General features: G+C 53.8%; 2 protein-coding genes across 20 annotated transcripts; both read right to left on the bottom strand.

Moving 5' to 3' along the window:
- Window positions 1–42,535: 42,535 nt before the first annotated feature.
- AHDC1 (AT-hook DNA binding motif containing 1) lies at window positions 42,536–106,382 on the bottom strand. 9 transcript variants are annotated; one of them, XM_036025582.1, is made up of 9 exons: window positions 105,922–106,285; window positions 105,590–105,687; window positions 93,951–94,037; window positions 92,864–92,978; window positions 64,351–64,533; window positions 58,909–59,021; window positions 58,725–58,762; window positions 53,416–58,335; window positions 42,536–43,182 (listed from the first exon to the last, which is right to left on the bottom strand). In XM_036025582.1, the coding sequence occupies exon 8, from the start codon at window positions 58,259–58,261 to the stop codon at window positions 53,459–53,461; it is 4,803 nt and encodes a 1,600-aa protein (XP_035881475.1). In that variant the 5' UTR covers window positions 58,262–58,335; window positions 58,725–58,762; window positions 58,909–59,021; window positions 64,351–64,533; window positions 92,864–92,978; window positions 93,951–94,037; window positions 105,590–105,687; window positions 105,922–106,285; the 3' UTR covers window positions 42,536–43,182; window positions 53,416–53,458. The 9 variants fall into 9 exon arrangements, with proteins under 9 accessions (XP_035881475.1, XP_035881477.1, XP_035881478.1 ...); XM_036025584.1 differs by lacking the exons at window positions 93,951–94,037; window positions 105,922–106,285 and adding an exon at window positions 106,359–106,382; XM_036025585.1 differs by lacking the exons at window positions 93,951–94,037; window positions 105,922–106,285 and adding an exon at window positions 106,359–106,377 and having other exon boundaries at window positions 105,590–105,684.
- Window positions 106,383–114,011: 7,629 nt separating this feature from the next.
- FGR (FGR proto-oncogene, Src family tyrosine kinase) lies at window positions 114,012–133,205 on the bottom strand. 11 transcript variants are annotated; one of them, XM_036025593.1, is made up of 13 exons: window positions 133,008–133,205; window positions 125,455–125,508; window positions 124,196–124,425; window positions 123,606–123,708; window positions 122,709–122,807; window positions 119,329–119,432; window positions 118,894–119,043; window positions 118,155–118,310; window positions 117,892–118,071; window positions 117,283–117,359; window positions 116,883–117,036; window positions 114,937–115,068; window positions 114,012–114,826 (listed from the first exon to the last, which is right to left on the bottom strand). In XM_036025593.1, exons 3-13 carry the CDS (start codon window positions 124,413–124,415, stop codon window positions 114,618–114,620), a joined length of 1,584 nt encoding a protein of 527 aa, XP_035881486.1. In that variant the 5' UTR covers window positions 124,416–124,425; window positions 125,455–125,508; window positions 133,008–133,205; the 3' UTR covers window positions 114,012–114,617. The 11 variants fall into 11 exon arrangements, with proteins under 11 accessions (XP_035881486.1, XP_035881487.1, XP_035881485.1 ...); XM_036025594.1 differs by having other exon boundaries at window positions 124,196–124,428; XM_036025592.1 differs by having other exon boundaries at window positions 125,446–125,508.
- Between the last annotated feature and the right edge of the window lie 7,650 nt (window positions 133,206–140,855).

The following is a 140,855-nucleotide window of genomic DNA, read 5'->3' on the forward strand; positions in this document are numbered from 1 at the left end:
GGGAGGAAGAAAGGGAGAGAATCATCAACGTGCAAAAGATATATCAATTGGTTGCCCCTCACTCGGCCCCAACTGGGGACCCAGGCATGTGCCCTGACTGGGAATTGAACCATCGACCTTTCAGTTTGTAGGCCGAGCTCAATCCACTGAGCCACACCAGCCAGGGTGACAGACCAAAATTTTATGGGACCAACTATGCCATTTCTTAATTCAAAACAACAACTGTTAAGTTTTATTGAGCACTGGACTAAGAATGCTGCCATTTAACCCTTCCAATACCCTTTGAGATATGCTCTATGTTTTACAGTAAAATTAGCTAGGTCCCCATTTTATAGATGAGAAAGCAAAGGTTAAGAGTTATTGCCCAAGGGTATATACTGAGCTGGTAAGGAGGGAAGCCAACAATTAAACCCAGATGGACAGACTCCAGAATCTACACTCATAACCCCGGAATTATACTGCCTCTTACTCTGCAAGAAATGTTGGGTGTTAATATACAAGAATGAGGTTAGTGATAAAGAACTGTACAGTTGAGTATTCAAAAATGTTGTCTGACAATGCTAACCCAGTCAAGGTCACTGACAGCTACTCAGACTTAGGGTGGCCACAAGCATGAACATTGAAATAAGAACTGATTAATGAGGATGTGACAAATCTAATATAAGAAAGGAAGACTAAAAATTCCTAAACTATGGTCTTAGCTATGGTAAACAAAGTGCAAAGAAAGAAAATATATCAAAATGCTAACTGGTGGGATTACAGGTAAGTCTCATTCTCTGCTTCATATTTTTTAATATGACTTTTTTCTTTCTTACAAAGAGTACTCATTTTCATAATTGGAAAAAGGCAGAAATAAAAATAAATCTAAGGAAACTTTCATTCTTTATTCACTTTTGATTGTGTAATTTGTTGCAATGAGCATGTATTACTCTTGCAATTTCAAAGAGATTTTTAAAACAAATAAATCTAGGATACTAGAAAAGAGAAGTAAATTACATGCAGATACCAAAGCAGGAAAAAAAAAAGATACGATGTAAAAATAAGCAAATTAGAAGCTACCGTTCACTGGAAAAAACTCTAGACATGTATCAAAACACTTGGGTTTATACTGATATATACATCAGTGTGGATTAATCTCAAAAACTTCATGTTGAACAGAAGAACTCAGACATAAAAGAGTGCATACTGTATGAGTCAACAGCAGGTAGAATTAATATGTAAAGATAGAAATGAGAACACTGGTTGCCTATAAGACAGTGGGGATTGACTAGAAGGGAGTGTGATGAAACTTTGAAGGGTTATAGAAATGTTCTATCTCTTGATTGGGGTGTGGGCTACACATGTATTTACATTTGTCAAAACTGTCCTAATTATATACTTGCATTTCTATGGATTTCACCATATGTAAATTTTACCTTTAAAAATTTTCATTAATGCCTTGGCTGGTGTGGCTCAGTGGACTGAGTGCTGGCCTGCAAACCAAATGGTCACTGGTTTGATTCCCAGTCAGGGCACGTGCCTGGGTTGCAGGCCAGATCCCCCGGTGGTGGGCACATGGGAGGCAGCCACACATAGATGCTACTCTCCCTCTCTTTTTCCCTCCCTTCCCCTCTCTCCAAAAATAAATAAATAAAATCTTTTTAAAAATAAAAAAATCTCATTAAAAAAGACAGTATTCAATATTAAATCCATTATTAGCTGAGTGACTAGGGAATTTACTTGGCCCCTCTGAGCCTGGGGTCACTAACATAATTTATCTCAAATGCTAATACCAAACACTATGGGAACACTATGCTTTGCAAATTATCACCCAATGAATACTGAAAGAGCTTTATTTTTTATTTTTTAAAGATTATTTATTTATTTTTAGAGAGAGGGGAAGGGAGGGAGAAAGAGAGGGAGAGAAACGTCAATGTGTGGTTGCTTCTTGTGCCCCCTACTGGGGCCCTGCCCGCAACCCAAGAATATGCCATGACTAGGAATTGAACTGGTGACCCTTTGATTCGCAGGCAGGCACTCAATCCACCAAGCCACACCAGCCAGGTCTGAAGGAGCTTTAAAAATAAAGAAGGGGAGAAGTTGGTCTAATACTTCTCATAATTCTACAGGTGCCTTTGGCATCAGAACTACTATTCCTTAAAGACTATGAGTATTCTTACAAAGGGAAATTTACTTACAGTTCTCAATTATAGACAGGAACACCCATGAGCATGACATAGGACCCTCTTTTACACAGTTAAACAATTTTTCAAGATATGATCTGAGAGAAAGTTTTTAAACTGAGTACTTGCTAGAACAATGGCATTATCAGGGGAGAAAAAGGTCTCAATTCTAAATGTTTGAGAGTAAGAGAACTGCTCGTTACTTTACTATGTCAATTACAAAATTTAAATGTCACTATCATTTATATGTGTATGTATATGTGCATAAACATACATGTATACACTCAAATTTGAACTAAATTTAACCACTGCTTCTTCCCAGGATATAGAATATCTTCTATATTCTAAAACTAAAAAACTTACTTCTGTTCAACTGGAATTAATCTTACAACTAAGAGAATATCTCAGGCTTTTCAATATTTTACCAAAAAAGAAAAAAAATAGCTTGAAAAATAATATCAGAGGCAAAGTTTAATAGCCATTCCCATCAATCTCAAACTTTCTTTATTAGTGTGTGGAAATCATGATGAAAAACAAATTTTTCTAAGATACTTCTATATTTGAACATTATTTTGCCTTCAAGCATTCAACAATTCTTGTTTCTATTCAATTCTTCCTTTCTAATTCAATTCTGTTTGGTTTCTAAGTTAAGAAGAGTGATGCATTTGCATAAATGGTAACTATTCTGAGATACCATTCATAACTATACATTTGAATTTTCTAGAGTACCATTCATAACTCCTAAGGGAACAAGAAAAAGAAACATTTATTCAACTTCATTGTAATGATTACTAAGACATGAATGGTTATAATGTTATTTGTGGAGGGTTGGCTAAAGGAGAGTGAAGTCCCCAAATGTTAGTGCTAACTTATCATCACTTTATGAATGCCCAAAGGGACCAAGGACCCTGCCTTGAACAACCTACCTATCACAAAAAATACTGGGCTTAGAAAAACATGCCCATTGGCTAAATGTGTTTGTTAGTTATAAAGTATGCAGGGACACCAAAAAGTATGTTTTAGGCATGAAGTTCAAACATCAGCGAAGAATACTGACAACTACTGGCAAGTTCTCTATAAAACCAATGCTGGTTATTCTTCAGGTATTAAACTTTTCAGCTATAAGCTTTTCTGAAGAAGTCTTTTATGCAAGGGAGTAATATTCTAGTAGTTCTTTACTCCATCTAATCAGTAGTAGAAACTGATTTTACAAAGACCTGTCTGCATAAATAATTCAACTATCTATACTGCTCTAATATATTTAAACCAAATTTAAAAATTTGCACAGAATAAAATAGGGCTACTGTAAGGTTGTCACCTCCTGATTTCTCTCATTTTTCTTTCTTATCCAAAGGTCAGAGACAAGAGACTGTATAAACAGAAAGAAGGAATATAAGGAGTATGCACCTGAGGACTTTATACTCACTTCCCTTTATGACTATACATTTGCTTTAGTAATTCTAAAGAGGGCGCAATTTTGCCCTCCAGGGGACATTTGACAATATCTAGAGACATTTTTGCTGTCACAAGTAGTGGGTAGTGGAGACCAGGAATGCTGCTAAACATGCTACAATGCACAGGAAAGCCCTCCACAGTTACAGAATTATCTGGCCCAAAATGACAATAATGCCAAGGTTGAAAAACTCTATCTCAAGGTCTAAGAAAGACTCACCTCTCAGAATAATAAATGTTCACTGATTTGATATGAAAAGACCAGGAATTGGAAGAAAGAGAAGACTACAAGAATGAATAAGACAGGCCAAATTTAGCACCTGTTACATCTTTTATTGCATGTTGAACACCAATCATACAAAAATAAACCAATACTGCCTGGCCCTTAAGGAGCTCACAGGCAGGCAGGGGAAAGAGTTTTGTAATTTATCTGATATCAAATTTGATAATCTGATAAATGATTTACGGAAGGAGAAAATATACTAGGGACTCACTCAACTTTTCCTGGGAATGCTTCATGGGATAGATGACATCTTAGCTCAGTTCTGAAGGATGAGTAGGAAGCATCTTATTTCATAGCTTATATGCCTCTTTCCAAACAAACAGCCATTCATTTCTTCAGTCAACAAAAAGCTATGGAACACCAATTATGTTCCATGCACTTTGTTGTGTGTGTGGGGACCCAGTCAAATTACAACTTTCTGTATTTCTTCCCTTGGCATCACTGGTGTCCAGCAGTCCACTTCCCTCACCCAAATCCCCAACAATTCTTGCATTTCTACCTATTCTTAGTTTTGCAATTGTCACCCTAATAGATCTTAGTCAGTAAGGCCACCACCCAAGAAGTAAACAAAACTTTGAGCTGCCTGTTGACACAGACTAATCCTGCCTAGGTCACAAAATCACGGTGGTAATGCTGGCAGAGTAGCTAGCAATGCACTGACTACAGTCCAGATCTGCCAACTGTCAGATTTGTGCTGGTATCTTGGAAAGCTACTTTACTTTATCAAAAAACGTGGGGCTTTCTTCCACCCTACCCAATTCATGCCAGGACCAATAGTAAATTAATCAATACGTATTTGTTGAGCACTTACAATGTGCTTATGTCAGTGGTTCTCAACCCTGGTTGTGCACTAACATCAAAGCTCCCAGGCCAGATACAAAATTTTTTAAGCCACTTTCTTTTTTTTTTAAAGATTTTATTTATTTATTTTTAGAGAGGGGAAGGGAGGGAGAAAGAAAGGGAGAGAAACATCAATGCCTGGCTGCCTCTCGTGCACCCCCACTGGGGATCTGGCCCACAACCCAGGCATGTGCCCTAGACTGGGAACCGAACCTCGGAACCCTTTGCTTCACAGGCTGGCACTCATCCAGAGCTACATCAGCCAGGGCCAGATATGAATATTTTTAAATGGTAAATTCTGATGCAAGACAAGTTTGGTGCCCTGACTTTTAGGCATTACAGAATAAAAAAAAAGTATAAGACACAGTTTCAGTCTTGAAGAACTTATCCACAATCACAACAGACTTGGAATAGAATGTTAGTCCCCTAATTTGTAATCATTTTACAATATTATCTGTGCTTATGAAATAGAAGAGAGAGTAATCTGGATAAGAATTGCTCCTATTCCCTAGTCCAATCATATACGGATTCTACCTGCAACTCCTGATACACCTGTCTACACCCCTTCTATCCTCCAGACAGTGACACTACTATTCTCAGAATTGTGGAGACACCCAAGTAGGAGGATAAATGGAGACTCTCAATCAGGTGGCCATGCAGTATCTTAAAGTCTAGAATCTCTCAAATTCATGCTGTCACGGAGCTTCTCTTAGAAAGAATTCTTTAGCCCTGGCCCGGGAGCGTACCCAGTTATAGCACTGTCCCAATACACCAGGGTCTGGGGTTCAATCTCCAATCATGGGACATACCAAAAAAAAAAAAAAAAGCAACCAATGAATACATAAATAATTAATGGAACAGCAAATCAATGTCTCTCTTTCACTCTCCCTTACTCTCTAAAATCAATAGATAAATTTAAATAATAAGAATTCTTTAATTTCCAACAATACCAGTCACCTCAGTCTATACTTAGAGTGCCTAAGAAAAGTAAAGAGTACACTGAGTCTTTGTAAATTTAAGAGGTCCTTCACCCTGGCTAGTGCAGCTCAGTGGATTGAGTCCTGGACTGAGAACCAATAGGTTGCCGGTACAATTCCCAGTCAGGGCACATGTGTGGGTTGTAGGCCAGGTCCTCAAAAGGGGGCACATGAGAGGCAACCACACATTGATGTTTCTCTCCCTCTCCTTCTCCCTCCCTTCCCCTCTCTAAAAGTAAATAAATAAAATCTTTAAAAAAATCACCCAAATTCATAAGGCTAGTAAACTCAAGTTTCTCATATAGCATATGCTTAAAATAAAAATACTCTAAAAATATTAAACATATTTTAGTAAACTCCTTTTCAAGATGTGCAGATTGTGGAGGCTTCATAAATTAAAAACAAAACTTTTTGACATAAATCCCATCCAGCTGTGATGTTTTACTAAACACCACCTTGAAGGAAGGAACACCAGCTTTAAATTCTGCAAACATGAAATCTCCAGATCCTCACCTGATGAGTCTTTCTCTGAACTATATAGAAAAAGGTATAATTCTGTTAATTGTTACATAAAGAGGGGCACAGACACTATAAATTACTCTTTAAAAAAGAGGGGTATAGCCCTAGCTGCTATGGCTCAGTGGATTGAGCCCCGGCCTGAGAACCAAGGGGTTGCCAGTTTGATTCCCAGTCAGGGCACATGCCTCAGTTGCGGGCCAGGTTCCCAGTTGGGGGCATGTGAGAGGCAACCACACACTGATGTTTCTCTCCCTCTTTTTCTCACTCTCTTCCCCTCTGTCTAAAAATAAATAAATAAAATCTTTTTTAAAAAAAAAGAGGGGTATAGAGTATCAGTCAAACATCTAAAACAGGAACCAACAAGGGTATTAAAAGGAAAATTTTGGTACTGAAGAAAAATGCAAATTGGTACATATTAATTAGAATAAGATTGAAAGAAACAAAAAATACATATATCTTCCATGTAATACTGTTTTTAGGACCCATCACTCTGAAATTAGCTTGGTTTACAATTCCTTGCAATTGTTCTTGTCATCATATAAATTTTATCCATAGACGTCCACAATCCTTTCACTTCCACTCCAAAATCCAAAAGGCTGCAAAAAATAAGTTTTTCACTACTCACTTAGCAACAAAAACTGATGTGAAATGACATGAGGCTACTTAATAGTTTTTATTTATCCCTGTTGATATGAAAATGCTGACATTTTACTACAGAAGAGTTTGATTACAAAGTGCTGCCCCTGCCCTCTCTGGGATGTTACATAACCACAGTACATGCACCATATTTCATTTCTAAAATCCAAAAAGTTCTAAATTCAAAAACATTTGCGGCTCCAAGAACTTTTTTTTGGGGGGGGGGGTCACAAGGTACTGCAAACTGGTGTACTAATTAAAACTAAATCTTATACAGAAATATAACCAATATTGAAAATAAAGGTAGATCTTCACATGCAATAAATTCAATGTCTTAACAACTATTCACAATACACAATCCTGTAAAATAAAGTATTAAAAAGACTTTTAACAAATGTCAATAACCTAACACACCATTATGTGTTTTTTCAAGTGATGGTGACATCTGCATCACCCAATTCCTCTTAGGTTAAAATGCACTAATTTAAATCACAGTTAAAACAGACCCAAAGACTGCAACTGGTTAATTATGTCGAGAAAAAGAATCATCCACTGATAAGTAATATATCCAGTAAAATGTTCTCATTTTTTAAAAAGTTTATCTCAGAGGGTTTAAGATATAAAATTATTTTATTCCAGACTATAATTTCCAAACAGTGAACAAATTACAATTGACTACTTCTGTAAAAGCAGAGCCTGGACAGAGGCAGCAACAGGGACAGCTCTTAAATATATCTGAACAGGAAGACGAGTTTCCTTCCTTCCTCCTTCAGTTGCTGCTTTCTGGTTTTAGAATTTCAAACAAAGAAATACATATTGGCTCCACTGCTAAGAAACGCCCTCTTTCTTAGCAACTTCCTCTTCCAATTTTCTTCCCTTCCATTGACATATCAGAACAATACACAATGACGGTCCTACCATTTTAATTAACCAAAAGCTCCAAGGTTTGGCAAAATTTGGGGCTGTAATTTATAGTACACAACTACTCACAATGCAGGTCCACAATCTTCACTAAGTTAGAGGTAGAAACAGAGAGCACAAAGAAACATGCTTAGTCAGATGCGGGCTGTTGAAACTTTACTCTAGGAATCCAAAGAAATTTGAACTAACAAATGGGACACTTCTCCCATCCCCCCAAAAACTTGGCCTATCATAGGAAGGAGAAAAAGTTACTGGGCTGGCACAACTCTGAACCAAGCGTCAAGTCTACACACCAATGACAGTTGGTGAACTTTCTTCCCTAGGCCACCCAGCCAGAATTCAAACTGAATTCTCTGAAGTTCTAGCACACTTCAAAGTGACTTCTACAAGTTAGAAATTATCCTTTCCAACTCACAGACTGAACAAAGGGGAAATCAAGACCCAGCCTGTCTTCCAGAAGTGTCTAAGGACCAGATCCCTCCCCGAATTTGTGACAAAGCAAACTTCTCACAAGTGGGCTGAGAATTCCCCCTTGCCCAGTGAGTCTCAAAGGAAACACCTTATCCTTGGTAAGTTCTGCACCTTACAGGCTGACCTTGAGCAAGTTACCTAACTCCCTTAGTTTTCTTATGTGTAAATTCTCAAGGGTAGCTGTAAAAAATAAGAATATATGCCTCAACAAGGTCTGGCACACAGTAGGAGCTCCATAAGTGTTCTGCCTCCTCCTCCTTACCCTCCTGCATTCTTTTGGGCCTAAATTTCAAGCACAGCCCCAAGAGGCTCCAAGGATTCCTTCCTCTTCTGCTTTTATGGAGAACTACATAAAACTTCCCCATCTCAGAGGCTCTAGGATCCTGCAGCACCGAGACATCACTCCATCATAGTCTAGGGCCCATCCAAAGCCTTCGTCAAAAAGACCCTTTAGCCAACTCTCCTTATTCTGCAGTACCATCCTGAACACATAGGCACCTCCAAATTACCCTGCAGTACCATCCTGTAGCACGTAGGTAACACACAGTCCCAATCACCACTTGGCAAACTTAGGCCAGCAGTCTCACAACAGCACCCTCCATTCCCTCATGGCCTGTAGATGGAAACTGAGGCTCCGCCTGGGGAAGAACTTGCCCAAGATCTCATACAACATCTGGGATCCAACCCATGTACTTCTGCCTGCAAAGCCTCCTCTTTGCAAAAGGGGAAACTGAAGTCCAGAGAGGGAAGTGACTTGCCCAAGGTCACACAGCGAGCGGTGGCAGAACTAGGTCAAGTTAGGGCACTTTCGAATCATGACGGGCTCGTGGGCCCCTCCAGTCCCCGAAGGGATCTCCTGCACACCTCCTTCTAGGGGAGAGGGGTGGAGAGTAAGACGCCACACCGCGCACACCGCTCACCCAGCCTCTACCAGTCGGTGGCAGGAGGCGAGGTGCCCACACCCGCAAGACCTGAGCGACTCGGGAGGGGCGGGCCCCCGCCAGGGCCCAGTGCCTCACAGAGGGGCCCCGCCAGGGAGACTTGTTGCTCACCTGGTCTCGCGCAGTCGCCCTCAGGGACAAAAGGGCCCGCTACGCCGCCCTTCTTTGCCCGGGTTTGTTCCCGCCGGCCGCCGCGCCCGGCTGCCACACTGCTCGACCCCCCTTAGATGCGCTACGCCCCCAGCCGTGGTCAGCCGGCTCGCGTCGCCATTTACGGGATTCCCCGCCCCAGGACGCAGCCACACCCCGCCATAAGGCCCCCTGAATTGGCCCTCAGCCCCACCCGCCTTGGGCTTCCGGGCATTTCATTGGCCTGAATGGAATGCCAGTTAAATAGCTACGCAAAAGACGTACTCAAGGGTACTGTCCCGGGAACTCCACCCGAGCTACTTCCGCAATCGGAGTAAACAGCCGGGGTGTGGAGAGTGGCAACCAAGTGAAGTGGGGGAGGAGATTAAACTAAACCAACTCCTAAATAGAAAGTAGGAACATTCCACCTAAGAAAGTGTAAAAACTCATACAAAGTCTATTGAAAGGAGAATTCTTGTTCTTAGACTTGAAAGAACCAGTATTTTTGGTGGAGGGGAGAGGCCAAGTACATGAACTTGCTATGGACACCCCTCAAATTGCGAATAAATTCGTCCCTTCCCTCCCGATCTCTGGCCCGGCGGAAAGTAGGGTGGAGAGAGTGAGTCACCCTCTAGAACCCGAACTCGCCGCTGAAGGGTCCAATCTGCAGCGAGGCCGAGGGTTCTGGGACTGGGAGGTGGTTTTGAAACACCATGGTCAGGTGAGCTGGACCTCGGTTCAGCCCCCTACCTCACTCCGCAATTTCAGACTACTCTCTGAATTTACTGGGTCTCAGTTTGTCTTGCAAAATAGGAGTCTGTCTGCTTCATGCCCTGGAGTGTTTGATGAAGATTCATGCATGAGTGGGTGTATGTGTATCGTGACTATAAGAGGCCCAGTGACTCTCAAAGGAAACACCTTTGCGCTGGATATCAATGTGGCATTCACAAGTTAGCAAAGACACCTCACTTAGCTCTCTAGAGAAACTTCGTAAGGCAGATAGTGTTCTTGTTTTGCAGAAGAGAAAACTGACTTACCCCGGTCCCCCAGGGAATTTGAACAACCCTGAGACTCAAACCTGTATCTTTTGGCTTCCATTCTTGTATGCCTCCCTCCCAGGCCTGGTGTGCCCTGGGGAACACTTCCCTCCCCCGACCCCTTAGCATTCCAGGGAGGGTCTTGAGGGTACCAGGCCAGTTTCCCATCTCTCAGGTCACCATAGACAGGCACAGGCCACCGGCCAGCTATTGTTAATCACTAAGGTTTCAGGAGAAAAGTGACTCTCGGGGTGCGCCTGAGCTGTTTCTGGTATCCTAGGAATCAGGAAGTGAGTAAGGGTTGACAGGTGGGTCAGTAACCAGACAGAATCCCAAAGGAGGATACAGAAGCTCCAAGAGGGGCAGTGACGCCATTGTGGGCCCTTAATAGGGCAGCCTTCGTGCCAAGGACTTAAATCCAGGTCTGTCTGAGCTCAGAACAGAGCTCTTCACTTTACGCTTGTTATTCCCAGAAGGCCTGCCTTGGTTGTAATTTCTAGTTGTTTTTCTGCTCTGGCAAAAAAAAAAGGAAGTCAAGAAGGGAGTGGGAGAGGAAGCAGCGTAAGGCTTTAAAGGGGCAGAGACCACCAAACAGGTGATGTCCATGGCCCCAGTGCTGGCTGAGTCACAGGACATGTCATCTGACAACCAATTACTGTTTAAATCTTGTCTGTAGCCAGTGGGTGCTGGGAAATGGCAGGTGCTGTGCAGAGGCTTTGGGGGTCAGACTGACCTGAGAATGAATCCAAGCTCCACCACTTTCTAACTCTCTTAACCTTACCTACATCTTTTTTTTCTTTAAAATTTTATTTATTTATTTTTGAGAGAGGAGGGAGGGAGAAAGAGAGAGAGAGAGAGAGAAACATCAATGTGCAGTTGCTGGGGGCCGTGGCCTGCAACCCAGGAATGTGCCCTGACTGGGAATCCAACCTGTGATGCTTTGGTTCGCAGCCCGAGCTCAATCCACTGAGCTATGCCAGCCAGGGCTTTTTTTTTTTTTTTTTTGAGAGAGAGAGAGAGGGGAAGGGAGTGAGAAAGAGAGACAAACATCAATGTGTGGGTGCCTCTTGCACACCCCCTACTAGGGACCTGGCCAGCATACCAGGCATGTGCCCTGACTGGGAATCGAACTGGCAACCTTTGTCTCACAGTCTGGCCCAGTCACTGAGGCACACCAGCCAGGACTTTACATCTTCTCTAAAATGGGGAACAGGGTAGTTGTGAAAATTCAATGATTAAATTGTGGAATTAATGAGGCATGTGTGTAAAGTGCCTAGTAGCTATTTATTCATTCATGAATTCTTCTATTCAATAAAATATTATTAAGCATCGATCATGTGCAGGGCCACCTGCCAGTGGTATAGCTACAATGCTGAGTGAAACATACTCAGACCCTCATGGAGCTTAGAGTTTGATAAGGAAGTAACTTGTTAAACAAGTGATCAGATGAGTCAAAATACAGTTAGAAACTGTGATAAGGAACAGAAGGAAAAGTACAATGTGTTTGTGAGAGTGAATGTCAGGGGATGGGGTGGGGTCAGAGGAAGCTTCCTGAAGAAGTGATGTGGTAGGTGAGTGGGTGAGTGGGGGTTAACTAGGCAGCAGGTAGTCAAGAGAAATGTTGCAGGCCAAGGGAGAAGGTGTGGAAGACCTCCAGGCCAACAGAGGCAGTAGCAAGGGGGAGGGAAGGCAAAGTCACTGGATTCTAAACCAATGAGGAGTTACAGGGGAGGGAACCTGGCTTGGAAAGTGGGGCTATTCTCCAAGGGTCTCTGTACTTTTCTGATAGTGCCTGAAAGAATGCAAGCTCTGAGGCCAGCCCATCTGGATTTGAATCTTGGCCCTGCCACCTTATCTTGGACTGTGTGACCTTGAGAAGCTACCACACCTCTGTGCCTCAGCTACTCTTCCAAAAAATGGGCATAATGATAGGGGGTCAATAAGCCAGGGGTGAGTATTCAACGTGGAAATATATAATGGCACAGAGAGGGTGCTCCATAAAAAGGTGCTTGGTCTTTCCAGCATGAAGGGAGGTGAACCTGAGGCAACAGATCCAGCAGATAGATGCATTTTGGGGGGGGAGCTGATGCAAGAATCTATACATTAGGCAAGTGGTCAGTTAACCTTAATTGCCATAGGAGACTTTGGAGCCAGGCAAGATGGATTCAAATCCCAGTTATACCACTTCCTAGCAGTGTGACCCCGGGGCAAGTGACTTCGCCTGTCTGAGACTCCGTTTCCTTATCCATAAAATGGAGCTCGTAATTGTCTCTATTTGCCAGAGCTGCCAAGATTAAATGAGATAATAAATGTGAAGCACTTAGCATAGTGATTGCCACATAGTACACAGTTGTTGAATGTTGTTTTTTTTTATTTTAATGGTAATTATTGTTATTGGTATCAGTAGTTACTACCTGTACTAGACAGGACTCTGGGGTTTTGCTTGTAGGTTGTCTGGCAATAGGAGACTTAGTTTCTCCTTTTAGATAACAGAGGTAGACAAATCGCCTTCAGAGGGGTGGTACTGTGCATTTAATCGTAGTATTAATAAGCACTAACATTAAACATTTACTATTGTATATGCCAACCATGTGCTACGTGCTGTATATTTATTAACTTATAAATCTGCACAGCTAGACCTATGAGTTAGACTGTGTTATTATCACCATTTTACAAGTGAGATAAAGGAAACACAGAGAGGTTAAGTGACTTGTCCAAAGCTACCCAGCCAGGAAGCAGCACAGCTGGAATTTAAACCAAACCTTGAACCTGAGGGGTCTGCTGTTCTTGAGGGCAAGCTCTCCCTCTTCTGTTGAAGAAGTTAGAGTTATCACCTGGAGGGATGAAATTACTCACTGCCGGTGGTAGCAAGTCACCAGGTTCTGAAAGTCAAGCCCTATTCCTTTCCCACCAATTCTAAAAAGTAACCTTTGTCTATTCCCTGTCCCCGGAGGCTGATAAGAGCAGGAAACGAACCCTCTTCCCCCCGCCCCAGGGGTATAAAAAATATTTGGAGTTTCCACAACTGGGTCTGAGTCCCAACTATACCGTTTAATGACTCCGTAATCTTGACCCAGTCATACCCCCTCTTGCAGCCTCAGTTTCCTCATCTATGAAATAGAGATGATGATAATAGCCCTGTCTATGGGGCTGTGGTGAGGAGCAGAAAATGTAAGGCCTGCATAAACTACAAAGTGCTGCCAGCACAAGAGTTCCTCTTCTTGTTGCTATGGGAATGGCAAGCACTCTGGGAAAGCAGCCCAAACCAGTATAACAGGCAAAATGGCCTTCTCTGAAAAAGAGTCCTGAGTTCGAGTCCAAGATCTTCCTTTTACACTGTGTGTGACCTTGAGTACGTTATTTAACCTGGCTGAGGCTCAGTTTCCTCATCTACAAAATGGAATGGATAATACTGATCTTCTAGAGCTAGAAAGAAAAGATGAGAATGCATAAAAAGCCATGAGCCAATGGCTGGTACAGAGCCGGCACAGTGAAACCCGCTAAGGGATTCTAGGGGGAGAGACCAACAAGAATTACCCTGACCCTCCATGCCACCACTCTCTGAGACGAGAGTACAAAGGTCTGTGCTCAAAAGTCTAGGTACACAATGGTCTCCAGCCACTATCCGACATACGCTACAGAATTAAAGGCTTGCTGGGATCCCAACTTCGCCCCAACCCCCAAAACACAAGAGCCACGCCACCAAACAAGTTCTCCACTGAGCAATCCCAGGGGGCCCCCCCAACCTCAGTTCCAGCCAAACTCGAAGGCTTTCCCCGCCTCCACATCCTTAATCCACAGCCTTTGCATTTGCCATTCCTTCCACCTGGAATGCTCTCTCCTCCCAGAGAGCCTTTGATGGGGACGAGGCGGGTGCTGGAGGGAAAGGATCTGGAATGATTCTCCCCCACCTCCTCGCTCCCCTCCCTTGCATTCCCCACGCTGCATGCCTGACCTTCCCCCTCCCAGCCTGGGGACGAGGCAGCACTGGGAGGGGGAGGAATAGGGGGAGGATTCAGTGAAGGGCCCTCTGTGGGGTTTTTCACCTGCTCAGAAGAGGCAGACGGAAATGAAAGCTCTAGAAAAATGCCTGCTGCTCTGCTCCTGAGGCCCCAGCTTGGTGAAGCCTCCCTGCCTTCCCGCTGTGCCATCTTCTCTTCCACCCCCTCCTCCTGCAGGCAGGTGCCATAGTCAAGGAACATGGGTGGGCGGCAGGCCAGAGAGACCAGGGTTCAAATCCTGTTCTTGCCACTTACCCAGTGAGTGGCCTGCTTATGCCACATTTCTTTGTGAAAGGACACAGCAATCACTGCCTTCCAGGCTGCTGTGAGGACTAAGTAAGATGTCAGATGAAAGTCCCCGACACAACCAAAGTGCTCAGCAATGGAGATAATAACAGCGACAGCAAAGACACACCGTGCCCAGATATGCCTGGCACAGCTCTCAGCACCTTGATGTATTAGCCTATTTAGTTCCTCATAAGGTAGATACCATTGCTGTCCTCATTTTACAAGTGAGGAAACTGAGGCACAGAGGTCCTGTAACTTGCCCAAGGTCACACAGCCAGTAAGAGGCAAAGCATCATCTCTGTTCTCACCCACCACACTACAGTTGGTGTGCTCAGTGTTAATTGGTCATGATTATTGTTAATATTGTTTGCTTTTATCTACACGAACTCCACGCCTTCAGTAAGTACACATTATCCTCTGTCATCCCACCTTCAGAACTCTGCCTGAATTTCCCCTTCTTTATGACACGTTTTAGTCTATTAATTTAATGAGGATATATGGCTCTCTGCTCTGGTCAGGTCTGTGCAGGGCACTGGGGAACCAGGTACCAATCCACCCAGTCTTGGCCTCCAGTGTCTCTCAATCTGGTGAGAGAGAACACACATACATACAAATTACACACACACACACACACACACACAAAGGAAGGAAACGCCAATTGCAGCAGGAGCTGTGAGCTCACAGAAACATAGAACTTACCTGGGGGACTGGGGCAGGTTTACGGAGAGGGGTCATTTGTGTGGGGTCTTGACGAATGAGTAGGAGTTCCTCAGACAGAGGTATGATGCGGGCAATATAGAATATGATATGTAGCCCTGGCTGGCGTAGCTCAGTGGATTGAGCGCGGGCTGGGAATCAAAGTGTCCCAGGTTCGATTCCCAGCCAGGGTACATTCCTGGGTTGCAGGCCATAACCCCCAACAACCGCACATTGGTGTTTTTCTCTCTCTCTATCTCCCTCCCTTCCCTCCCTAAAAATAAATAAATAAAATCTTTAAAAAAAAAAGAATATGATATGTAGTGCAGATCCTGCTAGAGGGACTGAATTAAGTAAGACCAGAGAGTAACATGTCTGGGGGTAGTTCTACGCCAGACCCTGGGCCCTCAGAGAACCTGCAGATTTGGTATGGAGGCATGGGGGGGGGAGGAAGCAACACGTAAAGTAAAAATATTGATATTAAAGAAAAATTCAGAGGAGCTTTGAAACTACCAAAAAGATACCTAGACCTCTTCAGGGTTCAGTGAAGCCTTCCTGGAGGAGTATTTGATGTCTAGGCTGAGACTTAAAGATCAGAGCTGGATTATGTCAGCCCAGCCCATATATAATTCAAATAAAAACAATACTAACTATAAAATAAGAATAGGAAACTCCAATAAAGTTCTGATTTTTCCACGCGCACTATTTCAATGTGTCTTTTGTTTAATGATCAAATATCAAATTTTTTTTTAATGTTTGTAGTGCCCCTGCTTGGCTGCTTGCTCTGCTCATTGGGTAATCTAACAACAGGGTGGCAGGCCGGAGGGAGTCAGCCAGGTGAAAGATGGAGGAGGGTGTGGCAGGCACAAGGAATTCCACCTGCAAAGGCCCAGGGGCAAGAGAAAACCTGGTGAGGAGCGGAGGAAATGCTTTGATGAGAGCTGGCGAGTGGAAAGTAGGGGGGATAGAGAACCACGCTAGGTTACCAGATTCTCAGGGTGCTGGGAAGGCACAAAAGGGCTTTAACCAGGATTCACCACAATCAAATGACCCTTTTGTGATATCACTCTGAATACACTATTTACAGGGACTTATATATGGTTTGAATTCATTCATTCAAGAGACACCGGGTACCCACTGTGTTTCAAGAACTGACCCAGGCACTGGGCCTGCAACAGATAATTAAGAGTTCTTCAGACAGAGCAAGACGTGACAGGGACATTGAGTGCCACCCCTACAGAGGTGTCTGAATGGATAAAGGTTTGGAGTGTGGAAGTGTATGACTTTCATAAAAAGAAGCTAAGCCTCGTGCTGGACAAGGAAGCAGCAAAATGGAAGATGGCGCTCAGGAAACTTGCAGCGGAGAGACCAATGATTCACAAGACAAGGAGAATAAAGGAATAAAGCAGGAGTAGAGGCAATGGGTTAGGGGTGAAAAATCCTGATCTTGTAACCTCCTTAGAAGGTGGCCAAGTGGGCAGAGGGACGGAGGCCCCAGCCAACCCCTTCAGCACCCCCATGCTTTCTCAGCCCCGCTGAGCCCTGCAGTTTGTCTTCTGGCTCCCGAGGTCAGACCAAACCCTGGAGGAGAACAGAGGCGGGAGAAGGGGGGCGGCCGGGAGACAAGCCCAGACCTCTCGCCCCAGCAGGGCCTTCCTTCCAGCGGCTGGAGCCTACCCAGCTGAGGAACCAGAGGTTGCAGGGAAGGATTAAGGAACTGGTTGCTTTTTTACCCAAACTACGGCTGCATATTTCTTTCTTTTCCTTTCTCTCTCTCTCTTTTTTTTTTTTTAAAGAAAAATGTTCCTGTACACGCACCCGGAGGCTTTTGCAGGCGGCTGTTGGAGAACCTGGAAAACAAGCCAAGAAACAAGAGAGAGGAAAAAGACCACGCCTCGCCTGGCAGATTCCTAATGGCCCAGGAGACCTGAGGCTTTACAGTGGGAGTCCGGTGGGGGCTGCCTTGGGTGGGAGGGAAGGGCAGGCCGAAGGACAGCCACTTGCTGGCCGGTGACCTTGGGCGGGATGCTGCCTGCTTCCCTCTGGTGAGAATGGGGAGGAGGGGGGCAGGGGCAGGGCTGGCTGGCTGAGGTCACAGGAAGGCCCCTTCAACCTGAAACGCGATCTCGGGATGTGGGGCCTGCCAACCTGCAGCGACCCTGGGCCAGCAGAGATGAAAGACTGCCTGTCCCCAGCTTCCGGACCCCTGAGGCCCCAATGCCTCAAACTTGAAGGGCAGTAAAGCTGCTGCAGCTGGCTAGAGCCGGTTGCTGGGCTCCCCACCCCACCTGATGTCATCCAACCCTCCCTTCCCTGTTTTTCAGAGGACGCTCAGGCCAGAGAGGGCTGGTGACCTGCCTGAGGTCACACAGCAAACTGGAAGCGAGCCAGGACTACATCACAAAGTCTTTGGACTGCAAGTCCAAGCCTCATTCCCTTTCCCAGAAACTTGCTGCCTGGGGGCTTACCTGGGAGGTTGGAGAGACCCAGACTTAGGGAAGACAGTTGGGAGTTATGTCTGTTTAAAAACTTAATGTTGACTGAAGTGCCTTTTTTTTTTTTTAACAGAAAGAACCCTTCCCAGCCCCCTGCCATGAGCCTGGACTTGCTCCGTGGCAGTGGAAGGAATGTGGCTCTGGCCGCCACAGCTGCTGGTGGCCAGCTGCGGCTTCAGCTCCTGCTGCTCCCATCCCAGTAGGCAAAGGGACAAAGGCCTCTTTTTAGGCTTGTCCCTTTGGATCAGTGGGGGCAGAGAATCCACAGAGAATCCACCAGGAGGCTTGGTCACTGACCAGCTAATAACTTAGCTGTTCCCCTCTGGACTTCATTGCCCTTTCTGGAAAATGGGGACAGAGTATTTGCCTGACTTATTTCTTGGCATTGTCTTCCAAAGGGGGGAAGTTACAGAAGTGCACGCCTCCCTGCACCTCCTTCTGCTTGAGGGTAGAGGGTCTGCCTACTTAGAGACCCCTCTGCCTCCAATCCCCCTCCCTACCTCGTGCTATACCTAGCCAACCCCTACTCACTCAGCTCAGCTCAGCTCAGCAGGAGCGTCCCCTACTCTGGGGAGCCTGCCCTCACCTCAAGACTGTGCTGCTCCTGCAGGGTATTTATCACTATTGTGATTAAATAATTAGCTGTACCATCGGCTCTGTCTCATCACTAAAATGTCAACCCTATAATAATAACAATAGTTGACACTGACCGAATGTTTCTCCAGTGCCGGAGACTTTGCGTGTATCAACTAACTTGCCTAATCCTTTTGGCAGGTCCTGTTAGATCGAGCATCCTACAGATGAGGAAACTGAGACAACGAGAGGTTCAATAACTCACCTGAGGTCAGAGCAAGTTGGAGGCTGAGTCAGGACTTAGTACAAAGAAGTTGCAGAAGCAGGATTCAGATCCAGACCCCAAGCTGTAATCGTTACCCCACTAATAAGTCAGGTCAGCTTGTTCCCTGCCTCTTCCCAGTTCCCAGAACACCTGGTGTACAGTAGGTGTTCCGTTTATACTGGGTGAATGAATGCACGGACAGGTGATGGATACACATGAGTATCTGGAGAAGAATAAAGCACCTTCCAGGAGTGAGTTTTGCAGGAGTACCATACAGGGAGCGGAGCCGTGGGGAGGGCAGGGGACGCCCGATATGCAGTAGTTCTCCCTTATCTGCCTTTTCACTTTCTGCAGTTTCAGTTACTGGTGGTCAACCCTGAGGTCTTAAAATATTAAATAGAAATTTCCAGAAATAAACTCAAGTTTTCAATCATGCCCCACTCTGAGTAGTGTGATGACATCTCACTGTCCTGCTCTCTCCTGTCCAGTACAGGTATCCTCATGGTGTACGCTCCCTGCTACCTCCTCGGCCACTTAGTAGCCACTTCCGTTATCAGTTAGATCAACTGTCAGGATAGCACAGCACTTGTGTTCAGGAAACCCTTATTTCACTCACTAATTGCCCCGAAGCAGAACAATGATGCTGGCAATTCAGGCATGCCAAACAGAAGAGATAATGTGTTTCCTTTAAGTGAAAAGGTGAGTAAACAGTACAGTAAGATGTTTTGAGAGGGAAAGAGGCCACATTCACATAACTTTCATTACAGCACATTATTATGATTGTTCTATTTTATTATTGTTGTTCATATCTTACTATGCCTAATTTATAAGTTAAACTTTACTATAGGAATGTATGCATAGGAAGAAACATAGCATATATAGGTTTCAGTACTAATCTGAGGTTTCAGGCATCCACCCGGGGTCCTGGACCACATTTCCCCGCAGATAAGGAGGGACTACTCTATTGTTTTTGTTTTTGTTTTAATATTTTATATATTTATTTTTAGAGAGAGGGGGAGAAACATCCACATGTGCTTGCCTCTTCCGCCCCCCCCCCCCCCCCACTGGTAACCCGGCCTGCAACCCAGGCATGTGCCCTGACCGGGAATTGAATCGGCGACCTTTTGGTTTGCAGCTGGGCACTCGATCCACCACCCCAGGGCAGGACTACTCTATTGTTAAAGACCAAATTACTGGGCTTCCTTCTGCAGCATGTGGGCCAGAATTCTGGGATATAATCTTTGACTCCTCCTACTTCATCTGTTAGAGCCAATTCCTGCCCAGGTTCTTCTTGGTTTCTCCCCAACGCACCCCTGCTAATCCATCTCTCTTTTGCTTGGATTTTTGCAGCAACTCCTACATAGGCTTCTCGGTCTCTCATGTCTTCTCCTTCAAAATGGGCCTCTAATAACAGAAAGCTAATTGTGGGTGTCATCCTTCTTTACCCCTTCACTCACTAATGGACCTTCCATGGCTCCCCATTGCTCTCTGGATAAAGCCCACACCAAGCCCATCAAGACTTTCACCACCCAACCACTACTTCCACCCTTCCAGCCTCAACTCCTGCCCCTCTCCTCCACATGTCCTTTGCCTAAGCCACTGTATGTAGTAGAAGTTAAGAGCATAGAAGCACACAGACCTCGGTTCAAGTCTCGGTTTCACCACTTACAAATTAATTCCTTTCTCTAAGCCTCAGTTACTGCATCTGGAAAATGGGCATAATTGTAATGCCTAGAGTCACTGGAGGGATAAAAATGAATACATAAGGTGCTGAGCACAGTAGCTGAGACTCTCAAGAGTAACTATAATTCTTATACTTTCCTTTGCCATAAAGAGCACTTCTTACTATCAGTCTTACTTATTCTTTATGGCCCAGTTCAATTGTCACTTCTTGGAAGAAATTTTCCTTGATATTACACTCTGTTCCCCAAGCGAAATCAGCCTCACTTTCTATACTCACTTGCACTTTGCACCTTTATAAAGCACTTGCAATGTTGGTGCACTTTCTTTCCCCTGCTCCCCCAAGAGTTAGTTTCCCAAGAGCAGGAACACAAATGTCCTTCTGAACTCTAACCAGAGCCTGGCATGCAGCAGGCACTCAATAAGTGAAATGAATTGAGTTACCACTTTCAGCGCCTTTCTTGAGTACCTTGCAGGGAGGAGACCTGAGTGATGAGACAGCTGGGACTCTGCTGGGACCTGGTTGCCTGAGCCCCACTCCAGCGCTGGTGTGGGGTTTGTTGGTAGTGTGGGAGTGGGAAACTCCTCACCTCTGGGCTCTTTTTCCTGGCAGGGACTCTTCCGTTCTCCAAAGGAGAGAGAGAAAGGGGAGAGGAGGTCCAGGAGCTGAGCAGAGGTGAAGGTGGGCTGTAGCAGGAGCTGGGGTGTGGATGGGAGCTGGCAGACTCCACCTCCTCTAAGCCCAGGGCTGGGCCTGGCAGAACAGGGCCTCACAGCCCCAGTCCCCACCTGCAATGCGCCACCTCATCCGAGCACCTGGGCTAAGTGACTTTTCAAGTCGTAAAACTACATCTTGATTTGCAAGGAAGCAGAATCCAAGCCTGGCCTTGTCCTGTTGCTGAGCAAGGAGAAATAAAAGGAGTGTTTCCTTTTATTCTTTCTGTCTAGGCAACACCTTGCAATCCTGAAGTATTATCGAAAAAAGTAATACTCTAATAAGTTATCATGTATTTCACATTGCTCTCAAGTAATTGTGACTTTGACATGCTAAACTAAGTCTTCACTATTGCTTTTCTTTTTTAAAAATTATTTATTATTTTAGAGAGAGGGAAGGCAGGGAAAAAGAGAAAGAGAGAAACATCGGTGTATGGTTGCCTCTCACATGACCCCTACTGGGGACCAGGCCGACAACTCAGGCATGTGCTGTGACTGGGAATCAAACCGGTGACCCTTTGGTTTGCAGGCCGGCACTCAGTCCGCTGAGCTACACCAGCCAGGGCACTATTACTTTTCTGATGAATGTAATAAATGTGCTTTATAGAGTATTTGGAACATCTAAGAAGGTATAAAGAAATAGAGACCAAAAATCAAATAAACGGAAATAAAATCCAAACTCCTAAATAAAATCATTGTTAAAATTTGGCATCTTTTTCCAAATATTTTTTCTTTGCATTCAGAAATGTAACTAATATATTAAAGATATTTAGTGTCCCGGAAAAAAAAATAAAAGAATGTAATACTCCATTTTGCAAACCTCAATTTAGGTTGCATTATCCTCAACTGTTGAAGTTGCTTCATGTGCTGCTCCTGCCACTCCCTCCACTTTAAAACCCTTCTCTGACCACCTCGCACCATCAGGATAAAGCCCTAACTTCTAATCCAAGCCATGAAGCCTTGTGTGATCTGGCCCCTCAGGCCCCGTGCCTCGCGGACTTTCTCTGGCTTTGCTCTCCCCCGCCTTCCCTTCATTTGTGGATTTCTCAGTTCTTCCAACACACCTTGTCCCTTCTTTCCTCTGGGCCTTCACACATACTACTTTCTCTGGCTTGAATGCTTTTCACCATCCCCTGATGCTTTAGTTTTATGTTTAGTGCTATTTTTTTTAATTTAAATTTATTTTTAGAGAGGGGGTAGACAGGGAGAAAGAGAGGGAGAGAAATATGGATGCAAGAGACAGACATTGGCCAGTTGCCTCTCACATGCACCCTGACAGGGAATTGAACCAGCAACCTTTCACCCTGTTGATGATGCTCAAACCAACTGAGCCACCACAAGCCATGGCAGTTTGGTGGGGGTTTTTTTCTTTATTTTTAAATTTTTAACTCTTTTTTTAAGATTTTATTTATTCATTTTTAGAGAGAGGGGAAGAGAGGGAGAGAGAGAAACATCAATGTGTGAGAGATACAGCAATCAGTTGCCTCTTGCACACCCCGCAACTGGGGACCTGGCCCACAATCCGGGCATATGCCCTGACTGGGAATTGAACCAGTGACCTTTTGGCCCACAGACCAGCACTCAATCCATTGAACCACACCAGCCAGGGCTGTTTAAAACTTTAAAAAATATATATATATTTATTTGAGAGAGAGAGAGAGGGGAATGGAGAGAGAAAATTGAGTTGTTGCCCACTTATTATATGTATTCTTTGGTTGATTCTTGTATGTGCCCCTCACCAGGAATTGACCCAACACTCTTGGTGTATCAGGAGAATGTTCCAACCAACTGTACTACCCAGCCAGGGCAGTTTAGTGCTTTTGATGCCTAAGAAGTCTTTGCCTATCCCAATGTCATGGAACTATTTCTGTATATTTTGTTCTAGAGGCTTTATAATGTCAGTTTTCATATTTAGGTCCATGATTCATATTAAATTAATTTTTGTGTGGTGTGAGGTAGGGATTGAGAATTATTCCCATTCTGTGAATTCCTACTCATTCTTTACCGTTTATACCTCACCTCATCTGAGAAGCCTTCCTCTGCTACTCATGCACTAGATCAGACCCTCCCATTCCACACCCATAGTGCCCTTTGCTTTGTAGCATTTGCCACATTTGTAATTAAATAATTATTTGTGTAATTAGTTGTTTAACATCTTATCTCCTCAAGTATACTGTAACTCTGTGAGCTCAGTGCTTGTGACTGCCTTTTTTTTTTAAAGATTTTATTTATTTATTTATTTTTAGAGAGGGAAGGGAGGGAGAAAGACAAAGAAAGAGAAACATCAATGTGTGGTTGCTGGGGGCCATGGCCTGCAACCCAGGCATGTGCCCTGATTGGGAATCAAACCTGCGACACTTGGTTCATAGCCCGCGCTCAATCCACTGAGCTTCGCCAGCCAGGGTGACTGCATTTTAAAGAAACTTTTTACTGAAATATACATTCAGGAAAGTATACACATCAAAATATCGGGTTGGCCAAAAAGTTTGTTTGTTTTTTTCCTTAAGATGGCTCCAGTAGCACTTAGTTGTCTTTAACTTCATTTGAAACAATTTTGTTAGAGTGTGCTGTGACAGCTCTCATATCAGCATGCATTTAAAAAAAACTTATCAAAATTGGTGAATTTTTGTGCAGCCATTTTCATAGAAGAATATATGCAACATTTTCGGCATATTATGCTTTATTATTTCAAGAAAGGTAAAAACGCGCAACTAAAACACAAAGGTCTGTTCAGTGTATGGAGAAAGTGCTGTGACTGATCAAACATGTCAAAAGTGGTTCGTGAAGTTTCGTGCTGGAGATTTCTCACTGGATGATGCTCCATGGCTGGGTAGACCAGTTGAAGTTGATAGTGATCAAATCCAGACATTAATTGAAAACAATCAACATTCTACCACAAGGGACATACTCAAAATATCCAAATCAATAAAGTTATTGTGAAAATGAAAAATGTGTCTTTTATTTTGTGGAAATAACTAAATGGACTTTTTGGCCAACCCAATATATAGCTTGGTGAATTTTCACAAACTGCACACACTCTGTAATGGTATCCAGATTAAGACATAGAACATTCTGACACTGAAAATTTCTTATACCCAGAAGCCCCCTTATGTCCCTTCCAGCTAGAACTGTTCTTTTTTTTTAACCCTTATATTTTCAGCACCCAGCACAGACATTATTAGGCTTTCCAAAAAGAAATCTTTGTTGAATGAATGAATTAGTTGGTGATGCTTAATTCTTCTTCAAAGAATGCGACGTGGAATCCAGTATCTCTAGCTCCAGTTCCATGTGATCTTCAAGAGATTCCTCCTGCTTTTTGGGTCTCAGTTTGCTTATTTATGAAATGGGGATGGACAGAGGCAGGTTGGACTAATAATCCCCTTGCAGTTTTGCCATTTGGGGCAGCATTAACCCCCGAGTTCTGACAGTACATTGTCAGGAACTCTTTTGGTCTCCTGCCTGATAAAGAGGACCTGGGAGGACTAGAAACTGATCCATGTAGAGCATCAGAAGCCGGGGCCTGAGATTCAGGAAACCTAGGTTTGAGCCTTGGCCTGACCTCTGGGTGACCTTGAACAAATTGCTTCCCTTCCCTGGGCTCCCTGGGTCTCTTCACTTAAAAAGAGGCATGGGTTCACCTCAAGCATTTGAAGAACAGGGATGCCGGCTCCAGGCCTCTGGGCACCAAGGTTCACAGGCAACCCTGGCTCTGGGCTCCTCCCTGCCAGGCACTGTGAGGGGAGAGGGAAGCACACTATGTGATAACCGCCCTTGGGAGGGGAATTCACAGTCTGGCCAGGGGGACCCAATGTTCAGCCAGGAACCAAATGGAAAATGGGCTGATGGTCCAAATGATTCTCTGTGTGTGGGGCTGAAGGGAGAGGAGCCGGAGTGTTCCAAGTAGGGGTAGGAGACCTGGGGTGGGGGTAGGGGGGAGACAGAAATGGCTTCCTGGGGGAGAAGTCTTTGAAAATTGGCAGGGCAGCCTAGGGGCGCTTCCCAGAGATGGGAGGAGGCAGGAAGGAGGAAATTGGGTCCAGGTGACCACAGAGCAGCAACTTGGCCAGGGAGTAGGAGAGGCGGGGCTGGTGGGAGCTTGGTCAGCAGCCCCACAGCTGGGCCTTCAGGGAGAGGGGGGCTGCTGTCTCTGCTTTGGCCTGGGAAAGCGCCGTCTTCTCAGGCCACAGGCTGGGAAGGAGGGCATAGTTGCGAGCTCAGGCCGAGAGGCCTCTCTCTGAGCAGCCCCAGGGCCCTGGCTGGCTATCCTGGGGCTGCAAAGGGTGGGGAGCAGAGTCGAACTCCAGTGCCCCAGCTCCCTCCTACGTGGTCTTTCCTCAACTTAAATCGCATTTCTGCCTCTTCCTGGCTTTACAACCAGGGGGCACTCAGAGCCCCCTTACTGATTCCCGTTCCTTAGACAGACTGAGGCGGAGCGATTACTAGCCAAATTAAGGAACTGGGTTATAACTATGATAATGGTGACACACAGCAAACACTCTAGTTAAAAGCCTGACTGCCGAGGTTCAACTCTCAGATATGACACTTACCAGCCGTATGAGTTTAAGCAAGTCCCTTAACCCTCTGTGCCCCAGTTTCCTCATCTGAAAAGTGGGGTGATAACATTGCTTGCGTCATGGGGTCGTGAGAGTGAAATAATGGATATAAGGCACATGGATACGAAGCACTGTCACTTCAGAGGCCAGAAAAGGAACGAGTCTGGAGTCACTCCTCTAGTCTAGGCCTCAGTTTCTTCGTCTCTAAAACACTGCTCATAGTTCCTGCCTTCTGGGGCATTTGTGAAGATTAGTAAGGGCAAGGCGGTCCTGAATAAGTACATCCGAGGCCCCTCTCCTCTCCTCTCCTTTCCTCTCCTCTCCTCTCCTCTCCTCTCCTCTCCTCTCCTCTCCCTGCTGCCCCACCATCCTCATGTTCAAGCTCTATTCACCCATCAACAGAACAGAGCTGCCCCTTGGCCAGCTCTCAGGCCTAGGAATCCACCCTGATAGTTGGGTCTGGACTAGGCAACGGCTCATGCAGGCCCTGGAAGCTGGTCCCTTGAAAGGGACTCTAGGACCTGAGTACCCAGACGTAGTCTAGAAGGGAGAGGAGGTGGGCGTTAGGTCGGCACGACCTCCTGGCTTCTCTGGTTCCTCACTTCACAGACAAGGGCCCAACGGAGCTGGGCTAGAGTGGGCCCTCTGCAATGCAGGGGCTCCTGCCCCCCGGGTTGCCTGGGCCTCGGGGCCAAACTAAGAATGAATGACAAAGCCTGGCACAGCACGCAGCAGACACTTGGGAGGGAGTAAGAGTGGCTGCCATCCATTTTGTCTTCACCACAACTCTGGAAAGCACATACTATTGAGCCAATTCAAAAGAAACTGAGACTCAGAGAGGTAAAGTCGCTTGGGGTCACACAGCTATATCTAAGGGCACAGCTGAGACTCGAAGCTGGATCTGATTCTGACGGGGCTGCTAGCCAAGGGATGGGAATCTCAAGGTCGCCAGCAGGCCCTTGCTGGGGCCCGGCCGGGAGCCAGGTGCTGGACTGGGCTGCTGTCTATCCCAGCAGCATGATGGGCCAGGGCCACGCAAGGCAGAGGGGTTTAATTTACTATCAGAGACCTGCCTGTGAGCCCACCCATCTCACCACCCTCTAGCTGAAGTCGTTTATTTGTCCCGCACACATTTGCACACCCCTCCAGTGTGTGGAGCTGTCTGCCGGGCCTTGGGGACCCTGGATGAGTCAGACTTACTACCTTTGGAAATGGCCAGTCACAACTTCACCTTTCTGAGCCTCAGTTTCACATGGGTAAAATGGGGATGACGATACTTTCTTACAAGGTAACCACGAGGATTAAACAGCACAAGCATAAAATTCTTCTATGAAGTCTAGCACATAGGAAGGAAGAAGCATCCCGTGAATATTAGCTATCTGTAGTTAAGTGTAATGGGTGCACAGAGGAAAAACCGATTCTTCTTAGGGAGCCGGCGTCAGGTCCTTCTTAGAGAAGGGGGCGTCTGTGTGGGGCCCTGGGGAGTGAAGAATTCACCTGGAGAAGTGCGGGAAGGCCTTCCAGGAGGAATGTGGGAGGATATGACCTGTCTGGGTGTGGCTGAGCAGAGTCTGCTGGGAGGAGCGATAGGAAATGAGGCTGGAAAGGAGGCAGTTTCAAGGACCTCAAGTGGCCGGCTGCCGAGTTTAGACTTTAAAGGACTGGGGACAGAGCAGGACTTTAAGAGCTGGGCAGGGACAGGACTGTGCCTATTTTAGAAAGATGATTCTAACTGGAGCGTGGAGAGTGAACCGGAAGGGGAGAGACTGGATGTCGGGGAGCAGATCTGAGCATGCTCCGTGTGAGTTCAAGTCCCTCAGTGGCTCCCCACCAGCCTGCAGGTCAGGCTCTGACCTCTCACATCCTGTCCTGTCCTGCCTGCCCACAGGCCCTTTCCTCTGCACAGGACATCTTTGCCCTTCCTTTGTCCAGCCACTTCCTTGTCCTCCTTCAGGCCTCAGTTCGCCACACTTCCTCCTGAAAGCTTCTCTAGGGGCCCCAGAGTAGGGGCATATAGGTTAGGTCCTCCTCCTCCTTCTTGGGACTTGTGGACTTGCCCGTCTCCCTGACTGGGCTCTGCCCAGGGCAGGGACGGTGTGGTCCTGCTCACTGCTGGGTCCACAAGTCCCAGCAGAGTGCCCGACACGCAGGGGGCACTCAGCCTATGACCAGAGGAGGGAATGAGGCGGTGTGTGAATGGGCAAACCTGTTAGGGGCAGGTGTGACAGTTGGAGTGAAAACACAGGGTCTGCAGTGGCAATGAGGGGAGAGAAGACAGTGAGAGGACTGGCAGGACCAGGACTGACGAGAGGTGAGCACAGCGGGGAGAGAAAGGGTTGGCTGCCACTCAGAGGTTTCTCCCTTGGCTAAGCCCTGATGCCTTGAACCAAGCTAGGGCACGTGGGTGGGGGTGGAGGTGGGGCGGGAGCAGCAGGCCAGGGCTGGAGCCTGGGGCCTCTGGCGGTGCAGGCTGTTGCCTGGAATGCTCTCCCCCCCACCCCGCCTCCTCTCCCCACAAGTGGGTCCCCATCAATACCTGTGACGCTGTCAAAATGTGGCCTCCTCAGAGAAGCCATGCAGGCCAAATTATTCTCTACCAACACACCCTTTCCATTTCCTTCCCAGCCTTCCTTGCCATTGTAATCGTGTATCTGTTGATTTGTATTTTTACTGATTGTATATCTTCCTCACCAGACCGGAAGTTCCTCAAGGCAGGGATCTTGCTTGGTTTATTGACCGTGTCTACCTGTTGTACGAATGAGTGAACGGATAAAGGAAGAAAGGATCCGAATGCCAGGATAAGGAATTTGACTCTTAGCCTCCAGGGAATGGGGAGCCATGGAAAGTTCTCAGGGAAGGCAGTGTCAGGACTCAGCTTGTGTTTCAGAAAGCTCACCCTGAGGGCTGTGTGGAAGATGGATTAGGAGGGAAGGCAGGAGGAATTGAGGAGCCACAGGGGGAGACAAAGACAGAGCACCTGGGGCCGGGCTTGGGAGCCCCCCCGCCTGTGGGAGCCCAGGGCTCCCTCCCTGTCCTTCCCCCACCCCCGCTCAGGCCTGTTGTCTCTGAGCCCAGCGGCTGGCGGTGGGAAGAGCAGGGCTGGCAAAGCTGACACTCACTAATCACGGCCCTCACCCCGGAGCCTCACCGACTGTCTGGTCTCCATGGAGACACGGCAACCTCCGGCCACTTGTTAATGGCAGCTCAACAAGGCTGCAGCAACTGGGACAGGCCTGACCAGAGTGCCCCAGCCCTGCACCACCTGTCCCCAGCCTGAGCCTTTGCAGCGAACCCCAGGGGGAGCCTGAGTTGGGGGACAGGACCAGAGGCCCCGTGGCTGGGAGCCTCTCCCAAACCCCTCTGCAGCCCCGCCTCCCTTGGCACTGCCAAGCAGTCAGAGGGCAGAGACAGCCTCTGCTCTGGCTGACTCCTCTGCAGGGCTGCTGGGAAGCTGAGCTCATGCAGGTCACCCAGGCAGGGTCAAAGGGCTGGAGGGGGATGGTGAGGAGAGTGCGCGTGAGGGACCTGCCTGCATCCCACACACAAGAGGAATGGAGGGGAGGGCGCTTCGCCTGCTCTGACAACCCTCTGCTCTGCTTGCCCGAGGCAGGGACCCGATTGAGAACCATCTGTCCAGAACCTCTTCCCTAGTTTGCTGTCACTACGTCTGAAATCTGAAATGCCACCATTAGCAATTCACTCCTTCAGGAGGCATCGTGGCATCGCACAGAAAACACGCGCTCTGCAGTCGGGCAGGCCTGGGTGGAAGGCCTGGCCCTGGTTCTCCCCCCTGAGCACTGATCTCTGTAGAAGGGGTAGTAGCGGCACCCACACAGGCGCCCGTTCAGGCACGCACACTGCACTGCGCTCACTCTGACTTACCCTGGAAGCCTGAGCTCAACACCTGCGACTCCTCCTCCCGGAGGCCTTCTTCACCCCCACAGGTGAGCTGGGTGCCTCTCCCGAGCTTCCCAGGACTGACCACACAGCATTCTCCTCCCTGCTGATCTGTCTCTCCTACGTTTGTCCTCCCCACAGGCTGCCCTGCAGGGTGGGGCAGATTGAGCACAGGGAGAGGGAGAGGTAAAGGGTTACAGAATGAACAAAGGAGACTGCTAGGGGAGAGCCTCGCCCTGCCTTTTGTCCTCCTTCCTCCTCAGGGGGTGCTGAGCCCCTAGAGCACTGCTTGAGGGCCTCTCGTCCTTTCTCCCCATCATACCTTTGTCCATCTGTCTGTCTGACTGTGCATCCTGCAAACTCTCCCAGAGTGGGAGCTCAGAGAGGGCTTAGATGCAACCTCAGCCTATAGGGGAGGCAGGGGCCAGAGTCCCCTGTTCCAAACACCTGAGACACACCCATGGCCGGCAGGGGCCAGAGGGGGCCTCCGTCCAGCTATCTCCCCCACTGTGTTTCTCCTGGGTCACTCCCTAGGCAACTATCCAAGCTGAAAGGTCCTTGGAAATGGTTCAGTCCAATCCACTGCAGCCAGATGAAGAAACCAAGGCCCAGAGAGGACTGTGGCTTGCCCAGGATCCCACAGCAGCTCTGTTTTGAGTTGACAATGTACCAATTATGTGGGCCTGCTTGGGAGGTGGCTTTTGGCTCTCTTGGCCCTGCTGACAGCTGCGTTCCCAGTGGCAGCTGGAATGCTGGTGGGAGGCCTGTCTGGCCTTTGCACCCTGACTTGCCAGGGCAGAACCAGGTGGCTCGGGTGGGGCCCAGGGCTGGGGGAAGGGGGGGTCTCAGAGGGGAAGTCAGGGGTCGTGGGATAACTGAAAAATAGGGAGACAGCATTGATTTTAGAGATTAAATCAGAAGTCCTGAGTTCCTGTCCCAGCTCTGCCACGCACTTACTGGGTAATTTTGGGTACATCACTTATCTTTCTGACCCTCAGTTTTCTTATCTGTAAAATGGTGCTAGCTTTGTAGAATGAAAGCATTTTGTCAACAGCAACAGCTTACAGAGATGAGGAGTTTTTACTGCTGGACAGAAAGGCTGAGTCTCTGAGGGGGGAAGGGACTAGCCCGAGGCAACAGAGTGAACCCACGTCTCCTTCCTATGAGTTCTTTGCTCTACATTGATAAGAGCTTTGAAGGCTGGAAGAAGTGTCCAGCTCCAGACTGTTCATTTGCTGAAGGAGGAAATAGGGCCAGAGAGTAGGAACAAGCGGCCCAAGGTCACCCAGTGAGTCTGGGACCAATGTGGGCCCAGAGCCCAGGCTGGGCACGAGGTCCCCCTGCCCAGCTGCCTTGCTTGCTCATCCAGCCCCCTTGGTTTTGTCTCCCCCAGTGAGTGGGCGCTGAATGGGCCCAGCTTCCTTCCTGCTGTCCTGCCCGCCGTCTGCCACGTTGGCAGCCGCCCGCAGCCTTCTCGCCCCTGCTGCTGCTGCTGCTGATGCGGCATCAGCCGAGACCAACCCGCGGAGAGTTTGCCCAGAAAAGCCAGGGCTGCTGGAGCAGGGGCTGGGCTGGCTGACTCTGCCAGATGGGAGGGAGCGGAGTGAGCCAGCGGGCAGAGGGAGGGAACAAGGGCTGAGCCAGCCCCTCACCTTTCCAGCCCTCCCCACTGAGGGAGGCAGAAGGCTGGGGTTAGGAGCCTGCAGCTTGAGTGGCTGTGTGTGAGGCTGGGTCTGTTTGTGTGAGCCAGCACTCTTAAGTGTGCAGGGAGGAGCATGTCCCGGCAATTTGTGAGTCTGCGGTCGCCTCAGTGTGCAAAGGTGATGCTGTGTGTGTGAGCTTCTGCTGGTTTGTGCACACACAGGGGGCCACCGCGTGTTTGTGTACGCACAGGGAAAGCTGTGTGTGTCCTAGTTTTGAACACACGCTGGTTTGTGCACGTGGAAGACGACTGTTAGTGACAAGGAATCCAATCCGTATGCGCACAAAAGGGTCAGCTTCTGTGTTTGAGTCTGTGTGCTCAGCTCACGTCTGGATGTGTCGGGGCCCCTGTGGATTTGTCATTGTGTACAGGAGGGGAAGGATGTAACCGTGAACTTGAGCTCACCTGTGTGTGTGTGTCCAAGGGACAGTGGTTCTGTGTGCACAGGGAAAGACTGCATGCAGCTGTACTTTTAGGCATGTCTCTGTGCCCAGGAAGACACCGTGTAACTGTGTGGGCTCACGCACATGTCCAGGGTGTGGGCGCAGGCACGCGGTGTCTCTGTACCCAGCGGACATGGTGTTTCTCTGGTGACGCGGGGGTCACTCTGTGTGGCCGTCTGTGTGTGCTTGGCTATATGCACAAGAGAACAGGCGGCACGGTGTTGCGTCCCTGAGATGCGCCCGCACAGGGCGGTGGTGGAAGTGGTGGTGGTGGCGGCTGTGCTGTGCAGGGAGGCAATATGCTGCGGGTTTGCACTTGTTTCTCTGCATGGCACGGCCTGAGTGTGACAGTGTTTGTGCGTGTCTGTGAGCACCGCGTGCTGGAGACTGCGTGCTTCTGAGTCTGTGGTAAGCTGAGGGTAAGAAGCAGGGAGTACGTGGTTGTGTCTGTGCTTGTCTGTGAGCCGGGGTCAGATGCGCTCCATGCGCTGCCTCCTGTGTGCACAGGTGGCCGCTGTGTCCAACCGTGTCTTTGTGTGTTTCGGGTCGTCTGAATGTGCACAGGAGGAGGACACGGAGGGAGGATTTGAGTGCGTGCCTGTGCAGGCACCTTTAACGTGGCAAGTCTAAGAAATGTCGGCCTTCTTGGCAGCAAATCTGGGCTTGGTTCCACTGGGGGTGTCTGCAGAGAGGGGCTCTTAGAAGGGACGTGCTTGAACGAGACAGGAAGGGAAGGGGGGGCCAGCCCCAGCTTGGGGTTTCCAGGAGGGAAAGCCAGACATTGGAACTTGTCAACGCTACCTCCTTCCCCACCCCCACCTCCTGACTGCTGCCTCCCCTCCTGGCGCCTGAAAGCTGCTGGCAGCTGGACAGACAGAGAGACAGCACACACACAGACCAGCTCACCGGCCCAGAGCCCGAGTGTGAGCCCCTAAACACACAAGCCTGCACACCAAATGTCCAGAGAGGGCAAAGGACGTGACTGAGCCTTGGGGAACACATGTGTTTATATGTGTTGGGGGGCAGGGGGTGTTACGGGCCTCTAGTGCAAGAGCCCAAGCCTAGAAGGGGGAGGAGGCTTCAGGAAGGGTGTGGGGGAGAGGAGAAAACCTCGGGGAAGGGGGCTGTTATTGCTTTAGTCAGACTCCCACAGCACTCAGGCCCCCTCCCTGATTATATAACAGCTGCAGTGTCTTTGAGAATCTCTGCCTCAGAAATCACTGACTGCAACTTCCTCTTTGTACAAAAGCAGAAAAGAGGCCCAGAGACGGGCAGCAACTGGTTTGGGGTAGCACAGCAGAGGCAGGACTGGAACGTAGGGCTGCTTCTCCTAGTTATGTCTGCTGTGCGTGCTGCATGGGCCAGTCAGTCCGATTCTTCCCTTGGTTCATTTAGCCCTTCCTCCCTCCCAAGTCTTCAGGATGTGACAATAACCTCTTGCTTTTTCCCCCCAAGTGACCTGTCTGTTTGCTCGTTAGTCCATCTGTTTGTCACAAGGGCTCCAGTACTTTCTAGGGCAGAGAACCAGGAAGAGGAGAGCTTGGTGCTGTGCCAAGGGCAACTGGGGAGGTGGGGGTGGGATGAGGAGACAGAGAAATAGAAGAGAAGGGCCCTGGCTGGTGTGGCTCAGTGGATTGAGTGCTGGCCTGCGAACCAAAGGGTCGCTGGTTCGAGTCCCATTCAGGGCACATGCCTGGGTTGGGGCTAGGTCCCCAGTGGGGGGCACACCAGAGGCAAACACACATTGATGTTTCTCTCCCTCTTTCTCTCTCCCTGCCCCTCTGTCTAAAAATATTTTTAAAAAGAGAGAAATAGAAGGAAAGGTCAAGGAGAGAGTGTGGAGGGGAGGAGAGTGAAGGGTGGGGCCTGGGGGAAGGCCTGGGAAGTATAGACTCTCCTTTGTCCCCACCTCCAGCCTGGGCACCAGGGGCAAAGCCTGCGCTCAGAGAGAGTCCTGCTTCTTGGGGTCTGGGATAAGGACCCTAGGGTTTCTCGATGGCCTGGATCAACCCTATAACCCTGCGGGCAGCAGGGTTAGAATCTTGAGGACAGCATTCCGGGTGCTTGTGTGCAGTGACCACACTCACCTAATGAGAAAGGGGGGGGCTGTGGGGGCAAAGGGTGAGTGTGACCCTGGGTAAGACCTGACTTAGGGAGTGTGGTCTCTTTGGAGCGTGGGAGTTGAGTGTTGGGTGTGTATGTGAAGTCATGAGTGTGCTAGGACTCTGTGTACACCTATGTACATGTGACAAATAGGCTTCACTTCCCTGAGGGATGGGGACATATACAGGAATGTGTGTATGCACATGCCTGTGATAGGCAGAAAGACATTGTACCCTGAGGGAATGGTTGTGTGCACGTGTGTAGAGTGCGTGAACCTGAACCTGGGGCTGTATTTTGTATATGGAGGTTGGTAAATCATATAGCTATGTGCACTGTGTGTGTGGCTAGATTTATGTGTATATCACGTGTTCAGCATGTGTGGAATATACAATTGCATGTGTGCTGCTGTGTACATAGATTACACACATCCGTGATGGTCGTTCTTTAAAAAAAGTATTTTGTTTATTTATTTTTAGAGAGAGGGGAAGGGAGGGAGAAAGAGAGGGAGAGAAACATCAGTGTGTGGTTGCCCCTCACATGCCCCCTACTGAGGACCTGACCCACAACCCAGGCATGTGCCCTGACTGGGAATCGAACCAGCAACCCTTTGGTTCACAGGCCGGCACTCAGTCCACTGAGCCACACCAGCCCGGGCACATCTGTGATGGTTTTGAGGTACATAGTGAATGTCTCTATGAGTCCTGACTGTGGGTTGTGTGTGCAGTTGTATTTGTGGGGCAGTGAATGTTAGGGAGCTGTTTAAACATGTGGTTGTATATTTTGGGGGATTGGCTTATATGCGTGATTCTTTGTTTATTTATTTTTTATTTATTGTCAACCTCCCCCACTAGAATGTAAACTCTTTAAGGGGTGGAATTTTTGTTTATTTTGCTCACAGTATCTTTAGTGTTTAGAATAGTGCTAACACAGTAGGCACTGAATCACATTTCTGGAACGAGTGATGAATGAGTGTGTGCTTATGCTTAGCTAGGTGTGGGAAGTGTGTGATATATATGAGTTGTATGTACACGTATCTTGGTATGTGAATGGATACAGTTTGTGTGTCCGGGTGTGTGAGGTTTTAGGCATAAGTGGCATGTGAACCAAGGGTGTGCACAGGTGTGTGCGAATCTAGGTGTGAGACTGGACCTGAAGCCGAGCCACCATGTGGGCACTGGGAGTGTTGGGGATGTGGCTGTGTGCGTGCACAGTTGTGCGTGCACGTGCAATGTGCATGGGGGCGGGAAGGCGCTGTCGGCTTCTCCCAGCCTTCAGCACTCACTCAGCTTCACCCCAGGTCGCCTGCTGCGAAATGTCAGTGGCAGAGAAGCTAAAAATATCCCTCTCCTCCTCCTGCTCACTGCTTGGGCTGATGGGGCTGTGGGGCCCCAGCAGGCCCCTTGGGCCCTGGTGGGAGGAGGAACTGCTGGATGAGGGGCAGGGTGTGGGGTAAAGAGAAGGAGGCCCTTCTCGGCACACTCCCTGCCCCTTTCCTTTTGGGCTCCAAAGCCAGGCCCCAGGCCCACCTCTGTCAGGAAGCCCTCAAGCTGCCCCCAGGAGCTGCCACTTGCTAGTGTATGCATGTGTGTCTGTCTTCGGCGTGCCGTGCTGCCAGGGAGGGAGATATGGCCTCCACCAGCCTGGGGCTTGTCTGGGCAATGCCTCTTCTGCCAGTCCAGGGACTCTGGAGGACACAGCCTCAGAGAGGGGGCTCCTGGGGATGGGCTGTATCTTTCTCCTCTGTCTGGGGACCCCCAGAGAAAGTGTGGGTGCTATCTCCTCCTTGGAACTGGGGATCAGAGGTACAGCCCAGGCTGTAGGGGCTCATCTGGCGCTGGTCCTGGGGCCACTAGAGCTTTCTGACCCCGAGGCACATCTGCGGCCGCTCAGAGCTTGTGGGCAGGGAGGAGTTTCAGCTCTGCCCACACCCTAGGCCGGCATGTGTTTGTTACGGGTATGTGTGTGGGTGCGGTGGGACGTGTCAGGGCCCGTGGTCTTTCAGGGACCTCTTCACACGTCGGGCCCCTGGGCGTGTCTCTGCCTATGTCAGTGGTGTCAGCCACTGTCTGCCTTGAGCATTATGGGCAATCAATGAAACTTTAGGGCGTTGTGTGTTTTCCTGTGTGCGTGTGGTGACTGCGTGTCAGTCTGAGTTTCTCCCTTTCATCATGCAGACCTGCACACTAGCTGGAATGAGCTGTGTTCGTGTGAGAGCTGCTGGCACTAACACGTGGGTGTTTCTGTGTGTCAGTGTGTTTGAGTGTGTGTCTCTATCAGGCGATCAGTGCCTGTGTAGTGCCTGTGTGTCCTCCGTATCCAGAGGTTTGTGGGTGTGTCTGTGTTGGGGTTTCAGTCACTTGATTACTGTATTCGTGAGTCTGTCGGCCTGAGTAACGTTTTATGTCGACGGGCATCTCTGTGCCTGCGTGTGTGTGCCTAAGTCAGTTTGATTTTTGTGGGTCTGCATGTCTATGAGCCCCTGTGAATGCTGGCGCTGTCTGTGTGGGCGGAAATCTGTGCACAAGCTGGGCATCCCCTCCCCCGGCCCTTGCTTAGTCTCCTGCCATTGCAGTGCTGAAGGCCTCAGGTTGTGTCTCTGTGTGTGTGCACATCAACTTTCTCCAGCACCAAAGCCTCCAGCTCTGAAAGTCGCCCTCCCACGCTCTGCTATCAGACTTGAGGTAGGAGCTGAAGCAGAGGGCAGGCAGGCACGGAGCCCACCACAGCTGGGTCCAGGGCCAGGCTGCCACCAGGGCCCTGCCTCAGCTTTCCTCCAAGCAAGCGTTAAGCCAGATCCTCAGTTACATGTAAACACCAGCTGTGTCAAGAAGGCGCAGCTTCTTCTAGGTCAACAGACAGCTGTGGGGTTGCTAGGCAACCGCCTGGCTCCCCCCATAAGGGCCCCCTCCCACTGTCTCTACCTGCAAACCCTCTGCTGGTTACCCCCACACCAGGGTACTGCTACTCCCCTCCATGCCAGTAAAAAGCAGTGGGGCTGAGTGGGTGGGCGGTCAAGGCTGCAGTGAAAGTGGGGCTGTGGGACTGGGGTCAAGGTATGGGGAGGTGTTAACCCTTCTGATGCTACTGACCCCTCCCCTTAGTCCTCAGTGCACTTCTCACCTCCACCCCACCAATCAGACTAGAGCAGAACTGAAGTGATGGTAGCTGATGCCTCCTCCCCTGTACTGAAGAGATGCTAGAAGCAGCTGGAGAGAGGGATGTGGAGGGGAGAGAGGGATGTGGAGGGGAGAGGGGGGATGTGGGTAGTATTAGCGATCACCTAACCCAGGGAAGACAGACTGGAGGGCCCACTGGCAACAAAAGTGTTAAGTTTCCCTTTTATTTTCCCCCTCCCAGGATAGCCACCCCCATATCCAAAGCAGCACCTGTGCCCTGGGCTGCTGTGCCCTGTTGATGCCTGTGTCTAGGTTGAGCAGCCCTGCCGAGCCCCAGGCTCTCAACCCAGCCAGGCCTGAGCCTTCTCTGTGGGCAGCCAGGGAGGCGAGGGTTCCGCAGCCCTGCAGGCCTCCTGACCACCCCCAGGCCCCAGGCAACTGGCTCAGGCCCTCTGAGTGGGGTGTATGAGCCCAGCTGCGGGCCGGGGTGACTTCGGAGTTGCTGGAGGAAGCAGTGGGAGGAGGCAGTCAGGTGGTAGGGGGGCTGCGCCCCTGACCGCCCCATTAGTATGCGGCCGCGCTCCACGCGCCATGGCAACGGCTCCCCCGCGCCTTGCAGCAGGGCCGCCCCGGGGCGCAGTGCGCACCTCTCCTCCCACAGGTGGCGACACGCACCGGCGGGCACACACGCGCAGGCGTGCACACTTGGGGCGCCCGCGGGCGCCTGGGGGAGAGCTGGGGGCGTCCGGTGTGCTGGGGCCTCTCTCTCCCTCTCCACCCCGAGAGGCCTATGGGCGTGTCCCCCAGGTGCTCCAGAGTGAGCCTCTAGGGGCGGGGGTGTACCTGAGGAGGTTCAGCCCGTGCCCAGGTGTGTCCCTTAGTGTGCCTGTCTCTGCTGTCCTTGAGGGTATTTGCCTGTCTGTGCTCATGTTTGTGCCTCCTCATTCCTGAATGTGCAGTTGTCTGTGCTATCTTTGTGCCTGTAAAAGGTGTGTGTGTCTCTGCTTGCATGCCCACGGCCCTGGGTTTCCTCTGGATGAATGCCCCAGGTGTGCCTGTACCTGGATGAACGTTTCTCAGTGTGTGCGTGTGCACAATCCCTTGGTATCTGCATGTGACCCTCCCTGTCAGGCATCCTTGTGTGTTTCTGGGCAGAGCTGCATATTGCATTGTGTATCTATCCGTGTGTATGTCCCTGTGGCCCCTCGAGAACCCAACTCTCCACGTCACTGCGCGTTCCTGTGAGTGCCCCGAGTGTGTGTCCTGGAGTGTGGCTGTGTGTCCAGGGGCTGCTGGCTCTGTGCCCTGCTCAGCTTCACTCCCTGCTGCCTGAGCAAGCTGACACCTGCTCCCTGAGCACTGGGCCCCCTCCCCCCACCTGGCAAGGACAAGGAAGGACACAGAGACAGAGGCAGACATGGAGGCAGAGACACAGTCTTGGAGGGAACAGAGAGCCAAGTAGGCTGGAGAGCCAGTGACCCAGAGTCATGTGATGAGCCTTACAGTCCAAGACCCAGAAAAGAGACACGAAGATGCCAAGATCAGGACATTAGAGAGGGGAAGACCCAGAGTCACACAGAGACCCAGAGCACCAAGTCCAAAACTGCTGAAACAGACCAGAGATCAGGATGCGGGTCCCTGGCCTCCTCCGTCTCTTTCCCTCCCTTCCTCCCTCCCTCCCATGGAGTTTCCAGCCCTAGCTCTGCCTCCTCCTCCTCCACATACCCAGAGCAGAGTTCTCCAGCCCTGCAGGTCTGTGCCCTGGGGCTGGATGGAACTCAGCCTCTTCCTTGCAGCAGCCGGTTGTGTGTGTGTGTATGCATGCATGTGCCACCGTCTGTGTGCTGTTCTGGGCTGGTGACTACCTTGCACACAGCGCCCCCCCCCCCCCGCCGGCCCCTGCCAAGTTTCCCATATACTTATGCAAACCCAGAAACATGCCCTGGACCTCTCTGGCTCAAACAATTTGCAAGCAGGCCAGAAGGTCCACCATGTGTGTAGCCACACCACCAAGTCCCATCTTCCTAAGCTAACCCAGCCAGACATACACCCGTCACGTTCTCTGAGGGGCTCCAAACCTGGGCTATGCACAGGGAAAGACGGAGGACCAACTGGTCAATTCCATCAGTCTATACAATCAAAGGCATGGGCCCAATCTCTTCTTACCATTGTATCCCTGCCTGCCTGGGACAGTACCTGGAATCTTGTAAGTGCTTAAGAAACATTTGTTAAATGAATGTGTTCGGTGTCACTCAGAATGCACAGTAATTTACAGCCACTCAGAGTGGAAAACACGGATGCATGCCATAGTGTACACACAAGAAGGCATCTGATATACACCTAGGACACCTTAAACATAGGTGTGTGTGCATAGGTGCCCGCTTGTGTGCACACACTCAGCACAATAGCTAGATTAGAGGTTCTCGACTTTGGCTGCACAGAACCACCTGGAGAGCTTTTAAAAATTCTGATGCAAAGGCCCCACCCAGCTCAATAAAGTCAGAATCTCTAGTTTGGGAGCCACTGATCTAGATGAATGGGCTGGAAATGTAGACACAGGTGTTATTACCAGGGATGGCGTGGAGCAGGTTTTCATCGTAACAGTGCGGAAAGCAGACTCCTGAACCTTTTTGTCTGGTGTTCGGGTTTAAGCCGTGGCGTCACCATTTACCCAGTGGTCTTTGTAAACCCTCTCTCTGCACTTGGGTTTTCTGTCTGGAAAACGGGGACAGTGATCATCACAATAAAGCCTCACAGGACGTCTGTGGAGGCAGGAGGACTTTATGCGCATTTATGTATGTGAAGTGTTTAGAACAGTATCTGGTACATAGCATTATGATTATTCTCTATTTTTATTTCAATAATTTAACTGTTTATTATAGAATAAATCAATTTTTGATGCATTTTTTTTCTTTAAATTGTTATGAAAAGCAAGGGCTCAGATTCTGGGCCAACCTACTTCTGCCACTTACATGTGATCTTGGACAAGTCTCTGAAGCTGTGTTTTCATTTGTAAATGAGGTGAATCTTTCTCTACCCCCAGAATTTTTTTTTAATCCTCATCCGAAGGTGTATTTCGCTTTCAGAGAGAACAGGGAAGAGAGGAAGGGAGCAAAACATGCACACGAGAGAGGTGCATTGATCGGCTGCCTCCTGTGTGAACCCGACCAGGATCACAGGCACCCAGACTGGGGAATGAACCCGTAACCTAGGCGTGTGCCCTGACCAGGAATCGAACCCTCAACCTATTGGTTATAGGATGATGTTCCAACCAACTGAGCCACATAGGCCAAGGGCTCAACAATCGTTTTGAAGAACAAACACCTCTGGCAGTATTTAATATGTGGTGGCAAAATCCAGATATCTAGGAGCCACGTGGCCTTGATACGTTCTGGGATCAGGTGTGGGACTGTGGTGGTAAGTAAAGATCACGTAAGAGTACTACCCATCCCTTCTCCACCCACCTGGCAGGGTCTCTGCTGTACGCCCCCGTGCCACAGCCTCAGGGCCCAAGAGCATAGAGAACCTTAAACCTCAAAGGCTGGGCCCTTGGCCCTGACAGATCTCTCAAGTGTGTTCTCCAAAACACACCTTGGCCCTCCTTGGCCCTTACTAAAGCCACAGAACCCTGTCCTCCCAGAGCTGGCATTCTCTCCCGGACCCCCCTTTTCAGGGAGCCCCAGTTCTCCCATCCATCCCAGGAGCTGTAAGCCTTTCCCTGGGTTCCCATCCCTCTCCTGGTGCCCCTCTCTTTCTAGTGAGTCCCCATCTCCCTTACAAAAAGCCCTCAAGTTAATGAGCCCCCTTGATGGGCTGTAATCTCCCATTTCCTTCAGGGGTCTCCCCTCCCTACCCTCACCCCAATTCCATGACAAGCTGCTCTTCACTGGCCTTCTTCTCCATCTCAAGTGGAGCCAGCCCTCAGCTCTACCCGCCCCTCCCCCACCCTGGCATCCCTCTTTACCCAGACTGCCTCACCTGGAGAGCCTTCCCAAGTCTCTTCTGCTTCCTCAGCAGCCGCCAAACATTTTCTCCCTGCAGTGCATGAGATTCTTGGGGCTGAAAACAAGCTTCTTGCCCACCCCCCCATGGTTCCCGAGGTACCACCCACCCCCTCCAACCAGCCTCCGCTCTGCCCCAGACCTTGCCAAAGCTCTCCCCCACAAACACGGTGTCTACTCCAAACAGACCTAACCATGTGTGGCTTCCGCACCGGCCACCTCTCACACCTCCAGGCCTTTGACCGTGCTCTTTCCTTCTGCAGGAACAAAAGCCCCCTCCCCAACCTTCATGGGGTCCTACTGTTCCCTGCCCCTATTTCCAGCACTGTACTGGATTGTCATCTTGAGACTCATGTTGATGCCTTTGCTCTCACCATGCTGGAGAATGAGAACTGTCTTCATCTGATGCTTGGGGATTCGTGGAGGGGCCGTGGTTGGGTGGATGAGCCTTTACATCCAACATGGGCTGTGGTTTTGTTACCTGCTTCTATCTGAATTTTCTAGCCTCCTCTTTCAGACAGCAGTGCCCAGAAGGGGTGGTCTGTCTCCCTCTCAGAGGGAGGGTCCTTTGACTCTTCCAAGGCCTGGGCCTTGCTGGTTGGGTCAGGGAGGGCAGGCTGTGTTGAGCTGACCCTTGGGGTCTCCCTGAGCTTCAGCAGGGAGAGACACAGAGAAACATACTGGACAGAGTTTTAACATACAATGGATCTGCAGGAAAAGCTGCTTACTAAAGACCAGGCAGCTCAAGGTGGGTATTATTATCTGGTCAAGCAGCCAAGAGTTCCCCAAGGTTAGGGAGTGGGAAATAGCTCAGTCATTCCAGGTTCACCAGAAATAGGCACGGGGTTGAGTTGTCTTTGGATTTCCAAAGTTTATGAAAGCTGGGAGGAAACCCAGACCCAGCACTTGGGGTCACTCCAGTCCTTGTGGGAAAGGGAGCTGTTGGGCTTAGGATGGAGTATCTCAGACAGGTGTCCCTGAACCAAAGTAGCACTGGAAGACACAGAGGCTGGGGAGACACACTACAAACTGAGGAGCTAGACACAGAGACCCGAGATCTAGAGTGAAAGGAGGTGGTCTAGAGAAGTAGGGGAAACCCGAGACTTGACTCCTAATGGGGCTCCTCGGGGAGTGGAAACTGGGACTTGGGGCAGAACAGCGTTCCTGGCAGCAACCACCCCTGGAGGCGACCATCCCTGTACTTTGAAAACAATGGTGGTCCAGGGCTGGGGAGACCCGGGGACTTAGATAAGGACCTGGAGCAAGGGAAACCCAGGACATGGGATAGAAGAGGGGTCTCAGAGTAGGGGGAGACCCAGGGTCTGGGGCAAAATGAAGAGCTAAGAGGCAGAATCCCTGTACCTGGGACGGAAAGAAGAAATCAGGGACCAGGTGGCCCCCAGGGGGCAGGCTGGGAGCCAGAGGCAGGGAAACCCAGGGCCCGGAGGACTCTGGGTAGGGGGCCCAGGTGTGAAGGTGACTCAGGTCCCAGGCAAAAGGGAAAACTCAGAGGCAAGGAACACGTGTCAGCACTTCAACTCCTCTGGGGCCCCGGGGGCTGTGACGAAACCCTGGTGCTCCCCTTCCATTCCGCCCACCCTCGCTCACCCCCTTTCACAAGACACAACGTGTGTGTGTGGTTTTTTTTTTTTTTGCTTTTTTTTTCATTTCTTTTTAATACAAACTTGGATCTTTGGGTGTGTCCTGCCAACAGAAAACAACAACAACAACAGAAGAGAAAAACCCAAAAGAGTGAAAAATAAGAAAGGAAAAAAAAAAAGCTCCCGCAAGAGGTTCTTTTCCCTCCCCCCCACCATGCGAATTTGCACACCACGGGACCACAGCAGGTTTACAGAATGCAATATACAATCCACGATTTATAATAAAACAGTATATACAATAAATAGGATATTGTTCATTTTTGTCAAACGACCTGTAGATAAATTTCTCAGTGCATACTTGCCGGGCTCTGGACACCTCGAGGCCCCGCTTGCAACCTCTTGCACACGCTCGCTCTCTCGCTCGCTCGCTCTCTCTTTTTTTTTGTCTTTTTCTAAAACTGTGTTTTGTTTTTAAGTTTTGTACATTTTTAAAAAGTATTTACAATTGCTGGTTTTGTGCAGAAAGGGCTCACCTTGGGCTTCTGCGTGGAGGAGATGGGCGGGGAGGGGTGGGGGGGAGATGGGGCGGCAGGGGGTGAGGGTCGGGGGGGAGGCAGAGGGGCAGGCGCTCCTGCCAGAGGACGATGTGGACGCTGGGAGGGGTCTTGGCGTTGGTTTTCTGAAAGCTGCGGAGAAACACAAAGAGAAGAGGCAGAAGTCAGTGGCAGGCAGACACTGAGTTCTGAGAACAGGGGGGTTGAGAGTGGGACCCCACCCAGTTCCTACCAGGATTCTGGGAGAAGCTAACCCCATTGTTCCTTCTCCCATAAAACTCCAAACAGTCCCCCACGAGTCTCTGGCTTTCTCTGGGCTCAGATTTCCTCTCTGTAACATCAGTGTGTGGTCCAACACTGAGAGGTAAAGGATGTGCCTGGCAAGGAGCTGGGGTAAAGGATGTGCCTGGCAAAGGGGGTAAAGGAGCTGGGGTTCCGGGCTGTGCAATTTGTTAAGAACTTGAACTCCAGAGTCAGACACAGCTAAATTCAAAAGCTAGCACCACCATTCAATAGCTCTACGACCTTGAGCAAGTCAGAGAATCTCTGTGAGCCTCGGTGTACTCATCTGTAAAAGAGGGATACCAGAACGACCCCAAAGGTTTGTTGGGAGAATTCAGTGGTTTAGGGCAGATTAAGCCTGGTACATAAATGAATAATAAATGACACTAATTACTACTCATTATTTTTGCAGGGCCTGGGCCAGCTAGGCTCTCCAAGCCTGGGTTTCTTCATGTAACAATTCCTCCAACCTAGGCTGTTCTGAGGGATGACGTAATACAGAAGACGGGCCTTAGCACAGCACAGGTGTGAACTGCAGCTTCAGTTCTTCTAAACCCAGCCCCCTTTCCCCAGCCCCCACCAATGCCATTCTGTTCCTTAGAGAGGAGAGGTGAGGAGGAAGTCTGTCTGAACAGAGGAATAAAGAAACTGCCCAGCACAATGCCATCTGTGTTTGGCTGCACCCCCTGCCTCCCTGAAGCTCAGCAACTCCCAAGTCCCCACTCCCTAGAATCACCAGGCACTGGAAGTCTGAAGTACCCCCTCCCCCTGGGAGGGAGAATTATGTGTGTGGGGCCCTGGGGACCTCAGTTCCCTACCCAGACCCCAGATTTGCTGGGATGAGCAGGATGGTGCCCAGAGGGACAAGAACGGGCTTGGGTATACAAGGCAGAAAACTGTACTTGAACAACAATTAAAATAAAATAAAATTTAAAAAAGAAAAAGAAAAAAAAGAACGGGCTGGGTCATTCTCAAGACCTCCAGTCATCAGCTTGACCCTTTTCAAGAGTTCTGTCCTCCTCTCAGCCCTGAAATCCATGCCTCCCACACATGGCAGGTGACCATCCCACCGGAATTCAGGGGCGGGGCGGGGGTGCTAAAACCACCACCTTCTAGGACTCCTCAGCAAGCCAGCCCCCACCCCCACCCCCGCAGGAACTGGCAGCCACAGAAAGCCTTCCCTCCCTTGGCTCCCCTTCCAAAAGGGCCACATTGAAATTCTGCTCAGCCTCGGCCGCTGTCTGCTGGGCTGTCAGCCCCAGGGACAACTTTCGTCCTGAGGCTAGACTTGCCAGTACACCTCCAAGGCCCGGGGACCCAGGTGGGTTTCCGAAAGGTGGGGACAGCACCCCACCCAGGTGTCTTAGCCCAGGTGGCAGGCAGAGGTGAGAGGGAGAGGGAGAGGGTGGGGGCTGCATCTCTATTAAGCTGTCAGGCCTCCTGTGGGTGAGGGGAGGTCGGAACATCAGCCCTAGAGGTCAGAGGTGTGCCCATTAGGGTGACAGCTCTATTGCAACCGGGGTGATTGGTAGAAAAGCAACTCTTGGGGCGGGGTGGGGGTGAAGTTGGGGTGGATGTCAGTTCTCCACAGGTAGAGTGATAAACAGGAACAGCTGCAGAGATAAGCAAGGTATTTATTGGGGGCAGGACTATGGGATGTGGGGGGAGGGCGAAACAGGTTCAGCTGGAGGGCTGGAGGCACCTATCTGTAGGACAGTTTTATTACAGTTTAAGAACAGCTGCTAAGCTAAAGAACCTCCTTTTGGGGTGACGGGCATAATGTGTTGGGGAGACAAGTGGGAGACTTATAATGGGCTGCTTCCAACCACTTAGCAAGTGAATTCTACCAAACCCCAGCCTTTCCTGCTCCCCCTAAGGGCCCCAGGGCAGGCTGGGAGCCTCCTCACAAATCCCTGTCACCCCCACCCCCTCTCAGCCCTTAGCCACTGCCAGTGACCCTCTCCAAGCCAGGTCTCCATGGTGATCTCAGCCCAGCAGGCAGCTCCTGCCAGAACCATTCCCATGGTGCCGGTGGCCAGGCAGCAGGGAGGCTTTCTCACCCTCTGCTAAGCCATCCCTGTCTCACCTTCCTCCTCCCACCGCCCTCCCCAGCTTTCATGACTTGGCCAGAATCTGGGGGCTGATGGGGGATGGGGAGAGAATCAAATCCAGAGGTTCCTGAGCAGGGGAGAATGGACTGAGCTGTGGCTATGCAGAACCCTGACCTCGCCACGGTCAGTTGGTCACAAAACGGGACTCAGGCTGACATGCCAGGTGGCCCAGGGCTGGGCACTGGAGACAAAGCAGAGAACTGCTAGGCCCGGCCCTCGAGTGGCTCACAGAGCAGAGAAGGAAACAAAGTCGAATCCAGACCAGGAAATTTCAATGCAGGGAGATGAGGACTGTGCCAACGGGGGCCCTGGGGGATCAGGGAGCACAGAGGGGCACCTGGCCCAGCCTTGGCGGGAGGGGCTGTGGCTCCTCTACCCACCGCTGGGCACAGTGTTCTGCACGCGCTGGGGTCGAGAACGTGCACTGACTGCACGACAGTGAGGACAGTGAAGACCGTCTAAGTCCAATCAGCGTGTCAGGGTCCAGCTCAGGCTGGGCACACCTCCTGGACGCCTCCTTAGACCACCCTGTTACCATAGCTACCAGTGCACTTGTCATCCCCTTCCCTGCTCCTCCAGGGCAGAGACCTGTGTGTGGCACCTCTATATCCCCAACACCAGCATGCACTTGGCGCCCCAGGACACCAGCCATTGTTCAGGAGACTTAACCTTTTAATGCCTCCATAATGAACGACTGCAGAGTCACAGGCTGCCGAGTCCCTGTGCTCCAGCGGTTTTACCGTCCGGGGTGCCAGGGCATTAGATGAGCTCTGCCTGTCAGTGGGGCTGGCGCTGGGGGGCACGGAGGGATAGCTGAGCGGGACTCAGAAGTGCTGCAGATGGTGTACAAATCAGGTTGTCCAGAGAGAGCTGCTCTCACCACAAAAGGAGCATTTCATTGTCCACGTTCATTTAAGCAACCAGCAGAGACATCTTCACGCCCGCTAACTGCAATCAATGAAGCTAAGGTCTAACCCCTACCTTTGAGCCACTGCCCCCCAGAAGGGGGCCTCGACATCGAACAAGGCAGTAGAACAGAAGGCCGAGAGAATACGTAGGGACACAGACTGATTTGCTGTGAGGCCTGGACACGTTCTTTCCCTTTCTGGCCTTTGGTTTCTACGTAAAGTAAGGAGGTCAACCTTGACCTGGGAGAGATCTTTAGGCAAAGCGGTCAGAGACAGACCGCAGCTGTCCAAAGGCCAGACCACTCCCTCAGCACTTTCAGGCCAAGTCAGGCCAGTGAGCCCGTCAGATGCGGAGAGGACACTGGTTCCCCTGGGGTCCGGATCACACCCGAGAGGTGGAGATGCACCAAAGGGTGAGGCTCCCAGTTGGGAATGGGCAGGGTGTGACTCCCCTCCCCACTCCAGGGATACTTGTCACCATCTGTGTCCCCCAGGCAGGTGCTTTTTAAACTCTATTCATTCCCGCCTCGGGAGTCTTCCACCCCCTTCACTGCTGAGCATACAGGGACGCTATGGGGCTGGAGGTTTCACACCAGTGGTTGCCCACCAAGTTGTGTGACTGCAGCCTCATACTTCTTACCTGTCCCAGGAGGAGGGTTACCCATTAGCCCACACCCTCTCTGGCCTCCGCATAGGAGGTGCCTGTGCACACAGGTGTTATTGACAGGTATGTGTAGGGAGGCTGAGGCAAGAACAAGAACAGTGGAACTGAGTGATCCCCAAGGGTCCTTCCTGGCTCTTCCACGCTGTGTTTCTCTGCCTGGGTGGCTGTGTGTCTTTGGGCGAGTCCCTCTCCTGGACACCTCCAAAAGCCCAGTTAGCCCTGCTCCACTTTTAGGAGTGTATCTATGAGTACAGGTAGGAGAAATCATCTTCTGCACATTCCCCAACACTTACCCTCTCTGCTCACGATTTCCCCTGCGTCTACGTGCTATTCTTTGACTCAAGGAGGAGGGGGGAGAAAAAAACCAACAAACTCTGACCCTGAAATGTCCCAGGTATGATGAGACACCGGGGAGGGAGGTGGGGACAGTGCACAGAGATGAGTAACCAGCCTGAAGGAGCTGAAGGGCTGGGGAGGACATTCCCAGGAAGGGCTGTCACAGATGCATATCTGTCTGGAGATTAAATGGACCTGGGAAGGACCCTGGAATGCCTCTTGGAGGAGGTGATGCCTGAGTGTAAGACAGGAATTGACAGGTGGGAGAGGGACAGTGAGTAGGAAAGAGAAGCCCAGACCAGGGAGCAGCTAGAGCAAAGGCACAGGGCACACTGGGAAAGCCCCAGCCCCTTCCAGTCCAGAGCTGGAAAGGGAGGGTGTGAGAAGGAGGTCGGGGCTGAAAAGGAAGTCCTGAATTCCCATAACACCAGCCTAGGGAGTTGGGCTTTATTTTGTAAGGAAGGAGGCTGGAGAGGGGAGGATGTAATCAAAAGGTGTTAAGCAACGAAGTCATAGGAGCAAATGTGTTTTAATCAATTTATCCAGTAAATTACATTGGGGGCCCAGACACCGTGCCCTGAAGAACAGGCATTTTGGTGGCCACAGTGGCGGGGAAGGGACTCAGGCAGCGGGGACAGGTGTTGGGGCAGAGTCCTGGAAAGCACTGGGTGCTCTGACCCAGGTGGCTGAGCTGGCATGACAACTTCTGAAGCCTCAGATTTGTTCAAGACCCATTTTCTGTCCCCAGGACATCCTTGCTGCCTGCCCTGCCGTGATTCAAGAGTGTGGCCCCTGGCGTTTCTGGTAGGAGAGCTTCAGGCCCTCCCCTGGACAGTGATGCCTCTCTGGAGGCTTTCAAAAACCAGTTTTTTAAAAAGATTTTATTTATTTACTTTTAGAGAGAGGCCAAGGGAGGGAGAAAGAGGGGAAGAGAAACATCAATGTGCAAGAGACAGAGTGATGGGCTGCCTTTCACACACCCCAACTGGGGACCTGGCCTGCAACCCAGGCATGTGCCCTGACTGGGAATCAAACTGATGACCTTTTGGTTCCCAGGTGGTGCTCAATCCACTGAGCCACACCAGCCAGGGCTTTTTAAAATGTTTTAAAAAGATTTTATTTACTTGGAGGCTTTTAATGAACACCTATTTACAGGCTGCAAACTCCATGAGGGCAGGACGCACTGCTCGTCTTGTTTTGCGGCACCCTCGGCCCTAGCGGCAACGCCCGGCCCAGCGGGTGGCCGGTTCGTGTGCACGGACTACTACAGAAGGAACTTACTTCCTCCTGCCCTCCAGCACAAACAGAGGGCACTGTGGCAGCAAAAGTTATGGTGACAAAGGTGGCAAATCTGCCAGGGGAAAAATCATGACCTATTACGAAGTCGCAGGAAACCCTCCGCAGATCACCTGCACTGAGAGGACTGGCGCGACTGAGTGTGTGGACAGGGTTTCCGGCCGCCTCGGGTCCTGATGCGCCTTCGGCCTCGGGCCCTTTGGGGCAGGGGCCTGTAACTTATCTTGTCTCTGCTCCCCCCCCCCCCCCAGGGAGGGCTCAGCCTTAGTTGTTAAGGCAAAGACCTAGTTGGCATTTCATCTCCCCCAAAAAATCCCCAAGTGCACACTAGATACAAGATCCTTCCCCGGAATAAGCCAGTTGAGCAGGTGAAGGAGGCCTGACTCCAGTGCCCTGGGGAAGCAGGAGAGGGTCAGGCGTGCGTCACTTACAGACTGGGTCAGAGGGGAGGACTTTGGCCCTCCATTTACCGGCCACTGAGGACGTGCTTACTACGTGCTAGCGACTGGGCTAAGTGCTTCACAGTCATCTCACTTAAGTGTCTTAAGAGACACAGCAGGGCGACGTGACTCAGCGGGTCACGTAGTAGCTGGTGTGAGATGGGATCAGACTCCGCACGGAGGTCCGTCCGCACCCACGGGCATGCTCTCGGCCCACCCCCCCGAGGCCTTCCGTTCCAGGGCTCTGCTCCCCCGGGGTTCTTCTTCCAGGGCCACAGGGATGTGGGAGAGGAGGAGCGTGAAAGGGCATGTTCACGGGGAGATTAGATTTCCAGGAAATGAGGGCTCAGAACAAGAAGGCCCGGCCTGAAAATGGCTGTGACGGAGGCAAGAGGCAGAACTGCAGGGAGGACAGCCTCGGGGGGTGAGGAGCCCAGAAGAGGCAGGGCAGGACGGGCTGACCCCTGACGGGACGGCCTACTGCTCAGAGCCAGAGGCAAGATCAAGTGACCTCTTGAGGTTTCAAGACAGAAGAGACAAAGCCCAGAGCAGCCGGAGCCCGGCCCAGGTCTGGGCATGCCTGCTGAACCAGGCTGGATGGTGGCCTTGGAAACTGCTTCCTGCTCTGGTCAGGCCCCAGCTGGCGTAACCTTGGAGGACCTGTGACATTTCTTTTGGCTTCAGGTCCAGGCCTGAGAGGGAACGGAGAGGGCAGGGGGACTCGAGATTCCTGAACACCTTGGAGGGCCCTCCCTACCCTCCCACCCTCTGCCGAGGGTCTGCAAGGGCCTATCTTCAGCCGTGAGGGCCCAACGTGGAGCCAGCCTGTCTGGCTCTGCTTTCCATCTAAGGGATGAGAGAGGACGTCTGCCTGGGCTCAGGTGCTCCCCCACCTCTACCCACTTCCTGCTCTGTCCTGTTAGCTCAGCTCCCAGACCAGTCCGGCCCCCCATTCCCCACTCCGGCTCCTCTGAGCTTTCCTCTTTTCATTCCCACTGGGATGTGACCTGTCCTTGCCCACAGTTCCCTCTGCCTGGAATGCCCTTCCCCCACTCTCCAGTGTCCAAATCCTGCCTATTCTTCAAGGTCAAGCTCAAATGCAGCTTCTTCCACAGAACCTCAAAATCCATTCAAAATGTCAGACTCAGAAACAGTTGTAGGGAACACCCGACCAATCTGTCATTTTGTGGGTGGGGAATTGGGGGGCGGGGTGGAGAGAGCAGTGTGGCAAGGGACATGAGGGACCCAACAGTATTGAGATCAAATGCTGGCTCCACAACTTACTGACGGGTCCCCCATGGGCAAGGTTCATAGCTGCACCTGTTTCCTCAACTCTGACTGGGAGCGGGGGGCTCACCTCCCAGAGGGCCCGGTGCAAACAAAGTGCATCTCTCTTTCTCACCACAGGGGCAGAGAGATAGATGACTTCTGATCTCAACACCCACCTTCCCAGTGCACAAACTTTGTTTCTCCTGTCCTCTGGGCACCTGCCACATTCCACCAGGTGTTTTCAGGTTCTTTGAGTACTTTGTTTAGCTTCCTGCGGTGGACGCTCACCTCTGAGAACAGGGGCCATAGCTGCTTTGTCTCCCTGTGTCTGGCACTGGGATGGGCAGGGAAGGGCTCAAGACTCGAGGCTGAGCTGAAGGACTGCTTCTCCAGTGCCCGCCATCAGTGCTCACGGCCTGCTGGTGGATGAGCATGTCACTGTCCTCCCTGCCTAGGCCCTGAGTCCACAGTGACGCTCTCTCCACTAACTCTTCTTCCTCCCCATTCTACGTCCCTACATCCCCGAATCCTCCTCGCTTCCACAATGATTTCAACTGGTGCCTGGCACCGACAGGCTGTCCTAGATGAGGAGCTGGTATGCCACGCTAAAGAAGGGAGACAGCCCTACTGCCACCTTGGTCCAAGCCGCCACTGGTGCCTGCCTGGACTCCCGCAGCTGGTCCCCCTCCTCCACCACTTGCCCTGCTCCTTCTGACCCTCAGCATGTTCCAGCCGAGGGCTCACCTCAGCGATTCCCTACTTGTCTTGGAATAAAGTTCAAAACCCTGCCAATGCCCTGTGTGATTCTGGCCCTGCCTGCCTCACGCCCTCACTCAGTGTTACTGTCTCTGAAGTGGAGCTCCTTCCTGCCTCAGGCCTTTCCCCATGGCTGTTCCCTCTACCCAGAATGTTTTTCCCTCTCCCTCATCCATGAAGCATAAGCTTCAGGATCTGGCCAGCCCGCTGCAGTCTCATAGGCTCCTGGCTCTTCTTCTCCTTGCAGCCCTTCCTATGGCGATCTTTGCCAAAGGCGTTGTGTCCTTCTGGTTACTACCTTTCCCTCTGAACTGGAAGCCCCCTGAGGACCAGAACTTCATTTGTGGTATTCACTGCGGTGCCCCCACCCCACGCCGGGCACACAGTGGGTGCTGGACAGGTGTCTCTGGGATATCTGAATGCTCTGGTTTGAGGCGAGTGCTGTCAACTCTCAGCTTTGAGCGGGAAGCAGGGCCAGAATGTGGGGCTGGATGGCGTCCCAGTTCCTCCTGTGTTCAGGCCTCACTGACGGTTCCATTATGCATCTCGCTGAGCTGTGACCTGCCCGAACGCCCAGCCCCCACACCTGTTTCTCCTCCCACCCAGAGCCGGGGAGGAATGGTTTTCGGATTATTTCACGTTTCTGATTATCCAGGAGACATCTCCCCTCCAGTGAGAAGGATCAAGAGTTTGACATTTTAAACCCTAAGCAGCTTCCCCCTGGCCTGCTTCGGATCTGTGGCTCTACTGCTTGCGGTGAGGTGTGTAGGGAATGGAAGGCCATTTTAATCTTGGCCTGGCTTTATTAGGAGGGAAGATATACTGCCCCCCCCCCCCAAACCCCTTTGGTCCATTGTCTATGTCATGCAGAGTTGCAAAAGCCTAAGAGATTATCAAAGTCTATTTCCTTGAACAGATGGGGCAACAGGGGCCAGAGTTGGGGGAAGGGAGGATAGGAGCTTGGTCAAGGGCATATTAACAAGTCGATGGCCAACTGGGGAATGGTCCTTCTCTAGGCCTCCTGACCCCCAAGGAGCTCCAGTCAGGCACCAAGGGAGCTGAGGTCGGGCGGAGAGCGGGTAAGAAGTTTCCGCTGACATGACTTTAGGACCCTGAGTCACCCTGGCCTTGAATGGCCTCCCCAGACCAGGACGGGGCTTTCCAGGAGCCCTGCTGTTCCTTCTCCAGGAAAAGACACTCCCAGGAGGCTGCAGTGGCGGCAGAGGTGAGAGTGAGGGGCTCCAGGCCCCCAGCCGCTCCAGCAACCCCCGCCACACCCGAGCCAATCCTGGGACAGGCCTGTTGGGCAACAGTGGGGCCTGACGGGCCAGTTGCGGCTGTATTTCTGGAGCAGGTTGTTCGTCAAGAAAACGATTTCTCCAACCTTCTCCACTTTTACTATTTTGGGGGCATTTCCCCCTGTTTTGTTTTCCTTTTTTCTAAAACACAAAACCTTGAGAATGTTAAAAAAAACTGTGACTCTAACTACTGAGGTTGCAGCGCCTAATAAAAACATCTGAATATCTAGCAATAGTTAATTCTTAGAAAAGCATTTGGCTTCAGGAAAGGGACTGGTTTTTTCCAGGCAGGAAACATCCTGCCTGGGGACAGGCCCGCCGACACGGCCACGGCAGGATCCCAGGACCCCTTCTCCACTTCTAGGTCCTTGCACCACATTCCCGACCACACAGAGCCTGCCTCAGGCCAAAGATGTGGAAAAACAGGCTTTGGGGGTACAGTGGGAGACCAGGAAAGGATACTCTGGGCGTTTCATAAAGCCTTGCAGAGTATATGACCAGACGTACTGGCCATACCTTTAGCCTGGCCCTTGCCAGACTGCATCCTAAACTAAATGAAGCTCCTAGGGAAATGAAGGGAGTCTGTCAGGGTCGGTACCCTGGATGGCAATCACACAACCTGCCTCCTCCTTCACAGAGCAATTCGAATGCCTTCCTTCACATAAGGTCAAGTGGTGACTGTTTCCGGAATCCGGGGACTTGGGTGGTGCTGGTCCGGGATTTAGCATGAATGAGGGAAATGCATGCTCGATGAACCAAACTAGATGAGACTCTCCAGTCTGTGGTTTTCTAGCCATTTCAGTAACATCTTAGACCCGGGCTGGGTTCCCCACCCAAGCAACCCATCTCCATAAAACTGTTCCCAACGTATAATCCCAGACTCCTTCCTGAATCCCAACTCCTTATTTTCAGGTTCTCAATCTTGTCCTTAAATCCTTCCCGCTTGTCACGATCCTCCCCCACCCCCCAGGCCTCTTCCCACTGCACCCACATCCCCAGACTCACCCAGGAACAAAACCTCGAGGTCCAGTCGGCACTTCAGTTGGCACTACAGGGAGGTGACGGTGAATGTGTCCTCAGGATGAGGCTCCGCCATGGGCCCCAGGAAGCCGCTCTTGGGGCCCCCACCCAGGCCGGGATGCGCCTGTGGCATAAAGCCAGGATACCTGTAGGCAGTGTCCTGCAGGGGCAGCAGCGAGTCCCTCGGCACAGGGGACAGGGTTAAGTCACTAAGGAGCGGGCAGCCATAGCCAGCAGTGGCTGCAGCAGGGCCACGAGGAGGGCCAGGTGGCCGGCCCATCTCCAGTGGCTCCTTGTCGGCCTTGGGTGTGGCTGGTGGGCTAGCCAGGTGCGGGGCACTGAGGCATGCGGCCTCCGTCCTGCCCAGGAAGTCAGCTAGCAGCCCTGTACCCACCTTGCCTTCATAGGGCGGACTGCGCGCAGCTGAGCCGGGTGGGTACCAGTATGCCGTGCCCTTGCAGCTGGGGGAATCGTAGTGGGGCTGGCCCAGTGGCAGGTCCCGGCAGCTCAGGTGGGCCTGCGCTGCAGCCACATGGCCTAGGCTGGCCCCCTGGAGCCCATGCTTGAGGGACTCACAGGCAGCCAGCTTTGTGGGGGGCGGCCGCAGTTCTTCCTTGAAGCCCAGTGTGGGTGAGCAGGTGGGTGAGTACGCCTTCTGCAGGCCAGCGTCAAACACTGTGGGCGGGTGGGCCAGTGGTGGGAAATGCTTGCCATCCAGTTCAGGGGCACCCAGGCTGGGCGAGTCGCAGTGGAAACCTTGGCCAAAGGTGCCATCAGATGGCGTGGACGGGTTCATGGAGTAGGGCCCCATGAAGTCACAGGGGTCTCGCTCACCCACACCAAAGGCCCTCGACTGTGAGGGCAGTGGTGACATGCTGCTGTCCCCACTGTAGTAGTCCAGGCCAAGGTCTGGACTGTCCTGGAACAACGGGTTGACCGGCTGAGGCTTGGGGATGAACTTGGCTTTGGCTGCTGCGCCACCCCGCTCCTTCTTTGCTGAGCAGGCCCCACCGCCCCGTCCCCCCCGTGGCTGCCGGGGCCCTGTGCTCCGTTTGGACGGGTAGCCCGAGGCAGTGGCCGAGGCGGATGAGGCGAAGCCCAGATGTGAGGTCTCGAACAGGTCGACCTTCTTCCGCCGTCCGCGGCCCGGCTTGGAGCTGCTCTGGAAGAGGACGCTCTGGTTCCAGTTGTAGCCGGGGGCAGATGACGCCTCGTTCCAGTCCATCATGAGTTTCTCCAGGCTGGACAGGCTCGACTGGCCCTCGCTGCTGGAGGCCTCACTGTTGGCACGCCTGAAGCCGCCCCCGACTGGCTGATTGAACTGGGTGCTGTCAGAGGACGACTCCGAGAAGGTCTCGGACACGGCCGTCTGCTGCTTCACCTTCTGGGGCGTGTAGTTGGAGATGTCCAGGATCACGTTGGGCTCGCTGACATGGCAGTCGAAACCGGGATTGTAGAGCTGACTGAAGGCTTCTGAGGCCCAGTCCAGACCTCCGTAGCCCTGCCGGAAAGGCCACTGAGATGCCCCCCCAAACTGCCGACAGTTCTCAGGTGAGGGCTGGAAGGAGGATGAGGAGGAGGAGGCAGCAGAGGCAGCAGAGGCGGCAGAGGCTGTGGTGCCCTTGGGCACCATGTAGCCACCAGGCGAGACGGTGCTGGCCCGGCTGTCACAGCGTAGAGGTGTGGGGGCTGAACCAGAGAAGGCAGCCCCCTCAGAGCTGTTGAAGAAAGAGGCCTTGCCTGGTGGCAGGCAGGGGCCACCAGTAGGCGGTGGGGCATAGCCAGCGCTGTGGGCGCTGCTGGGTGAGGCAGGCAGGCTGTTGCCGCTGCCATAGGCAAAGCTGCAGTCCTTGCTATTAGCACAGTCCTGGCCCGTAAAGGGTTTTGCTGGGGCGAATACACTCTGTCCAGCCCCATAGCCACTGTACTGCGGGGTGTAGGTGTTGGCAGGCGGGTGGGTGGTAGGTGAACGGGCCACAGCTGAAGGCGGGGGAGCCAGCTTCGGAAAGGTCTCAGCTGCCCGGCAGTCTGAAGTGGCTGGGGTTATCCCGTAGCTCGCTGCCCGACCCGGCGGGAAGGTCTGGCGGGCGGGCAGGACAGACTGGAAGGAGGGGTCTGCCCCCGCCCCACTGCTGCCCACTGCCACTGGGCTGGCCTTGGCTCCCCGGCTGGGGAAGGTGGCCAGGCCCCGCTGGGCAGGCAGGGCGCTGGTGGGGGGCCCTGCATAGGTGCCCGATGCCTTGCGGGACTCGGGGCGTGAGGCTGAAAGGGCAAAGTCCAAGAGGTCGGAGGAGTCATCCGAATCAAGCAGGGAGCGAAAATAGCCAGTGAAGAGGTTTTGGCGCTCCTGGCTGAGCTCAGTCTGGCCAGCAGGGGTGCCCGTGCTGTAGTAGCTGCCACGGCCTGAGGCCCCACTCTCTAGCCCAGTGGAGGCGAAGGCCCGGGCCTCACTCCCCTGGAACCCACAGTTTCGGCCAGCTTGCCCGCCTGGGTGCCCGTGGTGAGGGGCCCAGCCACCACCCTTGTCCCCAGCCCACTCGGCGCCTGCCTCTCCAAAGCCCGGGCCACTGGGCACCTGCTCCGGGAACAGAGTCCCATTCTTCCGGGACCGCCTCTTGCGCTTGGGCTTCCCAGTCAAGGCATCCACCTCTCCTCGGCCCCGTTTGCGGGGATGCCCCAACTCGGTGAGGCCAGGGCCCCCCACCCCAGCAGCCGCCACTGCCACCACCTTCTTTTTCTTGCCAATGCCCTCAAAGAAGTCACTGAAGGAGCATCGGGCTGCCTTGGCCGCATGGCCCCCACCCCGGCCACCGAAACCACCTGCTTTGCCGCCACGCCGCCGGAAGCCCTGCACGCGGTGCAGGAAGTGGGAGATGCTCTGGGTGTCGGGGGCCTGATGCACGGACTCAGGCTCGCTGGGTGTCCAGCAGCGGGGCGGCGAGCAGCGCCCAGCACACTGGCTCTGGCGGTTCAGGAAGGCCAGCTTGGCGAGGACGTCAGAGTACTCAGCCTTGCTGTCATTGGCATCTGCTGCGTAGGACGGCTGGGGAGATGCCAGCTTCTGCTTCCGCCGCCGCCGTTTCTTCACTTCCGGTATGGCCATGGTGGCCGCTGCCACAGTGGCTGCCTCGGCCGCCACCACAGCCGGCTCCTTGGGCTTGCCGGGACCCAGCAGCAGGTTCTTAGGAGGGCGGCCACGCTTCCGTTTGAGAATAATGGGCATCTCACCAGGTGGGAAGACCACCACCACGTTCCGTCCATTGTTCTTCATCTTGAGCAGCGGGGTGGGCTCTGCAGACACTCGCAAGCCCAGCTCCTTGCCCTCCACGCTCAGGCTACTGCTCAAGGACGACACCTTGTACGTGGTCTTGTTCCGCCGTCCCAGCGACACGGGGATCTTGGCCATCTTCACCACCATGCGCCGCACACCCCGGCACTTGCTTTTGCGAGTAGGAACCCCTGGGGTCTGGGAAGATTCCGGCTCCAGCTCCGGGATTGGGCCTGGGCCTGGCAGGGCAGGAGGAGGCGGTGGAGGCGGCGGTGGTGGAGGCTCAGCCAGGGCGGCTGCCAGCCCTGTGGGCATAGGTAGGGGCAGCAGGCGGCCCTCAGGTCCAGTGTCTGCCTTACGCCCCCGACCGGCTTTTCGCCGGCGACACAGAATCTTTGGCCTATCAGTGCGCCGCAAGGCGTACTTGGGGAGACCCTCAGGCCCGGGGGGGCCATGGGGTGAGCACAAGTCCAGGCGCAAGGGCTCGGCGAGTGGGCAGGGCCCTAGGGGCTGCTGGGGCTCCAGATGACGGCCAGGGACGTCAAGCAATTTGGGCAGGGGGTCAAGTCCCTGAGGGTCAAGCAGCTGTGACTCCAGGGAGTCAGGCAGGGTATCCAGGGCCTGAAGAGCCAGGCTTGGCAGCCCCAGAGGATCAGCAAGAGGTTGCAGGGGCGGCAGCTCCAAAGCTTCCCCAAGCGGCTCCAGTGTCTGTGGGTCCAGGAAGCGGGGCTGGGGGTCCAGGAGCTGAGGCTCTGGCTCAGGCGATGGTGGCTCAAGGGCCTGGGCCTCCAGCAGCTGGGCCTCAGGGCAAGTAAGAGAGGCCAGCTCACTAAGGATGTCGGCGTCAGCGAGTTCTGAGTAATCAGGACCGTCTGGCTCAGGCTCTGGGGGCAGACCAGTGGCCGCGGCCGTGGCTGCAGGACTATGGCCTTGGCCGGGCTGAGGACTGTCCCTAGGCTCAGGCTCAGGCTCGTAGAGGGGGTGGCTGGGCCGCTCAGACTTGGCGTGGGGGGTGGCCCGCTCCTCAGGGCTTCGGATGCTGTTGGCTAGACTGGGGGAGGAGAAGAAGCTATACTGCAGGTCACCAGGGGGCGGAGCGGGCGGGCGGCTAAGCCGGAGCCCACCGCAGTCCAGGTGCACGCCGCTGTGCTGTAGGTCCTGAGAGAGCCGAGTCAGGTCCTTCATGATGTCAATCAGCTGCACCACTGGACGCAGGTTCACCCGCCCGTTGTCCCAGCGACGTCGGGAGCTGCTGCCGTCTTCAGCAGGTGTGGGGCAATGGGCCTGTGAGACTGGGTGGGCTGTCCGAGGGGGCAGCGGGTTGTCCCCCTTGGCAAGGACTGGTGGGCGCCGGGTGCTGGGGTCCCGGCGTGGGGGTGGGCGCGGGTTCTCGGAGAAGGTGTGGGTGAAGGCCTTGTCAGGTGGGCTGGCGGGGGGCCGGGTGGGAAGCAAGGGCCGGGGGGTAGGGGGGCCGCTGGGATAGTACTTGGGCTCCCGGAGGTAGTCAGGAGAACTGCACACAGCACTGGAAGTCACCACCAGGCCCTGGGGCTTCACACGCATCCTGACCTTGTCCTCCGAGGGCCGCCGGGCGGGGCCGGGGCTGACATGAGGGTGCGAGAAGCCGGGACCAGGACCTAATGGGCAGGACAGGCAGGAGGTCTCTCACTGAATACGGAAGTCCTCACAAGCTTCGCATATCCTCAGTGAGCCCCTGCGCCCCTCTCTTAAGTCCCCTCCCCAAGTCCAATCACTTGTCGACTCCCAGCTTTTCCCAAACCACCACATGCACCACGAACCCCTCACAGGCCTCAGTTCTGCTTCCTGACAGCTTACCCCCTTCTAGACCCTGGCTACTTGCTCGGAGGGAACAGGACGCCTGCCTCAGAGAGGGAAGAACATCGGCAGGGCAGGGCAACCACTCCAGATCCAACCGAAGGAGAGGGCCAGGAAGTCCTACCAAGGGCCAGGCCTCCCTCCTTCTTGCCCCCACCTCCAGGGTTCCAGGGGAACCCCAGCCACTCACCCTCGGCTCTGCCGCCTGGGCTGTCACACTGGAGATCTCTGTGGGCAACAAGACAGACAACAGGAGATCTGAATGGTCTGGTAGTCACAGCCCAGTCACTGCCCACCTGCCCACCGACCCGGTCTCTTCCATATGCCACCCGCAGCTCCCTCGATGCTCCCTCCAGTGCACGCACCCGGCTGACCTGGGAGAGAGAGGGCCCCGGGTGCCTGGGGGCTCTGCCAGGTGCTGGCTGTCGGCTGGGGGTGCTGTGGAACAACTTCGGCCTGGGCCCAGGCCTCAGGGTGTGGAAAGCGCCTGGAAAGGACCACCGCAGCTCAGGTTTAGTGAGCACCTACTGTGTACCAGGCACTGGGCTGGGAACTGTCCAGGCACTGTCTCATTTAACTCTTCATCCCAACCCTGTGAGGTAGGGGCTGTTAATAACCCCATTTTGCAGATGAAGAAATGGGAGGCTCAGAGATGAACTAACATCATTTGTTCTGTTCTGTATCAGTACAAAGACTGGGTAGACAAACATCTGATCATCAAAATGCCTTAATCATTACTGGGATAAAAGCAGTACAAGAAAAGTGACGGGTGCCTGAGGTCAGAGGTTTAGCAATCATACCAGGGGGTCAACAACAACAGAAACTCATGCTTTGGGGGCCCTTTCTGTTGCCCAAACACTGGCCTGAGCCTTTTATACGACTTACCTCATCTAACCCCCTACAAACCCAAGGTTATCACCCCCATGTTCACACACGAGGAAACCATCTACTGGGAGGTTTTCAGCACCATGAGGGCAAGGGTTCCTGTCCTGTTTGCTTCTGTGCGTGTCTCCCAACAGCCTGTCGGCGTGTGGCCCATGGGAGTGCTTCAAAGACTACGGGTGAATGAAGGAAGCACACGGAATCCCCAGCCCTGCTTTTTCCTACGGGGCTCTCTCTCACTCCTCTCCAGAGCCGAGTGGGACCCAAGAAGGAGGCGGAGGGAGGGAGACAAGAATGTGGAAAGGGATATTTTCTGACCTCTCTTCTACCGTTATCGGAGAGGCCCTCTCTGACCGCCCATCCTACCTCTACCTTCATCCGGCCCCTACCACACTCTCAGAGCCCTGTTTCCCCTTCACAGTATTTATCGTGGCTGCAACCAATTCCTGGGTAACTGGCTCTTCAGTGTGTCCCCCTGGAATGTGGGCTCTTCAGGTGCAAGGACTGCGTCTGTCTTGTTTACTGCTACAGCCCGAACCCCAGGGCCTCGGCTATGGATGTTACATAAATATTTACCAACTGACTCCCAGAGCTGGTCTGGGCAGAGCTGGGACTTAGATCCAGGCATCCAACTCTCCAGGGAGCCGGGGGACTCAGGGCTCTGGCTGATCTTAAGAGATGGGATCTTGGGAAGCACTGAGCGGAATGTGCTCTGACCACCACGATGAGGGTCTTAAAGGCTGACCCTGCCCTGGCCGGTGTGCCTCAGTTGGTTGGGGCGTCATCCCATACGCCAGAAAGTTGGGTGTTTGATCCTCGGTCGGGGCAGGTATGGGAGGCAACTGATCGATATCTCTCTCTCTCTCTCTCAAATATGAATACCCACACACATGCTTACGTAAAAAAGGCTGACCTTGACTCTCTGTAGCATTTGGCTCTGACCTGATCCCTAGGGTTCACATCTTAAGAGTCACGTGTAGACTCTCACTGGCTGCCACACTGCCCAGTGCTCAGTGCTGGCACCCTACAGGAAGACTACAGGAAGACTGCAGAGCTGACCTGCAGTCAGGATGGTGCCGATAAGGACGCTTCTCCACGCCCCTTTGGTGGGCGCTGATCTGAAGTCGACAAAGCACCTCCACACGTGGGACCCACTGAGCCCTCACAGCACACTGGAAGGCATGGTTTGAGACCCCTGCGTTTAGTTTACAGAAGAAACAGGCTCAGAGAGATTGTGTAACTCGCCTGAAGTCCCATGGCTGCTAAGTGACAGGATTCCTAATTCTGCCCTAAGTCCAAAGCCTCCTTGCACTCCCAACTCCTGCAAACTCTCCTTCAGCCACTCCTGAAAGTGCTCCTTCTAAAGCTGTGGTCTAATTTAAGGCTGGGAGGAGCCTTAAAATCATCTAACCCACTGGCTTCCAAACCCTGTGCTGGGGGAAGCTGTGTAACATTCCAGATGCCCAGGCCCTAGTCCAGGGGAGTCTGACTCATAGATGTGAAGGGGACATCTGGGAATCTGTATTTTTAATCAGCTCCCCCAGTGGGTACACCGTTGTAGCGCCACCGCATGCCCCTCCATTTTATAGATGAGGAAACTGAGGCTGAAGAGGGAAAGACACTTTGCCTAAGGCATGGGGAGGGCCCTTCTGTTGCTCATCCAGGCAGAACGTCCCTCTGTCCACTGTCCTTCCCTCTCTGCAGGTCCCAGGCCTTGGCTGTTCCTCATCATTGTCCCGCCTACTGGATCACTCAGGGTTCCGCTCTTTCTCTGCCTGGCTCCTCCCAGGCCAGGCTAACTAGGCTCTCTCTGCTTCAAGAACCTCACCACTGCTCTTGCAGGAAGGCCTGAGGGTGACACCCTCACAAAGGAGGGAAGGGGCTCAGACTCTGGAATCCCCAAGTCTGCTCTCCAATCACATGGGGACCCATGGCTCCTGACGCCTTCCCGGAGATGCCTACCCGAAGCCACTCTCCCTCCCTGACCGAGGGTGGCGCTGACCAAGTCTCCCCGCTCTGGAGACCTCCCACTTGGGGCCAGAGGCTGTCATCTTGGCAGAAAAGGAAAACCTCCTCTCCAGTGGTTGCTTCTGTTCCACCCACCCGTGAAGACCTTTGGGCATGTGCTCCTGCCAGACCTCCTGACTCTGTCCACGGCTTTCTCTTGCAGCCTCTCAAATCTGAGGGAAGCAGCTGGCTCTCCTCCCCACCACACCCAGGTGGTCATTTTCTTGGACCCCTCCCAAGGGCCCTGTAGACCCCATGTCTGTGAACAAAGCCAAAAGGGTCCTTCTGTCCCTCCGCCTGCTTCTGGGTCAGTGTGTCTGAGCCCGCCCATGGGGACACCAGACAGCTGGGAGAGGGCCCCAACCTGCTGTGCACAGTGCCGGGAAGCGCCAGCCCACATCCTTGAGTCCCCAGCCCCACCCTCCTGGTGGCTGCGGCTGTGACCACCCCACCCCTTCCCCAGCCTGCCTCCCCACCCCCACCCACAGCCTCCCCAGGGGAGCCAGGCTACCAGGCCCAGCTCTCACTTCCGGCCTCATGACCCTCTCTCTCCAGACTGCACACTCCCCCCAGCACCATTTCCCTCCCAGCCTGGACTGAAGGCCCAGGGATGTCCTCAGCTGAAAAACACTGCATCGAAAGGGCCGCTGCTGCTGCTGCTGCGAAACCTCCAGTGTCTCCCCTTGGGGCCTCTGTCTCCCAGGACTTGTTCCCTCGGGAACTAAGCATCACCTTCTCAATCTCCTCCTCTTCACCCCCCCCCCACCCAATTATACTAAAAATCTTCTTCCAACCAGACTCCAGCCCAAAATCCTAACAAAAACAACAATGATGAAAAAATACTGGTAGCTGTCACTTATCTGGCACTTAAATGGAAGCACAGAAAGTTTAAGTTATGCCCTTAAGGACAAACAGCCATGACATAGGAGAGCTGAAGTCTTAAACTTAAGTTTGTCTGGCTCCTCTAAACCAAACTTCTTCACTGTCCAGAGTCAGTCCCCTACCCTGCAGCCTCCTCCAACTGCTCTAGTCCCAACCACCAGTTTTAATTTTTAACTTCTAATCTACCCCCAGTCGGCTTCTTCACCCACCCCTCCCACCCCAACCATCCGATGCACTACCCTCCCTCACCACTAGGTGTCCCCTCAGAGCCACCGATGCCCCCAAGGGGAGCAAGCCCCGCCCCACCCCCTGGAGCCAAGAGCCCCCGCCCCAGCACAGCACACCCCACTCCACCCTACCCCCAAGCCACACAGAGCTCCTTTGTGCAGCCCTCGCCCACCCCCTTCCTGCACAGAGCGGGGCACCTGGCAAGCAGGTCTGCCCTAGACCCGCCCCCTGCCAGCCCCCTGACCTGGGTGCCAGGTGTGCAGGCACCACAGCCAGTTCTGGCTGAACCCGAGGTTCACCCAGCTGGGTGGCCCTCCCTTCCTCCCTCCGAGGTCACCCAGGGACTGTGCTTCCCGCCCTGCTCCGCCCCCATCCCCTCCTGCCCTTGGCCCTTCCAGACTTCTGTCCTTGTCTTTCCCTCTGTCTCCCAGAGGACTAGCCTCCTCCAGCCCCACCAGGCCCTCCCCACGCCTCTCACCCCCCGCCCACCTCCTTCCCCTGAGAGCTCCTTGTTCCACACCCCCACTCCCTGCCCAGGTCTGAAGAACTCCTCCTCCTGGAAAGTTGCTGCTGGAAAGGAAGTGACTTCAGCGATTTGGCCACAAGGCTGGGCACTGCTGAGCCCAGCTCAGCTGAAGGCCTGCTCAGCCCACCTCCAAAGCACAAATGGTGCCATTTGCACACACCACTCCCAGCATGCACCTGGAACCCTGAACACACGCTTTCCCAGTGACACGGAGAGACCCCAATATATATGCACCATAACATCCCAGTGTACCACCCCCCCTCTCTCTGGGTGCTAGTCCACCCTAGCACCCTGTATGCATACACCATCCAGTGTGGCAAACACAACACTCCAGTATTCCCACCCCCGCCCAGGACACACTCTGAATCCTGCACACTCATCACTCCAAAGTACCACGTACACAGCCTTCTAACATCCCCAGCTCATCTACTTATGAAAAAATTCTTGTATACAGAAGCCTGCACACCCAAGGACAGAGCCCTACACACGCCTGCTTGCATGCACGCCTGTGTGCTTGCACACAAGACGTCCTGTACTGGCAGTGGGTACACACGGCCCTGCATCTTCCCACAGCTGAACCTCCCCACTCTCACAATCCCAAGAGGCCCCGCCCCCAGACCTCAGGGCCCAGGAATGCTCTTTTGGAAGCTGGGTGGGGTCCCCAGGCAGGCTGGGCTCTAGGGAGCTTCCTGGAGCCTGGAGGCTTCGTGTGTCAGCTCAGGGAGTTGCCTCTGCAGGGCAGGGCAGCCCCACCTGGCCTCTGGCTCTTGAGCCTGGGTGGGCTAATCTGGGCCAGAAGCAGGGAGGCAGGCCCTGCCCCCTGCTTCACCTCATCCTAGTTGGACAGCCTAGCATACCTGAGCTACCCAGTCCTTTCAGCACCTCACCTTGGCCCCCCAGCTCTCGCTCCCCCAGATTTTAGTTCTGGGGGCTCGCAGCACACATCAGACACACTCTGGTCTCCCCCTTGGCCCTGAGTTCTGCTCACTGTCACAAACCCTCTCCTCCCAGTCCTCTCAGGTCATCAAAGAGCAAGGAAGAGTCCCCAGACTAGGTGGCAGGACTCTAGGAAACTCGCTGTGTACCCATGGGCCTCAGTTCCCCTTTCTGGGTGGTGAGGAAGGAGTTTCAGTAACTTGGGTTAATGTATTTGGATTCTCTGAAGCGCCTCTTTTTAACCTAAGCCATCACAGGGAAATCCCTGATAGGATGGGGCAGTAACTCCCCCTGAGGCTCACTTCCCAGGGGCGGCCGAAGCACAGACCTGGTTTCCCCGTCCACTGTTACCTACCTGAGCAGGCTGTGCAGACAGGCCCAGCTTAGCAGGAAAGGCCAGTCTTCACCAGTGATCTCAGGGTGGTCTCTGCGGCAGCCTGAGGGTCGCCCCGAACCCGGGGCCCTCTGCACGTACTTAGCTGGGGTCCAGGCCAATGGGTAAACAGGCCAATGGGTAGACAAGCAGGCAAGCTCCCATCTGTGGAAGCAAAGAGTACCACAGGCGTAAGCATGGACACAGGATGGGCCAGAGAGGGGGACCAGGAGGCTGTCCTAGGTGGGGTGCACTCTTGCATACAATTACATCGGCTCAAACCTCATTTCACTGGGGGAGTTGTGAACCTTGAGAACTCAGGCTTCTGTTAGGAAGCACAAGTATCTTGGTACATACAGGTACACGCATGTACGAACATGCACACACACTGTGGTGGGAAGAAGCCAGCCTTTGTAGTCAGACAGTCGTTGGCTCAGCCCTCGTGGGCAAGTCAGTTAACCTCTCTGACTCTCAGTTTTCTCACCTGTAAAATGGGGAGATCTTGTGAATGGGGAGGAGCACTCTGGGGAAACTATAGATGCTAAGAGCTTATTTATAATGCAGGTGTGAGTTGCTGTTCAAAGGGATGGTGCATGCAGATCTCCGTGAGGGATGTATATGCAGCTGCCATTTACCCTTCTCTATCAACTGGTTACATCCCTTGTTTTCTTTAATAGCCACGGCCCTTCCGACTACCCTGCTGCTTCCTGTGCATTCGTCTGCCTCCTTGAGGCCTGTTCCGGAGCCCAGAGCAGGTCTGAGAACCAGCTCTCATGGACTCCTTACAGGTTCTGGTTGCCTGGGAATTTGCTGTGTGTTAGAGGTCCTACCTGTATGAATGCACGTCTATGAGTGTTCAGTTGTCTGGGTAAATGCACCTGCATGTGGGTTCCTGGGTCTATTTAGCCTTCTCTGTGCTTCTCTGCGCATTTTTGCATGTGTGTGCAGGTATATGTGTGTTTCAGAGTGTACATATATGGGATTGTGCTTGCTCAGTTGTGGTCTCTGAGTATGTGTTTGATGTATACCTGGGTTCAGTGTCTTCAGTTATACACATGGGTGTGTGCATCTGGGTCTATTTCGCCTTGTGTATGTCCAGCTGAGCCTGCCTTTGCACACCTGTGAGGAGAAAGGGAGGAGTATGTGTGCCTGTGTGTGACAAGGTGTGTCCACTGCTCAGGCTAAGAGCGTGCCTCTCTGCACACACTCTGCCTCTGCACACTCCCTGCAGCCTCCTGTGTTGGGAGCTGCACCGGCTTCTGCCAGTCTCAGAGCTCTCTGAGCGTGTGTGTCTTGGGCGGGGAGGAGTGCGGGTGATCCTCTGCTGTCCCTGCAGGTTCCTCATCTCCAGGCCCGGGACTGCAGGCACTGGTGTCCCTGCGGATCAGCGCTGCCCCTTTCCTACCTCTCCCTTCCTCTAGGCTTTCGGGGTCACCATGTGATGGCATGCCTGGTCAGTGTCCCTGTGGGTCTGCTTCACCTCGGGTCACTGTTTGTTTATGTGTGTGTCCGTGTGTGTGCACTGTGTGATCCCACCACACTGTGTGTCTGCAGGTCCTTGATGCCATGTCATCGCACGTCTGAGCTAATAATACACCTCTGGCAACGTCACCACGTGAGAGTCTATGTGCCGAAGTGTGCCTGTCAGACCGAGGGGGCCTCAGTATCTGTGTGGCACCTTTGTGTGACTCGTCAGGGCGTGCGTGTGTGCATGTGAGAGACCCTTTGTGAGACAGTGTGTGTCTGTGTCATTGTGTTTGTGTGCCTGCTTGCCTCCTCCCTATCTCCTGCTCGCTCTCTCGCTCTCTCTCTCTCTGTAGGAGCCAGACAGCTCCCCAAGCCTGGATTAGGGACAATTTATCCACAGGCAGAGAAGGAGAATTCCAACCTGCCAGAGCCTCCCTCCTCTGATCCATCCCCCCTTTCCCTGTGGTTGGGTGGGCACAGAAATGCAGCCTAGCAGCTCCCGAGCCCTCAGGGAGCCCCCACCTCTGCAGCTCCCCAGAGGCCCAGAGGGCAGAAAAGATGGAACTCTGGGTGGCTCCAGACTCCTCCAAGGGGGGTGGACGGGCTGCCCCCCCCCACCTAGGCCCCCACAGCTCAGTTCATCTTGGCCCTGTTCTCCTACATATGGTGGTGGCGGGGGGGAGTCTGCATGGGGTCTGTCTGGCCCCGGGGGCTGCGGGGAACCGAAAGAGCAAAGCTGCTCCCAGCCCCTCCACAACCTGATACTCCCCAACTGATAAAAGACAGTTTCCCCCAAACCCCTGAAACGTACATGACTGGGGAACATGCGACTGTGCCCACACAGGCTGGGGGAGCCGCTGGGAGGCGGGGGACAGTGTGGTGGGGGGAATGCAGCAAAGGGGGAGCATGGGCTGAGCTGGGACTAAGGCTCCCTTCACGGTGCTCCAGGCGAAAGGCAGAATCACATGTTTCCCATTAGCTGCTCTGGCCTGCTTGTTCAGGGGGTGTTGGCTGGGGGAGATTTGTTCTGGTTGCAGACACCAGCCGAGACCACACAAGAGAGAGAGAGGGAGAGAGAGAGGGAGAGAGAGAGGCAGAGACTGAATGCCAGAAGGAGCAAGAGAGGGAGAGAGACAGAGACAGAGACATGAGAGACAGAGACATGAGAGACAGAGACAGACGGTGACAGACAGAAGCTGTGAGAGACAGACACAAAACAAAAGCGGAGAGGTGGTGGGAGAGGCGAACAGAGATTGGGGGACAGGGACAGTGACGGGGAAATGACAGAGGTGGAGAGGCTGGTCAGAGGCTGAAGAGCTCGTTAGCGAGGCACGCAGTGTGAGTCAGGCCAGGTGGGACCGAGAGGCAGAGAGCCAGAGGGGACGGTGGCACCGGGGAGGCCAGCCTGACAGAAGGGGACCGGAGGGGGATGGAGGGAAACAGGGCCAGGATAGGCCAGGGAGAAGGGCTGGGTGAGGATGCTGTATGGGCAGCAGCGGGGCTGGGAGGGCAGGGGGGGCGGGTGCGGACGCGGGCAGAGGGGCGCAGCCGGCAGTGTGGGCAGGGGGAGTGAGCCTCCGAGCTGGCTGGACGGGGGTGGCCAGCACGCCTGGGCCTCCGCCTCCTGACCCTCGAGCCTCGGAGAGATAACAGGCCCGAATAGTGCTGACTTGCGGTTCAGAAATCCAATATCCTCCGCTGCGCACTAATCGACTACCTGAGCTCCCGGCCCGCGCCGAGCTGCCCCGATTAATCCTGCGGCTCCACAGCCTTAATTAGTTTAACAGTTTCAGGGGCAGAAGAGGCAGGGAATAGGGTCCCCCAGGCCTAGGGGGACAGCCCCTCATGCAAACCCTGCCTGGTGCCCCACCTCTCCAGTTACACCTGCCCCAGTCCCAGAGGCCCCACTGCACGCTGCCTGAAAAACACCGGGCCCCTCCTCCCGGGGCACAGTCCCCAGGGCTGGCACCTGGGTCAGAAGGCAGGTCGTGTGGGAGTGAGGCCCCCCTCGACACAGACTTGTCCCTGTGCTCAGGGCCTGGAGACCTTCTGCTGGCCAGCCCTTCGGCCCCCGCAGTCTCCATGGGAAGGACCCGCCAGCCGTCAGCTCCATGCCACCGGGAAACATGTCCGTCTCTTCAGGGTGAGAGACAAGCTCCGAAGTCACTGACAACCTCCCAACAGCATGAGATAATCACACATGTCACTCCCCACAACAGCATGAGATGGGCGCATGGTGACATCTCACACATACCCAACAGTCAGAGAGACAGGCGTGTGAGTGACTGTTCTCCTAGCCTGTCACTCCCCGTGAGGTGTAAGCTGGGCGCATCTGAGACCCCTAGACAGTATTCGACGGGAACACTGGCTGTGACCCTCACGTCAGTGTCCCTCGTGTGCGACCAGGCACCCCACACCCACCAACTGCACGTGGATCTCCTCCGCTCGCCCCGCACAGACAAGGCTCACCTTTTAGGTGTGAGGAAGAAACAGACCCCCGAACCCCATGGGATAGGCCAGGAGCACACCCTTGCTCCCTCCACTCTGGAGTCCCCCCTCCAGAATGGGACAGGTATGTGACACGTTAACCCCTAGCTTCTTGGGAGAGGTGGCAGCCCACTCCCAACCCTCCCCCAGCACTGCCAGCCCGGGTGGTGCTGTCCTCTGCCTGCAGAGGCGTCACAGCTCACAGGGCATGAATGTCACCCCAGCACTGCCAGAGCCAGGCACAGCCGCACGTTGCCCCAGTGACAAACACCACTGGCCCCAGGAGGAGGTGGAGGCGCATAGGGCTCTGGGTGTGACCTTGGTCCCTGGACACCAGGGGAGGACACACACTGGTGTCCCTCCTGGGTAACCCAGTGTCCTGGTGCTGCGGAAGATGGGTGCTGGGAAGGAAGCCGCCAGGGCACACAGGCCACCTGGAGATGCCACCCCCCGCCCCAGGCTCCCACCCTCACCTCACTTCTTACTGAAGGCAGTTGTTATCTAGGGAGGGGGCGGAATGAGCGGTCACTGAGGAGCAACTCCTGTTAAGACTTCCTGGAGATTGGTGGCGGGGAGACAGGTAATAGGTTGCTGTCCCCATGCCCTCAGGGCACAGGACTGAGGAGGGAGAGATGATAGCTTCAGACCCCCCACTGCTGCCGGAGGAGCCCCTCTTTCTTACCAAGGCCCCCTCCTCCAAATTCAGACCATACAGCCTGACAAGAAGGCCAAAGTCCCGGGGCATGACTCACCCAGGGAACAAACCCAGCCTGCTGGCCGGAGGGAGGGAGGCCGGGAGCCAAGGGGCCTGGGTTCAAGTCTGAGCTCCTCCCAGGCCAGGCTGAGTGACCCTGGAGCAGCAGCTCAGCCTCTGGCTTCGGCGTGGGGGGAAGGGGCAGCAGCCGGGGAAGGGCCAGGGTCTGAAAGCAGCCAAGGCTGGAGGCCAGCAAGGAGCGCACGGGAGGACCACAGGAAAGGAGACGCAGCCATCCGCCCCTGGCTCCGCGGCTGCCTCACCTTTCCGTACCTCGGTTTGCTCGTCTGTGAAGCGGGGACGATAGCATGAGCCTCGAGAGACGATGTGGCGTAAATTGGGCAGTTGCTCAAGAAATGGGAGCTTCTTGTTGAAGAAGGGGAACCAGACAAAGAGAGGGCAGGAGGCTGGTCCAAGCCACAGAGCGAGTTAGTATCAGCTGAGCTCAGCCTCCACCTCCTGGCTTCCCACTAGAGCTGTGTTTGTGAGACTGCTTGGAGTTCCATAATGCGTGTGTATGTGGGGGTGTGGGGGGCGGGAATCCTGGGGTGTTGTTGGATACAGAGCTGCTGAAGACCAAGGAAACTGAGAAGAGTCTGTCATACATCCTGACTTTTACCCTAAACCTCACTTGGCCCACCTTCAAGAGCTGGACGAGAGAGAGGGCCAGCCCACACCCTGGGCCCCTGTGGCCAACATCAGCAGCTGGTGCTTGGAAGGACGGGGGGGATTCAGGATGTCTGTCCAGGGCCCTCTCGCTGTCTAGGAGCCCAGAGAGGGACTCCGCCTAGCCTGAGGTCACACAGCATGACAGCCACAGAGAACAGAGCCCTGGCCAGGGATAGCTTCAGAATAGAGTCCCTCTAGCCCCTGGGGGTGGCTGGAGCTGGGGGACCCTGGGGGACTGAGCAAAACGTGGCGACAGATGGCCTGCTGAGGCAGCGGCGATCTGGGCGGCTGGCAGGCATGCTCGTTCCCGCGCAGGGAAACGGCTAATTTTAGCTGAGGCCTCGATGCCAGCTTTGTTCCCCCCACCCACCCACCGAGGGGGGCCCAGCATGCCTTGCGTGCAACCCGCCTCCCCCAGGCACCCCTACTCCCCCTCCTGGCCCCTTGGTAAGTAGTGCCAAGACCCCAGGGTCCGAGAACTTCTGCCTGACCAGGCCTCGTCACACCCAGAGGCAAGGGCTGAGCCCTGGAGCCCTGGCACCCCACCCCAGGGCCTGTTTCCCGTGACTCCAAGCTCATTCCTAGAAGAGGGGCTGCTGGGAGGAGGGCCAGAGGCCACTGCCCAGACTGGGAGGGCCTGACTGCAGGGGCTGCCAGTCTTGGGGGGAGGTGGGGCACTGTCCTCCACCAGATACTTAAGGAGACAGGACCCTTATTCTACCCCTGCCCTGAGACCAACCAATTCTGTGCTGGAGTCCTTGTGGGGTTGGTGAGCAAGGGGGTGGGAGTCACCCTACCCTTTCCCTCTTCACAACTTTGACTTTGCTCCAGGTACTCGAAGTACTTTAAAGAACTCAAAGACAGAGCAAGGGTACCCTTGTGCCATTGAGGGAAACTGAGGCAAAATCTGAGATAGCCATCATTGTAGTAGGGGAAGGGACAAATCTCAGGAATCAGTGAGGCCTCCACATGCTCTTCTTTTGAGTCCTTATAGCTAGGGGGCTTCTTGGGCCAGCTCAGCCCCCAGAACCACCCTCTGCCCTTGCCCAGAGCGGCAGGAGGTAGGCCGGGTCGATGGAGCCCATCTTCTGGAAGCCTGGACAGGGAGGCCTGGCGCCCTAGGTTCCTGTGCTCCGTTCCCTACAGGCTCTGTGGCCTCAGACCCTCTCCTCCCCATCTGAGATTCAACCCCACCTGGCCCCTACTTGAGAGGGGACTCCTTTGGGGTGGCTCTGGAAAGCCCCCTCTCTCAGCTCAAACCTGGCAGGGGGGCATGAGGGAAAGAACCAGGCAGGAAACAGAGGAAGAAAACTCGAAGGAAATGCATGTATTTAGAGGGAGAGGACCAGGGAGAAGAGAAAGAGGGAAGGAGAAACCAAGGCAGAGAATTAGATTCAGGAAGAGCCTTGAAGAATGTGGGGGCAAGGGAAACGGGATAGAACGCAGCGGAAAGAGATGAGGAGGGCAAGGATGAGAGACAGAGGAAGAGTCAGAAGGAGAGGAGAGGGAGAGAGAGAGCGAGAGAGGATGAAGCAGAGACAAAAGACAGAGAGAGTGAGCAAGATGCACACACCGAGGGAAGAGATGGAGGAGCCTGACACAGACGGGGCAAGGCCCAGAGAGCTGAGGACGCCACAGGGAGCCGGAGACAGACAAGGGAGCGACACACCCAGGGACCAAGAGACAGTCAGAGAGGATGAGACACACTCCGAGAGAATGGGGCGGAAAAAAGGAAGACCCTTAGTGACAAGATGTTTGTGTGTGGGGGCGGGGGGCAGCAGTAGACAGACACATGGAGGGAGGGGCTATGAGGGGGAGAGTTGTTGTCGCCAGAGCTGGGGGGGGACAGAGGACAGAAATGGAATGTGGGTCTGGGCATGAGGCTCGCAGATGCATCAGCTCCGGTTTCAGCTGGGGCAGTTGGCTGCTGGGGTGGGGAGAGGAAGGAACCGGGGAGGGGGTCCGTTGCCATGGCTGCGGGCGCGGCAGGGGCACAGTCTGCTGGCACTTGGAGTTCTGGGCATGGTAGGGGGCTGACTGAGGGGAAAGGCGGGGGGCGGGGGGGGCGGTGGCACGGGGCGTGGGGATGATGTAGCCTCACCCCTGCCCTCCTGGCTCTACCAGGAAGAAAGTTTCCAGAGAGCGGATAGGAGATACTGGGAGCTGAGGAGGACTCTGGGCCCTGATCCACCACCCCATGGTAACTGCCAGTGGGGCACCACTTCCTAGGTAGCCTGTGGGCATCCCAGATTCCCACCCACGCCTTGGCCTGGCCCCTGGGCATTCTCCTTCTCTGTCCCCTCCAGTCTAGCTGAAGATCCAGCATGCTGCAGCTGTGGCGGTGGCGGCTGCTGCTGCTGCTGCTGCTGCTGCTTGCAGGGGAGCAGCAAGATTGTGAATTCAGAATCTGTAATCCTAACGCAGAGCCCAGGCCTACCGGGTGCCAGTTGCCAAGGCGACGGAGGGTCAGAGGGCAGCTCAGGGCGCCTGCTCCTCCAAGTCAGAATCCCAATTGTTAAAGCCCAAGAATAAACAGCTGAAGCGGCCATGGGGGTGCTGGGAGGGGGGCTGAGGTCTGCATCAGCTCAGTGTGGTGTTGTCAAGCGAGATGTCACTAATTGTCTGAAGGAACGGGCTGAGGCAGCTCTTAACTGCTTCTGTGCCACCGGAGACACCTTGGCTGCCTGGCCCCATCCCCCAGGCCTCCCGGCATTCCACCAGGCCAGCTCGTTGGTAGGGGGAGTGCTGGCCCAGCACAATCCCTGCCTCCCTTGCGCTGAACCCCCATATACTTTGGTTCCCAATGCTCTTCTTTGCCCAACTTGGAACCTCCTACCTGCAGGCTAAGTCCTTACGTCCCTATAACCAGTACCCCCCATTACTGGGCTGACAATACTCCAGAACTGCCTCTTTGGCCCGCAAAACCCTTCTCACCTTCCCCAATATCTCCTCTCCCTACTCCTCTTCTCCCTCCCTCCCTCCACTGCTCCTCCCAGAAGTCAGGGGTTCTGGTACAAGGTGTATGGATTGCAAAGGAAGATAGATTTTGGATTCCTCTGATCTTTTGGGGGGAAGGGGAGCCTATAGCATCATTCTGTGTAACCCCCTACTCTTAGCCACACACAGGGACCAAAGAACTAAATGGCACCAGGAAACCTGGTTTCTAGCTTTGACTGTTCTACCTACTTGCTGTGTGACCTCTGGTATAGCCTGACTCCTCATCTATCACTATCCTAAACATTTAGTAGTGCCTCTTCTGAGCGAGACCATGTCTGGAACACTTATCCGAGGAACTACCAATCCAGTGGGTGAGACAGGCTCATAATACAAGGGAGAAAGCAATCAAGAGACCCATCATCATCATCAGGTAAGATATTCCACGAAAACCCAGAGCAGGCGGCACACAGTGAACGGCTCTGTGGACAGCAGCTGGTGTTAGTAGTCACAGCAGTACTGCCACTGCCGTTCCAGAGGGTCACTAAAAGGGTGTAGGTAACCAGAGGGATGATTTGGGGGGGACAGTTCTGGAAGGCCTGCTGCAGAAATTGGTACCTGGCAAGAGTTGGACAGGTGGGAAAGAAGGTAGAGTGTTCCGGGAGAGAGAAGGTCTTGTGAGGCTCTTCAAGAGGAGCTGAGCTCTAAGGTCTTAGGACCGCTGGTTCAGCCCCTCCCAGGGCAGGAAGGGCGAGGCCTTCAACGTTCTCCCCGCCCCAAGGGCGGGCCTTGCCTCCTCCTCCACCCGCTGCGCTGTAGGATGGCAGGAGAGCGGTGCCTAAGGGGAGCTGGCGGCCAGTGGGCAGAGCTCCCGAAGATTGGTAGTACCTGGGGTGATGTCACGAGGGGCGTGGTCAGGGTGTCAGGCACGCCTCCTGTCCCAGACCCCTGCCCTAAGACCAAAGCCCGTCCCCCCGGGAGGGGGCGCTCCGGCCGCCTCTCAGGTAGCGGGCGGAGCTGGGGCGCCGTCTGTGGGCGGGGAGCTGGGCGCGGAAACAGGGGATCCCCCAGAGAGGGCCCAGCCCAGCCCGAGGCTGGACACGTACAAAAGGCGACTTGTTCTTTCTTGGGATGCCTGCGCCTTCTCAAACATACCTACAGTCACACTCCAGGGACAGTTATACCTCCATGCGGCTGCACAAAACACGCCGGCAAGGGGAGAGGAGAGAAGTCTGCCCCAGCCACCCCTTGTCACAGAGTCAACACCATTCACCTGACCCCGTTTCACCCCAAGTGACCTGGATAATCCCACAGTCTCAGGCACAGCCCTGGGGACACTGACCCACTCACATTCTCACACCTACCCTCTCCCTCATCTATGGCTCACCAACATCCTGTTCTGGAGCCAGACCAGCTCAAATGCAGCTCTACACTGCATGTGACCTTGGCATACAATGAAGTTCATTAACATTACTTTTTACCAAGTACTTATTCTATGCCAATCCTTGCCTTTTATGGTGAATACTATCAGTCCCATTTTGTGGTTGGGAAACTGAGGCTTAGGTTAAATACTTAAAGCAAAAGCAAGGATTTGAGGCCAGGTCAAGCTTGACTTACCTCTGCCTCCCCCATCACGCCACCTTACACCCTGACACCCCACGGCGCTTACAACCACAGGCAGCAAAGCCCTCTCAGAGTTGAGGTGTAATTCTCCACTCCAAACACATCTCAGTGTGACAGTCTAGTATCAGGCCGTTTTTTACACTCATCAGTGTGTGTTGGGGGAGTCTCCCATAATTCTAAGCTTTCATCAGAATTATAAATGGGGCACAGAGTGAGAGTGGGACCAGAACAGGCCACCTCTAACCTTTTCAGCAGGCTCACCTCCACCTCCTCTGACCCCAGGATGACAAAGCACCGACATACTGGCTGGGGCGCCAGGCCTGCAACTCTCCCTGACCCCTTGGGGCAGGACCCTCTCCTAGCCCCCAACCCCTGCTGAGAACAGAAACAAACTTCTTCCTGGGGATGTCAAAGCACCTTTCCTGGGGGAGGTGGCTCTGTGATCCCCTGAGCCTGGCTAGGGAGAAGGATCCGATTACTCTTTCCCCAGCTGTGCCTGGACTCCTTGGGGCTGACCTTTCACCTCATCCAGGCCAGGACCCAAAAGGGGCAGGAGTCCAGCCCTCACCTCCTGTTAACCCTCTGCATTCCTCATCTTTCCATTCTAGGGCCCCTGCCAGGGCCCCAGCAGGTCTCAGGAAGCCCAGCAGGGCATGCCAACCTTTCCCCACCCTCCCATCCTGGGGTCCGGTTTCCAAGAGGGCTTTACAGAGTGCTCCTCCCTGCCCCCTGCCCAAGCTGCCCTGCCCTCCCAGGATCAGATACCTCCGCCCAAGCAGCTGAAAATGACCTGGGCTATTTTCGCTCTGGGATCGAGTTGCAAACTCCCCCTTGAGCTGGAAGCTTCCCACAGCCCTCCAGACTGTTGCCCCCCACTCCTCATCCCTCACCCAGAAACACTTAACAGGACAGGAGAGCTTTTACAGACCACTGACCTGAGCCCCTCAGATGGGGAGACTGAGGCCATGAGTTAGAAAAGGACTGGGCAAAGACCCAGGTTTCCTGGGTCTCCGCCCAGGTCTCTCTCCTGTCTAGCACAGCCTGCTCTGTACCCTAGATCTCAGAGCCTCTGACCCAGCCAAAAACCCAGCCGACCTCCAAGCACCAGAAAGTCACACTGGAGGTTACCCACAAGTCTCTGTGCCACCCTGCACGTCAGACATCGCTTCTAACCACACTCTTTGTTTAGAATCGGGACAAGGTGTATACCTGCATCACAACTATGTGGACCACAGGAACGTTTTGAAGGGAGCAGATGAGAGGAAAAACAGGGAAACTGAGGCCCAGAGGAGTGGGAGGTCAATTCAGGCTTCCCGAGGTTTAATACTTCTAAGTTCTGAGCAGCCCCTAGCCCCAACTTCTCAGTACTCCCCCCTCCAATCCAACAAACCCAGGTCCTTCCAGGCCCCTGCCCCTCCACCTCAAGCTCCAAGCCCTCCTGAGCAGGAATGTGACTGGTCAGGTCTGAGCTGACCACATGAGTGGCTGGCTATAAGGCAACAGACCCCCCCCCCCATCCCCCCAGCCTGGGGGAGCTCACATACCAAGGCAAGGGGGGGAAAGGGGGGAGTGCTTTAACCCTTTGCAGTCAGGCTCTTAGGGTGAAAAAGAGGGGTACTCTACTTCCAAAGGCCACTCCTGCCAGGTAGGGGAGAACAGAAAGAATCTACTTCAGAAATGGGGTGGGTAGAGGTATTTGCCCCACAAGGCTTGAGTTAAGGAAAATTAGACTTTGCCACACCAACTGTTTGATTTCATCTCCCATGTCATTTGGAAAAAAGTCATGAGGTGGCGGTGCCGAGGGGAGGAGGAAAGAAGGGATCGTGAACCCCAACCTCTGGAGCCCCGAGTCTGATGGGAGAAATACAACCCTGCCCTGGGGAGTCTGACTGGGGAGCCCAGCCGCACAGGCTGGGACAAAGAGCTGAGAGCAGAGAGAACATGGAGCTGCGCAGAAGTGGGAGGAAGCCAAGGCAGGAGCAGAACGAGCCAGGTGGGGTCAGATCGGGCAGGCTTCCCAGAGGCCCCTCGGCCCACACCCCTCCCCCCAGGCTGTGGAATCTCGGGGGTCAGGGCTGAGGGACAGCCCCGCCCCCTGCTCCCCTCGGGCTCAGGAATTCCACCAACCAAGGGAGGGGGGCCTGCTTCGGCCTCAGTCCAAGTTGGCTCCCACTGGACCAGGAACTGCAGCTCTTCCTCAGCCCCCCCACCCCCACCCAAGCCGCTGGGCTGGTCCCCCGTCCCCCTCGCTTCCCCTCCCCCTCCCTGGCTGGCACCGTGTGTGCCAGGCGCTGGCAGAAAACAAACCCGCCGGGGTGGGTTTGCAGGAGCGGGGTAACCTTGACACAGTTGCGGCAGTCGCTAATGGCAGACACACACTCCGCCTGTTCTGGGGGGACTGTTGCCGTTGCTAGGAAACCGGCAGCCGCGTGAATGGAAATGGGTCAGTAAACCTGGGGAGAGATAGTGTGACACTCGAACCACTGCAGCTGCTCCAGCCCACACCGAAATCCCTCCTCTTCAATATTTATCACTCCCGCCTGGGTCCTCAGCTTCACTAGCCTGGCCCTCAGGCCCCCCCAAGGCTCGACAGGGGAGGGGGAGAGAGATGGGGGTTGCTTATCCGCTCCTTGGGTGGGGTGGGGGGGGCCGGCGGGATGGAACTGGTTCTGGAGGAGATTGAACAGGAAACAGAGTCTAATCCCATGGCGGGTAAGGGGTTAAAAGGTCAATTCACGCCTGTTCCTGGTTTAGGCACCGTGGTAAAATTACTGCGAGTGTGAATAGACTTGCCTGCCGGCTTGCCTACCTGGGGAAGAGACTGATTAAGGTCAGGAGACCTCCCTTCCAGTGTGTAAGCAATAGAGGGGGAAGAGGCACCCGAAACATGGCCAGAATTCACTCACAACCTGAAATCATCCTCCCTGACACCTCAGCAATTCCAACGTAGCCCAAGGCTTCCCAATGGCCAGAATTGATGCCCCCGGTGCAACCTGATGTACCCCAAATGGACAGACGCTGCTCCCTGCCTTACAATGCCATCCTGCGCAGACATATGCACCCACAAACAGCCACTCACTGTTCAGAAAAACTTGACAAACACCCTGACGCAGATACCCCCACAACAGAACGTGACAGCTGCAGTTCAGAACAGTGAAGCTCAGCTCAACACCTACAACAAGCGGACAAACCTAAGCACAGGCGAGACTGCACAGTGTCAGACAGGGCTGAATCTTCTACCATGCGTGCCCGGAAGGCGGGAGCCTCCCCACACAGCCTGCCCTAACCCAGAGCCTGGTTCTCTGGTTCATGGATATTTTTTTCCCTCCCTCCCACTGCCAGCCTCCTTGTCGTGCACACACCCCAATATACTGCCCCTGTGATTGCTCTTTTGGACACACCATCCAACTAGCTAGCTGCCTGTGCACCACACCCCCATTCCCTGGAGGCTGACTGGTCACTGACACACACATTCCCTTCCCCTAGAAGCCAGCAGTCTCACTGCCCCGCCTGAGACACAAGCTCTTGTTCTTAGGCACAGGCTTCTCTACTGAGAGCAGGGACCCTGGGACTCAACAGTACCACCCACTTGGGCGATCTGGCCCCTCTACCCACCACAACTTCCGCCAGTCCGCCTAAAGGGTGTGTCGGGAAGGGAGGCACTCTAGCCTTGGAGTGGGGGTGGGGGGATACCTCAACAGGAATCTCCCAGCTGACTTGGTTCTGTGTGCTCCTATCTCCTAGGATACATCAGTCAACACAGGCTCAGAGTCTGTCAGAGCTGGAAGGTGCCTTAGGGAGTCACTAATCCAGCCTCCTCTGCTATGCAGGAGGAAACTGAGGCCCAGAGAGGGGAAGCGGCCAGCCCAGAGTCACACAGCCCAACTGCTGCTTCCCGCTCCAGACCAGAGCCCTCTAGGGGTTAGAGACAAAGTGGGGGAGGGAGGTACAGTCAGCCCAGGAAGGGTTCCCTAAAAACAGGAGGTGGGACTGGATTCGCTGCAGAGTCTGTAGTACCAAAGAGAAGTTTGTGAGAACAGAGCATTCAGTGACGTGGGCACCTGGCAGCCTTGGAATCTAGGCCACATAAATTTGCTCAAATATGGGCTTTGCCAAAATGATCTGGTGGACATTCATCCCCACCCCACTTCCTATGCCAAGACCCCAGAGAGCTGTCTCCCCAAACCACAGGTACAGGAGACTGCTCAGATCCCAGGCCTTGAATACAAATTTTAGGGAATCCCTGCCTTCTGTTATTTAAATAGGTCTACCAGGAAGCCTCTGGGATATGTGTGAAAGAGGTTTTATGTTAGAAAGCTTTTATTTCAACTCCATTTTGCAGAAAAACAAATTGAGGCTCACAGAGGTGGGGTAGTTTGCTCAAGTTCACACAGACAACAAATGGAGCCTTGAGTTCCTTCCAGTACACAAGGCCAATCCAACAGGAAACAGGGAGAACTGGGGGGGGGGGGGGGGGGGGGCCGCAGGCGAGGATTGTTGGGTGGGAGTTGACACAGGCCCAGGCCCAAAATCCTGGGCTGAGGGGGAGCCAACAGGCATCTGAATCCAAATATGGGTGTTGGGGTCCCACCCCTACCCACTCTAACAGTGCTGGAGTGGAAAGGTCAGCATGGAGATGGGAGGGGGAGGAAGCAGAATTCCACCAGCTTCTCAGCCAGCCTGGGCCATACCCCAGGGAGCTGGGCCAGGGCTGCCCCAACTTTCCCTAGCTCAGAGCTCTTGCCAGCCCCTGCCTCCACCCCCAGAGTCCGAACAGCAGGAGCATTATAAGTAGACCCGCCCCCCTTCCTGGGCCTCAGTTTCCCCATCTGTACTAAGAGCTAGCCTAGCAGGAAGGCCTTTTAAGGGCCCGTCCAGCTTTAACATAGCTTGGTAACCAGTCCTAGTCCCAAATCCACAGCACAAAATCAAAAGGCTCTCCCCCAGTCTGAAGCTAGCAGAAAAGCACCAAGATTAAATGTGTGTTTAATGAATGAAACACTCGATAAAACCAACATCTTTCAATCCTCCCAGCCTAAATGAGGCACTACTTACCCTTGGAAGCTAAATTTCACAGCATTGTAGTAGGGGAAGAGGATTTAGATACTTTGAATGGGGCTGTATGTTACAAAGGTGCCCTTCATCCTCCCCCCCTTACTATGTGCTAACTGCTTTAAATGTTGTGCAACTTTATGCCCTACAACAAGGCCACAGCTTACCTACTATTGTCTAGTTTTTCAGATGAGCAAAGGGACTACAGAGTGAAAGGACTTGCTCAAGGTCACACAGTCAGTGAGTGGCAGAGAAAGGACTCCGATTATACCTGTACCTACCTACTGGTTTTGTTTAACATGGCCAGGGTGTGGGGGGTTGGGGCAGCAAATGAGGTTGACCTGGGGCCATTGGCAAGGGGAGAGACTGGGTCCACCCAAGGTGGGGGAGGTGCCTGATGGGTTGCCAAAAGGTTCATCAGTTTGCAGAGCACCAAATGGTCCTAGCAATGGAACTAGCGAAGCTGAGGGCAAGCATCCATTCCCCTCCCCCTCAAAGGGCAGGGTAGAACTCTTTTCCTTTCCCCAAACCACAGTGCCAAGAGTGAGCCCTGAGAAGTCACTTACCTACTCCCCTGGATCTCAGGGCTCCAGTGAAAAGAAGTCCCTCCCTCCCGGAAGCCCTTTTCTGGATTTCAGGACCTGAAAGGGGCCGAGCCACCCCCAAAGAAAGATGCAGCAACCGTCGGAAAAATTGTTCAGGGGTTTTTTCCGACACGTTTGCGCTGCCACCAGCTCCGTAATTGCTGGGGTAGGGGTGAGGGGCTGTTGGGAGAAGACTGGCTCGATTCCTAACTAGAGGCCCTGAGATGCCTCTTGCTCAAGCAGGAGGCTTTCTCCAGTCCGTTGGCCCAGCCTTTTTCGGTCCTGAAAGGTCCGCCCAGAGTTTTCCCGCCGCCGCCTCTCCGGCTACCTGGCAGGCCTGTGCTGCCCCCTGATCCCTGCCACCCCCCGCCCCTCTCCCAAATGAGGCCGCTGAGCTTCTGACTCCTGGAGGAGGTGACGGGAGAGAGAGGGAAACCAGGCGGCTGGGGGAGGGGCGTCGCCTGCACCTGGCCTCTCTCTGCCGCCCAGGCTGGGAGGGCGGGACTGGACCCCCGCCAGACCCAAAAAGAGTGGCGGGGGAGGGGAGGTGTGCCTCCGCCTCTCCAGCATTCTAGGGGCAGATAATGAGATCTACCCCGACAACCCTCGCCGCCAAGGCGCCCCCTAGGGCCGGGCTTTGAGGCGCCCCTTCCCGAACTGCGCGCTCAGCCCGCTCCCCTGAACGACCGCGCTCTCCAGCTGCAGGAAATTCCAGAAGCTCTCCATCATCCCGGCGCAGCGCGCAGCCCGAGCTGCCAAGGCTCCCCGAAGGAGAGCCACATGCCGGCCGGCCGCGCAGTCCGCCCTCGGGGGCCCCCCCCTTCTATACCGGCGGGGCAGCCACATCGCGCCGGGCGGGGGCCCGGCCAGGCGTCCCTTCCCGTGCCCCGGGCCCGGCGGAATGCGTGGCAGCCCCGGTCGGGGGCTATTTTGAGCGGGAGGGGAGCGGCCCAGCCTCGGTGTTTTCGGCTTTTTCCTGGCCCCTGGCCCGCCACCATCCCGCGCCCTCGGCTACCCGTGGAGTGGGGGTGGAGGGTCACGTGGCGGGGCGAAGGGCGGCGGCGGGGGAGGGAGGGTACTGTGCGACCCGGCTCCGGCCGGGCCCGAGTCCGGGGCCGGGCCCAGGAGGAGTCCAGCGGCAGTCCGGACCTGCGCTCTCCGCTGAGGCCCGGCGGCTGGATTATTAATAGCAGCGCCTGGCTCAGGCTGCGGCTCCAGGGCGCCCGCTACCTGCACGCCCCTCCTCCGGGGAGCTTAGGCAGCCAGGGCACTCCCTCCCCAGCGACGGACTCAGGCCTCACTGGATAGCGCCATGGTGCACCAGTGGCCAATCACCGGCCTCGATTTCCTCACCTGTAAATTGGGGTAAATTGGAAAAGAGCTCCCGGGCTTACATGGTGGGTACCGAATAAAGGTTTGGCTTGCTCTGTGTCTCTCCTTGAGCAAAATGCCTTCCTTTCTGGGGCTATTTATAAAATGAGGGGATCTGAGAGGTCTCTCCGGGGGAAGAATCCCTTACATTTGAACAAGGCATTTTCATTTACAACCCTTTCGAGCTTAGTGACTACCCAGTGGTAACAGCTACCACCGAACACTTGATCGTAAGGTTCCCATTAAGTAGGTAACATCCCCTTTTTGCTGATGAGGAAACTGAGGCTCAGGAAGATTAAGTGACCTGCCAAAGGCCACACAATGGCAGAGGCCAGAGTCATAAACTCTGATTCCAGAGTCTGAGTTAACCACTGAACCATTCTGTGCTCTGAGACAAGCAGGACAAGCTCTGCTTCCCTTTTATAGAGGAGGAAACAGGCTCAAAGCGTGATTTGTCCAAAGTTGCCTTTGGCCAGGTAGTGGCAGAGCATCCAACCCAGATTTTCCAACTCACAGTCTAATGCCCTGCTGCAGCTCCTGCTGCAGCTCATGAGGGCCCCATGATTAGGTCCTAGAAATGGGTACCCAGCTGTGTTCAGGGCCCTAGAACTCACCCTCTGCTCTCAAGGGTAAGGCCCAGACTCCTAGGCCCCCAGGTTCATGAATCCACCCAATTCTAGACTCAGCCCAGCCTCAGCCATAGGGGTAGGGAGCATCTAGGGGTGAGGGAAGATGGCTTGCAGGGGTAACAGCCTGGGACAGGGACTGAAGTTGCTTCCTGCCCCCACCCCCAGGCAAGGAAGCATAAAGGTTGGCAGGCCCCCCACTCCTCCCCGGAAACCTGGCAGTTTATTTCTGTCTCTGGGCCCCCTGTTTCCACAGAGTCGGTCCAGGAAGGCTGGCAGCAGCTGGCTTGGAGGGGTGGAGCTCCTGCTCTCTCAAGGGTCCAGCTGCTACCCTGCCCCAGCCCCACGTGCCAGGCCGGACTAGACTCCGGAGTCAGAGGTGACTAAGAGTATCACCTCTGGTGTGTCCAACTCTATTTATTCCATATCATTCTGGCTCATGACTCCCCTGGACCCTGGTCCCAAAGAAAAGCCTGCTTCTAAACCTGGGCTGCCCAGTATGGTAGAAATTAGCTAGTGAGCACTGGAAACGTGGCTAGTTGCAATTGGATCGTACCATATATATTAAACTATACACCAGAGTTTGAAGTCTAAATATGAAAAAGGTAAAATATCTCATTAATAATTTTTTATAATTATGTTGAAATTCTAATAATTTGGAATATATTGAGTTAGATAAGATTATTATTAACATTCATTCACTTATTTCTTTTTCACTTTGTTTACTGCAGCTACTAGGAAACTTAGATTACGTACATGGCTCCCATTACATTTCTATTGAAAGTGTTGTTCTAGATCGTATGGTGCTCTGGCTTACGACCAAGACTTTGCCTGCTCTGGATCAATATTTCTGTGGCTTCAGCTCATCAACTTCCCCATATACAGACCATGGCCTATGTGTGGGTCTAAATCTCAACACTCCACCCCGCACCATCCCACCCCAGCTTTCCGTGAATTTAGGCTCAGCCAGAGATGATAGCTTAGTCTGCTTTAAAGCACAGTCCAGTACATTTCTTGTTCAACAATTCCCAGTTATCTAGATCCCAACAAGAGCGCAACTCTAGATCACCCTCCACATTATCCAGCCTGACCCCCCAAACTTGTTTGCTTAGAGATCCCTGATTAGTCCGATCTGAGACCTAGACACCCTCAGGAGGAAGGAGCTTCTAGGTCGGGGTGGCAAACTACGGCCCAAGGGCCATGTCCAGCCTGTGTCTGCTTTTATAACTCAAGTTTCTTTGGAATGCAGCCATGCTCATCCCTTTATACATCATCTATGACTGCTTTCAAGGCACAACGTCAAGAGTTGAGTACTCCTGACAGAGATCCTATGGTCTATAGAGCCTGGAATTTCCACTGACTTTTTATAGAAAGTTTGCCTGCCTATTCTAGAGGACCAACTAGTCCAAGCCGTTATGAATGTAGATTCCAGCCTGAGACTATGGCTTAGTCTAATCTAGATTACCTCCTGCAAAATGGGAATTGCTGACCAGGATCTCAACCAGAGCTGAACATGTGCCCCACGCTGCTTGAGTTCCATACTCTGCTCTGATCTCAAAAACATGGGACCCAGTACTCTCCTCTGGGATGGAAAGGGTGTCTCCATTTCCCAATTCCCCTAGAGAGATCAAGGCCCATTGGCCCTACATCAGTGGCCTTGGGAAGAGGGAGGGAGGGTGGATTCCAGAGACAGCTCTGGAGGCTAAGCCAAAGAGTCAGGGGTAAGCTCTTCCCTGCCAAGGGTGCAGAACATAATCGGGCCAAGTAGACAGAGTAGCCCCATACTCCACTCGTTCCCAGCAGGCTGCAGAGCAGGTCATTTAGCTGGGGGTCACGTGGGACAGATAACCAACTCGTCCAAAAGCTAGACGGAAGGGCTCCTAATGGAATCTTTGCCTCTGGCCACCTGAGGCTATCACCTCAGGAACCAGCGGCACCACCTTCCCCCTCGTTCACCTCTAGCTCTGCTTTCTCAGGGCTTTCTTTGAAAATCCTCCCACATCTGCCTCCCTCCCTTGCCACTTCTCCTTCCTCTAGCCTAGAAATTCTAGCCTTAACCTTATCGGTTAAGATCTTGGGGGCCAGGCTTCAATTCCAGCTCTGACTGTGGGCACGTCACTCCACCTCTCTCGGCTTTCTCAGCTTCCTCACCTGTAAGACGGAATAAAAATGATGGTACCTACCTCATAAGGTTGTTATGTGGACAAGATCATGGTGTACGTCACTTTTGCCCAGCACCTGGCCCGTAATAAGCATGAAAGGCTACTTGCTATTTTTATTACTAACGGTAATCTAGCATGGTTCCACACATGGACGTCAGCAGATCTGCAAACCTCACAGTATTTTAGCCCAAACCTGTTTTTGTATTTTTCTGAAGAGAAGGCCCATGGCTCTCCTCAAAATGATTCCTTAGCCCAAATGGTTAAAAAAAAAAAAGGCTTCGGGGGGTGGGGGGCTTTAGTTCAATCTGCACGAGGAAACAGAGGCACACACCGGGGACGGGTCTAGCTCAGGGTCCCGCAGGAAATACGAGGCAGACCCGAGACCACCGCCCGGGGGGGGGGGGGGGGGGCGGTCTCCAAGGCCTCTCTCTCTCCAGCAGGCCACACTGTCTCTCTGATCTGACTTCATCACTTCGCACCTGCTCCGCAGTGACAGCCCCCCACAGTGGGCTCCCCACCTCCAAATGCCTCCACTGACTCTCCTCCACCTCGCGCCAGATTCATCTTCCTCCAATCTCATTCTCATGACACTGTGTCCCTGCTCCAAAACCTTTAACAGCTCCCTACTGCTGACGACAACATCAAGGCTGAGGTCTTTAGCCTGACATTCAAGAGCCTTCACAGCCAGCTCTGGCTCCCGCCAACCTCCTCACTGTTCCCTCTTGTCTGGTCAGTGGAGCCGAGTTCTTCCTCTCCTCTCCCCCTCCCTACAGTCTCCATACCACCCACACAGTCACTCAGTTCTGGACAGAATCTGCCCCTTCGCTCAATTACACAGTGTCTCTCGGGCCCAGCCTGCTTCCCCCGCTCTGCCCTCAGGGTTGCCCTGGGGTCCAGCCACTCGCTGGACTCACCCTGATCAGGCCACGCCTGGGTATGCTGACTGCATGCAGCCCCTGTTCCAGGAAGCAGGCGTCTGGCCCTGCTCTCCAGCCCAGCTCCATCCCTCCACACTGACCCACCTTAGCCACTGCCCACGTGCTCTCTGGTCCAACTCTCTCCTGTCCCCTAGACTTTCAGGAATGCTCCTCTCATCACAGGGAGATGGCCGGGATAGCACTGTCCTCAGAGTCATGACTCCTGGGCAGGCTCTTCTCATTGAGCCTTAAAGTCCTCACCTATGTAATGGGGACAGCAATGCCTACACCTCATGTGAGTCTCATGAAGGACAAATGTCTTATAAACTGGAAGGTACTTTTTCTTCTAAAACTTGCTATACAAATAATACCAACAACAGCCTCCATTTGTAAGTTTATTTAAAATTGCAACAGCCCTACAACCTTGGCACTCCCTAAGCCCTTACCCTGTTTCATTTTTCTTCTTGGTGCTTATCGGCATCTAACAAACCAAATATTTTACTTCTGTGTCTACCATCTGTTTCATCCTCTGAATGTAGTAAGCTCCTTGAGGGCAGCGATTTTACTCTGCCTTGGTCTCTGCGGTGCGCCCTAGAAAAGTGCCCGTGCGCACGTGGTCGCTGAGGAATGAATGAATCAATCAAGTGCTCACTATGTGCCTCGCACTATGTTAAGTAAGTACTTCTCACAGATCATCTCATCTTAGGAGATAGGTAGTTTCAGTACCCTCGTTTTGAAAATTAGCCCTTGAGTGGCTTGCCCTGATTACCCAGTAGAAGGCAGCCTGGCCAGAATTTGGCTCCACGACCTGCCCTCTTGAACTCCATGCTCTGTCCAGATGAGGGGGTTTTTCTGTTTCTACACTGGCTAAGCCTCTTGCATCTGTCACCCTCCCTGTCTCCCTGGGGCTGTTCCACTACCTATGCCCCTGAGGCCACCGGCCCTCCCAACCCACATTCTCTCTCAGCCATTTCCTCCCACTTCTCAGCCACACACCAAAATGTCCACTCTCACCTCAGGGCCTTTGCTGATGCTCTGTGCTCTGCCTGGAATGCACTGACACCATCGTCTCTTTCAACTCTGCCCATTTCTCAAGACCCACCTCTTCCAGGAAGCTTCGCCTCCAGTCTTTCTTGCTCCTTGTCCTGACCTCATGCCTTGTTTACTGCTGGGAAAACCCACTAGGAGAGCACAGGCTGGCTTGGTCTATACCCTCATTGTTTCCCGAATCTGGAGGCCTTGCTCACCTCCGTCAGTCGCCTGGCCAGGTCTCTCCCTCCTTCCTCTGCTGAATCACTGCTCCCACCCTAAGTCATCTCTCAATCAGTTTAAAGCTCTGCGATTTTTGAGTCTCAAACTCCATCCCCACCCCGCCCCCACTAGCTGTGTTTCCTTGGGCCTGTCGCTACACCTCTCTGAACCTGTTTCCTATCTGCACACTGGGCATAACATGAGCACCTGTCTCATGAACTAGTGTGCCTGGCACACAGTAAGCACCCCCAAAAATATCAGATTGTGATGTCAGCCTGCTCTCTGCCTCCTCCCCAGAGAGCCCCCTCCTCTGGAATATAACTGACGACAGTGAGATTGCTAACATGCACTGACCGCTTAACATCTGCAGCAGGTAGAAATATGTCTGGCACCCAGCAGGAGCTCAATATCGCTTGCTGAATAAATAAAATAACCGGTTTAATCCTCACAACACCCTATGAGGAAGGGCACTATTATTATGCCCATTTTACAGACAAGGAAATCAAGACCCAGAGAGGGTATACAACTCATCATGGTTGGAATCTGAACCCAAGCAGTCTGACTCTAAAGCCGAGACTTTCATTGCCTTCTTCGTCTTCACTGTTCCCATCTCGCCCTGCTCCAGTGCCAGCCGCCGGGCCAAGACGCCTTCCCCCTCCAGAGGTTGGACTGTAGCATCTGGACGACTGCTCACTGAGCCCCTGGTCCGGAGCTCAGACACTTCACATCGGATCTCCCTGGGACCTCCCCAAACCCTGTGCATCCAGTGCCACACTATGTTCCCTTGACAGGCGAGGAAACTGGGCCTCAGAGAGCGGCCAAGTAACTAGGGTCACATAGGACTCAAATCCCAAACCCTTCCAACTGCATTGTGTTTTGTGACATTTTTCTCCCATTGTCTTAGACAACTGTTGATAACTTTGTCACACACATCCGTCTTACACAACTATTGATAACTGTTCACACACATCTGCTGTATAGGCAGCAAGCTCTCTGTGGGGCAGTCTGAGGCCAACCCTTCCATGTGACCCCCACGGTGGCCAGCACTGTAGCGGCTTGGGCCATGCTCCTCCATTAGTGAGGCTTCCTAATGGCTGACCTGAACCTCCCAGCCAGGCACACCTTGACACCCACCTGCTCCCCGCCACAAAGCAAATCTTCATCTGTGGGCTGAATCCCCCCAGTAAGTCCTGGGATTGGCAAGGGCAGGGCTGGATCTCCCCTTCAACCTAGAGGCTCCCCAGCAATGCCCCATCTATCTCCCAGGAACTCAGGGCTCCCATCTCCCACTTAGGGCACTAAGGAGGCAGGAAAGCCTGGTGGTTCAGAACAAGTACTCTGAATCCCAGTGTTCCAAGTTCAAAGGCTAGCTCCACCAGGTACTGGCTATGTGACCTTGGACAAGTCCCAAAGCTTAACCCTGAGCCTCATTATTCTGACATGTAAAACAAGGATGAAAATGATGGGGTTGTTATGATGATTAAATATCTATAGATTTAGATGACTATCTGGGGACATGACAAATGCTATGTCAGTGCTTGTTAAATAGATAGAAGTAGGGTTCCACCTAGCCACGGAAGGGTGCCCCTGGTAGGGTACAGCGCAAGTGACAAAGCAAGGCCCAGCTCCAAACAGACAACTGAAGACACACAGGGAAATGGAAACAGGTGGTGGAGATCTCACATCTCAGGAAGCCCCTTGTGGCAGGGACCCACTCCCCCGCCCCACATCCTCCAGAGCCAGAGGACCCCATTTCCTGGCCACATCAGTGTTTTGATCTAATACTCTTACCCTAATCCCCAAGCCACTTCCCCTCCTCTCCTTCCACATGTTAACTCATTCCACACAGCCAGACAGATTACTGCCAGAATCCAGGCCCGGCCTCTCTTAGTTGCTGTGTGACCTTGGGCAAGTCACTTAGCCTGTCTGAGCCTCGCCTCCTCAGCTCTGGAAGGGATAATCCACCCTGGAGGTCTGCCCTAGAAACCGATAACTGAAATCCTGCCTATAGATGTGGCTCGGACACAGCAGTGTCCCACAGGCCTGACCACATGGATGGGTTTGCTGTTTGGGCAATGGGGTAGGGAAGGGGGCTGCCATTAAGAATGACCCCCCTTTAAAAGTTTTCCCAACAGCCCCTAAGCAATGCGTAGGTTGCAAGCCAAGCTCCCTATCCTTTAAACCACCACCCGACATTAAAATCTTGATTACTGGGGAGTAGGCAGGGGCCGCACGGCAGGCCACCCTTCACCGAGTGACTGCACCTGAGGCCCGGAAGCAGACGTCGTAGGAAGGGGAGAGCAGGAGGGACCACAAGAGAGGGAGGAAGGACAAGGCCCCCTTGGAGGAGAACCAGGGACACTGGAGAAGACCCCTGGGCTGAGAGGGGCAAAGGGGAAGAGGGACGTGTCCTCAAGACCCTTTCTCTCCCCCTGCAGTTACCTCAGGAATCGCCTGGCCCAGCCCTCCGCCCCTCTGAAAAGAATGAGGAGCCAGCAGCCGCAAGTTACGATAGACGATTACCCGCCCTTAATTAATTAAAATAAACAGCAAATTAAATACAGCAAAATTAAAATAGAACAGGAAATTAATTCTCTACCAGCCCCACCTCACAGGTGAGATGCTTAAAGGGCCCCTTACAGCCAGGATCCAGGGCAGCTGGGGGGTCACCAAAACCTGCCTTATACCACAGCACCGGGCAACCCCAAATATCAGTGGCAGAGCCCCACTACCCACAGGCACTCATCTGGCTGTACCACCCCAAGATCTGCCTCCTGGCTCCTTAGCCCCAGGGCAGGCCAAGCCCTGGGTCACACTCCTGAACCCAAGCCCTGCTCGTTGGTCAGGGGGCAGGAAGGGTCCCAGCACCCTCTGGGCCAGGAGGGCACCGGAGGGAAGGAGGGCCTTGCCTTCTCTCCTGGGGGGGGGGCTTGGAGTGAGATCCTGGCAAAGACGCCTTCCTTCCATGCTGAGCACCTGGCCCGCATTTAGAGCACCCAAAATTTATCTCGGGAGGACCCCTCACTTCATTCTTTCCTTTTCCTCAGAATGCTCAGGAAGAAAGCACTGCCGAGGCCCCGGATCCCAGGCCGGGACTGCCCGGAGTCCGGCAGACAACCCCTAGGACATGACACACAAGTGCCTCCTATGAGAGACTAACCGCACCGCCTCACTGCACTGGAGGCGGAGCTGAGGCCAAGGAGGGCCCAGACTTTTGTTTGCACCATCCAGTGGTTTAGTGGCAGGGCCTGCAGCAGAATCGCTAATGGGCATGTTCCATGTCACCACCAAGACATGGCAGTCCAGGTCCATGCTGGCACCCCTCTCTGCCTGGCCACCAAGGCCTCGCGTCCACGACCCCATCCCATGGCTCCCCCTTCTCGTGTCCCGCACAAGAGACAGATTAGCCTCCTCCACCTGCCCTTCGGCTCTCGTTTACATGATTCCCTCTAGGAAGCTCCTTCCCCCACCTCTGCCTGCCCAAGGTGGACCAGACTCTTCAGTGTCCAACTCAATGGAAGCTTCCCCCTGTACCACCCAGAGCCCTGACTGGTGCTGCCCTGCCCTCCTGTAACCTCCCAGGGTGCTTTGTCCCACCCACTCCTCCTCCTGGCCTTCCCCGCTATCTATGGGAGCTGCTGTTTCCAGGTGCATGAGCTTCCAGCAGCTGCAGACCATCATGACCCAGCACTCAGTAGGTGCTCAGTAAACCTCCTCATCTATCCCCTATGTCCTGCTGGTAATTGACAATTGGCTATCATTTACTAAGCATTTACTATAAGCCGGGCTCCTGCACTGTCCCATCCTCACATGAGGGACCCAGATCAAAGAATGTATGGGATTCTCTGTGCCTCTTTCCAGGGTCACAGTTCTGGAACTGGAACTCCACCAGTCCTTGCGTCTAAATGACTCTCTTCTCCATCCTGCTTGCCTCTTCTAGGTCAGACCAGCATTATCTCCCATCTGTACTGCTAAAACCTCTCAACTAGCCTCCCTGCCTCCCTTCTCTCCCCACCCTATCCTGTCACTAAAGACTTCCCGTGACTCTCTGTGGCCCACTGGACAAAATCCAGACCTCTGAGCATGGCATCTAAATCCTGTGACATCAGGCCTCTGTTTCCTCCGCAGCTTCTCTTCTAGGGTCTGTACATCACCCTGTTTTCCCAGCATGCGCATCAATAGTTCGATTCACTTCCAGACTTTGCATATGCTGTTTCCTCTGCCTGGAACACCTTTCCCATATTTACATTCTCTGATAGCCAGTATCAAAGATTACTTACAGTCTAGTCATACGAGACAAACAACAAACAGAACTGGTCACAAAACTGAGAGCTGTATGAAGGAGGGACCTGAGTCACCACTGTATCCCCAATGCTTAACACAAAGTCAGTGCTCAATCGATATTTGTTGAATGAATAAGTGCACGTTCCACACATAACTGTTGACTAGCAGAGAGCTGACGAGGCCGCAGCAAGCAGGGGTGGAGGTGGAGGGGAAGAGACCGAGGCCAGGAAGGCCAAGGCCGCAACAGAGAGCAGTGACAGACGCTGTCAGGGCTGCTCTGCATCGGAGCTGTGCTTTTGGCAGAGGGAGTGTTTGTGAGAGACAGAGGAAGAAAAACGATGGTGTGAGGGAGGCTCTCAGTGTGTGCACATGCATACGTGTGAGCAAGTGGTGAGGATGTGTGTGGGGGAGTGTGTGTGTGCTGCAGTTGGGAATTAGTGAGAGAGAAGGTGAGGAAGCATGGGAAGGGGTGTGTGTGTGCGCGCGCATGTGTGTGTGGGGGTCTGTGCGAGATGAGGGTGTGGAGGGCCTGTGTGTACTAGTGTGTGGGTCCATGTAAGAAAAGATGAGGGTGTGTGCCACGAAGACTGTGAGTGTGCATGCTGGAGGTTGTACATATCTACTTGGGAAGGGGTGACTGAGAAAGACAACAAGGGGACACCTGAGGGTATGTGTGAGCAAGAAATCGTTAAATATGGGGGGGCGCAGTGCTAGGAGCATGCACAGGAGATGGTGTGCCTGCGAGAGTGTCCAGTAGGGAGGGCAAGGTAAGAAATGTCGGGGCTGTGCTGAGGGTGTGGCTGCCACAGCCTCGGCCACAGGCCCAGTGCCAGAGGTGGGGGCTGGCCCTGGGCCCAGGGTGGGGGGCTCTGACTGAGCAGAAGATTCCTCAGAGTTCTCCCTGGAGCCACAGGCCCCGTATTATCATATCCCCGGGCAGGAAGGTCGAGGAGGAAGCCCAGATGTGTGTGTGCCTTACATCTGTCCACAGCAAAACCTCTGGGCATTTATTTGTCTTTGTCTGTGTCTGGGTGTGCACGCCTGTGCTTGTGTGCGCACTGCCGGCTGTGTGTCTGTGCCTGTCTTTGTCTCTGTATGTATCTGGGCCTTTGTCCCAGTGTGCATGGCTGCTGGTCTATGCCTGTCTGCATGGCTGTGTCTGGATGTGTGTGTCTAAGTGCATGTGTGTCGAAGGGGCACCGAGTGTCCCTGATCTGTGCAGGTCTAAGTGGGCTGCAAGCAGCCCCCTGGAAGGCCCGTCTGTATCTGTGTGTCCCTGCGGCCTTAGCGTAAGACAGGGAATGTTGTGCTTTTGAGGCTGTGGGCCTAGATCTCAGTGTATGGGAGTGTGAGTATGTGACTGTGTCTCTGTATGTGCGACTGCCATGTGCTGTAGCATGAAAATGCTTATCTGTGTCAGTGGAATACACGTTTTTGAGACCAAGGATATGTGTGTGTCTGTGTGCCTGAGCATGTGCGTATGTGTATGTATGTGTCGGGTGTGAGAGTGTGAGGGGTTTGTCACAGACTGGTGAGCAAGTTAATCTCAGACTCCGTGACACGTGGAATAAAATCACGCTCCCATAATGGGATCATTCGTCTTCCTGTCCAAGGAGAGAACCAACTCTTCACCCTCTGCCCTGGGGGAGCCAGAGGGGCCAGGGCCAGGCCCTGGCCCCTGCCCAGGTCCCCTCTGCCCTCAGCACCCCACTTATACCCCTCCCTCTGCTGCACCAGAACCATTCTGCCTCCAGAGTGCCCTGGTGCCCACTGCAGGCTGGGCAGGGCTCCAGGACATGTGACCAAGCCTTAGAGGCCTGTCCTGGGCCCCCCAGCCCCACCCACTGCTGAGGAGGGCCCTGCCCCAGTTGGGCGGGGGGTACAGGAAGGAATCTCTGGGCCCCTCCTCCTCCCGGAGGGGAGGGATGAGCTGCAGGCCCAGCCGGGATTTTCCATCTCTCAGCAACAAGATTCCTGGTGAGCAGGCTGCAGGGTTTGGCAGAACGCCTGCTGGAGACCCGCCCTCACCCGCCAGGACGCCTGGGTCCCCAGGGCCAGGCAGCAGTCAGTTCCCTGGGGAGCTAGGAGGGCCCCAGAACTCTAGCCTGCTGCTGCCCAGGCCTGTGGGAAAGCCAAACCCTTCCAGGCTCCTGCTCTCGAACAAAGATGGCTCCCCAACCTCCCAGGCAAATCACTACCCCTCCTCTGGCCTCCCCCCAGCCGGAGCCTTTGCTTCAGAAATTCATCACAGGCCAGCACCACCCACTACCCGCCTGAACCTCAGCACACACCCAGCCTGGGTTCTAGACCTCACCTCTGGGTTTGAGGGCCCCCAAGGCCAGGGCCGGGCTGCTGTCAGACTGGGGCTTCTGAAGACAGGGCCGTGTGTCCTGCAGCTGCGCAATCCCGCTTGGTCTCAGTGCTCCTTCCTGAATGAGCAGATAGGTACCAGGAGAGAATTTCAAACCCCAGGTGGAGGAAACCCAGGCACTGAAGCCCTCTGCCCTACCTACCACTATGAATCAGAAGCCAAATCCGGTAGTCTGGTCTCACAAGGTCTTTATCCTGCCCAACTGCAGTGGCTGCAACCCCTCCTCCCTCCTAGGGTGCAATCTCAGAGGCAGGTAAGCATCAGTTGGAGGGGAAGAGGAATGGGCAGGGGACTCCCTCAACCCCAGCTTTGGATGAGCAGCTGGAGAGCAGGTTTGATAAGAGATCAGGGTCCAGAAGGAGAAAAACTGAGACATTTCAAGATTTATGAGCTGCATTCTTCTCCCTTAAACTCCCCTCCCAGACCCCTAGCACCAGCTTGGTCCCTCTAGGGTCCTGTTGTGGCCCCAGGCCAATATCACGGCCCTAACCCATCCATCAGCTCTTGCCAGGAAGTTCCCACCCCAGTGAGTTCCAAAAGGAGGTGCCCAACTGACTCTAGGAGCCCCGATTGGTGGTGAGGGGGTATGGCCCTCAAGAGGCAGCCAACAGCCCCCTGCACCCTCCCAGGAGCTGAGGGCTCACAACCTCCAGGGGAAGAAGCTAGGCTGGTGGGTGGGGCCCAGGAGGAGGAGGTACCTCCCAGCCCTGGGACCACACCCAGTCCCGCCCATTCAGCAGGCAAGGAGACCTGGGATCCCATGGGGCCCTACGGCTCACAGGGTTGTGACCTTGGGCGGTTGCTGCTCCTCTTCAGGCCTCAGCCTCCCCACCACACAAAGCAGGAAGTGGCTCAGAAATCCTAGGTGTCCCCCCTCTTCGGCTCGGCTCCCTCAGCACTAAGCCCTGCCTTCTTTTCAGTACCAGGGGTGTCACCCAGAATCTGGGCCAGATGAGGCCAGGCTGCAGCAGCTACCTAGAGGAGTCCCTGAAGCCACCCAAGTCAGAACTGAAGAGCCTGTGGTGCTTACCCCTTTGCTATGCACCCATTTTCCAGAAGAGTGAAACCAAAGCCCTGAGAAGGCGCCTGGGTCTGGACCAAGGCTTCAGTTTTACTGCTGGTTAAAAGGAGTAAGATCAGAAAAGCCTGGATTAAAATCCCAGCTGCACCAGAAACTTATTATGTGAGGTCCCTTGCCTCCTCAGCCTCTGATTCCTCATCTGTAAAATGGGTAACAGTGCCTTCCTCCTACAACGTTAAGTTGAAATGAGAAAATGCACGTACAAGCCGGGCATAGTGTAGCAGGCACTCATACAACGGTAGTTATCACGACTGTGGGGAGTGCTAATATAAACCCAAGTGGCTGGAGTAAAGGGGAGGATGGTTCATCCTCCAGCCAGATCAGGACCCCCAGGGCCTCAGCCCAGGAGGGCCAGCCAAATTCCTCGAAGCCCCCAGCTGTCTCCCCTGTTCATTAAAGGACTCTCATTAGTGAGCCTGGGCACCTGCCCCTCCGCACATAATAAGCCTCATTAGTATCTTAGCCCCAAGCTCTGTGCCCAGAGTCTATGCATGTACACACACATGAGGGTGGGGGGGCTGCAACAGGCCACCAGCCAGGAGACAGCATCCTCGCCAACCACACCCCCTGCCTGTCATCAGCAGGGCCCGTCACCCAGCTTGTCACCTGCCTGCCTTGCACCCGCACCACCTGTCACCCACCCAGCTCTTCACCCACCCAGCCCATCACCTGCACCACCTGTCACCACCCAGCCTGTCACCAGAGCTGCCTGACAGGCATCTGGGTGGGGGGCAGAAGATGGGGAGGAGAAGACCACAGGGGTGTGGAGCTGGGGGCCCCAGAGACCCTGTAGGACCCCCACTTCAGCTCGGCATCCTGCAGCATCGCCATGGCAACCTCTCAGCCGCAACCACTTTCCCAAACATCCCCCGCCCCCCCCAGCCCTGCTCTTAGCTGAGCTGAGGCTGAGAAGAGCCTGAGTGACAGCAGAATGGGGCAGGAAGGGGTTCATCAGCTGGTTGGCCTTGGCCATCCTTCCCTCTTTGGACTCGGTTACTCCATCTGCAAAATGGAGGGGCTGGAATGGGTGAGGTCCCTGCAAAGCAGGCCATCCTTCTCCAGCCTGGATTCGCCAAGCCAGGTGCCAGTTAACCTGTGAGGGCTGGGACTTGGAACAAAAGGATAGGGGATTCTGGGTTCTTCCACACTCCTTTGCCCCTGGCCCACCCCAGAGAGGCTGGGCCTCTGGCCCAAGCTCACACAGCGAAAGAGGAAGAGTAGGCTGGAAGGGAAGGGGCTCTGCCACAGGTCTGTCAGCTGGAGACACCACACTGGGTGACCCAAGGTGACCAGGGACTGAGTTGGCCCCCGCCTCCAAGCTGCATTATTTATAAAACCCAGAGCTCGGAGCTGAGCAACAGCTGCAGTGCTGCCCCTCCAGGGGCACGTGCCAAAGTGGAACGGAGAAGACAAGGTGCCTCCTCGGTGAAGGCCCCTGGGGTCCCCGGCTCCCTCCACAGCTGGCTGGGGCAGGGGCTGAGGTGGAAGAGGGGTAGCCGCAGCCCATCCTTCCTCTCCCGCCCCCTGTCCTCTCCACTCCTCCAGCCAGGCGATAGGATTACTTCTGCATGACTGCCTGCTCCACGGGGTTCCAGAGACCCTCCTGCCTGCAGCGATCTTTAAAATTCCTCCAGCCCAACCTGGCTCCCCGCTCGCTTTCTCACTCCTTTTCTCCCAGCAGTGAATGCTCTAGCGTCTACTGCAGTGTGCCCGCCGCCACTGCCACTACCAAGCAGGCTAGGGCCCAGGTCCCTGGTGTCCACGGGCAAAGGAGAACCCACCTGAGGGTGGGTTCAGCCTAGCATCCCTCAGAACCCTCTGAGGCCCAGGCCCTGGCCTGTCCCCTCTGGCCCTGGTGCTGGTCCAGCCCCACAGAGAATGGCTCAGGCTGGGGTCAGGCGTGCCAGCTGTGCCAAGGTGGATGGGCACATATGTGCAATCACACTTGGTGGATTTTGGCATGCCCGCTCATGTCCTCTGCCGCCAGAACCTGGCTGCCCCCCACCTCAGCTCTGACCAACCCCTCCCTACCTCACCAATCCCTGCTGCCCCTGGAGTGGGCAGACAGCTGGGCCAGGCCAGCGCCTGTGGCTCCCCAGGGCACAAGAGGCAGGCAGGAGATCGATCCACTGAATTTTTCAAGGCTCTAATGGAGCCTGCATCCTAGGACTTGGGGCCTGGGACACAGGGGATGTCTCAGGGACCCCTCCCTCAGCCTTGCAGTTGCTTCATCTGTCAGGTCTTAGGGGTCAGGGGAGCCTTCCTAGGAGCCTTCCTCCAGCAGCAAATGAGGCACGAGGGGCCCCTGGGAAAGATACGGTACTGGGGAGGCTGTGAGCAATACCCAGAGGCCCCCCCAATCTCTCCAGCCCTAATGCGGGCAGAAGCAGCTCAGCCTCTAAATCACTCCCCTCATGCTGCCCTCTGAGGCGGATTCTGTGCATCTGTAATTAGGGGGTGGAACAGATGGTGGAGATTCCGTTTAAAATCATGCGTCTAGTAAAGTAACCTTCACTGTCGGAACTGACTCCCAGGGAGACCAAGCCCCAAGCCTGGGTCTGGGTCTGGGGGCGCAGGGTGGGGAGCATGTCAAACCAACACCTTCACCATCCCTTTCCCTGAAGCCATGGCCCAATGTCCCTCTCAGGTGAGCCAAGGAGGGGGAATTTGGCAAGCACCTGAGAAAGCTGGGGGTAAACCCCCTTGTCCCCCTCCCCTCTACCCCCTCGCCCAATACATGCCAGAACCAGGGCAGGGCTGGGCACTCTTGGCTGAGAGACCAGAGTGACCAGGCGCCAGGAGCCCCCAAAGAGGCCCCGTTTCCCCAAAGCCCAGGCCAAGGTGCCCAGAGCACAGGGTCTTGGGTGGGGCAGCTCTGAACCAGATGCACAGCCTCACTGTCCAGGAATGAAAGGCCCGGGGCAGTGAAGGGGGTGGAGATGCCTCCTCAGGCAGAGGAGGCTCTGGGAAGTGGGGGAGGTCTGGGAAGCAGAGAAAGAGAGAGAACACACAAGAGTGAGCAAGAGTGTGAGCAAGGCTAAGGCTGTCTGGGCGGGGGTCTGGGGAGAACAAGGTGGGCTGGGGGAGCTGCGGGGGAGAGTGTGTGGGGGAGGGTGTGCTGGGATGCATGAGGAGGGAGTGAGGGCTGCAGATACTGGGAGGCGGGGTATGTGAGGGGCGGGGGGGGGGGGGGGGGGTGCAGGGGGGCAGGGAATAGCTGCTCCCGAGCGCTAAGGGGTGAAGGGGGTGCAGGGCTGCGACGGAACCGCGCGACTGTCGGTGTGTGTGAGTGCGGGGTCGGTGTTTGGAGAGAGCTGTGTGTGGGCTGGCCCTGGGCTCTTAGGTAGCTGAGGAAAGTCCTGGAGCTGGAGCTTGTTGGGGATGTACAAAGGACTGCCTTTCTGAGGAGGTGTTGGGTCTGGATGGGGAGGACAGCGTGAGAGTGTGTGTGTGTGTGTGTGTGTGTGTGCGCGCGCGTGCCTAGGAAAGCAGAAGAAACTGGAGGGATGTTATCTGTTTAGAGATACACCAGGACTGAAGCTGTCTGTGTCCGTGTGTTTGTGGTAACTGGCACGGCTACAGTGGGTGTTCTCATTGCAGGGGGTGTTGAGACAATGGACCTATGCATATGGGGCGGGGGGGGGCAGCTGTGTGTTTGGAAAGGTGTAGGGAGCTGGACAGATGTGTTTGGGGAGGAGCTGGCTGCAGCTGGGGAAAATGCTGGGGCTCCAGGGAGAGTGTGTGCTAGTGAGGTGTTGGGGCTCTGAGAGTCTGTGTGTGTGCGGAGTGCTGGGTACACCTGGGGAGGTGCCAGAGAGGGAACCGGCATGTTTGAGGGTGTGGTAGAAGCTGTGTGTGTGCACACTGGAGTGTCTGGGGGTATGCTGTGGGTCATCAAATGGGTCTTGCTTAAGTATTAAGGTTGAAAACACGTGGTAGTTATGTGTTAGGAGCGTGTTTGGGCTGTGTGTGATACGGGGCAGTTGAGTGCCAGGAAGGTGTTTGTAGGTGGAGTGACTATGTATTTGTGGGGGTGTCGGGACTGTGTGTTTATAGGTGGAGTGGCTGTGTCTGGGGGTACTGGAGCTGTGTGCGGGAGCAGTTTTGTATATTTAGGGGGTGACAGGCGCTGTGGTTGGGTCCCTGTGCCCAGACAGGTGGGTGCCCCTCTGGGGAAATGAGGGGCAGAGCCCTGGCCTCTGCTTAAGGGCCCATGCAGGGGCTGCCGGCCCACCTCCAGACCCCGTGCGGGGGTGTCCAGGAAGGCAGTCCATCTGTCTGAGCCTGTGCCCAGGCCCAGGAGCAGCCGCCTCCTCGCTCCCCGGGGGCCGGCAGCAGATCCTAGCCCACCCATCTGCCTTCAGATGGTTGAGGCAGGAGCCTCCACAAAGCTGCCTGGAGGGCGTCCACTGTGTTTGAAGAGGCATGGGCTGGAGCGGGGGACCTGCACAGCAAACAGTCCTCGCGGAGGCTCCTTTGAAAACCACTGACGCCAGGAGAGAGGAAGAGGGAGGACAGGGGCGGGTCTGTCTGTCCTTGTGCGTCTGTGTGGGTCAGTGCCCAGCTGTGAGCCTTGGAGCCCCTTCGCCTGTGTTTGTGCCGGTGGCCTCTGTTCAAGCAGCATTTGGCCTTGGAAGGCAGCCCTCCAACCCAGGCTACACGCTCACAGCCTCGCACAGGCAGCTACCCCCTCCTAGATGCACACCGCCAACACCTGCACACAAACCCACACGCCTTCACGTCCATGTAACACCGAGCCCTCGCACACCTGCAGCTCACTCCCAGGGCCCTATACCTTCACATATGTACACCCGTGACACGTCCCCACAATGAAAAACCAGGCAGCCACACACCTGCCACATATACATGCATACACACACACACATACATACATACCCAACAACTACCACACACTCCACACCTTGGGTCCCGTCGCACCCATGCCCCATCCCGTGCACTGGGTCTCCTCACACGCACTGGAACAGACACTCTCCATCCCTTACATCTGTGCCCATGTTGTGCGCGCACACCTGCCTCCTCAGCGGCTCTCGGCGCTCTCACACCATGCCACCCGCCAGCCAGTTCATCTGTGCCCAGGTCCAGCCCTGCCACTCCCCAGGAGGGCTCCGGCCGCCTGGGGGCCCCTGCCACCCTCCCCTGCCAGCTGGGTCAAGGTGAGGGGGTATACTAGCCCCACCCCCACAGCTCCCTGGGAACCCTGACCTTCATGTCTAGAAAGAGTCTTCTCTCTGCTCTGGTGACTGCCACTGCCTGTGTGAACGTGCGGCTGTCTGTGTGTCAGCATACCCTGAGACCCCACGGGGAGGCCTGTGTCACCACCTGCATGGGTAAGGAAGCACAGGTTCGTGTTCACTAGTTAGGTGTGTGAGATTCGAAATGAGTGTGGAAGTGGAGATTTGTGTATCACAAAATGTGTGTGTGTGTGTGTGTGTGTGTGTGTGAAACAAGGACTGTGTGGACAGGTGTGAGTGTACGGGGTGAGTTTATACAAGGAAACACACACCCAGTGAGTGGTGAGTGTGGGACGCTCTTTCCCAAGAGCCCCGAGGTACATGCATCTGTGGGTAGGGGTCAGGGCTGGGAGACCCTTTCTCAGCAGCTCCCTCCCCTGCAAAAAAGAACAGGGAGGAGGGGTCTCTGGGCTGCTGCTTCTCTCTCCGTCTCCCTGACCTCTTTAGCAGCTGGAAACTGAGCTGGGGGTGGAAGGAATGGAGACTTGGCTGGCCTGGGGGTTTGGGGAGGGAAGCAGGAGAAAACACCTTCCAGATTCTCATCAAATCCCTGTTTGTGGTTTGCAGCCTCAAGTCTCTCCTCTCTCTCCGTCTGGGTTTCCCACTTTTCTTTATCTCTTCCTGCCTCTCTCTCCCCCATGTCCCCCCTTTCCCCTCCTTGGTCACCTGGTTGCCCTTCTTGGATCACCCTCTCTCCAAGTTTCTGTCTGTTTCTCTCTCTCCAAGCCCTTCCATTTTTCTGACTCTTCTCTCTGCCAGCACCTCTGTCTGTCCGTCTCTCCCTGTCCTGGTCCATCTGTCCGTCTCTCTCCATCTGCCTGTGCGTGGGTGTCTCTGTCCATCTGTTCTACCACCCATCTGTCTGGTTGTCTGTTGTGAGTGGGGGTGTCCACTCACTACCAAGGCACCCTCCTCCAGGTCAGCAAAGGTCTCTCCCGGCTCAGGGTGTGGGGAAGGGGTGCAGAGCTGCAGCTTCTGGAAGCTTCAGTAGCAGCTGGGCTGAGCTGGGAGTTAGGGCCAGCCAGCTGCAAAAGCGGCCCCTCCCCTGGGCTCTCAGGCCAAGGACCCCAGAGCAGAAAGAGGAGAGAAAGGAGGGCCTCACTGCAGCTGAGTCCACGTTATGGGGGGAGGTGGAGGGGGGCCCCACTTTACCCTCACTTTGCCATTCCTCCCCAAAGCCAGGCCCTGCAGGAGAGGGATCCCTAGTGTTCACCTTCCTTACCCCCTGGCCAATGGAAGAGATGCTGGGGTCCAGGAAGGAGCAGCAGAGGGATGTCAGACCTTGGGGAGGAGGGACTGGGAGCTTCAGCTACCAGTCCGTTGTGGAGGGTGGGGTTAGATACTCCCCTCCATACTCCCTTCCAGGCAGTCCCTGGGGATCTCTCCAGTTCTGGTCCCAGCTCCAGGCATGAGAGGCCACACAGGCAGCTCTCACCAGCTCCCCACAGGGGCTCTTCCCACCCTCCAACTTCCCCGGAGCCTCCGATTCACAGGGATGTGGGGCAACCACATGACTATCACCCCCACCCCAAGTGGAAGGTGGCTGTGGGCACGTGGGACTTTGGCCCTGTCTAGGTACTGGCCATCCCGAGAGGCCTCAGGCAGCCCACCTATGTCACGAGATCAGCATCTCACACGCTCACTCATACACACAGACTGCACCCCAACACTTGTGGCCGGCCACCAGCTCAGAGGGTTCAACAGGGAGCCCACCCCAAGACCTTGCGCCCCATCCCACACCAATGGCAGCTCCAACAGTGCTCCCAGCAACGCGCCAGCATCCAGGAACACCCTCCCAGGATGCTGTGCCCCTACCCGCCTCTCAGAACAGCTCAAGGTCGAAATACCACAATGGATGGAGAAACCGAGGAAGGAATGGGCTTACACAGTCATCCCCCTGAACCCCTAGGGTGGGATCAAAACTGAGGAGTCACAGGGAAAGAAAGGGACACTGCAGAGACAGAATCTGGCTCCCTCCTGACCTGCCACGGGCAAAGTCCATATTGGCGGCACCCTCTGCACAGCACAGGCCTGCCGCTGGGCCGGGGCCAGGGGCGGGCTCCCTCCCTCCAGAGCTCTCCTTGCCCCTGGCTGGGCCCCCTCCCTCTCCTTGCTTCAGAGCAGCCCTCCCAGCCCTCTCCCTCCCAGCGCTGGCTCTCTCATCTTCAGCTCTTGGAAGCCTGACTCACTGTTTCCCCTCCTCTCTCCCCTCCCTCCCTCTCTCCCCACAGAGGCGCCTCCCCCTCCCCTGGGGGGGCTCTGGCCACAAGGGTGCCTGCCTGCTCCTCTCCCCAGGCTCCAGCCCCCCTCTGAGCCCAGGAGGCCCCCTGCAGCTGTTCCAATTCTCTAGCTACAGAGAGGTAGAGCAGCAAAGAGTCTGGGTCCCAGGCCTGGCCCTGCCAAGTGTCTGCGATACTGGGCAAGTGGCTCTCCTCTCTGGACTTGGTTTCCTCCTGTCGAACAAGGGAGAGGGGCCCAACTGGATGGTGCCCCTGGCATCTCCAAGACCCTAATGTTCCCTATTTTTAAAATTCTGGTGCCTCTTTGCACAGAGCACCCACAACCTGTGGGGCAGGAAACCTGCCTCAGGCCCCGCCCCCAGATCCAAAGGAGAGCTCTGTCTTGTTCACAGACCTTTGGAGAAGGCAGAGGGACAACACTATCCTGGGGCCAAACCATGAATCTAGTGACCCCTGGAATCCGTGCCCCCCATTCTCCCTCCTCCTGTGGGAATCTTTCTCTCCCCCACCTGTCCTCCTCCCTCTTTCCAGAGACATTTGCTTGTCTCTCCTCCAAAACAAGCCCAGCATTTTATCTTGGGTGAGAGGCCCTCAGTGCCTGCTCATTTGGGGCTGTGGTGTGGGGAGTGGCACGTGCCTACGCCTTCTTGGTCACCTGGCCCCCACCTCCTGGGACTGCGATCCTGGCTCTTCTTGCCTGCTTTCTCTCTCACCCCTTCGTCGCTGGCTCCTGTCACCATCTTTCCCTCTCTACGCTCATCAAACGGCTGTCTGGGTCTCTCTCCTTCCCACCTCCCCCATTCTCACCCAGCTTTCTCCCTGGGGGGGCCCATCTGCTGACACTAGCAACAATGTTACCCATGCTCCCTCCTGCAGTCCCCAGCTCCACCCCATTCTAGCTTCCCCTTCCAGGCTCTGTCCCAAGAGACCCAGGGGACCCAGGGACAGAGCTGGGCTCCATCCCATAATAGTGAGCCTGCTTGACCTTACTCAACCAGACCAGAAGGGCCTGGGCATCTGGTACGAAGGCATGGCACCCCCCAGTCTTGGGTGGCTGCTGGCTGGCATGAGACACAGAGTAGTCCACAAACCAAAAAAGAAAAAAGAAAAGGAAAAAAAAAAGTGACCTGGGGGTCGAGAGGGGGCAGGGAATCAGGGAGGTCAGGTGTGCCTGGAGGTACCCTGTCCAATGGCAAACAGAGTCAGAAGGAGGGAGTGGCTCCAAGTCAGTGTTCCAGGCAGATCTGAGAAACAAGCAATGTCCTTCTGGGGCTCAGCCAGTCTGGAGCAGCCCCCCCCCCAAAAAAAAAATGTCCCCTGGTTTCTGTCAGGGACAGTTTGCCCCTCAATCCTCCAGCACAGCCGCAACAATCAGCTGGAGATCCCACCCCTTCATCTCCTTTAGTATCCAAGTGCAAACTCCCTATCCCCTTAACTCTGCAGGGGTTCCAGAGGCCTTCCTGCCAAGATCTAAGCAGGTGGAGTGGGGAGAACAAAGCCCCCCAACTCCAAAGCTTCCTCACCAAAGACCCCTGAAAAGCCGAGGAGCAATGCAAAATAACCCTGGAACCCACATACCCCCAAACTAAGAAGCTGCACTGTCCATCCACAGCACCTGGGGGCAGGGGGGGGCTGGGGCTCCCTGCGCCCTGACCCTATTTCAGACCCCCCAGCCCAACAACCATAATAAACAGCAAGCTCTTTTTCTTTATGACACCAAATTTCTCCAAGCCCAACAGTTCTTTCCATCAATACCTCAGCCATAGATCACATTAAAAACTCACAGAGGGCAACTTAAACACATCACATTTGTTTCTCTCTATATTATTTCAAAAGTAACGGCATTAAAAATGGATTTTACTACAGAAAATAAATATCAGCACGTGGCCCGGGAGCCTAGGCAGGGGGGAAGAGCCCACCCAGAGAATGTCCCTGAGGACTTGGGCACAGCTTAGGCACTGACCAAAAAGGTGGCTGAGAGGCCAGATTACACCTTGGGGTGTGGGGGTTCGCCTGGGGAGGGGGCGATGCCTGCCCACCTGGGCACCTGCTCCAATGTCAGACCAAGAGAGATTAGAGCCCTGGGTTGGACTGGCGCTCATTGGCCCCCGAAAAGCTCATGCCCTCACTGATCTCTGCAACCTCTGAAGGGTGGGAGCTCTGGGGCAAGAAGTTCACCAATCTCGGAGGGTTACTCTAACTATTGACACAGTAGGAGAAAAAAAATGAATTCAACTTACTATCCAGTTTGCTTTTCCATTACTATAAAAATAAATATACATCTGCTCAAAGGAGGGAGACAGCAAGCAGCGTGCACATGCCACCTGGGGGGTCCCCCACCAACTCACCACCACAACCCAGCTTCCCCCCCCCAAGCATGGGTTGGGGGGTAGGCAGACCGGTAATCTTTCACTTCCAGCCCCAGCTCACAAAGCTACACACGCGGGGCCACACAGTGCAGGAACGAGCCAACAATAGAAACACCCCGAATGCTCCTGGCAGGACTCTGTCCAGGCCTGGGCACATGCCCCCGCCCGCTGGTGGCAGCAGTGGACAAAATGTGGCCACCCTGACTGGGAGGCAAAGCTTGTCCTCACACCCTGAGCTCTGCCCAGGGAGCTGGGGCCAAGTCCCGCCTGACACCAACTGGTCCGGCGGGAAACGCCTGCCCAGCCAGACAGGCACAGGCCCCCCAAGGGTCCCTCCTTGTGCTCAGGGACCAGGCTGGTGCAGCCCAGCCCTGCCTCCCAGGGTGACGCCTGGGCCCAAATTCAGCTGGCCCTGCCAGTCAGGCACTGGTGCAGAACTGAGGGCACCAGGCTCAGCCCCTCCCAGCCCAGCCTCAGGGCCCCCAAGCTAGAAGGGAGGAGGGACTCCCCACCCCTCCACATCTGGCCCTGGCCCCCAGGGTCTGCGGTAGAGAATTCCCGCCCCCGCTTCTCTCTCTCTCTCTCTCTCTCTCCCTCCTCCCTCTCTGTGCCCGCTGCCGCCTCAGGGACAGCCCCAGCTCCCGCCTCCGGCCAGCAAGGCCCACATCCTTCCTCCCTCAGCTGGCCCCTTCGCCTGGCAGGAGGCTGGGGGGTCAGGCTGCTGGGGAACCCCTCCAGCTCCCATCAGTCCTCATCCCCAGCCCCCAAACTCTGGGTTGCTATCCCTTTTCCTGTAGAACAGGAAACAAGGTTATTTCCTAGACTCAGAGCCAGCCCCCTGCCCCTCTGGCTCTGCCTGGGGACCAGGACCCTGCAGGGGAAGGCGCCCTCAGCCAGAAAGCAGAAGGATTCAGCAATTCACCCCCAGCTACCGGCCCAGGGGGCTGACAGCTGTCACTCAGCACCCCACCCCCTGGGGAAGAGGGGACCGAGTCAATCAGAGCCCCAGAGGAAACACATTGATAGGTGATTATTTATTTATTTATGCAAAAGTGAGCCGACTTTGTTCGCCAGGTAACCGGGCACGCGGCCCAACCCCTCCGGCCCCGGCCGCCCCCAAATCCCTCCTCCGCCCCACACCCCCTCCGGGTCATTAGGTCCCCGCCCCTCAACTCCCGGAGCACCAGCGGAACCTTGGGATTTGGGGATTGGAGGGAGGGGCTCCTCCCTCCGCAGTCTCCCCCTTTCCCAGCGCCGTTCCTAAAATCCAGCCTTGTTCTCCGCTCCCACGGTCCCCCCTACATTCCCCCCCCCCCCACATTCTCAGCAAGCTGGAGAGCAAATTGCAGTTTTAAATCCAAAGACGGAGGGAGGGGGAAGGAGGAGGGGGCGCGCGGCAGCGCTGGGCGCGCACCTCGCCCCCGAGCCGGGGGAGCCGCGGGGCGGCCAGGAAACCCGAGAACCCCCCCTCCCCACCCCCCCTCTCGTCCACCTCCCCCTCCCCCTTCCCGGCACTGCCTGCCAGGCTTCGAGCCGAGCCCAGCCGAGCCGCGGGCCCCGGTGGAAACAAAGACCGATCGCACCGCGGGCACCGCAGCCACGGGGTCCGGCGGACCGGACCGGGGCGCACGGAGGGGGCGCAGGGCCCCCCCTGGCGCGCTGCACAAAAGAGCCCGGCCAGCCGGTCCCCAGCGGGGGTCTAGGGCTGGGGAGGAGGCGCCACTCACCGGAGTGCTGGGCTGCCGGCTCCGTGGGTCCGAGCCAGGCAAGGGGCTTTGGGGGACGTCTGTCTTCCGGCGGCGGCAGCGACGCGGGCGCCCGGCTGCTGGGGAGAGGAGTCGTGAAGGAGCCCTGAGCCGCCCGCTGTTGCTGACAGCATGGCTCGCGCCTCGGCTCACATTCTCCTCCGCTAACTCCGCTGGACACGGCCCCCCGCTCCCGCGGCGCCCCCCACCTCGATCACTCCTTCGCTCTCTGAGCCCCCCACGTTACCCCCCTCCCGCCGCGTACACACTCTCACAGTCCTGGACACCCCCGCCCCCACCCCCCAATTGCAAACCTGGGAGGGAACGCGCCCCGCGTAGTCCTCCTCCTGCTCCTCCTCCTCCGCCCTCCTCCCTCCCGTTCTCTCTGGCTGTCTGTCTGTCTCTCCGACTGTCTCTGCCTCTCTCGCTCTCTGCCTTTCTCTGCTCTCAGAGCTGGGTGGGAAAAGGAAATGAGGACAGAAAGCAGACGCTGGCTTCGGGTGGTGGTAGCTGGATTCCCTCTCTCTCCCTCCCCCTCCTCCCCTCCCTCCTCCTGCCTTCTGCTCTCTCCGCTGCGAGAGGGACTGAGCGCAGCCTGGCGGGTGGCTCGCTCTACCCGCCCGCCCGCCTGTCTGTCTGTCTGGTCTGCCTCGCTCGCTCACTCCCTCCCTCCGTCTCTCGCCCTCGCCCTGCCTGCCTGCCTCTCTCCGTCTCCGCCGCCGCCGCCGCTGCCTCTGCGAGCTCGCCTTACCTTCGCCGCTCACCATCCGGAACCCCAGGGGGGAGCGCGCGCGCAGCACGCCGGGACTTGTAGTCCCCGCCCCAGCAGCTCCGCGCGCGGGGCGGGCGGGGCCGCGCTGCAGCTCCGACGGCGCGGCTCGGATCCCGCAGCGCTTCTGCGCCCTAATCCCTTCTGCTGGGTCGCGTCCTCGTTTACCTAGGGGTACTGGTTTTATTCAAGGATTGGGAATGTTTCTCAAGTTTCTTGCCCCATGCAGGGGGCTCTGGCTCAAGGGAGGTTGCGGGTGGGAGCGAAGGGGCGGGGTCTGAGAATGGAATGAAAGTTGAGTAGGGGATCAAGGGATTAGTCAAAGACCTGAGACTTTCTGGGGCGTCCCAATTAAATGGAAGAGGAAAGGATGAGAAATGAGGATAAATTCTGTGAATTTGGGGACGTTTTCCCTTTCTGAAACAGTGTCTTAGTAAAGCCTAAGAGCTTGTACAGGAGGGGTGTTCCAGAAAACTCACAACCCCACCAGCGCCTCCTCCTCATTAAGTGACTCCGTCTCAAGCTGAGCTCGAGGTTTAGCTACCCCTCCCACCCCAACTCCTAGTTTTCCTTGAAGTCCAAGGGCAGCAAGGGCACAAAAGTCCTGGAAAATCCACAGATAGCACGAGCACGCGCCTGCCTGCACGCACACATGTGCAAGTGCACACGCATACACTTCCAGAATTCGACTGAGTGTTTTCATTGTGTCAGGAAGCAAGATTCAAATTCAACAGTTAAAAGCTCCTGCTGCGGCCAGGGGGCTGGGCTCAGCACTTTCACCTACCTCCTCTTCAGGTCACATCTGTTATCCAGCCCCTAGCTCCTAGCTCCGGGCCCCCTGCCTGGCCCATCCCCACAGATGGGAATGTGCACTGCCAGGGCCTGGTTACCAAGGGGAGGTAGCTGGATAGCCTGGGAAGAACTGCTGCTGCTGCCATTTACTGGACACCACAGGGCCCTTGAGTCCTGCAAAGACCTGGGGAAATGCTGCTGTTAGCATTTCTAAAGATGAGGGCACTGTTAGGCCCAGGTCCCCCAATTAGGACGTGGTAGAGCAAAGCCTACTGCTTAACCTTGGAGCCATGCAGGAATTTGTGACTCCCCAGGCCTCTGTCTGATCTCCTCTCCCAGTGTCTGTGTGTGGCTCACAGAGGACACAAAGATGAATAATGCATGGTTGCTGTCCTGTCCTCAGTGTCTACCAACACCAGCTCTAACTGGTCCTGAGCTAGTCCCACTTCGTCTGTGTGTCTGACATTTCTTAGCCCATGTCAGCTTTGTCTGCTTTGCCCCACGTTTGAAGTTCCTCCAGTACTACCTTTGTCCTTGGTTCACCTGTTTCTGACTCTTCCTTTGGCCCTGCGGGGTAAGGCAGGGTAATGGCTAGCATGTGACAAAGGCATGTGGTGACATTTTGCCAAATGTAGCTTCCTTTCACCACCTTCCCTATACCTCCATCTCTTCCAAGCTCCTCTTCTAGGAAGATCTGGAATCCCCAGAGGGCAAGAGGAGGGATCTGGGTGGGGGTGCTTTTTATTGGCCCTTGAGGAGGGGAGTAGCAACAGCAGTTGGAGAGATCCAAGGCTCTAAATGTTACACCTATTGCTGTGGCACCCTGGCAAGGCCAGCCGGACAGGCCCCTTTTGGGGAGCAGCTTCTCCTTGCAGGCAAACCTTGGGTTTAAAGATGTATGCATTGAATGTGAAGTCTTATAAGGTCAGATACTAATGAAGGCAGTGGTTACAGTTGTTAGGGGCCCTTTGCAGCAACAGAATCTGAGTCTAAAGTTATCACAAATAGATGAGGCTTTGGCATTTTGCCCTAGTTGGTCCCCCACAGGACAGATTTTTAACATTGGGGAGGATAAAAGAAGGCCGATTCCCCATTCTCTTAGCTCCCCTCACATCCACATCTCTAACTATTAAGCTCTGCATGAAGACCCCAGCCAGTCTGAACCAAGTTTTGAGAAGGATTGGATGAGGTAACACAGGATGGCTTCAGGGAGATAGGGAGCCTGCGGGGATGGGGGTGGGGGGGAAGGAGGGAGAGGTGGGATTGGGATGAAGAGGAGTTTGGGAAAGGCACAGGAGGGGACAGGTTAAGTGATGAGGTGCAGAAGGCAAGGCTAGTAGGGTCCGTGGCTCCATGGGGAGAGAATAGAAGTTAGGTAGGGTTTTCCAAGCATGCCCCTCCCAACCCAGGCTGCTTCAGCTGTCCCCTCCCCAGAGAGAAACCGTGCTGTTAACCACCAAGGTGTTGGGCAGCGCTAGAAATCAAGCTTTACAGGGTTTCACAGTCATCTGGGGGCTGGTCTTTCTCTTAGAGCCTTTCCAAATTGTTTTGAAGGAGGGGTCCCCCCCAGACAAACTCAAGCTGAGTTTTCCTGTGGGCTGCTGCTGCCACCTAGTGTCTAATCGTCATGTCAGCCTTGCCAGCCACAGTCTAAAAGGGTTAGGGTTAGTTACCCAGTCCTTACAAAGAGTGTGGGAGTCCCCACCCCAGGGCTGCTCAGGGAAGCTGCTGTAAGCTCCCTGAGAAAGTAGACTTGAAGGAGGGCACCCAGGTTCCGGAAAAGCCTGCATCATCCCTTTCCGGGCTCAGCTCATCCTGACCACTTTTGTTTCAGTGTAAGCAGAAGGTGGTACAGCTAGACCCTAGGAAATAGAGGGGAGAATCTAGAAATAAAGCTGTGGGGCCTCAGGGTTTGGAGGCCATGTGGAATAGGAACCAGACAGGCCTGGTTCCGATTCTGCGTTTGTGTGTCCTTAACCTCCCTGAGTGTCAGCTTCCACATGTGCAGAAGAGAAGAGTAATCCCTTCCCTGTGTCGCAGGCAGTGCTTGTAAAAGACTTACTGAGCACGTAGATGAGAAAGCACTTTGAAAACTGGCAAGGGCATGTTGAGGGGTTACTGAGTCGTATAATAATAAGGACAATAACTGAGAAGTCACAGCAGGCTGGAGCCAGCCCCCTGGGGCTTGCAGAAAGGGCAAAATGAAGTAAGCCTCCGGTAAAGATGGGCGCCGTCCTCCCTGGCTACAGAAGTTCTGGGGCAGGACCACTCTTGGAGTTCTCTCAGAAAAGGTGTAGATTGCAAGAGAGGGATTTATCCCAGTTCATAGAAGGGGAAACTGAGTCCAAAAGAGGTTAAAGACCTATCCTAAGCCACTGAGCTACAGATCCAGGAAACAGAGGCTTATTGGACTGGAGCCACCATGGCCTTGGTTTTCCCCTCCTCTGGATGAGAACAGCTCAGAACTGGGGCCCAGGAGACCATGGAAGCAGAAGGCCCCTCCTCACTGTGGTACAGTGGGAACTAAGGCCCCCCAGGCCCCCATGATCCCTCCCCCTCTGCCGGCCCCTCTTCATCCCCTCTCCCTGCAAGTCCTCCCACATTCCTCCAGGCAACAGGAAACCCCAGCTGCAGCCCAGACTTCAAACAGCTCCTCCCTCTGGGCAGGGGGTGTGGGAGGAGAGGCCAGAGGCCAGAGGGCAAGGGTCAGCTTTGTTCCTGCCGGAGGTGATAGGGGACCCTGGGGGAGACAGGGGGGGCAGGGTAAGGTCTGTGTGTGTGTGTGTGTGTGTGTGTGTGGTGGGGAGAGAGAATTCCTGTGTGTCCATCAGGGTGTGTGGGGTTCTGTCAGCTCTTTGGTTTCCTTTTGACTTGTGAACCTGAATTATGTGTCCGAGTGCATATCAGAACATGTTTGTTTATCTGTCGGTGCTCAGCCTGGGATCCCACTGACATGTCTGGAGGTGCCATCATGTGCCTGGTTCACAGGCCTGTTCAGAGTCATGTGTCCTATGAGTGTTACCTGGTGTGGCTCTTTGTATCCAAGAGGGGTGTCCCTTTCCCACTTCTTCTGCTCCCGTCCTTCTGTCACATTGGTCACCAGAAGTTTCCATTTGGAAAGTGAGTCTGACTTTGTTACTCCCCTGCTCAAAACCCTTCAGTGCTTCCGATGGCCCCCAAACTTAGCATCTTAGCCTGCACACATGGCAGACAAGACTCGTGACCACCTTACCATCTCCACCTCTAGCCTCACATTTTTCACTCCAGTCGCACCTACCTAGTTGTTCCTACCTGCACGGTCCCATTTGAGTCTGGAAATGCCCTTCTCGTTTCTCTATCAAGCAAAACTTTCACTCCTTTTGCAAGTCTCTGGTGAAGTAACACCTCCATTAAGAAGCCTTCCAGACTTCCCCATGCCCAACTGAGTTAGGACCCTTCCCTGTTCACCCACACTTTCTGCCGGGGTCTGACCCTTCATCCTCATTACCATTACTGTGAGCTCTGAGAGCCCGACCTCTTAAGCCCTCCTATCCCAGAGGAGTTTCCTGCAGTTTTAAGATGTAGTACCCAGACTGACAACTAGAGGGCGGATGGACACCTCTGCCGGACTTCCAGGTTGTGGGGGGTGTGCGTGTGTTATGGGTGAAAGGGAGGATTTGATACTGTACTGGAGTGGATAGTGGGTCCACCCAGCTCAGTACTAGAACAGTGGGATCCAAGATGGACTCAGCCCCCAATAGGTTCTAGGCCCCCTAGATTTCTCTCTGACTTTTCTCTACAACTCAGGGGCCATACTCCCTGGCTTTCCAACCCTCCTACCTCTTGTCTCTGCCTTTCCAGCCTTCTCCCATGCCTCATCTGCACCCTCAGTCCTCCCATACATAATTATCTGCACTTGCCTGACTTGACCTTGCTCTACCGTACTTCTGGGCCTTTGCACATGCTTATTCCCTCAGTGGGGGATGATCTCACCCTCTGGCTGCTTTATCACGCTCCCCCGCCCCCCCCCCCCCCACACACATCCTCCAAGAAGTCTCCCTTGGCCTTCAGATTTGACCTTGCCCCTAAGTGTTGTAATTGTTTACTGTTCTGCCTCCTGGGCAGGACCAGCCTACAGGAGATATCAGTAAATATCTGCCGAATTAATAAATGACTTGGTTCTTTCACAAATACAATCCTCAGCATATATGGGGTTACCCCAGACCCCTATCTGCCCCATGCCCTTCCTGGGCCTGACTCTGAGTTAGTATTATGCTTCCCCATGCTTCTTCATCAAATAAAGGAATGTGATACAGTAAGGATGCATGAGACTTCGAAGTCACACAAACCTGGGTTCAGATCCTGACTCTACCAGCCAGCTGTATGACCTTGGGCAAGTGTCGTAGCCTCCCAGAGTCTTTGTTTCCTCTTTTATGGAAAGGGAATAATCACACTTGTGCACTGCCTCAGGAGGATCATATTAGATGATGCATGTGAAACACCTAGCGTTAGTCAATTAGGTGTCCTCCTCCCCCACCATGAACTCAGAAATAAAATTGCCCTCTGAGTCTTAAGCCAGTAAAATCCACATATCAGGAGAAGAGCCAGGTGGGGGAGTGAATGAGGCGAGAGATGGTTTTGTAAACGATTGAAGGGTTTTGTGAACAGTGGAAACCGCAATCAAGGTGACCCGCCTGTAATCTCAGGGAGGCAGGGCGAGGATGTGATTGAAATTGAGAAAACAGGGGCCTAATCAATTGCATTGTGCTCTATCTGAAGGGAACAGAAGGATGCATAGAAAAGGGGGTGCAAGGGAGAATTTATTCAGCTGCACCAGAGGGAGGGACAGGGAACCAGCAAATACAGGGATTCCAGGCTCAGGAGGCTCTGGTCTCTGCTGAACAATAAGGGCCCAGTGAACTCCATGTGGTTCACTGCCCTGGCGGGCCTTCATTTTAACTCGGTGGGCATCCAGGTACCAGGCAGAGTCCCGTCAGGCAGACAAAAATATTTTGTTCCCAGGAAAAGACTATAGAGACCAAGAGCACTGATTCTGGGGTCAGAGGGTCTGGTTCAAGTCCCCGTGCTGCCAGTTATGTCTTATAACCTATTTCTTCATTGTGCCTCAGTTTTCCTATTAGTAAAATGAAGATACAGGAGTCTTCCCCTCATGGGGTTCTGTGAAGATTAAATGGCAGCATGCATTTAGCAGGATACCTACTATAGAGTAAATAATTTGTAAAAGGCAGTGACAAAGAGAGCTAGCATATATGGGGCATTTTATTGCCAGTTCACAGATGAGGAAATTGAAGCTTGGGGAGGTTAATAGCTTGCACAAAATCACACAGCTGCATGATGGAGGCAAGATTAACACCAGGCAGTACAGCTCTGGAGCTGTGCTCTTATCTGCTTCCTCTGTGGCAGATGGGAACACTGGGACTCTGGCTTATACATCAGGCTCTTGTGAGTTTGATTGGCTGGAGACCATGGCCCTCAAGAAGCCTTGGCACCTGGAAGTTTGGGTGTGCAGAGCCAAGGCTTCCTGTGACCACCTCTCTAAGGAGGCACTTGGCCTCTCTTCATCTTATTGCTCCCACTCAGCACACTCTAGTGTAGGACTAAACCCTGGGAGCTCTCAGTCTGCACTGGCCACCTCGTCTGCTTCCTTTTATGTCACTCAACTTGGGTTTCCAGGGGGACTTTTCTACCAAAATCTAGAGGGAGAAGGATCTTCCAAACATCCACCTGGGGCAGATGTGATTTCTTCCTAAAGCCCAGAGGCAGTGAGGTCTATTAGAAAGATCATGGACCTTGGTGTGAGACCAGGGTTCAAACCCCCTTTCTGGCACATATAGCTGTGTGACCTCTGAGTCTCAGTTTTCTCATCCTAGAACCAGACTCAGAACTAGATGAAATGGTTGTAAACATATCTGGCATTCGAATACTTAATAAATGAGTTACTATTTTTATTTCCCTCCAGCCTGCCTGTGAACTCTTTCAGGACAGGGACTGGTCTCATTCATATTTGTGTTCCCGAGGTCCCACCTAGCAAAGGGCCCTTCACGGAGTGAATGCTTAGCAATGGTTTGCCAATCGCAGCAGTGATTCCCAGCTCCCATCCTCTTTCCCTGTCCACCCCCTTGGTAAGCCCAGGGGTCATCAATTTCCTGATGGGAGATGTGGGCATCCTTATTCCCTGCTCCCCTTGTTTCCATATAGAGGCATGTCAGCTGTCAAAGTGTCTCAAAGGGGGACCCAGGGTGGCAGAATTCCTCCACGCGCAGGTGCATGGAGGGTTGTTTAGCCCCTCCAATCCCTGCCCACTCCATGACAGTAGGAGGCCCTAGCCATTGTGACAAAAACAAACAAACAAACAAAAAAATCCTGCCTCCAAACCTCCCCAAAAGCTTCCTCGGGGACAGAGCTGTCAAATGAAATCAGAAGAGCTAGACTAAGTCTCAGTCCCACCCTCCGTCTTCTTTTGGGGGAGCTGCAGAGGATCCACTGTAATCTTTCCCCACTGCACCTTTTGGGGGAGGTCTGCGGCTGTGCCTGTGATGAAGAGTATATCTGGAGAAATCAAGTAAAAAATTAGCACACCCACACAGATTGAAAGTCACATTAGTAAAGAAGGGGACATTTTGATCTCCCATTGCCTGTCTTCTGCATCCATTTCTCAACTCATCCTAAACTCACATAGGGGCAAGCAGGATTTTTGGGTCCCCAAACACCCCTTGGGTACCCTATGCTTAATAGGCATTAGGGCACTCTCTCACATTCCCTTCTTCCCAGCAGCCATATCAGCCCCACTCACCTCCCACTGACCACCACCCCTCCCAAAGGAAGGAATTTTCGTGGCTCAAGGACTCATGCTATCGTTTTTCTTATTTACAAAACTAATACACACACGTTTATTAACAGGGAGGGGGTGAACCCTCAGCAACCCTCCCCCTCAGTCTTGGCCTTGGACTCCAGTCCTGAGCTATAGGGTACATCCAGAAGGAAAGGGATCCAGCAAAGTCTTTCCTTCTCTTTGTAACTTATAATTGAGTGGGAGGTCAATTCTGGGGTCCTGGACCAGGGTGGGTTGACAGGCTAGGAATGCAAGGATTGAGGCGGGGGGCTAAGTAAGGGAAAGGATATACAGTTTTATAAATAACTAGACAAGGCCTGAGCATTTCTTTTTGGGGGGAGAGGGGCGCAGGAATAGGGAGACTAGAGGCATGTAGGGTCCTACTTGGAAAAAGAGAAATAATGCCTTGGGCCAAACTGGGTGATGGACGATCTCTGAGCCTCAATTTGCCCGTCCTTGAAATGAGTGGGTTGCCCTCAACAGCATCAGACCAGCCTGCTTGCTCTGACATGCTAGGACTCTATGAGGTTCTAAGCCTGGGGTCTTTGGGACCAGAGCCCTGGGGATTGAAAAGAGCTAGTGGGTATGCCTAGAGAGGTGACGGATGCCCAAACAGGTTATGTCTGGTCCCCAGGCTGGTACTGGGGTTCTGTGGAGGTGAAATAGTCCTCTAGGAAGGACTGCAGGTACTCGAAGGTCGGCCTCTCCTCCGGGTCCAGACGCCAGGTCTGCAACATGATCTCGTACAGGGATGCTGGGCAGCCCAGGGGGCATGGCATGTGGTAGCCATGCTCCACCTGTTCCAACACTTCCCGGTTGTTCATGCCTGGAGAGTGAGGCTCCGTCAGTCAGGGGGGTCTAGCCCCTCCCAGAGAAGCAGCCAGGAGGAAGTCCTTCCCCATGACCACTGTTCCACCTCCCCACCCCGCAGCAAACCTGGGTAAGGGACTCGGCCCTTGCTGACGAGTTCAGTGAGCAGGATTCCAAAGGACCACACATCTGACTTGATGGTGAATCTGCCATAAAGAGCAGCCTCTGGGGCTGTCCACTTGATAGGGAACTTGGCCCCTGGAGAGACGGGAGGAGAAGGGGAAGTTAATGAGGGGGTCCCTGGGAACAGCTGGATTAAAAGAATGGTGTCTTTAGTATCGAGAACCCCAAGCACAGAGATTTCTGGGCATAACAGAAAGGACCCCCCAGAATCCAGCCAGCACATTGTCTAACAACATATGTCTAGTATTATATGTCTAGCGGAGTGCTGGGCACTTTACAAACATTGTAATAATTCTCACAATAATAACATGTAACACTTGTACAGTGAATGTTCACTTCATGTCTTTAATAGGTGTTGGGAAAGTGTGACTTTAAGTGAAACAACATACAACAAAACCAAATTTTACCTAGGCTAATAATTGATAAAAAATAAGAGTTAATTTCCCGTGGCATATTTCTAGTCACAACAATATCACCAAACTTCTAAATAAAGACCCCCAATACTTCTAATATTAAACATTGAAATAAGCGTGAGCTGTACATTCATTTAAGAAAGATAAACAAGCCCTAACCAGTGTGGCTCAGTTGGTTGGAGTGTCATCTCATAAACCAAAAGGTCATGGGTTTGATTCCTAATCAGGGCACATGCCTGGGTTCCAGGTTCGGTCCCTGGTTGGGGTGCATGTGAGAGGCAACTGATGGATGTTTCTCTCTCACATTGATGTTTCCCTATTTCTATCCCTCCCTTCCTCTCTCTCCAAAATCAATAAGCATGTCCTTGGGTGAGGATAAAAAAAAGAAGAAAGAAAGAAAAGTAAATAAAAACACATAAGATAATTATGTTCCAGCTGCTTATTTCAGTTCAGGGTTGAAGGTGGCCAGAACCTCGCTGGCAGCTCAGGGCCAAATGCAGACCCCCCTGCACAGGGCGCCCTTCCACTGAAGGGCACACTCACACACACTCAGTCAGACAGGGAGGAGGCACACGTGCCCCTTCGCCTCACGTGCACAGCTTTGGGGTGAGGGAGAAAACCAGAGGACCTGGGGAAATCCATGAATTCATGGGCAGAATATGCAAACTCCACACAGACAGCGGCCCAGCTGGGACTCAGTTTTTTTTCTCATCCACATTACGATGAAATGACATTGAACAAATTGACATTATTCGAGGACCTACTGTATAGACTCTACTACATGCCAAGCACTGACCTAAGTGATTTACATGCACTAACTCATTTAAACCTTACAAAAACCCCTTGAGATACTCACTACTGTAGTATTATCCCCATTGTATAGATGAGGAAAAGGAGGCAGACCACAAGCTTACAAGTGGTTAAGATTGACACCCAGGCATTCTGGCTATAGAGTTCATGCTATTATACATACTGTCTTTCTTTTCTTAATTTTTATTTATTAATTTGAGAGAGAGAGAAAGAGAGGAAGGAAAAGAGAGAGAGAGAGAAATACCTATTTGCTGTTCCACTTATTTATGCATTCATTGGTTGATTCCTGTACGTGCCCTGACTGGGGATCAAACCCCCAACCTTGATGTATCAGGATGACGCTCTAACCAACTAAGTTACCTGGCCAGGGCCTATGCTTATTGTCTCTCACATGAGAATTACAGGAGTACCTGGCACATAGTAGGTGCTTAATAAATATTTGTTGGCTTACTGTTTGTCTGAATACTTTCATTTTATAAATGAGAAAAGATAGCTCACAGAAGTTAAGTGACTTGCCCAAGGCCACTTGGCTTGTAACTGGAGGGGCTTGGACTTGAACCCAGAGTTGCCTCTTCCACTACATCAGGATGGGAGTGTCCCAGATGGTCTGGGTTGGGGAAGGGTTCCAGAGTACGTGAGGCCCCAAGGTGGGATGAAGTGGGGTACCTTGCCGGGGGTGGTACTCATCATCCTCAATGAGACGGGCCAGCCCGAAGTCGGCGATCTTGCACACCAGCCGCTCCCCCACGAGGATGTTGGCTGCCCTCAGGTCACGGTGGATGTAGTTCATGCGCTCCACGTAGGCCATGCCCTCGGCTATCTGGGGCCAGGATATGGAGAGATGGGAACAGCATGGCTATGTGACACATCATTTGAAAAACCAACTTCCCAAATGAGAACACTGAGACTCAGAGATAGCCAGTTCCCTGCCTCAGTTTACACAGCTGATGCAGTGGGTGGGGCTGCGAGTCCAAGGGTAGGCTAAAAGTTTAAGGGCTCTAGGAGGGATCTGTGGAAGGTTAATAGGAGAAAGGCCTGAGAAATGAAGGCTGCTGCCCCAGTTTACCTGGGCTGCCATGTCCACCAGCTGGGGCAGACTCAAATCCTGGCCGTCTTGGTCCTTGAGGAACTCCAACAAACTACCTAAGGAGAGGAACCCAGAGAATCAGCAGCAACACCCTACCCCCACTTGTAGGCCAGCCTTGTCTCCCTCAGCTCTGCCCCTACCCAGAATCCACCTCCTGTAGCCTGGTCCCTTGCTCCCAGCCCTCTCATTTAGAGCTGCCCCCACATAGGGTCCCGCCAACTACCTCAGCCCTTCGCAGATCTCGCCCAGGCCCCACTCCCACAGACACCCTGCCCCTGCCCACATCTGTTCTCTCCCTACCTGTCCCCTCCAGCCTCTGCTTCAGACCCTTCCTCACCGCAGATCCCGCCTTCATTTGCCCAAGCCCCCATCACCAGCTGACCACAGCCACCTGGGGTTTTGCCCTCAGACCCCACCTCGTCTAACTCGCCCCGACCCCACACCCAGCACTCATGTGGTTTCACTTCTCTGTAGCCTCACTGGGGTTCTGCCCCCCATGCTTCCTCCCATCACAGACCGCCACCCAAGTCCCTCCCCCAGAGGCACCTCAACTTTGCCCCAGACCTGGATCCCGGAACCCCTTCTCACCATAGCACATGAACTCCGTCACAATGTAGATGGGCTCCTCTGACACCACAGCATACAGCTGCACCAGCTTGTCATGCCGCAGCAGCTTCATGATCTGCGCCTCTTCCAGGAAGGCCTTGGGGGACATGGTGCCCGGCTTCAGCGTCTTCACTGCCACCTTTGTGCTGCCGTTCCACGTGCCTGCCGGGCGCCCATGGTTCGTCAGGACAGGTTCCCTGCCAGCCCCATCCTCCCGCTGGCCCCAGCCCCTGGGACCTCCATACCCAGCCACACATCCCCAAAGCAGCCGGTGCCCAGCCGGCGCTCGAGCGTGATGGAACTGCGGCTGATCTCCCAGGCGTCCTTGGCCAGGCCCAGCGTCTGTGGCTTCATGGTGGTGCAGGCTGCTGTGAGCAGGTAGCACAGCCCGTCGTTCACCTCTGGGGAGCAGGGTGTCGGAGTCACAGTCGGACCAGGGTAGCCCACACATTCCTCATCCCGCCCCAGCCTCCGAGATCAGTTATAAGGAACCAGGCCACAGGTGAGGTCACAGGCCAGGGCGTGGCACCAAGAGAGTAAGGCGATCCCTTGTAAGGACTGGGGGACTTCCCATAGGAGGCGTCCTCCAGCTGGGCCTCCAAGGGTAAGGTGGGATTCTGACAGGTGGACATGGAGTTGAGGATTCCCCACAAAGATGTAGACATGCGACCCTCATCCTTCCGTGGGCCTCTTGTCTTTCTAACCAACCAAAGCAGAAACCTGAGAATGCCTCCCACCTTCCCCTTCACCTCAGAACCCATCCTCTAAGTCAGTCCTATCCTGCCTCCTACCCAGTTCAGACACAAGGGGGGCGCCATTTCCATACAACAAACAGCCTCAGGCCTCACGCCTGTTTCCTCTGGAATCCTACAGAGCAGTGTCCTGGGTGAGAAAGCCCAGGCTGGGTTCCAGTCCTGGGCCTTGGTCTCAGCGGGTTGGGTCAGACGTCTGCAGCACACACTGGTCCCAAGGGCCCGCTCTCACCCATGTAGTGCTGCACCAGCTCCTGCACCGAGTCGAACTGGGCCCGTGCAGTGATGTAGTAGCCACCCGTGTCCAGCTTTCGGATCTTGTAATGCTTCACATGATCTCCTCTGGCCTCGTCCCAATCCTTGATGGACAAGGAGTAGGCGCCTGTGGGGAAGGGTCACCTTCAGGCCTGCTTTCCTCCTTGGCCGCAGTCTGGAGGCCTGGAGAGGCCCCGAAGGCTGGGGACTCTGAAGTTGAACAGCTACATCCCTTGAACCCATTCCTAGTCTTAGCTCTGCCCCTCTACCCCATTCTGCCTTGGCCCTGACCCAAGCCCCGCCTCACCACTCCTAGCCCCACCCCTCCGGGTGTAGCTCCACTGACTGCTTGTAGCCCTACCCGAATGGCTAGGCTGTCCCAGCCCAGGGCCAGCCACCGCACAGCCCCCACCTTTGGTGGTCTCACTCTCCCGGATGAGAAAGGCTCCCCGGGGGTTGCTTGGGGAGAGCAGCTGCCTCTCGGAATCCTTCCTCCCGATCTTTCCAAAGTACCACCTGTTGGGAAGGGCCGACAAGAGTCAGATACACACCCAGTTCAACCCCCAAGTCAGCGTCCTGGGAAAAGTGACCTCACAAGCCAAGATTCAAAGTCCTCACCCACGAAAGGGGGCTCATACACTTGCTTCACAGCCTGTGAGGATCACAGAAAGGGGGAATTAGAACACTAGGCACATAGTAGGTGCCCAGTAAAGGTGAGGCTTTTTCTCTCCGCTCTCTGGGTTTCTCTTGAATTAAAATTGCTAGAACCCCAGCCACCAGTGACCTCACCAGGGTGCCCTGTCTGTCAGTCCACAAAGTCGTGACTGCTCCTGCAGGAGGTCATTTTACAGATGAGGAACTTGAGACGGGGGAAGGGAAGGGACCTCCCTAACAAGCCCGCAAGCAACTCCACTCAGAGCCCTTTGTGGCCCAACCCTTTGTGGCCCACCCTCCTTCTTTTCACACCGGCTCAGGCGATCACTCAGCTCCCTCTCCCCACACCCACCCGCAAACCCTCTCCTCCTCTGGTTTCCAGAACAACGCCCTTCCCAGCTTCTCATCCCCTCTTTCTCGCTGCGCCTGCCTGGCTCCTACTGCGGCTTTTCCTCCATTCTATTAAATCTCGGCGTTGTTCTAAGTCTCAGCTTCAACCTCAGGCCTCAAGCCTTCCTGCTGTCTCTTGAATATTCTTCCTTGGACTGAACTGTAGCCTCGAAGCAACTGTGAAAGTATGCTGGAGAGATGAAGTGATCACAGGTGCCGCCCTAGCAGAATCAGATGTTGGCGCTCTCCCTCTCTGGAGCTCACTCCCGCCTTCCCCTTCCCCCTCTCCTTACCCGCCCCCCCAGAGGGTGGAGTTACCTTTGCCTTCTCTCTCCTAAGCTCCAGGGCCCTACTTCTGCCTCTCTAACTTGTTTCCTGAGCCGACACAGCCCAGCTGGCTCACTTCTACCACTTCTGTACCTTTCTAAATCGACTTTCTTACACTTTGGGGGGGGGGGCATGCGGAATCAGATGTCATTCAGTCACTAAATTGGCCCATGACCATTTAGGGCTCAATTAAAAGGAGCATAGTTTTCAAATCAAGGGAGGTGGCAGTCTCAGTGAATTCCAAAATTGTCACCCTACACCTGGGTACTCAGTGCATTTTGGAGAACAGGAGAAGGCATTGGCAAATGCAGTGTCCAGGAGGGTAGGCAGGATGGGGAAGAAAGAGCTGCTACAGGACAGTGTAGACAGGACATATTTCCAAGTTTTTTTCAGAGCCTGCCCCCACCCACACTCATGACATGAGCTACTTCCTTAATAATCAATATAATAATAGCAACGGCATTTATTATTTTGTGTCACGCTCTGCTTTAATACATACATGCATTCATTTAATTCTTATAACAACACTGTGGTAAGTACTATTATTAACCACCATTTACAGATGAGGAAATTGAGATATCTCAGTGGTTAAGCAACTCGCCCATGGCCACAAGCTCTTAGATGCGTTGCTAGAAAAGGAACCCAAGCTGCCTGCTCTAGGGCCTGCGCTCTTGACCGCCACACTATTCTTAACAGCCACCTGCACCGAGTGCCTCTCACGGCTTCCTGGCGCTGCCCTGAAATGTGGACACCAGCACGAAACGCACAAGGCTCTCATCTTCTGCATAGCCACCCCCCCTCTCCTCCATGCCTTCCACCACCCTCGGTAGCTGACATCCGCACCCCACTCGAGCTCTGAACCCCGTCCACTCCCTTCCGCTCAGAGACACCTCTCCCCCACCAGCCAGCCTCCATCTGCAGCTTCTCCGTCCCAGCATCGTCCCCCTATGTCTACGTTTCTTCCTTTCCCAAAGGAAACTGACCTAAGTCCTCTCTTGCCATCCACACTCTGTTATCACTCTCATCTTCCCTTCACTTGAAAAAGGACTTCACACTCAGGGCTCTACTTCCTCACCTCCTACTCCCTCCCAGGCGCTGCTGTCTGGCCTGCACCCACTCACTTAGATCTCTCACAAAGGTCACCCCACTGCTAATCCAGTGGAAGCCTCTGCTACTTCCTCTCTTGTTTCCTGAAACCCCTCCTCCGCCCTCTCGGCTGATCTGACATGACTTGGCCTGGTTTTCCAGCAGCAAATTCTCTTTTGAGGGCAGATTTTTTCAAAGTTGGGTTCTAGGGCCAACCTCTCTCGTATTCCTCCCCCTTGCCTGACCCCCCCGTGCATCTTTAATTACCATCTCCACTCCAGAGAGTCCCAAATTTCCACCCCAGCCCAGGTGTGCCAGAGGCGAGGGCTACAGCAAATTGAGAGCCTTAGTGCCAATGCGGAGCGACTTCCCCTTCCTCTGGGCTAATTCGGGGCGTGGCTTGGCACGAGCTGGGCACCTCTCCTGCAAAGCACGACCTAACCTACTTGCTGGCGGTCTCCTCCAGCTGGGCGTTTCTATATCCATGAACATTAACCCAACAGGTCTCCCCTAGAAACCGACCTGCACCTACGGCCCTCACTCTAGCAAATGCCACCGTGACCCACCCGATTCCTCAAGAAGACTCTGGGCCACCCTGGATTCCTCCCGCTCCTTGTGCTCCAGCAGTGAATCAGCCACCAAGTCCTGCTGACTCTCACTCTGCAGTCGCTCTGATCTTTCTTTGTCCCGTATGTGCAGACAGATAAAAAATATACACAAGCCTCAGTTTCCTCATCTGTAAAATGGAGGCAGTAGTAATATCAATAGTGGTATTATGAGAAATAAATGAATCAGGGCAGGTAAAGTACCTGTAGTAGTATCTCAAGTACATAAATGGACTCTGTGAGTAATTCCCTGCCTCCTTAATAGAATTAATTCTAAATAATACCCTCTTGCATTTGTTTAGCACTTCACAATTTTTTAAAGCCCATACATGTTGTTGTCACTAACAGACAATCCGTATAATGCTTAGCAAATGCACCCAGATGATCTGGGTTTAAATGCCAGCTCCACTTACTTACTGGATATTATTGGGCAGGATGTTTCATTTCTCTGTGCCTTAAGTTTCCTCATTTGTAAAACAATAATAGTAGTTCCCAATTCCAGGAATACACATAGAGCACTTTGAATAGTGCCCAGCACATAGTATCATCTACTAGATAAGTATCATCTACGATTATTATCATCATTATTATCTTCTTTTATTCTCACAACGACCTTACAGAATTATAGACAAGGATACAGAGTGCAGCTGTGACTTGCCCAAGAGGTGACCTTGAGTCTGGACTCCAGAACACTGTTCACAGGGCTGGTCTCCCCTCAACCCTTACTCACTCTTCAGCTTGGATGGAGTCCACTGGGGCCACGTAGTTGCTGGGAATGTAGCCAGTCTGTCCTGAGCTGAGGGACCGAGCCTCCCACCAGTCACCTTCCCTGGAGGCACAGAACAGGGGGTGTCAGCAGCAACCTAACCCCCGGGGCGCCTTGGGGCCAGGCAGGGCCACACAGAGGATCAGTTGGAGGCTGGCTCTGCCAACCCCTTATCTTGGACACACACACCCCACGGCTTTTGTGTGCTTTAACCCCAGTCACTACAGCGGTCCCAGGAGACTGCTCCCTGGAGAAGGAATGTGTTTAGGAACATCTGGGCCTTCTGACTTTCTCCTCTGGCTCCTCAGCTGGGCTGGGGTTCGGGTAGGCAGTGGACAGCTAACTAGGTCACTTCCCTACTGAACCCCGCCCTCCATTGCTACATGTTTCTTTCTGGACAAAACCCAGATTCTCGACAGCACTAGAAAAGCCCTGCAGAGCTGCTCCCACTCACCTTCCAGCCGCTGCTCTCTCTGCTCGGCCCCTCGTACTTTATGATCCATCTACACTGAACCACTTGGTGGTTTCCAGAAGTCATCATTTATTCTCATTCTCTCCCTCTCTTCCTCTTTTCTCCCCTCCTTCAATGTCTAATCATTTCTCTAGGCTCAGCTTAGAAATCACCTCCTCCAGGAGGCCTGCCCTGATCACCACTACCCTGGACACCATATTTGGTATTATCTCTGTGCCCATAGTTCCTCATGCTCCCCTCACATAGTGGCAATCACCCAGAGCTGTTGCTGTCATGCATCTGTGTCTCCAGCTCATCTGGAGCTGTCTGAGGATGGGGGCTGGGTAGGTTTCCTCTCTGTGTCCTGCTCCCAGTCCAGGCGGGCCATGCTGAGTGGTCTCGTTACTTACGTGTTGTTCAGGATGTGGAACTTCTCGCCCTTGATGAAGGTGAGGTCGTCTTCAGTCCGGGCCTCATAGTCATACAGGGCGACGAACAGGGTCACCCCAATCCCTGCAGAGTCAGAGCTACTCAGCAGAGTAGGGCACAAGACAGGGATCCCCAAGGCGAATGCACCCCTCGAGTCCTATTCCCCAGCTAGATACTGTGTCTCCTCACTGCTGTGCCCTTCTTCCCAGAGGCCTCTGGAGTCCCAATGATTTCCAATTTGGGCTTCACAGCTTGGTCCCCTTCGATTTAAGACACACACCTTCAAGCCCATCCCTCCCAACCTGGGAGTCTCCAGGTCACCAACTCCTCTTCTTCCCCACCAAGAATTCCCAATTGCATGTCATCAGGGTTCCTCTCTCAGAATGGGACAGAGCTATGTCTTCCTCTCAGACTGGGGTTTCTGAGGTAGGGCTCTATGTATGTCCCCAGAGTGCACGCTAAAAGCAGGGCTGTGTCTCCCCTGCCACACTGGAGGCTCCTAAGGACGAATCCTTATCTTCCCTTCTCCCAGGGCCCAGGGAGTACCTGCCTCCAGCCTTACTGGACTCACCTGACATGCCCCTGACGGTGCCCCCATCGAGGAAGGCGGGGCTGGTGGGCTGAGCGCAGAAGTTGTTGTAGTTGGGGATCTGGGCAAAGGAGGACGCAGGCCGGGTCTGAGTAGGGTCAGGGCCATAGCGGTCCGCGGCCCCGTAGCTCCTGAAGTCCCCTTCCAGACCAACATCCTCCTTGGGCCCCGGCTCCGACTTCTTGCAGAACACACAGCCCATTCCAGGTGTCCTGCTAAAGAATGGGGGCATGCCTCACTCGGGGGCCCCTGCCAGATACCCGACCCTATGCACATTCTCGAGTGTGTGTGTGTGCACATGCACACCCACGGACCACCAGGTCCAGCTGCCTAGCTGATGACTCTGACACAAGCATGCAGCTCATCCTCTCGGGTCTGGAGTAGGGGGGCCTCCCTAGTGAGGGATGAAGGTGGGGCAGGGCTACCATTGGATCCACCTACCAGCTGCCTTAGTGTGTTTGGAGAGGGCATGCATATCCTCAGTCGGGCTGGTTTTCTGCTTCCAGATGTTGCTGGCCTTATTTCTATGTATTTTGCCTCCTAGTCCTTCAATATGTTGTATTTCTGTGACTCCTTCAGAGTGCTCGTGTGTGTCTTTTGTGTGTCTCTAAGTATTTGTGAGTTTGTGGGTATGAGTCTCTGTGTGCATATGTGCAGTCTTTTGTGACTGTCTCAGTGCCCATGTATGTAAGTGCATGTACATATCCATGTATGTGATGGCTCTGTGTGTGCTCATTTCTTACGTGTATGTATATGTGTGTTTCTGTGCAAGTGCATATGCATGTGCCTCTGTGTGTATTCTTGTGCATGCAGGTCTGTGTGAGGAGGTGCCTCTGTGTCTGTGTATCATCACGTGCTTGTCTGTGTGCTCTGGGGAAGTGTGTGAATGTCTGTGCATGTGTATGTCTCTCCATGTATGTGCATGTTATGCACGAATGTGTGGTTGTGAGTGAGTGTGTGTGAGGGCTGTGTGCCTGCACCTGGAAATTCCCTGCAGAGGGGGATCAAGGCCATTTCCTGTCGTGGGTCCAGCCTCTGGCCTCTCAAGCTGCCTCATTCTGGCTCCCCCATCTGTTACCTAGCAACAGGGCCCTTGTAGGAGGAGGGGTCTGTGAGGAGTTGTGGGACCCAGGAAGGCCACCCCAACCCAAGTTCCAACCCTCAAAGCTGAAGACTCTTGGGGAAGGGTTCCTCCGCATGTGAAGCCCTCAGACCCCACTCTCCTCACTCACCCCTCAGGCCCCTGCTCCTCGGTCAGTGGGGCTGCGGCATGGTCATTGGGAGGGGCCGGAGACCTGAGAGCGAGACAGAGGACATAGAAGATGCAGGTTCTGCCAATGTTCCTGCAAGCCAGCTGCTAGCTCCTGCCCCCTTCAGGAAGCCAGAAGGCCTGGGCTGTGTCCCAGTGTGGCTTCTGCCTTCATTTTCCTTTCCACCGTCCCCAGCACACTGACACACTCACCCTCACGTGGGACACACGCCCACACTGACTCTGCACATCAGCCCGACGCACCAACACTCCGCCACAGACAGTAATACACACAGCAGCAATGGTCACACGCCAACCCTCTCGCATACGTTCCTGTGAGTGTGCTCACCACCACCCCACACACCAACACAAACTCACACGCAAGCCCAAGCTCTGAAGTGCAGTAGCATGTGCACACACGTGTGCATGCACACACACAGGATGCCTCTCAGAAAACAGACTCGGACACTCATAGTTTAGTGTTAGATCCATTTCTCTAACTGGGTTTCTGCTACGCCATGCTCTATCCATTCTTGGGGGGCTGCTAGTCACTGTCTCCTAAAAATACAGTTTCCTGCCTTTGGAAGCGGCCTCTGCTCCCAGCCGTCCATCTGGTGGCAGAGTAAAGGCAGACACCTACCTCCGGAGGGTGTTCCTATCCCCACAGCAGGGAAAGGCCCAGGCCAGGAACCAGGGCAACCCGGATGCCCTGGAGAGCCCACCAATGTGCCTAGCCTTTCCCGGTAACTGTGTCCCCTGAGCAACAGGCCGACAGGTCATTGAGCAAGGGCTCCCACGCCCCACCAGAAACTCTCCCATTGCAACACTCAGAGAGGAACTGCCGGGGAGAGCTCAGTTTCCTAAGATGTGAGAAGCATGGAGAGTTGCAGGGCGGGGCCCACCCAGGGAACATCAATTTCCCCAGAGGAGCCTTGGGGCCCCTACCTTTCCTTCCTTTCTATTTTTTTAAGGTTTTATCTATTTACTTTTTAGAGAGAGGGGAAGGGAGAGAGAAAGAGGGAGAGAAACATCGATGTTCAAGAGATACGTAGGTAGGTTGCCTCTTGTGCACCCCTAGCCGGGGACCTGGCTTGCAGCCCAGGCATGTGCCCTGACCAGGAGTTGAACTGTCTGCATTTTGTTCTGAGGGCTGGTGCTCAATCCAGCCAGGGCTGCCTGGCCTTTCTTAACCCCAAGTCCAGTTTCCCTTATAGAAGATAAACTTCTTCCTCTTGTCTCTCTGGGTCCTGCCTCTCCTCCCAAGCACCACTCACCTCTTCCTCTTCCAGGAAGCCTTCCTGGATCCACCAGGTTCACCACCACGTCCAGCTGCCTAGCCGATGACTTTGTCACATCAGTGCTCTGACCTTCACCTTAGTCCTACCAGCCCCTCTCACCCTTCACTGTAACTGTTCTCCTGTGTAAGGGGGGGCTGACACCCATGTGGTGAACTGTGAGGCGGGCTGTGGTTTGAAACCTAAAAAAGCCCCTGTTCACCAAGGCGTTGCAGAGATCTTCACCTCAGGACCCCTCCCCTAGGGCAAAGCTACTGTGTTTGAAAGGCTCCAGGAGGTTGCAGGGCTGGAAGCAGGGAGACAACGGAGGGGGGGGGGTGGTGTCCAGGGGTTTCAGGCACTGGGGACAGATGAGGGTAATATGAAAACAAGGGTTACAGGGTGAGGTTAGGGGACTTCTCACATGAAGACACATGTGTAACTCAAATGGCACACTGGGTCTATACCCAGGAACACACAGCTGACACATTCTTGGACACACGCATTACCTCAGCTACACACAGCACCTCACGCAAAGCCTCTGAGCTCCTCTGTATAGAGTGTCTCTCTCTCTCTCTCTCTCTCTCTCTCACACACACACACACACACACACACACACCAGATTCCCAGACATATCTTCAAGGACACCCACACCCCCGTATACACTCGCCTCCAGCCCTCACCCACCTACACACACACAAAGCCCTTCCCCAAGAACAGCGTATTCAGAATCTATAGCATTACTAGGTGCCAGCCACTGCATTCAACATTTTACATATATGATCTCATTTCATTCTCATAACAACCCTATGAGGTAAGTATTTATATTATCAATAAGGCAACTGAGGCACCGGGAGCTTTCGAAACTTGCCCAAGGTTACACAGTTGATACACCCTGGCGTTTGGCTCCAGGAGGAGAGCCTCTTCTTCCCCTTGTCTGGTCACAGACCCGGATAATTACAGCCCTTCCTGCAAACAGGCACAGATGCACGGAGCCCCCACAGGGACACACAGCCCTCCCAGATGGCGGACCCACACAGAGCTCCCCTCTACAAAAAGACACACATTTATACAACCTCTTGGGTCCCCACATAGATACAATGTTGCCACTAAAGTACGTATTTCCCCAATGTTTTTAAATCAGCCTAAGGGGAGCCCCAGGTTCTGCATGCCTGGAATGGGGTGGGTTCAGAAAGCTGTCAGCTACGGAGAAGGAGGCAGAGGGCTCTGTGGGCTGAGGACAAGGTCTGATCCTACCGGCAGCAGGGTCAGCTCTCGGGGCTTTGTACTCTAGACCTAATGGGGACCGGAGTCCAGGGCATGGCCTGGCCCTCTGAACACCAGTATGTTGAGGGGGCTGGGGATGTGGGGTGAGGGTGTGGGGCACAAGGTATGCCCTCCACATGGCCCGAGGCAGTGGCGGGGCTACACTGAATGTGACCACGCTCATTTGGCTTTGTCGGAGGAACGAGATAGGGAGAGAGGGGGAAAGAAAAGGCAGAGACAGAGATGGAGAGATACAGGGGGACATAAGCGCAGAGAGACAGAGAGAAGCCCAGTGTGATATGCTGGTATGCTGACTCCTACAAGGAAAACAGGCCCTGATTTGTCGCATTTTCTGATTTCCATGGTGTAAATATTCCCACCATGGCTGATTTCAGGCTACCGAAGTGACTTCCTGAGCACGGGGCTGGAAAGAGATTCGCAGAATCAGCTCCCCAGAGCCAGCACTGGCTGGCTCCAGCACTTCACTGCCAGAAAGGAAGAGAGAGGGGGAGAGAGAGAGAGAGAGAGAGAGAGAGAGAGAGAGAGGGAGGGAGAGAAATGAGAAGTAGAGACAGAAACAGGAAAAGAGAAATGATGAGAGTGAGAAAGAGAACTAAAAAAGAAAAAGAAAAGAGGCCCTGGCTGGTGTGGCTCAGTGGATTGAGTGCCAGCCTGAGAACCAGTTGGTTGCAGGTTCGACTCCCAGTCTAAGGCACATGCCTGGGTTGCAGACCAGGTCCCTGGGGAGGGACCTGTGAGAGGCAACCACGTATTGATGTTTCTCTCCCTCTCCTCCTTCTCTTCTCCTCTCTAAAATAAATAAATAAATAAAATATTTAAAAAAGAAAAGAGAGAGGGAGCTTTGACTTCTTAGAAATCTGGGAGGCAATAAGTATTAGTTTAAAAATGCTAATTTACACCCTGGCTGGCGTAGCTCAGTGGATTGAGCATGGGCTGCGAACCAAAGTGTCGCAGGTTCGATTCCCAGTCAGGGTACATGCCTGGGTTGCGGGCCATGACCCCCAGCAACCACACATTGATATTTCTCTCTCTCTCCCCCGTCCCTTCCCTCTCTAAAAATAAATAAATAAAATCTTTAAGAAAATGCTAATTTAATGAATACTTATTCTGTGCCTGGTATTGATGCAAGCAATTCCCATGTGTGATCTCACTTAGCAGCCCTATGAAGTAAGTGGGTTCTATTATCACCCATATTTTACAGGAAGAGACTTGACTCTGATCATGAATATGCCTGTTGAACACCTGGTTGAAAGGAGTCAGCTACTAGAGGCTCATCCGGGTCAAAATCAGGTTGTAGCCCTAACCAGTGCTGTAGCTCAGTTGGTTGAGCATTATCCCACAAAGCAAAGGTCACCAGTTCAATTCCTAGTCAGGGCAGAAGTCTGGGTTGTGGGGCCCAGTCACTGGTTGGGGTGTGTGTGAGAGGTAACCGGTTGATGTTTCTCTCCCTCTCTTTTCCCCCTCCCCTCTCTGTCTCTAAAATTAAATAAAATCTTTTTTTAAAAAGTCAGGTTGTGGATGTCAGAGCTGAGGTCAACCCTGGACCATGGTGCTCTGGCCTTCGACATTTCCTCTCTGTGGCTCTACCCGACTGGAACCTTGGATGAATGACACAAGTCCTCTGAACCTCAATGTTTGCAGCTGTACCTTCTGCGCAGTTTTGGGGAAGGTGTACGGAGATGTGGCTCTTGTCCAGTGTGCGGTGGCTAAGTGAACCTGAGAACCACAAGTGTCATAGCTAGAATGGCCCCCCAGGGACCATGAATCAGCTCGCCCCCGTCTTGTGTGTAGGGTGGAAATAACTTGCTCGAGGTCAAATAGCCAGATGGGGGATTCAAAGCCAGGACTATTAATTCAGGTCCAGAGTGCTGTTCCTGGCACTGTGGCTGTGTTCTCCAAAGACCGCACAGGGGAACGTCGTATTTCCTACCCAGCTCCTGGGCAACTGAACACAACATCCCCTGCCATATCACATGGCAGCTGGCCACCCAGCAGGGAGCCTGACTCCCTCCCACCCCTACTCCTGGACACAGGAGCCCTAGGCCCACACGTTCTTCCTTGAGGCCATACTTCCCAAAGCCTTGATGTAGACCCAGGATGTCCCGTTCCCCACTAACCCCTGCCGAGTGTATGTAGGATCTGGAGACAGGTTTAGGAGAAGTTCTATCTGGCCTGCCAACTAGCTTGAGACATTGGGCAAGTGAGTTCACCTTTCTGAGCTGCAGTTTCTCTGCCTAAAATATAGGAATAGAAATAGCTACCTCAGGAGGTTGCTTCTGAGCGTTAAATGCAGTCAAGCCTCTGAAAGCACCTCTGAAGCTGAGGGAAGAGGAACGGCAGGGCTGAGAAGAAAGAGAAGTTCCCAGGGTGAGGTGGGAGGGCTGAGCTGGCCCAGCTGCCTAGGGGATTTCACCAACAGGGAACTGGGGTTTGGGGCAGCCACAGGAAACCACCATCCCGCAAGAGTTCTGGCTTCTTCTCAAGGCTCGGGACAGTCCATGAGAAGGCCAGGGCTGGAGGAGCAGGGGTCAAGTCTCAGTGCCGCGTCACCCCACGGTCACAGTCACCAGGACCTGACCCCCTCCCCCCCACTGCAGGCTTTCATCTCTCACTGAGACCTTCCACCCCTCACCGAGCTCCACTGCCCACAGTGAGCCCTGACCTCCTTCACGGAGGCCTGCACCTTTCATTGCATCGTCAACCACCTCACACCAGCCTTCCTTGGGGCCGTACTGTCCTCCACCCCTGAACACCCAGGGGCATAGAAGATACCCTTAATCTGGGGCTACTACCCTGGTCGGGGGGGAAGGGCGGGGTAAGGGTGGGAGCAGGGGAAGAGGGAGGGGACCTCTTTGTCACACTAGCTTTATGGTCCTGAGGGTGTCAGCTGAATTTTCTTCACGTCTTGTGGGTAAAAGAGGTTTTTCACTTGTTGCTAGAAACACACCCACCAGCCTCTAAAGCAGGGGTCCTTAGGAACTCCAGATGCTTGGGATGTGTGAAGCAGGGGTGGTCCAGGGAGTGGGGTGGAGCTGAAGGAATAGGAGTTTACATTCCACGCTGTGGCCAGACAGGAAGCCCCCTCTCCAGGTCCCACCTTAGGCCAGCCGGAAGGGCCCTGGCTCCCACTTCCCCAGCTCTGGGGCCCCCCTACCCAGCCTCTCAAGGTCTGGCCACTTCCTTTCCACAGCAGCCCCAGGTTGCTGCAGAGAACACTCAGATACCCTCACATATGCTCACATGCTGACGCTCATTCACTCAGAGCCCAAGCGCTCGTCACAAATACTCTCACACCCTCATAGCCGCTGGGATCGGGAGCCAGCCATGAAGCCCACGGAGCCCAGGCCTTCCACCACTCCCCCTCCGCCCATTCAAGAGGGCTCCCAGGATCTGGTGGGGATGAGGAGGCAGCTCAGGCCTCAGCTCTGGCTACTTTCTTCACCATGTCAGGGACAAGACGCCCTGGGCTCCGGGTCCCTACCACTGGCCCTGTCAGTCATTGACTCCCAAACCTCCGTCTTCCCATCCGTGAAGCGGGAACAGAGCCCTGCTTTTCCACAGCCTCCGCAGATGGAAGGTGGCCGCAGGACTCCGGACGCTGGGTGTGGCACCAGGGGGTTGAAGACAGATCTCAAACTTGTTGACTTTCCCAGTTACAGACCGTCAACAGATCACAAACATTTATTTATTGACTAGATGTCAACTGTGTGCGGGTCCCTGGAGGCCCTGTCAGGCTTTCTGGAGCTCCTACATGCTTTTGAGAAGGCAAAGGGCAGGCTCTCCAGATCAGTGATAAATAACTCCTAACCTCTCCAGCACACTTAGCAGAAACTGCTTTCGGCACCTGACTCTCCTGACTAGGGACGTGATGGGAGGTGGGGCTGGATGGGGGCAGAGATGGTTTCCCCCATAATTCACATGAGGAGAATGAGCCCCGTAACTAGCCGACAGCCCCGCGGCGATCAAGAGCCTGGTCTGGCCAAGTCCCAGAAACTGCAGATCGCCCACCCCAGGATCCCTGGACACGGGGCATCACCGCTTTACCCCTGTGTCCCGCGGCCCTTCCCCACCTGGGGACCCAAAATTGGCAGGGAAGCGGGGACCAAAGCGAGCTTCTACGAGGGCAGCGCGCTACAGCAGCCAAGCAGAGCTGGGCTCCGCTTCTCCGCCCTCTCGTTGCCATGGAGACAGCCCCTCCCCGCAATCGCGGTCAAAGGCAGGATTTCCGTCGGGGCGGCCAGCAATTCCCGGATCCCGAGAAGAACGTGGACCGAGACCGCCACGGGGGGCAGGGAGGGGGCACCCAGGGAGGCCCATCCCCGCCGAGGGCGGGGACTTCCCCAGGAAGCCGCGACCCACGCCTCCAGCGCCTTGGAGAAGTGTCTCTCGCATCCCCCGACCCGCCCACCCGTGCGCCCCGAGGGTCTCCGCTCCCCTCTGCGCTCTAGGCTTCGCCCCCGACGTCTGCCGATTCCGGGTGGGGACTTAATGGACGCCCGGAGTTGCACCCCGCATTCTGCATCCTCCAGAAATGGTTCTCCTTAACCCCTTTCCGGCAAACGGCCTCCCCTGACCCCCCAGACCCCCCACCTGGTTCCCTCACCCCGACCCCGCAGCTTCTTCCCAACCCCCCCCCCCCGCGCACTTTCCAGGTCCCCGCAGTTCCCCCCAGCCCCTTTCGGAGGTCCGCGAGTCCCGCTCCCCCGACTCAGCCTTCTTCCCAAGATCTACCAAGGTCCCTCCACAGGTTCCCTCCGTTTCCCCCGCCAGGTGTTCCTGGGGGACCTGCTTTCCCCGCAGCCCCTCCCGCCTCCGCCCATGACTCTCCAGGTCTCCTCAGTTTTCCTCCTTTGGTCCTTTTCTGGGCACGGCCCCCCTGGCCCTCAACTCCCTCAGCCGCCCTCCCTGAAGTCAGGCTTACCCCCCTCCCGCCCCCGCCCCCAGCCCCAGTCTTCCTCTCCAGCCCCACCCGACGACTGCCTACCTGGTCCCAGCGGAGGCCGCTTCTGACGACCCCGGGGTGAGTCAGCGGGGCTCCCAGCAGCCAAGAGTGCCTACGTGAGGGGAAGGGGAAGCAGAAAACTGGGGTGCTGCCCGCCTCTGACCGCTGCCCGCTCTGGGCAGGAGGAGGAAGCCGTCTTGGACTTCTCTTATTGCAGCCGCAGCGGCGCGACGGCGGTGGCGGCAGGGAGAACTCACAGTCACGCCCCAGCCCCAAGCCAGCTGCCTGTAGCGGGGAGGGGCCCTGAAATCACAGGCCGGCCCGCCCGCCCCCAGTTCCCACCTCCCCTGGATTACCGGGGGTCGGCTGTCCCAGCCCCGACCCTGCACCCCAGCTGCTCTCCGCAGACCTGAACCTCCAGCACAGCCTTCCCCAGGAAGGGGCCCTTCCAAAGCACCTGCTCTTTTAGAATCATTGCATTTGAGGTTAAGAGGGGCTTTTTTTTTCTGTCCCTGAAGCCTTCCTCCACTCCTTTTGCAGCCTGGAAAACTGAGGACCAGATGAGGACCAGCCTTACCCAAATTCCCACAGCCAGTTGACCTCAGGCTGCTGTCACTGGAGCCACTGCAGATCCAGTCACTGAGCCTTGCCATCCTCAGGAGCCAGGCCCTGGGGACCCAGTGCCTGGGCCCTGAGGATTTCTGACAGTGGGGGGCAGCAGTAGGTCCTTCCCTTGGGAAACTGTTTTCACAGCAATCATCCCTCGAGCACCCCCTGCCCCTGCACACACTCAAGGTTTAGAAAAATTGAACATCACCCTCCATCACAGTTACAACCTTTCCAACTAGCAGGGATCCTTGGCCCCTCTCAACCCGTGGTTCCATCCCCCCTCCAGCCAGTGTTACTTCCTCAGCCTTAAACCAAGGACCATGCAAATCCCCGCCGGAGGAAGAGGAGATGTGTGTGAGAGGGCTGTGTGGTGCAGGGGCACTGTGTTGGGATTAGCGGGGAGGCTGTGCAAGTACAGATGTGTGTGCATCGCACGTGACTGCAGTGTGGGATCAACGACTAGGACACATTATTTGGGTGTGAATAGGAATGTGTGTGAATGCCTCTGTGTGTGCATATGCGCGTGCACTTGTGCATGTGTTCAGGTGTGCCCCACTGTGACTGTGGGGTGGCCGAGTACAGTGGGATGCAGGTAAGAATGCTTTTCTCCTGGGAAAACGAGAGGAGGGCTGGGCTGGAAGAAGCAAGGGAAGAGGCGGAGGTGCGAGGATGTGGGAAGGGTGTCCTCACCCTGGCTGGGCACCGGCACCTCCACCATCAAGCACTTCCTGAGTGGCCATTGGTCCAGGTGCTCAGTTAACAAAGAAACGTGTATTATTGCCTGTCAGAAGCCAGGCAATGGCTGCTGGGAACAGAGATGAAAGAGACTGATCCCTGTCCCTGGGAGGGCCCCACAATCTACCAGGCTATCTCTGTCTTCCTTTAAGTTCTGGCTCTGCAGGAGGCCTCCCCTGATTGGCACTCCCGACCCCAGCAGAACTTTCAGCACCTCCTGCCTGGTGCCCACTGGTTCTCAGGGTGTGGGGAGTGGGATATGTTTTCCTCCGGAGCGGAGACTGGGCCTGGCTCTTGTCCATGCCTCCAGCCCCCAGCCCCCGTGCAGGCTGTCTGGGCATAGAAATATATCAATTATTCAGGAACAAAGGAATTAACATGTAAACAAGTGAAAATCCAATGAAAAACTAAATAATCGAGTGTAAGAATAAGGAACGGTGAATAAATTCGAGAATTGATGACTAAATAGGCAAATGAACAGAGGAATAAAACTGCTTCTGCTTTTCAAATACAAATTGGACCAAATTGCTTAAAATCTCTAATAGCTTACTTCCCACTTTGCTTGCATAATGAAAGTAAAATAAAATAATAATAAAGAATAATAAAATCCAAACACCTTGCCACGGCCTCCCAGGCTGAGTGCCCCTGGGCCCTGCCCACCGCTCCAGTTCCAGGGGGCCATCCTCCTTCCTCTTCAGCCACCAGAATCCTTTTCAGTTCTAGTAGAATGCATTGAATTTTTGCCTCAGGGTCCTCTCACATGCTGTTCCCTCTTCCTAAGATAATCTTTTCCTTGCTTTTCACAGTACTGGTTCCTTTCTGTCCTTCACCCGAAGTGCTGCCTCCTCTGACCACCTCATCGAAGGAAGTCCTCTTGTTTTTGCTCTTGGCACCCAGTTTGTCCCCTTCGTGGTAGTTGTCACAATCTAGAATTGGGTATTTCTCAGTTCGTTGTTTAATGTCTCTGGATCTCTCTGACTGCAAGACATACCTGGCATCACTCAGGACAGAGACTCTATGACTCTTATTTATCCATTTAGAATAACCAGGTGGCCCTGGCCGGTGTGGCTTGGTTGGTTGGAGCGTCGTCTTGTAAATCAAAAGGTTGCACGTTTGATTCCTCCTGGTCAGGACACATACCCAGGTTGTGGGTTTGATCCCCAGTCATTTTAACCTTTCTGTGCCTCAGTTCCCTCCTCTGTGAAATGGGAATAATTGTAGACCCCACTTCACAGGAATCCTGGGAGAAATCAATGAGCTGTTAGACTAGTGCTTAGCACCTAGTCAGTACCATATAAGTGTTTGCTATCATTCATTCATTCGATCAAACTTCAAGCCTTCCCTGTCACTACTCTGTGACAGGCTGGGTGCTGGGGGTCCAGATAGGAATCAGGTCTAGTCCTTGTTCTCTACGTGGCACTTGCTCTCTATGTACAGGTGACGGTGGGCACAAGGCAAAGAGACCACAGAACGGGCCTGCTAGAACCTCCCACCATCCTTTCAGCCCTCATGCTCTCATGCTCCTTTAAATCAATTTTGAAAACTGATACCAAAACCAAAAATCAAAGCCCAGGAAGCCAGCTGAGATCTCCCATCCATGTCCTATCTAGCCATCACTCTCTGGGTCTCACTTCTGTTTTTAATCAGCTCAGATTCTGTTGTCATTCCTGACAGCCCTCCTTTGCGAAGACGCTGCACAGCTCGCCTCTCTCTCCCTCTGGCGTACTGGCCTGGAAAGCCGCAGGCCTGCTGCTGTCCAACCAGCCGCCTTCTCTGGGCGCGGAGGAGAAGACTACCCGCCACATGCAGACAGGGTCGCAACTCCCAGCCTCAAAAGGACAGTACTCCTCCAGGGCAGTTTCTTAGTAAACTGGCCCTGCGTATCTGCCCAGGTCTGCCCTGCGCATCCGACCAGTTCCCACCCTTTCTTCTGTCCCCCAGCTTCGCACCTCTTCTTCCCTGTCCACTTGCACTCCAAATCCCTTCACCTTTTGTGGACTCCACACCTTCTGCAGCCCCCTCTCCAGCGCCATCTATGGCTCCCTCTCCACAGAATTATTTCAGCATACAAACAGGTTCTAGAAATCTTCATGTAAAAGGAAAACACAAACACCTTCCCCTAGAGAATGAAGCATCTCTCTTGCCTTTTTGAGAGAAACTGCAGTTCATTTATTATGTAGTTGATGAGGAAGAGGTTTGTTGTTGTTGTTGTTTTGTAGAAAAATACCAGCTAACCCATGAGAAGTAAAGTGAGAACTAGAAAAACCCCATTTTGCAGCCCCGATTAGATCATTGATTTAGGCAAGAATCATCGATGGATCTGTCAGCTTGGCTTGCTATAACAAAATGTCATGGACTGGGTGGTATTTGGGGCTCAAACAACAAGCATTTACTCCTCACAGCTCTGGGGGCTAGAAACCCGAGATCTGGGTCTGGTGGGCTTGGTTTCTGGTGAGCACACTCCACTCAACTTGTTGAAAACTCCTTCTTGAAGTGTCTTCACGTGGCAGAGAGAAAACCAACTCTCTGATGTCTCTTCTTATACTGACACCTGTCTGATTAGATTAGAGCCCCGCCCATAAGGTCTTATTTAACCTTAATGACTTCCATAAGGGCCCAAGCTCCAAATATAGTCACATGGGGAGTTAGGGCTTCAAAATACAAATGTGGCGGGGCGAGGGGGAGGCACGTTTCAGCGCATAGCAGATGCCAAAACCACCAGTTGAAAGGTTTTCAAGAACAGAATGTTCGCCCCGTGCTGAGGGAGCACGGCACAGCCGATCTGGTGTCTGCAAGAGGATCTCTCCTTTTCCACGGGGAGGTCTGGTGGGCACCCCATGCCTGGTGTCGGCAAGCTGTGGGTCAGCTGTGGCCCTCGGCCTATTTTCGCACAGCCCGTGAGCCAAGAATGGCTTTCACATTTCTAAATGGTTCAAAGAATCAAAGGAAGTGTAAGATGGAGTGATGTGTGAAAATTACATTAAGTCCAAATTTCAATGTCCATAAATAAAGTTGTACTGAGACCCAGCCACACTCCATTTACCGTATTTTTCGGACTTTAAGAGATGCTTTCCCCCAAATTTGGGGGGGGGGATGGGGGTGCATCTTATAGTCCGAATGTAGCTTACCTGGCTAGTAAATGTAGTGTACTATTATGTTATTTGTGTTATTAAGTATTCTACCACAATTTTTGCTTCAAAATTTTCCCCCTATTTTCCTTCTCTAAAACCTAGGTGCGTCTTATGGTCCTAAAAATACAGTACATATTGCAAATGGCTGCTGTCATGCTACAATGACAGAGCCAAGTAGTTGCAACACAGACCCTACGATCTGAAAAGCTAAAAATATTTACTCTCTGGCCCTTTACAGAAAAGCTTTGCCAAACTGTGCTTTCGACCTAACTTGCAGCGACAAGAGATACAGGGTTTAGAGGATGAAGTAAATGACCCCATGAGGGAAACTTCGGACTCACCTGTAACGTGGAGCATTCTAAAAGAAAACTGGCCGGGTCACTTTAAAAAGCTGTTGTCATTTAACGAGTAAAAGGCGGAATGAGGGTGACTCTGCTATGTTAAAAGAAAACAGAGACATCACCGCCAAATGTGATGTGTAAGCCTTGGTTAGATAATTTGGGGGGAAATCCAGCTATCATTGTGCATATTAGTCAATGTGTTTTTCTCTCTCCCTTCTAGACTTTCAACTCCTTGGGCAGGGGTTCTGTTACTCAATCTACCCAGCGCCTTGCAAGTCCCTAGCACCTAATAGGTGCTTAATAGGTACTGGTTGAAAACAGGAATGAAAGAAGGAATGAACTTTGCTTGGAGGAGAGGGTTGACTTCCCAGAGGAGGTTCGGATGATCAAATAGGAGATTGCCCACAGGCGAGACCTCTGGTAGAGATTTCCCCTCCCCTCCCCTCCCCTCCCCTCCCCTCCCCTCCCCTCCCCTCGGAGGCTCTGGGGCCAAGGGTGACTCTCATTCTGAGGTCCCAGGCAGCAGAGCTCTGACCAGCAGGTGGAGACTCAGGCAGGCAGAATTTCAGCTCAGAACAGGAAGAACTACAATCATCAGCAGCAGAATGGTTGGTCTCAGGAAGTGCCAGAGTGAGCAAGCAGAGGCCACAAGGACTGACCTCGGTATGAGCAGGAAGTGGGCCTCCATGGTGATGCGCATCACAAGTCCCACCCCAGCTCTTTGCCCAGAGGTTCCCCCACCTGGTGGCTTTTATTCCCCCCCCTGAAACCTTGAGTAGTTCTTGTCTCTACCACTAGGGGGTCTTTGTCAGGCTTTGCCTGTTAGGGGCAGGCAAGACTTCCCGTGGGTAAGAGGCAGGGCCTCTGACGGGTGTGTGACAGTGAGCAGGTGTCTGCCTATCCGCGGTCTCTGTTTCCTGATCTGTATAAGGACAGGGTAAGACAAGGTGCCCTGAGGCCTGTCCAACCTCCAGATGTCTTGCTTGGAGTCCAGTTCTCTTGTCCTTTGTTGGATTCGGGACTCCTGGAGGACAGGGTTGGAACAGGGTTGGTCCCTGCGACCAACAGGGTTGGACCCCTAAAAATAGACCTGGTTCATCTCCCCAAAGCACAGGAACCGGGGGTGGGAGGTAGAGGTGGAAGAGGACTGTAGTAACAGTTTGACATCTTTCCTTTGTCAAAAGCAGCGTGTTTTAAATTTAGGCCTCAGAAGTTACCAGCTGTGTTATCTTAGGCAAGTGACTTAATAACTCTAGGCTTTAGTGTCCACATTAGTGAAACCAGAAGAGTCATATTTGCCCTCCAGGATGGGGAGTAAAGGGAATATTGGCTTTGAAAATATTTGCACATAGTAGGTATACAAAAAGTTGTCAGGAGTCAGGGAGAGAGGTCTGATCAGGAGTTTTAGAATCTTCCCCACCACTACTCCATACACTAGTCCCTCCGCTCTCATAAGCTGGTCGATGCAGGGAGAAATCATAAAATATGTCTACATCTAAAGCAAACCTGGCACATAATAAGCACTTAATAAATATTTGTCCAGTGAAAGATTCATTCTATAACCACTCTCTCCTTGGAGACTTGATGAAAACTGATAAGGGTCAAGATAAGGGCTATTACTCTCTGTTTCAAAGGTGAGGACCGAAACTCAGAGAGGGAAAGTGATTTGCCTAAAGTAACACAGCGGAGCTGGGCTTGAAACTTAGTTCCCTTCTGCTTGCAGAACCCATAATTAAGATGCCCTACTATGGAGCTACCTTGTGGTCAGGGACTTACGCTCACCCTCACCTAACAGTGACCCAGTAGGTGGCACCTAGAAAGCAAAAAAACAGGGCAGGTTGCCTCCACCTGAACCATGCTCAGAGGCCTAGCTCTGCCCCTGATGATCCGGGGACCCTGATGGGTCACAGTGTTGCTGGGACAGAGGCAGCTCAGCTTTCGCCTGGCTGCCCTTTCATCCTCAGACCTGTGGTGCAACAGGACAGGGTCTCAGAGCAGGACAATGGGGAAACCGGCTGTGTGCTGGGGCTGGCTGGCTGACTGAGCCCGTGGGACTGCCTCTGGGTGGCTGACCCAGCTGGGGGGGCTCATAACAAGTCACCCTGGCAGTCAGGGGCATGCCATCCCTCAGGACTTGGGTGCCCTCAACCTTTGGGTACTACTACCATGTTTCTGGCTAGTGGGGATCTAATCCTGGGGACTGGAAGAAGGTGTCTAGTGGGGGGCTCTGCTAGGCTGGGAGTACCATGAGAAAGCCAGCGGGGTCATCTCGCAGCCTCCTCCTACCAGGGGTGTTGATGCTCCGCTGCACTGATGTCCAGGAGCTGTCTGAGGCCCAGGGGCACATGGGAACCCGCGGGAGCCAGATTGAGTACTGCCACAGTAGGTTCTGCGCAGGCCCAGGAGTCCGTCCTTCCATCCGCTCAGGTTGGAGCATTGCAGGAGTGCTGGAGAACCAGTGTGGGGCTGGAGGATTTTCCCTGGGGGAGGGGGGCGAACTCCCATGGGAGTGAGGGTGGGAGTATTAAAGTGGGGTGCAGAGTATTATGGGTGTGGGCATATTTCAAGGGGCCTGGAGTGTTAAAGCTGGAGCACACACTTGAAAGCTGAGCTGGAGTTTAACAGTGGGGTGGAGTTTCACAGCAGGGGCTGGAATACCCAGAGATGGTTGGAGTAGTATACAGTGCGGGCCTCAGAAGTCATTGAAGGCCTGGTTATTTCAGAAGGGAGGCTGGGATATTGCGGAAGTCTCCTGGGGGAGGCTGGATTATTTCAGAGGGAATGTGATCACTTCTGGAATGGGAGACTCTGGGAGCTAGAGTCTTTTACAGGGGGGGGATGAACTATTTCAGAGGTGAATAAGAATGGTGGTGGGATGGCGTGGGCCTCGAGGCTACCCAGAGAGCCCCCCTTTCACCCTAAGTCTGCAGGCCAAGGATCCTGGGGTTCCTCCTTTCTCCTGTCCCTAGGGCAGGTCATCATCCTCCAGGTAAACCATAAGCAGTCCTTCTATATGGGCTAGAAGGTGATGCTGGTGACCATGGCCTTGGGGGCCTGTGACTTCTGCTGCTGCA

The sequence above is a fragment of the Phyllostomus discolor genome, chromosome 5 (genome assembly GCF_004126475.2).
Source record: "Phyllostomus discolor isolate MPI-MPIP mPhyDis1 chromosome 5, mPhyDis1.pri.v3, whole genome shotgun sequence".
NCBI lineage: Eukaryota > Metazoa > Chordata > Mammalia > Chiroptera > Phyllostomidae > Phyllostomus > Phyllostomus discolor.

Excerpts from the sequence above, each read along its gene's own strand:
- FGR (XM_036025586.1), bottom strand. The coding sequence starts at position 126,281 with ATGGGAGAGTTTCTGGTGGGGCGTGGGAGCCCTTGCTCAATGACCTGT. Across the intron at positions 119,433-122,708 it reads GACTCCATCCAAGCTGAAGA|GTGGTACTTTGGAAAGATCG; the intron begins GTGAGTAAGGGT and ends CCTTCCCAACAG. Across the intron at positions 118,311-118,893 it reads GCTGGTGCAGCACTACATGG|AGGTGAACGACGGGCTGTGC; the intron begins GTGAGAGCGGGC and ends CCTGCTCCCCAG.
- AHDC1 (XM_028514200.2), bottom strand. The coding sequence starts at position 58,261 with ATGCGTGTGAAGCCCCAGGGCCTGGTGGTGACTTCCAGTGCTGTGTGC.